The 113,329-nt window shown below is 54.2% G+C and overlaps 6 protein-coding genes across 12 annotated transcripts; 4 read left to right on the top strand and 2 right to left on the bottom strand.

The window, feature by feature from the left end:
* Nucleotides 1–1,042: 1,042 nt before the first annotated feature.
* Fkbp8 (FKBP prolyl isomerase 8) lies at nucleotides 1,043–7,817 on the top strand. Of its 3 annotated transcripts, none has more exons than XM_036166618.1 (9): nucleotides 1,043–1,134; nucleotides 2,572–2,885; nucleotides 4,074–4,243; nucleotides 4,321–4,409; nucleotides 4,637–4,854; nucleotides 5,618–5,790; nucleotides 6,655–6,732; nucleotides 6,995–7,126; nucleotides 7,355–7,817. In XM_036166618.1, the coding sequence occupies exons 2-9, from the start codon at nucleotides 2,597–2,599 to the stop codon at nucleotides 7,439–7,441; spliced, it is 1,236 nt and encodes a 411-aa protein (XP_036022511.1). In that variant the 5' UTR covers nucleotides 1,043–1,134; nucleotides 2,572–2,596; the 3' UTR covers nucleotides 7,442–7,817. The 3 variants fall into 3 exon arrangements, with proteins under 3 accessions (XP_036022511.1, XP_036022509.1, XP_036022510.1); XM_036166616.1 differs by having other exon boundaries at nucleotides 4,634–4,854; XM_036166617.1 differs by lacking the exon at nucleotides 1,043–1,134 and adding an exon at nucleotides 1,271–1,329 and having other exon boundaries at nucleotides 4,634–4,854.
* Nucleotides 7,818–12,480: 4,663 nt separating this feature from the next.
* Ell (elongation factor for RNA polymerase II) lies at nucleotides 12,481–63,161 on the top strand. Its single transcript, XM_036166330.1, has 12 exons — nucleotides 12,481–12,628; nucleotides 43,591–43,638; nucleotides 53,042–53,163; nucleotides 53,301–53,464; nucleotides 55,095–55,360; nucleotides 57,309–57,433; nucleotides 58,640–58,727; nucleotides 59,087–59,573; nucleotides 61,015–61,075; nucleotides 61,216–61,387; nucleotides 61,688–61,732; nucleotides 61,828–63,161. The coding sequence occupies exons 1-12, from the start codon at nucleotides 12,494–12,496 to the stop codon at nucleotides 61,942–61,944; spliced, it is 1,830 nt and encodes a 609-aa protein (XP_036022223.1). The 5' UTR covers nucleotides 12,481–12,493; the 3' UTR covers nucleotides 61,945–63,161.
* Nucleotides 63,162–64,893: 1,732 nt separating this feature from the next.
* Nucleotides 64,894–67,869, top strand: Isyna1 (inositol-3-phosphate synthase 1). The gene is made up of 11 exons (XM_036166410.1): nucleotides 64,894–65,081; nucleotides 65,157–65,285; nucleotides 65,360–65,521; nucleotides 65,715–65,847; nucleotides 65,936–66,129; nucleotides 66,286–66,435; nucleotides 66,513–66,728; nucleotides 66,833–66,997; nucleotides 67,078–67,191; nucleotides 67,276–67,493; nucleotides 67,579–67,869. The coding sequence occupies exons 2-11, from the start codon at nucleotides 65,166–65,168 to the stop codon at nucleotides 67,781–67,783; spliced, it is 1,677 nt and encodes a 558-aa protein (XP_036022303.1). The 5' UTR covers nucleotides 64,894–65,081; nucleotides 65,157–65,165; the 3' UTR covers nucleotides 67,784–67,869.
* A 251-nt stretch (nucleotides 67,870–68,120) lies between these two features.
* On the bottom strand, nucleotides 68,121–77,430 carry Ssbp4 (single stranded DNA binding protein 4). 5 transcript variants are annotated; one of them, XM_036166520.1, is made up of 17 exons: nucleotides 77,230–77,429; nucleotides 72,822–72,894; nucleotides 72,643–72,704; nucleotides 72,473–72,557; nucleotides 70,831–70,917; nucleotides 70,458–70,517; nucleotides 70,308–70,377; nucleotides 70,127–70,197; nucleotides 69,973–70,043; nucleotides 69,732–69,777; nucleotides 69,608–69,643; nucleotides 69,470–69,524; nucleotides 69,320–69,390; nucleotides 69,157–69,235; nucleotides 68,841–68,869; nucleotides 68,538–68,761; nucleotides 68,121–68,408 (listed from the first exon to the last, which is right to left on the bottom strand). In XM_036166520.1, the coding sequence occupies exons 1-16, from the start codon at nucleotides 77,283–77,285 to the stop codon at nucleotides 68,552–68,554; spliced, it is 1,161 nt and encodes a 386-aa protein (XP_036022413.1). In that variant the 5' UTR covers nucleotides 77,286–77,429; the 3' UTR covers nucleotides 68,121–68,408; nucleotides 68,538–68,551. The 5 variants fall into 5 exon arrangements, with proteins under 5 accessions (XP_036022413.1, XP_036022414.1, XP_036022411.1 ...); XM_036166521.1 differs by having other exon boundaries at nucleotides 68,654–68,761; XM_036166518.1 differs by having other exon boundaries at nucleotides 69,157–69,390; nucleotides 77,230–77,430.
* Nucleotides 77,431–81,596: 4,166 nt separating this feature from the next.
* Lrrc25 (leucine rich repeat containing 25) lies at nucleotides 81,597–94,717 on the top strand. Its single transcript, XM_036166735.1, has 4 exons — nucleotides 81,597–81,628; nucleotides 91,006–91,123; nucleotides 91,654–92,456; nucleotides 94,166–94,717. The coding sequence occupies exons 3-4, from the start codon at nucleotides 91,663–91,665 to the stop codon at nucleotides 94,299–94,301; spliced, it is 930 nt and encodes a 309-aa protein (XP_036022628.1). The 5' UTR covers nucleotides 81,597–81,628; nucleotides 91,006–91,123; nucleotides 91,654–91,662; the 3' UTR covers nucleotides 94,302–94,717.
* A 2,719-nt stretch (nucleotides 94,718–97,436) lies between these two features.
* Nucleotides 97,437–100,067, bottom strand: Gdf15 (growth differentiation factor 15). The gene is made up of 2 exons (XM_036166428.1): nucleotides 99,401–100,067; nucleotides 97,437–98,128 (listed from the first exon to the last, which is right to left on the bottom strand). The coding sequence occupies exons 1-2, from the start codon at nucleotides 99,669–99,671 to the stop codon at nucleotides 97,506–97,508; spliced, it is 894 nt and encodes a 297-aa protein (XP_036022321.1). The 5' UTR covers nucleotides 99,672–100,067; the 3' UTR covers nucleotides 97,437–97,505.
* Between the last annotated feature and the right edge of the window lie 13,262 nt (nucleotides 100,068–113,329).

Genomic DNA, 113,329 nt, shown 5'->3' with positions numbered 1-113,329 from the left:
ACCATGTTCTCTGCAAGAGCAAGAAGCGCTGTGGTTAACTGAGTCAACTTCCAGCACCATGCAGCCCAGGCTGGCTTCCAACTTTTCATGTAGCTGAGGTTACCCTTAAACTCCTGGTCTTCCTGCCTCTACTTCTTGATATGACAGATGTATGGCCACTATGTGTGACTTTCAGGTTTTTCTGGGGGGGAGCTGAGGATCGAACCCAGGGCCTTGTGCTTCAGGTTTTTGAGATAGCTCTAGCCCAGGCTGCCCTGGTGCTCACTATTGTGAGAAACAACCTCCACTCTAATAAAGAGACTAGCTAGTGAAAGAGAAGCAGTTTTTGTTTGTTTTGTTGTTTTTAGAGACAGGGTTGTCTGGCTGTCCTGGAGCTCGCTCTGGAGACCATGCTGGCCTCGGATTCACAGATCTGTCTCCCCCCCGCCCAGTGCTGGGATTAAAGATGTATGCACACACCTGGGATCCACTCCTGGAGAGGCTAAGGCAGGAGTATCACCTCAAACTTAAGGCCAGCCTGGGCTATGTATGTAGTGAGACCTTCCCATCCAGCAAGAAAATAAACTGGGTGGTGGTAGCACAGACCTTTGATCGCAGCACTCAGGAGGTCTGGGAGGGTGGATCTCTGTGACTTCGAGGAAAGAGGGAGAGGGAGAGAAGGGAGGGGGAGGGGAAGTAAAATAATTAGTAAAATTAAGGAAAAGTAAATACTCTTTTAAATTGCTGTTTCCCAGAGAGCTCCCAAACTGGCCGCTCATGAGCCGAGGTGTTTATTGCTCATGTCTAATTCAGATGTGAGCAGGATGAAGCCGACCCGAGTTTGGAGTCACACCAGGACATGCCGCCACCTTCCCTACAGAGGCCCCGGCCAGAGTGCTCCCACCACTGCCAATAACACCCTACAGTCCTAGAGCCCCTTTAAGAACAGCTGGCCGAGCCTAGCAGGAAGGAGGCGGCATCTAGGTCGCGAGACGGATGTGTTCACGAGCCAATAGGCGCGGCGGCCGCGGCGTGGACAGCCAATGGGCGTGCCGGGGGCGGGGCGGCGCGTCTGAAGCTGCTTCCCGAGGCGCGGCGGCCGCGGCTGGGGGCGGGGAGGGGCGCAGGACCCCAAGCGGGGTCCCCGAGCCGCAGGCACGTGTGGCGGGGCGCAGCGCGGAAGCCGAGGCTGGGGCCGGGGCTTCTCGGGGCTGCAGGGACCGGGGCCTCCGGGGCGGTGGTGTCGGCCGGGCGCGGGGCGGCGTTGGGGTGCGGGGCGCGCGGGGCATTGTGGGGGCTCGGGGAGGGAGGGTCTCCGGTCGGGGCCGGATCCCGGAAGGAGCCCCACAGGTGAGGGTCGCAGGCAGGGGCTCGGGGCTTCCTGGGGCTTGGGGAGAAGGCCTGAGTGGACGTGGGGTGCTGCAGCCGGGTTGGGGGCCTCCTTACAGAGGCCTAGGGCCAGGGAGATGCTGCGGGTTCCGTACCGAGGTCCCCACTACTCCTTTGCTCCTGTTGTTTTTTGAGACAGTCTGATGCATTCTACGCCAGTCTCCCAAGTGGCTGTGTAGCTCAGGCTGGCCTTGAACTCTAGGTCCTTTGCCCGTACCTCCCAAGAGCTGGGATGACAGGCTTGCACTGACTGCCACACCAGGTTTATGGGGGTGCTGAGCCAAAAGCGGGCCTGCTAGGAGAGCCCTCCACCAACGAATTGCAACCCTAGCGTACGTTTTAGATTTCTTGAGATGGGGTTTCATGTAGTCCGTGAATTTCATGGCCTTGAGTTCCCGATGGCCCTGCCTCTGCCTCCCAAGTACTGGGATGACAGGCCTTTGCTGTTGCCTAGCTTCTGTGGTGCTGGGGATAGAACCCGGGGTTTTGTGCTTGGTAGAACAAGTGCCCTGTCGGCTGACCTACCTCCCCAGTGCCTACATCAGGCTGGAAACAGGCTTGATGATAGAGGCAGGTTGGAGCCAGGGGCCTTTACGTTGGGAGACCTGTGTATCTTCAGGGTACAGAGCAAGAGACATCCAGTATTTGGCACTGATCCTTTCATGCTGGATTGGAGCCTTTAGCAGACAGGGTAGCCAGAGGCAAGAACCTCTAAAAGATTCACCTCTCTCAAGTGACCTAGAAGCTATAAAAATGACTGTTCCAAGGCCTCAGGGACTATTCCCACTGCCCCAATAACCTTAGTAACTTTTTTCTTCTTAGTCTAATAACCTTACTTTTCAGTCTTGGCTCCACTGTAGGCTTGCTGTGTGACCTTGGCCAAGTGGCTTTGCCTCTCTGGGCCTGTTCAATCTGTTTTTGTGTAAGCTAGGGTTTCCCTACTTTTGGGGTGTTTATAAAGATTACATGGTAATTAGTTTTAATAACAGCTAACCCAGCTGCAGCCTGTGGCTCAGAACTTGAGGTCTGTGTTTGTTCTTTCAACAAGCCAGGTTGGTACGACGCCCAATGTATAGATGATGAATGCAAGCCTGGTGTTGCTGAGACACACGAGGGACTCCAGCTGAGGGAATTGGAGCTGAGGGAACTAACGGGCTGCCTAGATGGGGTTGTCACCATAGTGCTTGGACATCTGTCCCCTAGGGCCAGTTCCTGATCCCCCAGCAGCATGGCGTCCTGGGCCGAGCCCTCTGAGCCCGCTGCCCAGCCGCCTGCGGGGGTCCCACCACTGGAGGACTTTGAGGTGCTTGATGGGGTAGAAGATGCAGAGGGGGAGGAGGAGGAGGAAGAGGAAGAGGAGGAAGATGACCTAAGTGGGCTGCCACCACTGGAGGATATGGGGCAGCTTACAGTGGAGGAGACTGAGCAGCCAGGAGCCCTGGCTCGGGAGTTCCTGGCAGCCACAGAACCTGAGCCAGCCCCAGCCCCAGCCCCTGAAGAGTGGCTGGACATTCTGGGTAAGTGTGAACAGAGCACAGGGTTGGGGCCACCTTGACCCAGGGGCTTCTGTCTCCTGAGCTCCATTTCTCTTCTCTGTGGGCTTGAAGTAACATGAGGACATCACTGGGTGATTTTATTTTGAGATAACCTTACTGTGAAGTCCAGGCTGGCCTTGATCTTTGGACCCTCCTGACTCACTGTCTTGGCCTCTTCAGTGCTGGTCTCACAAGCCTGTGCTATGTGGCTGGCTTCCCAGACTGCTTGAGACAGGCGTGCTTCTGAACTCTGTTCATTGGCTCACACTTTGGCATGCACACACAATTCCTAACAGGTTGCTTTTTACCTCCAGTGCTGGTAACAGTGGCTCAGAGGGGCTGAGTCACCTTCCTGGAGCCACACAGCCTTTGCAGGGAGGTGCCGGCAGCTCCAAGCCAGCTCCCACTGCATCTTTCCTAAGCATCCGTCCAGACATGTGGCAGGTTCTGAAAACTGCCACTGCTCCGCAGAGGTGTCCGGTTCTGTTCCACCTTCACTTGCTTCATAGAGTTTATTTTTCTCTCCTGAAATGCTGTCTCGGGAGAGTGCCCACAGTAATTATGTTTTGAGGAGGATCTTTTTTTTTTTTTAACTGTATGAGTGGTGCTAGGGAATGGAACCCAGATCCCCCTGCATGCCTGGCAACCTGGCAAAGACTCTAACACTGGGGTTTACCCCCAGCCCCTCACTGTAGGATTTAAGGAAGGGGTTCTTAAAATGCAGACCAGCAGAAGCTAGAGAGGTGATTCAGTGATGAAGAGCACTGGCCTCTCTTCCAGAGGACCCTAGGTCAATTCCCAGCACCCACATGGGTGTTACGTGACTAACTCCAATTTCTGGGAATCGGACACCCCTCACCTGGACTCTGCCAGCACTGTGCTCATGTAGTGCACATATGTAAATGAAGACAAAACGCTTGTACACATGAAATTCAAAACAAATCTTGAAAATAAATATCCTGAACAGCCATGTTGGCCAAACATCCCTAATGCTGTCCTGACAGCCTAGTGGTAGAGCACTGGTGTAAATTGTACAAGGTCTTGATTCTATCCCCTGTCACTAAAACAGCAGCAGCATGGGGGTGGCTCCTCCCGAAGGGCGGCTCAATAGAGCCGAGGCCCGTGTCTGGCCACCAGATCACAGGCTCACAGATCACCTGGCCCCTGCAGGGAATGGACTGCTGCGGAAGAAGACGCTGGTCCCCGGTCCTCCAGGCTCTAGCCGCCCACTCAAGGGCCAGGTGGTGACCGTGCACCTGCACATGTCCCTGGAAAACGGCACCCGAGTACAGGAAGAGCCTGAACTGGCCTTCACGCTGGGAGACTGCGATGTTATCCAGGTGGGAGCTGGGTGGGCAGGTGGGCAGCACCTCACAGGACCTGGGTTTGTGTTGACCCTCACTGACCTGTCCTCCAGGCCCTGGACCTCAGTGTCCCGCTCATGGATGTGGGCGAGACAGCCATGGTCACCGCTGACTCCAAGTACTGCTATGGTCCCCAAGGCAGGTGAGAGATGGGCTGCACATTCAACTGTCCCTACCGTCTTCCCCATTTCATAGAAGGGGAAACTGAGGTTTGGGCTGGCCAAGTCACAAGGCCCAAGTGTATTGTATCAGATTGCTATGGGGCACCCCAGGGACCTGAGTCCTGGCCTTCCTGCCAGGGAAGGTGTGGTGGTGGGTACAGCCTGGTGGTCAGGTCTGAGTGTCTCCCATTGGTCACCTCCCCAGCAGGAGCCCGTACATCCCCCCCCACGCAGCCCTGTGCCTGGAAGTCACCCTGAAGACGGCAGAGGATGGACCCGACCTGGAGATGCTGAGTGGGCAGGAGCGTGTGGCTCTGGCCAACCGCAAGCGGGAGTGTGGCAATGCCCACTACCAGCGCGCTGACTTTGTGCTGGCCGCCAACTCCTATGACCTGGCCATCAAGGCCATTACTTCCAGCGCCAAAGGTGACCAGCCAGCTGGGATATATGTGTGCATGTGGAAGTCAGGATAACAAGGGAGGCGGCTGTATTCTCCCACCATGTGGTAGAGACTCAAACTCTGTTCCTTAAGCTTTGCAGCAAGCACTTTTACCAGCTGAGCCATCTTGCCAGCCTATAGGATGGCCAGACTTCTGCACTGTCCTTGTGGCCATAGAACATTCTAGAATATTCCAGAATATAGACAGATTCCCTTCCTCCATAGCCTTCAGGTCAATGGCTCCTTTTAGGCTTGTGGTGACCAGACACAGTGGTGGTATGCATGGTCAGAAGCTAAGGCAGGAGGGTGACAATTTGTATACTGTATAGCAAGACCCTGCCTTTGGGGGGGGGGGCTGTGCGCGTGTGTGCGCGCGCGCGTGTGTGTGTGTGTGTGTGTGTGTGTGTGTGTGCGCGCGCATGCGTGTGTGCGCGTGCGTGTGTGCGCGTGCGCGTGTGCGTGCTCGTGTGTGTGCGCGTGCGCGCTTACAGTTCGGGTCAGAGGTGGACACCTGGGGTTTCCCTGCCCCTGCCCACCTTTTGTCTGTCATTGAACGTGGAGCTCGGTGAGAAACGGGTGGTCCTGCCTGCCTCTGCTGCACGCTGAGATTACAGACATGCATGTCACTTGGCTCATAAGCCCTGGGCTGGCCCCCTGCTGGCACACCGCCTCGGGGCAGCCCTGCTGAGCCGTGGCAGCCCTGCCTGCAGTGTGGGGCCTGCTGGCCTGCTCAGCGTGTCCCCCCCACAGTGGACCTGACCTGTGATGAAGAGGAGCAGCTCCTGCAGCTGAAGGTCAAGTGCCTGAACAACCTTGCGGCGTCGCAGCTGAAGCTGGACCACTACCGTGCAGCGCTGCGCTCCTGCAGCCAGGTGCTGGAGCACCAGCCTGACAACATCAAGGCGCTGTTCCGCAAAGGCAAGGTGTGCCGCAGCCCTGTGCCCGCCCCAGCCTCGGGTGCCCCGTTTGTGGTGACGACCGCCTCCCCCAGTGGGAAGACTTTGGCTTCCTCGTGGCCCTGGAGCCCTGAGCCTTGAGGCAGTGTCTCCTGTCCAGGTTCCACAGATGGCACTGTAGACAGGGTGTGGCCAGTGTGGTTCTCCACTCCAGGCTGCGCTGGTGACACTGGGGACTCAGCCTCTCCTCCCCACTCCTTTCCAGGCTAGCTCCTCAGCACAGGCTGTCCCCTCTGCCTGGGTTGTTTGGGTCCAGTGCAGTTGGTTCTGTTCTGTGATGGTGTTGAGGATACAATCCTAGGGCCTCCCACAGGGAAGGTGAGGCAGAGACACATTTGGTCTCTGAGAAACTTACCAGCTGTTGTGCTCTAGGAGCCTGAGGGTAGAAACCAGGCCCCGTGGATCTGTGGGCCAGAGAAAACCACCCTCACAGCCAAAGCCTAAGGAAGGATTGTAGCCAGGCACGGCAGCAAAGGCCAGTAGTCCCAACACTCAGGAGACTGAGGCAGGACTGTCACAAGACCCAGCCCTCTGGACTGCAGCAAAGATCCAGAGAGATGGCTAGTTACTGGACTGCTCCATCAGGGCAGCTGCCTTCAGATCCAGTGGGGTTCACAGGGATGGCGGCACCGAGTCTGACCTGAGGCCCCTGCACTCTGAGGGGGCCTATCCCCAAGTCCCCTGCCCCAGCCCAGCAGTGATGCCAGTGCCACCTTGTACCTCACCTTGATCAGCCTCCGTACCAAACGGTGGCTTGAGATCAGGAAGTCACTGCCAGGCAGAGGAGAGGAAGCTCCGGGTGGACACAGAGTAGGTGTCCCTCTCCTATAGGTGCTGGCTCAGCAAGGCGAATATAGTGAGGCCATCCCCATCCTGAGGGCTGCCCTGAAGCTGGAACCTTCCAACAAGGTAAGCAGAACTCTGGTGGGCTTGTCTGGTAAGTCCCCCTAATTGTCTGCCTCTAGTTGTTAATTGCCATTCTATCTTCTGGCTTGCCTGGGGGTGGGGCAGCAGCCCCCATTTTGTTAGAGCTGATGGGAGCAGGTAGAACTCCCCAGTCCCAGGGGTCCCCATACCTGACAAACTGGGAACCAGGAGAAGGGAATGGGAGTGATGACAGGCAGGTCTGCTGCCTCCTGATGTGTTCACCCACTCCTGCCACCATCCACAGACGATCCACGCGGAGCTCTCAAAGCTGGTAAAGAAGCGTGCTGCACAAAGAAGCACAGAGACCGCCCTATACCGAAAGATGCTGGGCAACCCCAGCCGGCTGCCTGCCAAGTGTCCTGGCAAGGGGGCCTGGGTAAGCCTGGGTGTGGCTGGGCTGGGGGCAGTGCTGGGGACTTTGGAGCTGCAGGACTCATGCAGGGTTGGAGGCTCTGAGGAAGAAAGTACATTGAAGGAGTGGGTGATTGGTTTGGGTGTGTGTGTAGGAGTTTCTTAGGCATGGTGGAGCACTGGCTAGGAGGCCTGTGTAGATCATGGCGATGCTTCAGCTACACAGCCAGCTTTACCTTCCCTTTATCCACAGTCCATCCCATGGAAGTGGCTGTTTGGGGCGACTGCTGTGGCCTTGGGGGGCGTGGCTCTCTCTGTGGTCATTGCTGCCAGGAACTGACTGCCCCCTGCACACCTGGACCCCGACCTGTGCTCCCCAACTCCCCCAGGTTCCCTGTCCACTGCCCTCCTTGGCCAAACCACCTCCTCTGGGTTGGGGGGGTCAAGGATTGAGGGTCATGCACCCCAATAAGCAGGAAGGACTAAGGCCCTGAAGGGGGGTGTGGGGTGCAGCCCAGAGGGAGGGGCCCTGTTCCTCCAGACCCAATTGTCTCTGTTCCACACCCTGCCCTGGGTGGGGGTGAGGGGGCAGGCCTTGGTTTCTCCCTCTTAGTAGGCCTGGGGGTGGCCCTTACTACTAGTCTTGCCCACCTGCCCTCCTGTCCAGGCCCCCCCCCCCACAGTGAATGAAATAAAGCCTCACCCCGCACCCCACTGCTTCCGGAGCCTCCTTCTGCTGAGGCTGGGCCAGAGAAGGCCTATGAGTCAGAGCTGAGCCAGGCCCAGCACAACAGCTGCCTTAAGGAGGGCTGTGGACCCCAGGCCGCGCACAGCTGCACTCCAGAGGACTTGTGCCCAGCCCTACTTTGTGCCTTAATTTTGTGGTGGTTTTCTGCCTGAAATTGGGTCCTTTTGAGGTCATGTGGATTCTGGGGTCACTTATTTGGTGGGTGTTGGTCTTGATTGTATGAGGCATTGGTTGTACAAGGAAGAGGTGGGGGACCTTGGCAGTCCTGGTCTTGGGGGAGGTTGCGTGGGTCGGCAGATGTTGAGGTTTGACCCAAGCAGGGGTTATGGTCACCTGAGCAGGGTCCCTGTGTCTGGGGATTAGGAAGACTGGGCCAAAGTAGTACTGTGCCTCCCAACAACAGTGACTGCCAGCTCTGCACACCTTACAACTGAGCCCAGAGCTGATGGAGGAAGGGCCGCAGGAGAGTTAGGCCCTGCAGGCTGTCCTGTAGCACTAGCCTGTGTTTCGTCCTGCCTCTGGGAATAAGGCCACCATTTAGACCGCCCCGTCCCCAAACCTGTGACCTCACACACCTGCCATGGCCAGAAGCGGGTAATGATCCATGTAAGTGCCTGGCTGTTGGGGGGATTTGTGTTTTGAGGTAGGGTCTCATGAGCTGAGGTTGATCTTCAACTCCTCATCCTCCTGCATGCACTTCAAGTGTTGGGATGGCAGGTGTATCAGGGATGTGACATATCTGGAACTTACAGTTTTTAAGTTTTCATTTAAAGAATGTTTAGAGGTGCTGGGGATGAAACTAAAGACCTGTTTCCCAACACTTCTCAAGAATTCATAGAGGAAGAGTGCTTTTCCCTGGGTCCCACAGTGCTGTCCTGCAGCTCTCCAGAACCCTAGCTCCCCCTGCCCTTCCTCCTAACCCTGGCCAGCCTTGGGGATGAGTGTCTGGGCAGCCTTGTGCCTGTCACCCAGAGCTGTTCTGACCTCAGCTAGAGTGTTGGGAGAGCTCTACTGTCTTGTGTTGGGTGTGGGTTCATGCAGGTCCATGGAAAGAAGACACAGAGGCACTTTAAGCCTTTCCAGCTGCAGGGGGATCAGTCTCTGGTGGACTGACTCACGGTTGATTGCAGAGTCCTCCCCCAACCAAGTTCTGCATAGGCTTTGCACCCTTAGGAAACTCTCAGACAAGATTTACATGTTTCACACAGAAGGTACCAGAGACAAGGTAGCAGTCACAAAAGGCGGATTAAAGCTACGTGCTAACACTCCCAAATCAAACCAGCTGCAGCTCTGCAGGAATTCTCCTACACTACTGCCTCCTGAAGTCTATCTAGGGAGGGTGCAGAGTGGTGCTAAAATCGTTTACTCACACCCACACCCCTCCTGGGGCACCTGCTCACCAGAACCCGTACTGGTCTTGCCTCCCCACCCCCTAGATACTTAGTCCCACATTCCTCCTATACACATCCTTCTGTATGCTCCCGCCCCCTTCCCGGAGACAGGGTTCCTTTGTGCAGTGGCCCCGGCTGTCCTAGAACTCTCTCTGTAGACCAGGCTGGCCTTGAACTCAGAGATCATCCTGCCTCTTGCCTCCCAAGTGCTGGGATTAAAGGCATGTGCCACCAATGCTTGGCCTCTGCATGCTTTTTTTAACCTTAGAGACCGGGTCTAGGCTGACCTTGGTACTGACTGCTGGGTTCTGGTGAGCCTCCTGCCTCAGTCTCCTGGGTAGCTGGGACCACAAAGTTGCTGTCATATTTGGCTTTCTTAGCAGTGCTGGGAACCCAAGGTCTCATTGCATTGTATTAAACTGTGTGTTGGGGTTGGTGTGCAGTGGTACATATCACTTCCTCCTTATGGGTCCTAGGGATTGAATTTAGGTCATCAGGCTTGGTGGCAAGTGGCTTTGTCCACTGAGCCATCTTGCCAGTTCAAAGTATTCTAGGGCTAGATAAACCATGCCCCCAGCCCCCACTGGGGCATCCTGGGGTGTGGCAGCTGCCTTTGGGGGCTGGGTAGAAATAAAGTAAGAGGACTCTGGATCCAGTGGCGAAACCCGACAGTCATCCCAAGTGAGAGCGTGAGACCAGAGGGTTCTGAGTTCAGAGCTACCCCCAGCTCTAAGGTAAGTGGCAGTCCAGCCTGGATCTTGAGACTATACCTAAAAACAAGGGGCTGGAACATCGGCTTAGTGGCATGGAGGTTCACAACCACCTGTAACTCTAGTTACAGTAGCTAGTATCTAGTCTGATACCCTCTGTGGTCTGGAGAGCATCAGGCACATACATGGTGCACAGACACACATGCACTCTCCTCAAACACTCATACTTAGAAAAATAACTAAGAAGTGGTTGGTGGTGACTCACATCTATCGTCTCAGTGAGGGAAGACCGAGGCCATCTCAAAAAAGCATTTCCTGAAAATTTCCAGGAAAATAGCCGACATCTCCTGGAGTCTGTGAAGCAGGTAGTTCAAACAGGCACCAGCTAGGACCCCTCCCCATAAGAATTGTATAAAAATCGTACACTGGGTGTGGTGGTGCATGCCTTTAATCCCAACAGTTCAGAGGCAGAGGCAGGCAAAGCTCTGAGTTTGAGGCCAGCTTGCTGTACATGATGAGTTCCAGGCCAGTCAGGGCTACATAGTAAGAACCCATCTTAAAGGTTATATACATACATACGTATGTACGTACGTATGTATGTATATATTTTCGGTTTTTTTGCAAGACAGGATTTCTCTGTGTAGCTCTAGCTGTCCTGGAACTCACTCTGTAGAACTCACAGAGATCCTCCTGCTTCTGCCTCCGGAAATCTGTTGGGATTAAAGGCATGCACCCGTACCCCTCCGCCCCGGCAAAAGATTTTTTGAGAGTCAATGTGTAGGAGTTTAACACACCCCAGCAATTCAATATATTAAAATGTCCACAGGTGAGCAGTGAGCAGCAGCAATGGGCACAGGTCTTCAGATGGACAAGCAACAGCTGTGATTACAGGCACCAGACTGGATGTGTGACCGCACTGTGGAATGCCCACAGGGACACGCCCATCAGAGATGCCAGTGACAGGGAGGGATCGGGAAAAACTGCAGATGCGGACCAGGCTTGTTTTTACCATGAAGGAATGTTCTGGGGCGGACGGTAGTGATTGCGCAACATTGAGGACGTGCTGAACGTCGCGTTAGAGTGTGACTGGAAAGCAAGCCCGTGGCGTGTGGGAGCTGTGTCCTGTTACTGAACTTTCAGCATCAGAAACGCTCCGGCCTCCGGCTCTGGGAAACCCCACCGGCTGCGCGCAGGGGCCAAGCGTTCATCTGCATAACCACGCCCCGAGCCCGCCTGTCACTAGACCCCACCTCCCTCTTGCTGCGCTCAGGCCCCGCCCACTTCCCGCTCCCGACGGGCTGCACAGACTCCACCTAATGAGAGCTGGAAAAAAATGCATAAATACCTGAGTAAGAGACCTGAGGGGTGGGTGGGGCTGACGTGGTCCACGTGTTCAAGGCTCATGAATAGTGCATGTGAGGCGGGGCCTGGGGCTAGGCCTGTAGAGGCGGATTGGGAAATGGCCTTCTCTAGGGACTTGGGAATACGTGTAGTGCAGGGGCGGAGACGGAGGGTACGTCAGTGCGTCAGAGGCGTGGCCAGCTGAGCGGCAAACTGTTGCGGGTTGGCTTTCGAGATGCCACCTGCTGCAGTTCCGGAAAGATTCAGCTTCTCTGAGGGGCTGAGGCTGTTCAAGGCGGACCTCAAGAGTTTGAGGCCTTGGCGACCTACGTGCCGCCGGGGTGAACTCCAAGTAGGACGGGCTCCCCTAGCGTGGGGGCGTGGCAGGCCGTGCACTTGACGGGCAAGCGGTCGTCCGGGAAACCTCCCTGCGCGGGGCGGGGCGCTCAGACCTAGCTCATGAATAATGCAACGGGCCGACCGAGCGGGCTCTCGAGGACCTTAGGGGCGTGGCCAAGCGCGTAGGGCTTGGGTGAGCATGTCCTCAGTGACGCAGCGTTCCGTGGCGGCTGGGGCGTGGCAATGAACTGGCGTGGGCGTGGCTAATGCGCAGTAGTTTAAAAAATTTGTGTGTGCGTGGGGTCTCTGCAGGCCGGAGGCGTGGCCATTGCGGAATGCGTCTGCAGGTTTCCCTCGGAGAGGGCGTGGCTGCCTGGTCGGTAACTGAACGAGCTCGCCACCGCGAGCTGGCGTGACGAGCACGTCGGGGAGCGTAGCCAGCTTCTCACACGTAACAGCTCTGCGGCTGGCTTTGCGGCTGAGAGGCTTCGTCGGATTTGGGCCTGAGGGCGGGCTTCGAGCGTCAGGGGGCGTGGCTGTTAGAGTTTGGGGGCGTGGCCACCCGCGGCGAGAGCTGCCGGTCTGCCCCGAGACTAGCCTCGCGAGACCTTTGGGGCGGGGCCAGTGCGTAGCGGTTCGTGCCGGCGCGATCGGCGGGCGCGGGAGAGGCGTGGCTAAAGCGGCGAGCCTCGCGGTCTCGTGGCCCGAGGGCGGGGCCGTCAGTCAGCCGGCTCGGACGGGGCGCGCGTGGAGGGGCGTGGCCTTCATGAATAATGCAGCGCGTCGGAGGGCGGCGGCGAGGGGCGGGGCCGGCGTGCGGGCGCAGTCGCCGAGGAGGGGGGCGGGGGAGTGATGGTTACAAGATGGCGGCGCTGAAGGAGGCTCGGAGCTACGGGCTGTCGTGCGGGCGCGTGAGCGAGGGCAGCAGGGTGTCGGTGTTCCACGTGAAGCTCACCGACAGTGCCTTGAAGGCTTTCGAGAGCTACCGGGCCCACCAGGTGAGGGCGCGGCGTCCCGGCGGGCGGGCTGCCCGTGGGGGCACCTGTGGGGGCAAGGCCGCGTCCGCACCTGGCGACACCTTGACCCCCGCAGACATCCTTCGGGCTTCCTACGGCGGCCCTTCCTGCTAGCTGCTGCAGTGCTGGGACGACGGGCGTGCTCGAACCCGTCCTTAGAGGGGTGTTTTAGACAGCGCCGTCGTCCTGACCCCGATCCTGCCGCCTCGGGGCCTCCTGCCTCTCTGGACACTGCTGGACGAGGCTGCTGTGGATTTCCCTAGACTGAGGTGGTGGCCATGGTGGCTTCCTCCGTCTGGACACTCAGGAGCGGGGAGTGGGCCCGCCACACTGGTCGGCGTCTCTCATATCCCACCTTCTTTCCAGGCCTTTTGGTGCTGCTTCCTGGTCCTGGGATGGGGCTGGGGACCCTAGCTGTGTCCCTGTCTCCAGGGCCTCACCCGGGGCACACCTGGATGCTCCACCCAAGCCTTGACACCAGCCTGGGACCGCTGGGACAGAGGTTGGGGGTCTCCCGGGGAGGTGGCTTGAGGCTTCATCTTCTGAAGTGACTGGGGTGTTGGATGTGTCTCTGGGACGTGTGTTTGCCTGTGCTGGCGCAGGGGGTGTTGACGCGGTCGAGTGAGCAGAGTAACTAGGAAGGAATGTGCTTTTCTTCCTGCCCGGGACATGCGCAGGACCATTGGCCACGCTAGGAATTCCTTCCCCATTCAGCTTTCCATCACTTCTCTGAGCCACTTCCTGCCTGTGCTGGGGTCTCAGTTTCCTCCTTTCTAGGACAGGATTAAATCTCTTTGGGAGAAGATTAGTTCTTCCCGAGTCGGGTTCCACATCATGAGGCAGAAAGCACCCCTGCAGATGAGGAGGAAGAGGTGGCAGGGTGTTAGCCACTGGGTGACCGGCCCAGCCACTCTTCCTGGTTGGAACTCCAACCTGGAGTCTTTCCCCTTGGGCCATTCCGACTAGTCCTGGAGGATCAGGACTTTTTCCAGAAACAGCTGGACCACAGCATGAGTCACCCCTGCCAGGTGGACTTGGTACCTGGTGGCAGCGGCTGGCCCTGGCCTGCTGCCCCTGGCCTGCTGGCCCGGCAGCCTTCTCTCCAGCACCACTGTCATACTGTTATTTTTAATTTGGGGTGTGTGTTACATCCCCTACCTAAGCTTGATTTTCCTCATGTGAGGGTGCTTGTAGAGCTACAGGCCGCTATGCACAAACCCAAGGGAGCTAGCTATGTCTGCCGCGTGACGACTGACCGAGGGAGCCTGGCTGGCAGCATTCAATTTTGGGGCAGTCCAACCCTGTGTTTATCTGGAAAGCTGACATGGCACTTAAGTGGCAAGGCAACTTTGAAGTTTAATCTCTTGTCAGCATCGGATCCTCATTCTATGTTAGGTTGGTCTCAAACTCATGACTCTTTAAGTGCCAAGATGGCAGACAGGCACACACCACTAGTCCAGCTTCAGAGACATATTGTTTCTTTGTGTACCCTGGCTGTCCTGGAATCCACTTTGTAGACCAGGCTGGCCTCAAACTCATAGATATCCACCTGCCTCTGCCTCCTGAGTACTGGGATTACAGGTGTGTGCACTGCCGCCGCTTCCACCGCCACCACCTGGCTCCAAGCTCCGGCTGTTTGTGTGTGTGTGTGTGTGTGTGTGTGTGTGTGTGTTTTGTTGCTGTTTGGGCGTTTTTGATTTTTTTTTTTTTTTTTTTCAAGACAGGGTTTCTCTGTGTAGCTTTGCACCTTTCCTGGAACTCACTCTGTAGATCAGGCTGGCCTCGAACTCACAAAGATCCACCTGGCTCTGCCTCCCAAGTGCTGGGATTAAAGGTGTGTGCCACCACCACCCAGCTCTTGTTGTGTATTTTTAATTCTTCACTATATAGTCCTGGTTTGTCTGGAATTTGTCAGGTAGACCAGGCTGGCTTTCAGTTCACAAGGTCTACCTGCCTTTGCTTCCAGAGTGCTGAAACTAAAGGTGTGTGCCTCCATGCCTGGCTCGGATTTAATCTCACCTCTGTGCGTGGAGGGGACTGAGACAAAGGTAGCTTGACACCAGGAAGGGGCAGGTTTGGATGGAGGGTGGGAGGGACTTGGAGAAACTTTGGTGACTAGAGGGGTACTGGTCAACAAGTGATGCCCACCATTTCTGTTCTTCCTGCTTTGAGCTATGCCCCACTAAAAGCAACGTGCACAGGTGGGTTACTCTTGCTTTTCCAGCAACTGGGTCTTGAGCCTGCTGGGCAGTTGCTCACCATTGAGCTGTGCTACCAGCTCTTTTATTTTTAAAGACATGCTCCTATTCTGTAGCCCAAGCTGGCTGTGAGCTCAGGACTCTCCTGCCTTAGCTTCCCCGTGTTGGCTTGACAGTTGTGCCCTAGCACAATCATATATTTTATTTTGAATTGCCAGGAGCTTTTTCTTAACTTCAGGTGTAGCCAGAGCAGGGCCTTGAAGGAACTAGCTGTGGAACGGCAGTGTGTGGCCTAGGGAAGGGGCTGGGTATGTTTCAGTAGAGGGGTGGGAAATGTATGGTAGCTGTACTGGAACAGAAAACCATGCCAGTTCAAGGCACAGCCACAGGGACGACCAGAGTCCATTCTTCCTGGGACTTGGGGCTTTTTCTCTTGTAATGTAAAAAAACCAAACAAACAAAAACACAGGCAAACTGCCTGGGGTCCCAGGGCTGGGTAGGATGAGGCAAGAGAGTTAGGAGCTCAAGGCCCGCATGGGCTAGACAAACTTTAAGACGTTCCCAAGCCAAACTGGTGCTGATGGGGCACTTCTGTGTGCGTTGGGGCTCAGTGGGTGTGTGGCTTTAGAAGAGGTAAGGAAATGTGCTTCCAGGACAGCTGTTTGCTACTGAGAGGCATGTCCCCTAACAGCCATGAGATGGGGACCCTACCTCTACCCATTATTCCATTGTAGTTCATCCTTGTTGGCTAGGTGGGCTCTCTGGCCACATGCACTCACTCTGTCCTTGGTGGAAAGGCACAGAGAGGTCAGGGAAAATTAAGGGTTTCTGCAGGGTCCACACAGCAGAGCCTTGAGAGGCTATGGGCTGGCAAGGACCTGACCTCCTCCAGCTCCAGCCCCTTCTTGGGTCTGCAGACTTCCACTCCCACTTGAGTCCCAGCTTCTACTGAGAGTGGCTCTTGCCTGGATTCTGCTCTGCCCTTTCATCTCTGGGCCCATTCGGCACTGTCCGTCCAAGAAATAAACACCTTCCCCTGTCAGCCTAGGGCTGGCCTGTGGTCCCAGAGGCACTGAGATGTGCCCTCATGTTACACCTGTTGTTCTAGAATCCTCAAGAGTTGGCAGAGGTGGGCAAGAGAGATCCACCAGGGTAGATGTCAATAAGGAGCGAAGTAGGGGTTGGATATTTAGCTCACTGGTAGAGTGCAAGGCCCTGAGTTCGATCCTCAGCTCCAAAAAAAAAAAAGAAGTGAAGTAGGTAGGGCCGGGCGGTGGTAGCGCACTCCTTTAATCCCAGCACTCGGGAGGCAGAGGCAGGCAGATCTCTGTGAGTTCGAGGCCAGCCTGGGCTACAGATCGCGAGATCCAGGACAGGCTCCAAAACTACACAGAGAAACCCTGTCTTGGAAACCAAAAAGAAGAAGAGAAGAAGGGGCTCTGACAGCATTGGAGGCCCTGGCTCACTGTGTTGCACCATGGAAAAGGCTGACTATGGGGCGAGAGGACCCCAGTTAAGCCTGCATCTTCCTGGCGTGGTTCACTTATCCCTGGGGATTTCAGCCTTTTGGAATTGCCAGGACAAAGTGGGCTAGTGGTTCCTTGAAGCACACTATGGACAGAGGGGTCTGTCCCAGGCTTCCTTTCCATGCACAGGGGCCTCAGGCCAGCCTGCCAGTGTCCCTAGAGCACACTCAGTGACTGAGGGACCATCCCACCTTACTGGCATGTCTGTGCTGTGCCCTGTTTTCAGAGAAAGCTGGAATGTGACAGGATCACCTCCTCTTGTGATCACGTCCTGCTTGCCCCATTGGGGAGCATTGTCCAGTTTTCAGGTGAGGTCACAGTGGTGGCTCTAGAGGCTGAGTCACCTCTCAGAACCTCTAAGCAAGGAGGTGGCTCAGGGGCCAGGCCTCAAGGCCTCAGAAGGGCTGTGGCTCTGCCAGGCATGCTGGCATGCTGGTGTGGACATCAGGAGTGTGGTGGCCTTGTGCCTTTGGCCTGCTGGGGCGTGGGTTCCCCATGTGTGTCTCCAGGTAGGTGCTGGATGGTGCTGAGGGTGAGTACTCCGAGAACTAGAGCAAGAGGGAAGCAGCCTGGAGATGGAGTCTTCAAGGGCTGATGGTTGTGTGTGCCGAGGACTCAGCTCCTCCCTGGCCACTGTGACCCTTGATTATGCTTCCGGCTGCCTGACTGTGGCCACAGTGACTGTGTATAAACATCAGGCACTCAGAACCCACCCCTCTGTTGACTCATCTGCAGGCCAGAGTTCATTACCCTGCAAGCAGTTTTGACAGCACACCGGGATTATGACATCCTGGCGGCCTTGGGGGAGGAACTACCCAGCATGGAGAACATGGCTGCTTTTCCCTACGCACTCTGCTAGTCCCTAGGCCCAAGACAGGACTCCTACTGGTTGGCCTGGGTGCTCTTGAGTCATATAAGTGGATTTGTGTCAGTCAGCTCTGCAGTCCCATGGGTCACTGGGAGTGTCCCGGAGTAACCTCATCCTAGAGTGTAGGCAGCCACAGCAGGTAGATAGTCTGTTTTCATCCTTTTTCCTCTTAGACAGGTGTCATGTAGCACACGCTGGCTCTCTCTGCTTCCCAGTGCTTGGGTGACAGGTGTCTGCCACCACACCCAGTTGCTGTGTCACGGTTCAATAAAAAGAAAAGCTGGTGTCCAAACACGCCATCCTGAGGAGGCTGTCCCACACTCAGTGTCACAGCCCTGTACTCTAATGATATCCTGCAGGCAGGAGGCTCCCTGGCCAAGGGGATGTGTAGCTCCCTGCTGAGTAACCAGGCCCAAGGGGTTGGGGTGGGCGCTGGCATCCACATGACCCCAGAGTCCCTTTTTGTCTGTTTGTAGCACATGGGAAACTTTGTCTCCTAGTTAGCATGGAGGGAGGGAGCCCCACAGAAGACAGCTGTGACTGCGCCATCCCCATCCTCTCCACCCTACCACCCCACTCCTAGAGACAGGGTTCTCTGTGTAACCCAGGCTGGCCTGGAACTTGCAGAGATCTGCCTGCCTCTGCCTCCTGAGGGCTGGGATTAAAGGCGTGCGCACCACCACCGCCACAGACTCTTGATGGTCAGACATGCGTGCGATTTTTGTCTCTTTTTCCCTGGTTGTAGACAGTTTATTGTCCCTTAAACCTTAAAGCCTGTGTGGTTACCACCACTGAGCTGCACTCCAGCCCAAGCTTTCTTGGCTGGTCTGTTTTTGTTTTGTTCATGCCTGGTGCCACATAAGGGTGTCAGATCGCCTGGAACTGGAGTTACAGATGATGATTGTGGGTCACCGTGATGGTATTGGGAACTAAATCTGAGTCCTCTGCAAGAGCAACTGGTGCTGTCAACTGCTGAGCGTCTGTCCAGCCCCTCCGTCTTTCCTTGTGACGGGATGGGACCCAGGCACTAGAGCATGTCAGGAAGACAGTGACCACTGAATACCCCAGTCTCCCAAGCTTTTCAGTTTGATCTCCGTACCTCCCACACTGGGACACTGTGTGCCTTGGTCAAACATGTATGCTGGGTGTGGTGTGTGATCCTGGGGATGCCTGCTGTGGGAACCCTGAGTGCTGGCGGCACTGGTGTGCTCTCCTAGTGCATACCAGTGCTCTGGGTGAAGGTGTCCTAGGGAAGGTCCATGAAGTTAGAGGCCTGTGGTCTCTTGAGGATGAGACTCAGTGCTAGGAACCACTGGTGTGGCCCTCAGGAGAGGTATGCTGAGCAGGGAGAGACAAGCTGGAGGCAGTGAGGCCCAGAGGAGGCCAGAAGCTCTGGGGCCTTGGCTGGCATAGTATCCCAGGAGCAGGCCAGAGGACAAATGTATGAGGCATGTCTGAGGAGGTGGGCATCTTACTTAGAGCCAGACTGGCCCAGAACGCTGCCTTCCCTGCCTCCACCCCTTGGTGCTGGGATGATAGGTGTATGCCGTGACAGCCTGCGCTTTTTCCTCCCTCCCTCCCTCCTTCCCTCCCTCCCTCTTTCCCTTCCTCGTTTTTCTTCTCTCTGTCCCCATGTTTGTTTTTCTCTTCGACATTTCCATTCTTTCTCCTTTTATAGAGATGTCATCCCAGGGCCTGGACTTCACCAGGCAGGTGATAACATGGAGTAGTAAGTACCCCTAGCCACGTGTGTACAATTAGAATTTCTTAGTGTGTGTGTGTGCATGTCAGAGGACAGCTTGTAGGAGTTGGTTTTCTCCTTCCACACACGGGTCCTGGGGATTGAACTCAGTGTCATCTGGTGAGCACCATGTATGCAGTTTGAAGGTGGTTTGAATGGGTGTGGCATTTTGGAAATAGCCTGTCCCTCCAGGTTTTCAAGTGACTCAGCATCAGATGTTAGAGTCAGCACATTGCATGAGTGTTGACTGGCCCAGTGGCAGTCAGATGCGGGAGGTGCTGAGGCCCGGGCTGGGGGCAGAGACTCCATCACGTGGGCAAGTGTGACAGGAAATGCAAAGAAGGTGGCTGGAAGGTCTCAGTGACTCTTGGGCCACACCTCCAGCTGTATGTGGCAGCAGGCTTTGTAGTGTGCCCCCTTGGAGCCATGCAGCCCACCTAGGACTCTGAGAGGTGTGGATGCAATTCCTGGAGGTCTAGTAGCCCTTCTGGTCATCTTTTGCATGGAGGACCAAGCTTAGTGTGGGGATGCCACTCGTATTAATTCATTCATTCTCTCTGTCTCTCTCTGTGTCTCTCTTGTGAGACAGGGTTTCTCTGTGTAGTTTTGGAGCCTGTCCTGGAACTCACTCCATAGACCAGGCTGTCCTAGAACTTCTTATTAGACCAGGACATCCTTGAACTCATAGAGAACCCCTTGCCATTGCCTCCTGAGTGCTGGACATGTGCCACCGCGCATGCCCAGACTATCCTCAAATGTGTGTGTGCTCCTCTTACCCCAGCGCTAGAGTAACAGGTGTGCCATTTTGATAACCATTCCTGCAATTTCTCCTTTAGATTTATCTTTATTTATTCATTTTGGTATTTTCAAGACCAAGTTTCTCTGTGTAGTCCTGGCTGTCCTGAAACTCACCATGTAGACCAGGCTGCCTGGAACTCACAGAGATCCGCCTGCCTCTGCCTCCTAAGTTCTGAGATTAAAGGTGTGCGCCACCACGGTCGGCTAGATTTGTCTTTATTTGTAAGTAAGGAATGGTGTGTGTGTGGCGGTCAGAGGTCAGTACTGGAGTCCCCTCCCACCTTCATGTAGTCTCAGGAGCAGACTCAGATCATCAGTCTTGGAGCAAGCACCTTTACCACTGGAGATTGGCTTGGGCTGGTGACTCAGAAGGCCCATCAAGAGGAAGGTCCTAGTGGCCTCCTGGCTCAGTGACGTGGTGTGACCACTGCCTGTTGTTGGAAAGCCTTCCAAACCAGTACCCTTGGGATACAAGATGAAGAAGCTTGGGGAGAGCCTTGGTGGTCCTTAACCCATGGAGGGGAAGAGGGTTTCAGTTCTCACTGCTCCCCAGCCTTACAGCAGCAAGGCTCTGGCAGTGTCCTCCCCTGCTTGAAGTCAGATTCAGCTCTGCCAGCCCCCTTGACTAGAGGTTAGCAGTGGCTTCAGGCATGGTGCTGGCCTTTTCTGGCACTGTGAAAGAGAAAGGTGGCCTGTGGGGAACTGAGATTTCTCCTGGCTGGAGCAGCACCAAGGCCATGAGAAGCTGCCCTCTGGGGATGTTGAACAGGTGGGGCAGCCTTGGCTACCAGGTCTTCTTGCCCCCTTGCTGTCACTCCTAGACTGGTCTCATGTTGCTGGCTGGAGGTGATGGGAAGGAAGGAGGAGTGAGGGTTCTTGGAATCGAGTTCATGGGCTGTTGGGAGAAGCCCTGCCCTGCAAACAACCCTTCAGTTCAAGAGCTGATGTGTGGGCTGAGGGAGCCTCACCTGCCCTTCCTAGTGGACTGCCAACTTTCAGGCCAGTTAACTCAAGGTCTCCTTGCCTTCCCCAAGTGGTTTGGGGCGCGCTCACGTGCTCCCTCTCTCTCCCGTGCTCCCTCTCTCTCCCAATTGGCTCATGTTTTGAAGTGGTGGTTTGGCTGTGTTTGTCGTCAGGCTTGCACTTCAGTGTCACTGTCTGCTGAGCCAACTTTGTGCCCTCTCTCTGGTTGTTTGGTTTTCCGAGACAGGGTTTCTCTCTGTAACAGCCCTGCTGTCCTGGATTTCACTCTGTAGACCAGGCTGGCCTCGAACTCACAGAATTCCGCCTGCCTCTGCCTCCTGAGTGCTGGATTAAAGACATGTGCCACCACATCCAGCCTGTCTCAGTTTTTTAAGGTAGGTTTCTCTGTTTAGCCCAGACTGCCCAAACACTTGAGGTCCTCCTGCCACAGTGCTGGGTCACAGCTGTGCCACCTCCACACCACCCCTGCTCCTTCCTTCTTGTTCTTAAACAGTGGTTTTTCAGGGAAATTACGCTTCCTGCTGTGGACCTCGTGGTCTCCCCACATCCGGGCGTGACTTCAGGGCCCAGCAAGGCTCTGAGATGATGAGGACACTGTCACATCCACAGTCAGTCCCAAGGCTAGAAGATAGACAGGACCCTCAGGAGAGGACCTCAGGTGTTCCCTGTCCTCAGCTTCTGAAGGCTTATCCCTGGGATTCTGATGGTCCAGGACTTAGGTCCTTGTGTGGCTTGCCCGGTTTTCCAGAGGGTCCTTACAGCCTCTGTTATCACAGCTGTGAGGGGGACAATCCTGTGTGGTGTCCTGTGTTGCTCTTGGCTCAGTAGATGGAGAGGACACTGTCCCTGTGATTGTCCTAAACCAAGCCAAGGGTTCAGTCCAGGCTGTCCTGTCTTTGTAGATAATGTTTTAGCGTGACATCATGTGAGACAGGCTGTTAAGCTGGGAGTGTTGGCCCTGCCCTCCCATGTAGCGCCCACCCCCTCACGGCTCCAGCTGTGATCTCAGGGTTGTGCTGAGACTGGAGAGAGTCCCATGGTTCTGGGGTTGTCCTGTCAGGGAATGTCCATCTACGTCACATCGTCTACATGGATGACATTGGGTTTCCCCAAGGTGCTTACTGGGAATGCCTCCAGCCCAGGATACTCCACAGATGCCACAGGACAGTGACAAGCCTGTGCTGCTTGCAGAGAGACCTAGGGGACACCTGGGTGTCCATGAGCTGGCTGAGACATTTGCTGTTTTAAAGCAGATGCATCCCTGCCCTGGTCCCTGGTGGGCTGGAGCCTTGCAGCTCGAGGGAAGGGAGCTTAGCATCTGGTCTGTTGCCTCACTCACTCTAGGCGCTGACTGCAGCCCCTTCTCTCTCCCCACTCCAGCCCAGTGGCTGGTGCCTCCATGGGGAGGTTTAGTGCTCTGCATGGTGGCTGTCCTGCGGCAGAGCCAGCAGGCTGGGACAGCTGGGTGAGTGTATGTCTGTGAGAGCTGAACTCTAGAAGGCTTTCCCACGTGTGTCCTCAGGTCTCCAGGCATTCAGGGTGGTGTGACTGGTGGAGGTCTCCCCGGGAGCTGTCTGAGGGCAGGGGCAGACTGCAGCTAGAAGAGCGTGTTCCTTTCCTGTGGCTCTATTTCTGGAGTTGGCGTGAGGCACCCACCGTTTGTTCCAGAGAAATGTGCTTGGCTCCGGGGACATTTGAGATGGGGAAGGGACAGTGGGGGCTTGCGCCAGTCTGCCACAGAGGGTCATGGGCGTTCATCCGTCCCCCAGTTGACAAGGCTTCCCTGTTGGTGGTTGCGCACAGGTAGGAAACCCCCTGTGCTGAGCAGGCCGAGGGGTTGAGGTCTGGCCCTCCCTGCTGTCCCTTCCTGCTTTCTTCCTTTTCACAGCACCTCCCCCAGGGAAGATGCTCTGTCTTCTCTCAGCTAGGACAGTCAGGCTCCACCCTACAGAATAGGGGTCTCCAGAGCCTGGTATGATTGACAGGCCCAGCCACTACTGTTGTAGCTTCATGGGGTGGGCACAGCTCCTGTCCTCAGTAGGGGGCTACCCAGGGTCTTGGCTTTGATGATTATCTGCCCTGAGACCCCAGATGTTCCCACCCTCACTTCTTCCCAACTCCTTTATTGTGTGAGTACATTGAAATCCTGGCTACCTTAGGAGGTGACAGGGATGCCAGTGAGGATGGCTGTGACTCCTGAGGCTCAGAAGCTCAGGAGAGCTGCAGGTATGCCCACCCCTGCTATATGCCTTACCCCAGGGTCAGGGCGTGTGGTACTTTAGAGTGAGGTGGCCTACAGCAGGGAGCCTGAGGGTATTTGCAGATAACCAGAGGATTCGGACAGCAAGATCTGGTTCCCAGCCACCTGCAGGCCACGTACCTTATCTAAGGTATGGCTACACCAGGGCAGCAGACTGGCATGTACCAGTAGAAGCTGCCTACCCCCATGCATCTGTGACCCGTATCTGGAAGGTAGACTAGGATGAGGGCCAAAGCCAGGCCCCAGACCCTCAGTCCGCATGCTGGAGTCACCACATGTGGACCTTGGATGTCCTAGAAGGATGGGTTGGTGGGAACATAGCTCAGTCACTGAGAGGCCTTTGTGAGGTGGCAACAGGAATCATATTTGCAGCTCTCCTGGGCCATATTCTTGATCTGCCTTGTGGGACTACCCCTCTGCTTGTGCTTGACAAGCAACCGGGGACAGCCAGGTGCCTTTGCTCTGAAGCCCAGGTCCCTGGCCTCCCTTGGGAGGCAGATGACACCATGGCTGACTCCGGGAAGGAGGTGATGAGGGGGTATGTAGCTGGCAAGGCTGCACTGTCCAGACCTGAGAAGGTGTGGCCATCACATGGTTCAGCAGAGGAGGTGCTTCTAGCCACTTCAGTCCCTCTGTCTCTGCTGTCCTGTGACAATTCTGGCCCTTAGCCACTTGTGGTCAAGCAGGAGGCTAAAATGATGCGTTTGTGCTAGCAGAGGTGACAAGGTAGTCATAGTGCCCATTGGGACTGCCCACAAACAGGCTTGCCCTGCTTGTCTCAGGATGAGCGTCTGAATACAGGGGAAGCCCTAGGATAGAAGGGTGGGGCGTGGGGCTCATAGGACAGGTCAGGACTGACTGTACCTGGTCCCTGTATTACCTAACTGCACACCAAAGCATTGGAGAAGAAGTGCTCGGTGCTGAAATTGGAAAGAAACATTAGAAGGCACAGACTCACCACAGTCATGGCCTGGGAGAGTCAGTGGCTCTGCCCTTTGCTTCCAGCTGGAAGGGGGCTCTTGCCTTTAGTCCTCGCAGAGGCAGAGGCACTCTGTAAGTTCAAGCCAGCCTGGTCTACGTAATGAGTTCCAGGCCAGGCAGGAGTACGTAGTGAGCTGCTGTCTCTGAGAATAAATATGTATATATACATGTTGGGGGCACACATGCCACAGCGTCTTTACAGGGCAAAGGACTGTGGAGTCACTTGGTTCTCCCCTTCTGCCTTCGTGTGGGGTCTGGAGGCTGAACTTGTGTTCTGGCTTGTGTAGCAAGCACTTACACATTGAACTGTCTTTTGGACCTCATTTGTTAATTTTTTGAGACAAGTTCTTACTTTGCAGTCCAGGCAGCAATTTGTGGGATCCCTCTGCCTCAATCTGCCCTGTGCTAGGATCCCATGTATGTGCCACGTACATACAGTGGACGGGCTTCCTTTGGCCTGGGTTAGGGTTTCCCTTTGGGGACAGGAGAACTTCCTGAGTGTTACCCCAGTGGATCTGGCCATCTAGACTGTCCCTCTCCTGGTGCACCCCAAGGCTTTCTCTCCTTCACTCCCTATTCCTCTTGTACCACACACCCAGTGGACTCTCTCCTGCCTCTAGTTTGTCTCCAGTGGCTCCTGTGCATTTCTCTCTCACTCACACTGGCTGCATTTGTTGCTTCCCACGGTGTCTGGCCCGTCATGCTCCTAGCTCAGGTGACCCCCTGCACCCTGCTTCTGTTGTGTCAGTTTGCTGGGTGGTGGCATGGCCACTATTCTGAAAAGCTGGCTCCGCCTGCCCATGCTGGACAAGTGGCCTTCCTGCCCTTGAGTCTGGCTCCTTGGTGTGCAAATTGTTAGGACTTGCAGAGCTGAAGAGCAGGTGGAGCTGGGCTTGCTGCCCTTACCCTGAGCTCTGCGTGCCTCCCAGATGTGCACTGATCTTCAGTCTGTGACTGCTGCTTTGGGTGACATGGGGTCAGAACCCAAGTAGCTTCCTTTATGGCCTTGCCCAGCATCTTGCTGGGTGATTTCCAGGTCATGAGACAGTTTTGGGAAAAGCCAGCCCACTCTTCCTTTCTTTGTTGGGGCCTGTCTCATCAGTGGCCCGATGGGGATTTTAGTTTGCCCAGCACTTTTCCTCCTGGTCCTTGCCCCTTTGGTCACACTGTGACCCTGGCTGGAGAGCAGCAGGGTGGATGACACATGGGATTCTTTGTTACTGGTTTTGTTTGTTTTTAGATTGATTATTATGATGATGATGATGATGATGATGATGTATACAGAAGAGGGCGCCAGATCTCATTCAGATGGTTGTCAGCCACCATGTGGTTGCTGGGATTTGAACTCAGGACCTCTGGAAGAGCAGTTGGTGCTCTTAACCTCTGAGCCATCTCTCCAGCCCATGTTTTCTTTTTTAATTCATTTTTATTTTGTGTGCATTGGTGTTTTGCCTTCATGTATGTCTGTGTGAAGGTATTTGATCCCCTGGAACTGAAGTTATATTCAGTTGTGAGCTGCCATGTGGGTGCTGGGAATTGAACCTAGGTCCTCTGGAAGAGTAGACAGTGCTCTCTCAACCGCTGAGCCATCTCTCCAGCCCTCTTGTTTTGACTACATAGCTTTGTCGTCCTTGACCTCACTATGTAGACCAGCAGGCTGGCCTTGAACTCAGAGATTCACCTGCTTCTGCCTTCCAAGTGCTGTACACATGGAAACCTGAAGTTGCAGGAGGCAAGCCTGTCACCAAGGGTCCCATGCAAGGTTGTGGATTCTCTTCCTGACTTGGGCTATCTAGAGGGCTGGCCTAGGTCCCTTTATCAAGTAGGTCTTGTTTTTGAGGATTTTAAAGGAACATTCAGTAAAATGAGACAGAGCTGAAGGGAGCTAAGTCTGTGTGTGTGTTGGTTGTATGTACATGTGTATGCACAAACGCTGGCATATATGTTGTGTTTTGTGTGTAGCTGGTGCTGTTGCATACATTGTTTCCATAAGAGAGTTAGATTTCTACCTCCCAATGACAAAGCCCAGAGAAGCTGAATATCTTACTAAGGTGACAGAGCTTAAAACTGGCCCATCCGTGTTGGACCAGAACATTCTATGCTCAGCTGCTTCCAGGACCCTTGTGTCCTTCCTGCTTGGCAAGGTTGCGTGAGGCAGAGCTCCTGTATGTGTGTGTGCTCCTTGTTCTCCTGCAGCCAGCCCCGGAACACAACCTCTTGGTTGTCCTGTGCACCTGAGTTTCCAGTCCTGGCCTTGGCCGCCTGGTGCCCAGGGTGGGGGGAGAAGCTCTGCCCCATTAGAGCTGATTGAAACCTGTCCTGGTCCTGGTGGTCCCTGCTTTCCCCACAGAGGTCCTCACAGCCCTCCCTCAGTGGTGTACAAGATGAAGTGCAGGTGTTCCTGCCCAGGGTCTGCATACCCCAAACCTTATCTATGAGAACCAGCATGTAATGGTTCTGCTTGGTCATCCTGGCTGGTTCCGAGAGTGGGAAAGGAGCACAGATGGGTTTATATGGAGAATTAAGGGCTTTATTTGTTTAAAGGCAGTCAGATAAAGGCCAAGCTTGCTTTGGACTCTGTAGCTGAACATGACCTTGAGCTCCTGATCTTCCTGTCTGAGCCCCTGAGTGCCGAGTGATGGGTGTGCAGTCTCTGTTTTTGTGGTGCTGGAAGCCAGGGCCACACATGCTGGGTGAGCACTGCTCCCCAGCTCAGTCTCAGCCCCCAGCACTCAGAGCAGCTCTCATCTCACACACAGAGGGACTGTTAGAAGCACCTTCCTCTCACGCACAGCACCCCAGCCTGTCAGTGTGAGCCCGTGTTCACGTGCACTGTAACAGGGTCCAGTCCTCAGCACCAGCGGTCACCAACAAAACACCTGCCATTTTGACTTTCTTAAGGGAATACCAGCCAGCATAGTAGGGAACCCTTGAATTAGGAAGAAGCAGGGCTGGCCTGTACCTTTAGTGACCCACTTCTTCCATCAGATTCTACTTCCTAAAGCACACCCCACCCCAACACACACACACACACACACACACACACAGGCACAGACACGCACACACACACACACACACACACCGCCCTTGGCTGGGAAGAGTATGCCCACACAGGAGCCTGTGGGAACCATTCACACTCACAAGAAGTGACCTGGGTACTCACAGTCCCATTCCCTACAGTTGCAAAGGTTTCAACATTGTTTAAAAGTCCAGAGTCTCTGCTGAGTCTCTGTGAAATCTAACCAGTTACAGACATGGCAGTCATGCCTGTTGTTCTGGAAGATCAAGAGTTTAAGGTCATCTGTAATAGTCCGGCCTAATGAGACCTTGTTTCAAAAAACAAAAAACCTCAAGTCACATGCTCCTGACATACAGTGGCACAGAGCAAAACTCTCCCCCCCCCCAAAAAAAAAGAGGTATAGGCATGGCTAAAACACAGTGAGGACGGGAAACTGGAATCTCTGGGTGCGTATCTGAGGCTCACAGCAGCGCTCTCTGGGCTCTGAAGGCGCGGGCAGCCCCATGGCCTGTTGTGGTGAGTGAAACCTTTATTTTGGGCCCGCCCTACTCTGTGCCTACAGCTTTCCTCGTGGGGCATGTGTATATGTTTGCTTTCTGTTTTGATAAAACACTGACCAAAAGCAACTTGTGGAGGAAAGGATTTATTCTAGCTTGTAGCTATAATCCAGCATCAAGGGAAGTCTTATGGAAGTGATTCCTCATAGGAGATTCCCTTCTCCAGATTGCTCAGATTGACAAAAAACCTAGCCAGCACAGTGTCCCGTGTTCCTGGCTATCCTGACATCCAGGTGTCTGCGTTGTTCCTGAGGCTTCACCTTCCCAGCTTTGTGCCTCTTGGGGCCTTCATGCACTTGCAGCCTGGGCACACATTACCTAACTCACACGTTACCTCTGGAACTTTGGTTCAAGCTTTCACGACCCACCACTGTTGCATGCTGTCTGCCTGTGAAACCAGTACCTCAGGGCCTGGCAACTGTGCCTGCTCAGCTGAACCTGGAGGACATGTCCCCAGGTGCCCTGTCACAGCAGAGCATCCTTGCAGGTGGTCTTCTGAGAATCTCAAAGGAATGCTTTCCAAAAGGGTTCTGTCTCCCCCAGGAGTGTTTGAGGGTGAGGGCTGGCCTCAGGGCACTTTCCTGTTGTGTTGGAGCCAAGTCACTGCCAGACTGTCAGTGAGCTCTGAGCAGTTAGAGTCCCTCTGTGCTCTGTGCAAAGCCACCCTGTCCACTTTAAACTGCTCTTTACCTCTCCAAACTGCACTGTTCACATTTTCCTGTCCATTCTCAGCCCTCTTCGTGCAGTCTGACCAAGGGCAGTGAGGAGGGACCTCCTGCAGCCCGGTGCTCTGCTCTCAGAGTTCCCTCTGCGTTAGGGGCTCCTTGTACAGCTCTGGCTGGTATGGAGCTCACCATGTAGACCAGGCTGGGTTTAAGGGGTGCACTGCTATGTCCGGCTTATTTTGTTAGTTTTAGGTGCACCCTCCCTGAAGGACTGGGTACAGGTAGGAGGCAGCCAGATTCATTGCCGAGCACAACATGAGCAGGCAGTGGGAGCTACTCCCTCGCTCCACATGCTCCCTTCTCTAGCCTTCACTCGACTTCTCACAGCAGGCCATTCCTGAGCCATCCACTGCAGCAGTTACTCTTCCGTCACTGAGACAGGACACCGGACAGGGACATACAACGCTCTGTCTGGCTCTTGAGTCATGGCTGAAGAGGTTTGGTGTGTGCTGGCAGGAGGTATGGCTGGTCACACTGTGACAACAGATAGAAAACACAGCTCGGGCTACAAGTGGGGCTAGGCTATAGAAAAGCCTGCCCCTAGATCCCCTTCCCCAGTTAGGTCCCACCTCTTAGCGACTCCACAGAGTGTCCAAACACTGAGCCTGAGGGACCCATCACATCCAAACAAGCACGTGTGCATTTGTTTCTCGGAGATCTGATGAATGCAGAGTCCCAAAGCCACCAATGCAGTGGTGCAGATTTTCCCCACCCTGAACACGCCTGTCCTGAACAGCCTTTCCTCCATCCCTTAATTCAATCCTCACCCGTTGGAGCAGCTAGTTGCTTTTGAAATAGACTCACATAGCTCAGACTGGTCCTGAACTCTGTTTTGTGGAGGATGCCATGAGTTCCCATCTCTACCTCTACCTCTTCCTGAGTGTTGGAGTGACAGTTGTGTGCCTCTACCTCTGGCTTGTCCTTTTTCCTTTTTTTGTTGTTTTTTGTTTGTTTGTTTGTTTGTTGTTTTTCGAGACGGTTTCTCTGTGTAGCTTTGTGCCTTTCCTGGAACTCACTTGGTCTTGGTGGTGGTGGTGGCGCACACCTTTAATCCCAGCACTCTTGTCTCAAAAACAAGACAAAACAAAACAACAACAAAAGACTCTGACCACGTGATCTAGAGACAGGGTCTTACTTTGTAGCCCAGGTCAGCCTGCCTCTTCCATATACTGGGGTACTGGGTCTGTGTCATTACGGTCAGCCCAGCCCATTGTATTATAATACAGTTTATTTATCTGCCCCATAACACACACTCCAAACCTACATACCCAAGGACATCTTTGTTTTCCCACTTTTATTTTCTTTTGGTTTTTTGAGACAGGGTTTCTCTGTGTAGTTTTGGTGCCTGTCCTGGATCTCGCTCTGTAGACCAGGCTGGCCTCGAACTCACAGAGATCCACCTGCCTCAGCCTCCTCCTGAGTGCTGGGATTAAAGGCTGCACCATTACTGCCCAGCTTTGTTTTCCCACTTTTTGACACATGCCTTTAATCCCAGTATTCACAAGGTTTGGAGCCCACATGGTCAGCATTACTCAGTGAATACTGTCTCGGAACAGAACAGAGGACACCTTTTATGAGTGTCCTCCATCCTGCAGAGGCAGGCACTCTCTTGCTGTGTGCTGGCCCACCAGCTTGAGGCAGGGTCAGGGATAACATAGCCAGGGCTGCCCTCTAACTTGCTGTATAGCCAAGGCCTTTCTTGAGTTTTTGACCCTCCTGCCTCTGCCTCCTGAGTGAAGGGACTTTAGGTGTGTGCCACCATGCCTTGTGTGACTGTAGCAAGGCTTCTGTGTGTGGACACCTGCAACCTCAGGGCAGTATAGGGGAGTGAGCTTTGGGGACCTCAACGTAGCATCTGCCATTTGTCTTAATGAGATGTTACCTGTGGCAGACATTACACATGGTGGTGCTGGGAGCTCCCTGTCACCACATCTTCACCAGCACCTGTCAGTGTTAGTAGCTTTGGCCATGATCTCACAGTTACGCCATGACTTCTCACCATCAAGGGCAGAAACTTGGTGTCACAGACCGCAGTGAGCCCACCTCCTACCTGCTAGCACCGAGACTGCCCTCGTGGCCACAGTGTTCAGCAAAACTGCTCCTGCCCTTGACCCCAAGCTAAGAAGATGGCTGATGCCATAGGAAGGAGGAAGTGCGCCTGGCTGTTACAGGCCTGGTCTCTGTGAGTTCCACTGTTCTGGGCCCCTGAAGGGTGCTTCTGCCCTGCTGAACTGTCTAGCCTCCATTCCCTTAAGGATGGAGCACATGGAACATTGATGAGGACTGCCCCCCTCCCCCCCAGCTCTGCTCTGCTGTCTGTCCTTACCCTTGGCAGCTCCTCCTCAGTTCTCCCTTGAGGGTCCTGTGTCACCCGGGCCTGTGGGGCTCATGGGGACCATCCTGGAACTGGTGTTTTCACAAGGCCCTGCCCTGCCTGACTGCTACTGTGTATGTCAAGATCTTCTCCACAGCCAGAATGGCTGAGAAGAGTCCAGTTAAAGGCAGCAGAGCCAGAGGCTCAGTGCAGTGGGCTGCTCCTTTCTGCGTCAGTGCTAGGGACTGCTGTGAAGTGAGCTGTGGTGTGGGCTCACGCCAGTACTGGATTCTGGAGTTTGTAGTCACCTCCTCTTCAGAGAGCCCTAAGAAAGCAAGTAGGTGTGTGTGCACAGATAGTCTCTATGTGTATGTGCGTACATGTGCACCCACGTGTAGAATGTGGATAGGAGGGAGGACCGTGAGTGTTCTGATGGCAGGGATGTGTCTGAGGTGGCACAGAGGGCTGAACCAGTCAGCAGGTCACAGGACTGTGTCCTCCCTGGCCCAATTGCACTGGTGACTAGGGGTCAGAGGACACCAGGGCTGCATGTGTGACCAGTGTCATTGTGTGCCTCTGCTTAGCCAGACCTGCAGGTCCATGTTAGTTCAGGCATCACAGACATTAGGATGGGCTTCTGTCACTTGTGCCTGCGATACCTGCTGTCTGTGGGATGCTGTGATGGTGCAAGGTTGCCAGCAAACTGGGAGTCAGCCAGGTAGACAGTTGTAAGGAACAATCTAAATGGGGGCATGGGCCTCACAGAGCACCAGTATGGGCACCTCAGGCTACAAGGCCAGGCTGGCCACTGTCTAGGCATTTGGGCTGAGATGACAGATGTCCTGGAGAAATTTCCTTTTGAGGACATCTGGAAAACAGTTGGAGGAGGCTGGAGCCTGGTTGGTGGGGCCAGAAGCTAAGATCTGAGGTCATGGAGGCTTGAGCCATATGGAGGCTTGGGCCATATGGAGGCTTGGGCCATATGGAGGCTTGGGCCATATGGAGGCTTGGGCACAGGCTGACAGGCGTGCATTCCCTCACTCACCTTGGTAATCTCCTAAACCGATAAAACTGTTGAGAAACTTCCCAAAAGTGACTGTTTTCTAGGAGGTCGGCACCGCTGCAGAGAGCTCTGAGCAGAGGAGCCCAGCTGCCTCCGCCTCATGCTTATCTTGTCACCTTGAAGATCAGCTGATTTTATTTCAAATGGTGGCAGAAAGAAAGCTGAGAGTCCAGGCTAAGGTCCTCCCAGCCATCCCCATGGCTAGCCACCACAGACAGCTTCGCAAGTGCTGGTGACAAGTGTCACAGCACCATCTCATACCCTGTCTTAGCAGAGAACCTGCCTTTCTTCATGTTTGAGTTGGGCCTGCTTGCCCTAGCTGGCTTTGGGTCAGATCGTAGCCTTTGTTAGGAGGGCCAGTGGGTGCAGCTGCCTGAGTGAGCATTTCTGCTCCCTCTTTGAGCTCCCACACCCGTTGTGAGCAGACTCTGGCAGCATGACCTGTCAGTGTGTCTCCTGCACTCAGGCTTCTCTGTGGGCCCTGCTGTTAGAGCCAGCTGAGTAGCTGAGGGGTGGGGGACCTGAGCGTGCTCCAGTGTGCTTGGCTCTCTGCGCTGGGTCAGTTATCTTCCTGAAGAGATGCCAGTAGACAGATGCTGGACATGATCCTCTGCACAGACTCACCAGAGATCAGAGTATGTCACCCTGAGATAGGACACATGGGGTACACGTAACCCAGGACAATCCCTTTGATACAGTCCCTCCCCACTGATGTCACTGCTCATGCAGGCTCTGCTGGCCACAGTATGGGGAGAGTGGGCAAAGTCTCTTGCAAGGGAGAGAGAGAGGCAGAAGCAGCTGGAGTTGAGCCTGTCAGACAGCACAGGCCCATGAGTCTGAGCAGGTGGCTCAAGAGCAACGGGCATGACTTTATTTTGACTCAGGAGCTCAGGTTCAGGGCAGTCTGTGCCTGAGGACCCTGAAGACCTGGCCACTGGGGTGGACACACCAGTGCCTGCCAGTGTGTCTATAGGGGTCTCTTTGAGCTTGCATTTGAGGGGAGCAGGAGTAGAAGGATGAAGCAAGGGGAGGCCTTGGGTTGGCCAGGGACCCTCTCTCTCTGGAAGTCAAGGGCTGTAGTTGAGTGTGCAGGACTGCCGGGAGCTGATGTGTTGTTTAGCAAAGTTCTGGAGTTGCATGCAGGTCATGAGTGGGGCTGAGTTGCAACATCGGGTGAGATCAAATGGCGTGGCTAGGCTGGGGTTGTTCAGGGATAAAAGAACTTGCTGTCCTGTGAGTCTGGGTCCTTACACCCTCATCTAACTCCTGTCTTCTCTGTGCTTGTCCTGTGGTTGAGATTGGGGGTGGGCCTTTCAATTTCAAGGGGTGCTAAGTGCCTTGATTGTGGCTGCTGATCTGGTTGTGGTTTCCTCAGAGAGCTCATCAGGGCAGCCCAGGGACTGCCCTGACACCTTTGCAGGAGTGGTGCAGGAGTGGCAGGGCCCCATGGGTGAGACAGGCCAATATATCTGTTCTATGTGCTTTGGAGGCAGAGCTGGGTAATGGCCTGGCTGTGACATCATTGGGGTCAGTGGGCAGGAAGCATGGCTGCCTGAGTACTGCTCTGGAGGTGGGCGCAACCACTGAAGGGAGTTGGGTAGATGATTATTTGAGAGATTGTTATAAAACTTGGCTTTTTGGCAGTGTGGTGGCACATGCAGGTGGATCTCTGTGAGTTCTAGAACAGCCAGGACCACATAGTAAGACCCTGTCAAAAAAAAAAAAAAAAAAAAAAAGAATAAACTAAACAACAACAACAAAATACTAATAAAGCACAGCTTTTCAAAAAATAGGTTTTGTTTTATTTGTTATTTTTAAAAAATTGCTGGGAATAGTGGCACATGCCTTTCATCTCAGGGAGGTGGAGGCAGGTGAATCTGGAGTTTGAGGCCAACCTAGGCTGCCTGAGACTCTTTAGAAATTAAAGAAGGACAGTCTGGACATCCAGAGCAGGGGCCACCCACACAGGATGACTGCCCAGAGCCAAAGGATAGGCCCCAGGCTCACCTGGGCAATGGACACAGCACTTAACGCTCTTGGTGCTGCCCTTAGTGCTCCAGAAACAAATGCCTCTTCCTGGCAGCAGTGGTTTAGTGTGTAATGTATGAAAGGATGACTGGAGATGGTGGGCACACTGTCATCCCGGCAGGTGGGGTTGAACCCACCATGATTAAGTAGCAAAACTCTTTTTTTCTCCCCCTGGAGCTGAGGACCGAACACAGGACCTTGCGCTTGCTAGGCAAGCGCTCTGCCACTGAGCTAGATCCCAACCCCAGATTTCTATTTATTTTATGTGTGTGAGTGGTCTACCTGTAGACATCCAGTGCCATTAAGTCCCCTGGAACTGATTACAGATGACTGTGTACTGTCATGTGGGTGCCGGGAGCCAAACCCGGGTCCTCTGCAAGAGTAGTCAGTGCTCTTAACCACCGAGCCATCTCTCCAGCCCCTAAACTCTTGACTTTAAAAACAAAAAAGAGAACTGAGCATGGTGGCGTACACCTTTACTCCCAGCACTCAGGAGGCAGAGGCAGGTGGATCTCTGAGCTCAGACCAGCCTGGGCTACAGAGTGATTCCGGGTGGCCAGGACTGCACAGGGAAACCCTGTCTCGAAAAACAACAACAAAAACACAAAGGGAAGAAGAAAAGCTAGACTCACCTGTCTCCTTGGCACTTCAGACACAGAGGCAGGAGGATTGCAGAACACTGGGGGCTGGCCTGGTTACAGAGCTAACAGACTGCAGCACCCCACTGTGGGGCTCTGGTCTCCATCCAACAGCCCTGGGTCATTCTCAGCTACATAGTAAGTTTGAGGTAAGCCAGGAATGTGTGAGGACTGCTCACAGGAAAAAGGAAATTTAGTTGGGTAGTGGTGGCGCACACCTTTAATCCCAGCGTCCAGGAAGCAGTGGCCAGCAGACTCTGAGTTCCAGGACAGCCACGGCTACACAGAGAAGCCCTGTCTCAAAACAAACAACAAGAGTCTTCCTTGAGATGCCATGTTGTGAGCTTGCTGGGTTTCTCTTTGAGTTAGACAAACATACTTACTGTAGGGTCACTAAGTGCATCACGCTCAGCATTCTGCCGTCTGCCTGCGCTGTGGGACCTGCTGAGTGACAGTGAGAGAGCCACAGCTGTGGGCCTGGTTCCCAAGCTCTAGTCACAGGGAGGCACCATTCCCAGCAGGTCCATAGCCTTGGCGACCACACTCATCCTGCCAGGAAGCCAAGGGAGAATTCCTTAGCATTTCCCAACAGGCTGGACTTTACAGGAAAGGGGTGGCTGCCAGGAGGTCTCTGGCTAGGGCTTAGCCCCGGCCAGCCTCCTCCTTCTGCCTGCAAGCCTCTGAGAAGACAGCCTGTGGCCTGGCGCCCCGAGGAGTTCTGGAAGAAGGGACACCCACCCTGCTTTCCCCATCTTCTGTCCTGGATGAGGAGTAGGATGTGGATGGGGGTGGGGGGGCACTGCCCAGCAGGGTTGACATACAAACTGTGAAGCTCCTGGCTCCAGGAGAGGGCACAGCATGCTCTGCCACCTTCACCCAGCTCACCTTGTCTGGCTCTAGATCGGACCCATCTGTCACATATCTGGTCCTTGCAGCCTTGAGACCAGTGTCTCAGACACAGCCCTGCTCTTCCAGACTCGGGGTGCTGTCACAACATAATTGTTGAGCTGGAACAATATGTCTTCATAGCCACCAAATTTAATTGGGGTATATATGCCTTTCAAATACATGACAAATTTTTTCATGGGGGGTTCAAGTCAGGGTTTCTCTGTGTAGCCCTGGCTGTCCTAGAACTTTCCTTTTAGACCACGTTGGCCTCACAGATCTGCCTGCCTCTGCCTCCTGAGTGCTGGGATTAAAGGTGTGGACCACCACTGCCCGGCAGCAACTTTTTTTAAATTTTAAATATTTGTTTATTATTATTTTATTATTATTATTGTTTTGTTTTGTTTTTCGAGGGTTTCTCTGTGTAACAGTCCTGGTTGTCCTGGAACTCACTCTGTAGACCAGGCTGGCCTTGACTTACTTGAGATCCTCCTGCTTCTTCCTCCCAAGTGCTGGGGTCAAAGGCATGTGCCACTACCGCCGGCTGTTTGTTATATTTCTGGGTGTGGATGTATGTTGTGTGTGTTAGGTGCCTGTGGAGGGTTCAGGTTCCCTGGAGCTACAAACACTAGTAGCTCCCTTGTGTGGATGCTGAGAACCGAACTCTATCCAACAAAGAACAGTAAATGCTCTCAATCAGGGAGCCGGCTCCCAGCCCCTTGTTTCTTCTTTCCCTTAGAATGATGTTGTATGGGTGCTTTTGCCTGCATGTGTGTCTATCTGTCTGCACCATGTGCACATCTGATTCAGGCAGAGGTCAGAAAAGGGTGTTGGAACCCCAGGAACTGGAGTTAAAAAGACAGCTGTGAGCTGCCATGTGGGTGCTGGGATTGATCCCAGGTCCTCTGAGCAGCCAGTGCTATTAATCGCTGAGCCGTTTCTCTAGCCCTGCCCCCTTCATTTGTTTTTGAGGCAATTTTATGTAGCCCAGGCTGGCTTCTAACTTACTGTGTAGGCAAAGATAACCTGATCTCTTGCCTTTGGTTCTCAAATGCTGGAATTATAGGTGTGCGCCACCATACATAGTTTATGGGGTCCTGGGTATGGAATCCAGAGTCTCATGCATGCTAGGTGAGCCCTCTACCAGTTGAGCCCCAGCCCCTTGCCTGTCCTCCCTCACCCTCCCTTTCTCTTTTTGAATCAGGGTCTCTCCTGTGGTCTACACTGATTTATGTGGCAGCCATCAGGAAGCCTGGGCACTAACACTCTGTCCTTTTGCTCAGTGAAAGAGTCCCAGTCTGTCTTTCCCTGAAATTCCTAAGGTGGGTCAAGATGCTAGCTTCCCTCTTGACTGCCTGGGTACTGAGTATGAGCACCTTCCTCACCCTGGCCCTGGAGTACTGCATATGGTGTCAGTGGAGCCTCGGCCACACTTGTGTAAACTGTCCCCTTGCTTTACAGCTTGCATAAACACTTCCTACTGCCTCACCCAAGCTGCTCTCTGTAGATGGAGAGAGGAGTCCAGGCCCTATGTCCCCATGTTTGTCTTTGTGTCGAGTTGCAGGGATGGGGAAGTAGAGGTGTCTTGGGACCAGCCTCACCTATTCCCACTACATTGCCCAAGCCCAGTGACCATGACACTCATCTCACTGCCCCACAGGATCTGAAGCCAACTGGCTCTCAGCCTCTTAACAGTGTGGACCCTGCTGGTGCTGTCAGCCAGATACAGTGGCCCTGCCAATACTCTGGCTCACAGCTGTGTCCTCTGCCAGAAGCATGACTTCAGCAAGCTTTAGGAGTGACACATGTCCCCAAAGAGTATGGCTATTGTAGCTGCCAACAGCACATAGTCAGGCTTGTTAACCTGATAGGACAGGTTTGTTGTCACCTCCAACCTACCCTAGGGATGATGATGTGACCCCCTTAGCTACATAGGATCTCCAGCACCCACCAGGACCCTTCACTAGTGACCTCCCACATGTACTAGGGGCCAGTCTAGAAGTTGCTGAGATCTCACAAAGTGTCACACCTGCTGTCACCTGGCCCATGGGACTTAATTTCTTGTTGTAGAAGTGGCACCATGAACTAGGACCCTGATGACAGCAGCCAGATGGAAAAGCAACTCTGGACTGCAGAAGTGCAGGTCCCTGCCAGGAGAGACAACTGTCTTACACTTCCATATCACTGTTCACTCACACACGGCAGGAACCTGGAGGCAGAAGCTGATGCAAAGGCCATGCTACTTACTGGCTTGCTCCTCATAGCTTGCTCAGCCTGCTTTCTTTCTTTCTTTTTTTTTTTTTTAGAGCTGAGGACCGAACCCAGGGTCTTGTGCTTGCTAGGCAAGCGCTCTACCACTGAGCTAAATCCCCAGCCCTTCAGCCTGCTTTCTTATGGAACCCAGAAACACCAGCCCAGCAGATGTCACCACCCACAATGGCCTGGGCCCTCCCATATCAATCACTAATTAAGAAGATACCCTATAGGTTTGCCTACAGCCCAGTCTCATGGGACATTTTCTCAATTGAGGCTCCTCCTTTTCAAATGATCCCATTTTATGTTGGCTTGTGTCAAGTCAACATAAAACTAGTCAGCACAATTGACCCTTTGTCAGTTTAACACACACAAACACATCACTATTAAACCATAACCTTTCCTTTCTTGTTTTCCCCCAAGATCACATGTCAATTTCAACATTACAACATAAACATTCCAAATTTTAAAAGTCCCACATCTTTAAAAATTCAGTCTCGCCAGGCAGTGGTGGCACACGCCTTTAATCCCAGCACTCAGGAGGCAGAGGCAGGCGGATCTCTGTGAGTTTGAGGCCAGCCTGAGCTACAAAGCTATACAGAGAAACCCTGTCTCAAAAAATCAAAAAAGAAAAAGAAAAAAAAAAAATCAGTCTCTTTAAAATAGCCAATCTCTTTTAAAATTCAAAGTCTCTTAACTGCGGGCTCCTATAAAATCAAAACTAAATACTTTCTTACTTCAGGAGGGAAGAACCAGTGAGTGCACAGTCACAATCAAAGTAAAACCAAACTCCTACTGTGTACATAACTCAGTATCCAGCCAGTCACTGGTGGCGCATGCCTTTAATCCCAGCACACAGAGGCAGAGGCAGGAGGATCTCTGTGAGTTCAAGGCCAGCCTGGTCTACAGAGCGAGTTTTAGGACAGTCAGGGCTACACAGAGAAACTCTGTCTCAACAAACAACAAAAATTAAAAAACAACAACAACTCAGTATCCAGTGTCTGGGATCCACTCAAGTTCTTCTGGGCTCCTCTGAGGGATGTGGGTCCCTTCTCTGACTCTGGCCTGTGGCTCTGTGCACACAGCCAGTCTCCCAGGCTTAGGCAGCCTCACTCCATCCCATGGTAATGTCATCTCCAAGATGCTGGGGTCCTCTACCACAGCTGGTCTGCACTTTCACCAGCAGCCTCATCTGCTCTCCATGCTTCTCCTCAGAACCAGTCACTTGGGTGACTCTTACATTGCCAAGTTTGGCTACAGACAGGGAATACAACTTTGGCCACTTCTTGAACACAACTTTTGTGTGCTCATCCTGGGAAAACACTTACCAGATTTCACCTCAGTGACACCAGTCTCTTCTTAGTCACAGCTGGTTCTTCAGCCCCAGCTGAGCAGTGTCCACTGACCCAGCAAAGCAACAGTTTTACTTATTAGTTCTGGTCTCTTGTTGATCACAGTTGATTCTTCAGCTCCAGCTGATCAGACACCACAGCTTGTTCACACAAAAGGCCGAGTCTTTGCTTCCCTCTGAAACTTGACAAGGCACACCTCCATTGTCTGTACTGCTCTCAACATTCTCACATTCCAGGCTCCTGCAGAACAGCTCACTGAGCTCTCAACACCTAGCCCAAAGTCCCAAAGTTCTTCCACAGTCTCCAAAAACATGGTCAGGTCTCTCAGCAATACTCCCTATCCTGATACCAGTCCCCATTGGTTAGGGTGACTACTGCTGTGATGAAGCATCGTGCCAAAAGCAACTTGGGAAGAAAGCTAGTTTGTCTTACACTTCCACATCGATGTTCATCATTGAAGGTGGGGACCAGTGTCAATCACTAGCCCAATTTCCACACTCCTGCCTCCATCCCATTACCATGCCCTCAGGTGGAACCTGTCCCACCCTCCACAGCCCTGTGTTTTCACCATCATCCAGTGCCCACAGGATAACAGCCGCACTGATGTCTCCTCAGCTAGAGAGCCAACGCTGGCCACTTCCTCTCCACCACTCCCCTGCCACTGCTAACATGTTCTTCCCACTTTTTTTTTTTCCCCCCCGGTCACAACAAACCTGAGTGTCACCTTCCACCCTGTGACATCACTGTCGCATGCATTTAGGGACATGTCCCAGTAGTCGGCCCATTTCATGGGGTGGGGGTCATGACACTGCTGTCTGGGCATTGTTCCAACACCTGCCTGCTCCTCTTGGGGTAAACTTGAAATCCCATAATGGATGCTCCCTCCCTCTTCTCCACTCACCTCCCAAGTTTGGTGGCCACAGCATCTCCTTGCCTCTTGTGGATACTTTCAGTCCCTCACCAGCCCATTGGCTAAGAGAAGCCACCACCCGAAGACCCATCCCATTCTTTGAATGGGGACCTGAATGTAGTGTGGGTATCTTCTGAGTATAGCGGAGGCCTGCAAGGATCCCCCTACTCTGGCCCCTTCTGTTTCGCTAGGACCTGTTGGGAACCAGGGCTGTTGTGCTGTCCTGTCTGTAGATGCCAGTGGGAGGCATGCTGGGTCCCGACAGGGCTGCCTTTCTGTTCATCTGCCTGCTTACTTACTGTGAGTGTTGTGTGCTTGGTGCCTTGTTGCTTGGGTGGTCACTGTGTGTAGGTGGACAGCCTCATGGGTCTCCCCTGGCCTGTGACCCACTGAGACCCAGCGCTTGCAATCCCTCTCTCAGAGCTCAGCATGCATACATGTTACCAGGAGACCTGTGCCCCTTCAGGGTGGTCCTGAGTGATGCATTAGTGGAGGGGAGGTGCCAACTGTAACAGCCACAGCACCCTGCTTTAGGGTGGCAAGACCATGTTACTTCTTGGTTTGGTTTGATTTGAGACAAGGGATCATGTAGCCCAGGCTAGTCTCAAACTTGCTGAGTAGTTAGGATGACCTTGAATTCTGACCTCCTGCCTTTGCTTCTCAAGTGTTGTGTTTACAGGTGTGCACCACCATGCGTGAGTCCAGATTGCTTCTTTCTAAAGCCTGGAATAGCTGTTGGCACCACATAACCTGCCTGAACTGAAGACCCAGGGCTGTGGTCCAGTACAGAGCCCCCAAGCCCTGCCATTCACAGGCTTGCCTTCTCCTGCCATCAACTAGCACCCATCGCTCACTGACCAGATTGGGGTAGGGTTGGTGCTGGGGCTGGTTGGTGCACTCAGCAGCCCCAGTCTCAGAGGGCTGTGTCCCTTCTGACTGAACCCAGCCCAGGGGGCGGGGCTTCTACAGGGTCCAGATTGTAGCCTTTCTAGATCTCGCTGGAAGAGTGAGACTTCATTCCAGAAGATTCTTGGGTGTGCCAGGTGGATCTGTACGTGGGTGTGCGAGTGTTTGGGGGTACATTAAATGAAATTTGTGTGCTGGACCCCTGATTACAACAGAGCCTTAAGACCAGAGGGTTGCTAGGGTGGATGTGGTAGGAGTGAGTGGTTTAGAGTACAGGACACCTTTGGAGAAACCTAATTCCTCGGGCTTCTCAAGGCCTTTGAGTCTGTGCTGGATGTGCGGCAGCTGCTGTCCTTCACATGGCCTGACTGCACTGTCCCAGGTCCCCCACAAGACCACCTGCTGGGCTAGTGGCAGGCACCAGCAGGACAGCTCACCATGGACACCTGTCTCCCAGATACTGACTGAATCAGTGAACCTCCAGCTGTCAGGCTGGAGAATGCGTCAAGACCGGTGAACAGCTGTGGTCCTTGGTTTGTTGTGGAATGCTGAGAGGCACTTTATTAATCTGCTTTTGCTCTGTGGGTTCACTGTGACCTTGTGATGGGTGTGGGTCTTGGCACTCTGCCCAGAGGCTGTTGGCTTTGGAGGGAAGGTCTTGTCCTGCATTGCAGACTGACCTGAGATTCACCATCCTCCTGCCTTAACCTCCCAACTGATGACGCACCACCATGCTCAGCTCCTTTAGTCTTCTGCAGTCCGCCCATGCCTGTCCACAGCCCTTGGGTAGCTGCAGTCAAATGTCAGGGGTTGGGTAGGGTGTCAGGTGGCTGCTGGGCGGGCCCTCTTCTCTGAGTGAATGGCTGCTTGTTGACCGGAAGGGCCCAGCCTGTATGGCTAGGAGCCCAGGTCTGTGATTGCAGCCAGGTCACGTGGGGACAGCCACTTGAAGTCAGCCTTCCCAGGTGTCAGGAAGGCTGAGCTGGGCATCCCTGTCCCTGTCCTCTGAGACAGCTGTAGGAGAATGAGCAGCCAGGAAGTCTACAGCGCAGGGGGAGTGCCTATGTGGCCATAAGGCCACTCTCAGAGCTGGCACCTTGGGCTGCCACCGCCAAGAATCCATGCATGTCGTGGAGGATGTGTTCTTTGCTGCCTTGTCCTTGTCTTGGCCCTCAGAAGTCTGGTGGCATGGTTGACCCCCATGTTCTGCTTCTGCACCAGCCTCTGGAGAGCTTGGCCCTGATGGCGGATGTAGGCCAGGCCGTACTTGCTGTTCCTCTTCCTGAGCACCTTCTAGGCCTCGGGCCCAGGGCCACAGTGACTGATGGTTCAGCCAGTAGGGCCACCTGACCTGTCTCCTTTGCTCCGAGTGGTTCTGTGTCTTTCAAAGGCTACCTTTAGCCTGTCTTTTCATTTATGGTAAGACACGGCTCCAGTGACAATCCAAGCATGTGATAAATCTTGAAAAAAGAAAGTGGAAGGGTAATGAGTGGGACGTCCCCTAATCCACATCCACACAGGCAGGCAGTGCACAGAGGTGGCTCCCATACTGTCTGGCTGGTGAGGGATTTTGTTTTTTTATTTTTTAGTCAGGGTCTCACATAGCCCAGGCTGGCCTCAAACTTTCTGTATGGCCAAAGATGGCTCCAGATACTGCCTCATCCTCCCGTAAGCTGGGATTCACTCATGCAGCTTGTGGCCATTGGACCCAAGGTCACATTGGCCAGCTCACATTCTGCTTCTGGATGGCTCCACCCGTTGCTAGCCCTTTAAATCTCAAAAACGTGAGCTTTGGGTGTAAATTCTCCCACTGTCCTCAGTGTGGCACACCAAAGTGTGCGGTGGTACCAGGGTTGACTCAGTGACAAGTGTGCACCTGGTGTGCCCAGCTTCACACATGACCAAACACCCCTACCAGCTGTACAGCATGTTCATACGTGGTTTTGTCCTGTGCAGGGGTGTGGGTTGTCTTCTCAGCATCTGTCATTTGTTGTCACTGAGGACATGCCACCACTAACTGGGTGGGAGATTGGGTTGTGGTGTGCCTATGACCCCTATGCAGGGGGCCTCACATGTGTCTAGCACAGCGGCCCTCATGTTTGCTGCCTCTTGTACATGGACCTGTGTGAAAAAAAAGGGGGGATGCGGGGTATCTGTGATACAGCTGAGCAGCTGGCCTGGGTGTGAGGAGCTCTGCAGACAAAGGGACCCTCGCTACCTCCACCCTGGGGTCCAACTGTGTGCCATTTGTAGGGCCACAGGCTGCTTCACCCTGTCTCACCTGCCCCTTGGCTGGCTGCTCCTGCCATGCCAGCTGGTGGTATTGGTTCTGGCATTGGCACTGCAGCTGTGCATCACCTCGATGTCTAGTGGAGAAGTGGAGGGGGTGGGAGCCTGCGGACAGCAGCATCTTTGAGAGAAGGTGGCCTAGACCCAGTGATTGAGGAGCAGATTGGAGGCTGAGCGATGTGGTCAGCCTGCTCTGGGCTGAAGCCCTTCAATACAGGTTTCCTGTAGAAGCTGCTACACAGACACGGGGTCCAAAGGACTGGACAGGTGTCCCCACCCCAACAGTAGGAGGCATGTGTGATGTGCACCTCAGTTGGGCTCATGGTTTGGAGGATCCCACAACTGGTAGTGTTCTGGGCCTGGGGACTGGGTGATCTGCTCCATCAAGGCCACAATGTGTTGAGCTCTGCCCTCCTCCTCTCCCAGAGAGTAGGCCTGTAACAGCATCCAGGGCTCCTGACCTGGAGTCCAGCCCTCCCCTCCCTGGTGCTGGCTGCCCATGTCTCAAGGCTCTGCTTCTGTGACTTTGGTTCTGGCAGTTGGAACCCCTAACAGATCCTTCAAAACCTTCTGTGTCTCTGAATGCGCTTTGTGCTCTGACCCTGTGTGTACTTTCTATCCATTGAACTCCCCTTTTGTTCTCTTGTAGGATTCTGTGTCACTGAGACCATCCATCCGATTTGAAGGAAGCCAAGGAGTGAGTGTTTCCTGTCCTGACACACACATGGGCTGTGGAAGAGGGTGGGCACAGACTGGCTCCGGCCTGTCCACATATGGGTGGCCCCCAACTGGACCCTGACACCCAGAGAAAGCCATGTGTGAGAGCAGGGTGGTCATCTCACAGTGATCCTTGGGGTGCCCTCTCATGGGTGAATGTCATTCCAGCCCCCATGGAGGGCATGTGTGCGGTATTCAGATAGGAACGCCTCCATCGCAATTCTTCCACCCCCAACCACCAGACAAGTGCTTCGCCAGTCAGCTACATCTTCAGGCTCTGTCTTAGTCACCCTCCTGTAGCTGCGGGGAGACACCGCAGCTAAGACACCTTAGAATACATTTAAGTGGGGGCTTGCTGCAGTTTCACAAGGTTAGTTCATCATAGCCGAGTTCAGCGTAGCGGCACACAGGCAGACAAGGTTCTGAGAAGTGAGAGTTGTACTTTCTGATCTGTATGCAGAGAGAGAGGCTCTAGGCCTGGCCTGGGCTTTTGACACCTCACAGCTCACTCTAGAGACACTTCCTCCAACAGGCCACACCCCCTGACCCTTCTAGTCCTATCAAATATAGCCACCCCCTGGTGACGAAGCATTCCAATAGATGAGCCTGTGGGGTTGCTCTATTCAAACCAGCACACGTCTTTCTCTGTCCCTCCAGTCAGCTCCCGAATAATGATGCAGAGACTTATTATTTATGAAGGCTTGGCCTTTAGCTTAGGCTTGTTGCTAACTAGCTGTTATAACTTAATCCATATTTTTATCAATCTACATTCTACCATGTGGCTTTTACCTCTCTCCCATTCTGTGTGTCTCTCTTGCACCTAGATTCATCTCCTACTTCCTCTTTCCCTGCCCCGAAGTCCCGCCTATACCTCTTGCCTAGCTGTTGGCCATTAAGCTCTTTATTAAAACAACCACAGCAATATATCTTCACATAGTGTACAAATATTCCACAACATTTCCCCCTTTTTTTCTAAATAAAAAGGAAAGATTTTTAACTCTTAACATAGTAAAATTATATACAATGAGAACAATTATCAGGTAAGAGTTACATTTATAATATCTGGTCCATTTGTATTTGGCAAATTCAGATAAAATACTATATTATCTTTCCTATCTTAGTGAGTCCCAAGTTCTATACCTAAACCATTCTCTATCATAACTTGTATTACCATCCTAAAAATATCTTTTTAGACCTTAAAACATCTTTATAGATAAACAACTTAAGCTTTTTTTGTTTCTCAACCTTATAAACTTTACATCTCTAATGTAAGTTTCTTTTCTGAATTTGGTAACAAGGAAAACTCTAAGGCTATAACTATCTAGTCTTCAACCCCATCAGAGACCTGAGGAGGATATAATATTACCTGAGTAAACAGGAAGTGCAGCGCAAACAACTTCCAAAACTAAGAGATGACAGAGACATCCAGCTGCCTGGAGAGTCACCCCAAGGTTCCTCTGCAACCTTGGGGCATCCATCCTTGGCCCACAGGCCTAGACTATCTGACAGACTTTTCAGTGAAGCAGAAATTTTGAAGGACTGCCCACGTTGTCTTGACAACGCTCCGCAGTCACCTTCTTTGTGTCCTGCTTGTCTAATTGGACAGCATGCTGTCTACAGTGAAGGCAAGGGCAGTTTCCTGCCCAGTGGCTAGCTTTTCATAGCAAAGGCAAACACCATATGGAAGTTCTTCGGTGCCCATCATTCTTTCTTGAAGTAGATTGGTATTGCCAGGAACAGACACATCTTACTGTTACAAAAAGCCTTATGTTATTAAAACATCTTAAATGCCATATTCTGAAGGTCTCTGAAATGTTTGAGGACCATCTGTCTATCTTAAATATATTTCTGTTTGACCTTGAAAACATAGCTAACATGGCCACAAATTTGTTAGTGACTAACTACTAACCTGTATTTCTTAATTATCTTAAATAGTTTGTAAAAATAACTCTCAGGACCAGAGATTTACATTACATTGTTAAATGAACTGCATGGGTGCAATACCTTAAACAAGAATAGAAACATATATACAGTATAACAAAAATAACTTTAAGTTTGTGTCAATATACAGAAATCCATACCATTGTAAAATATTTGAGATTAATAGTTGCTTTTTAAAGTAGATTCAGTAATCCAGCCCTTTATCCTATCATTCCTATATCTCCCTTTTTTCTTTTCAGAACGAGATCCTTGAATCTAACCTCTCTTGCTTAGTTTCCTCTCTTACCATATCCAGTAACAACCTTCAACCAACCCCCTAAACAATGACAAACATCCACAATCCATTGAACAACCAAAAGCCATCCACCCACCTCCACAAAATGTGGGTGTTGTGTTCTCTAGACTTCTTCCTTTTGTCTGAGGATGAAGGCATCTTCAGGGGACCCTGAGGAAATTGAGACGAGTCCTGGGAGAACTGGCTGTATCAGTCTCTGTATGATAGGAAAGTGCAGGGCTCATCTGAAGTCCTGGCTGGAGTAGTCTGTGAGGCTGCACCATCTCAGCTAGGAGTTTTGAAGTTGTTCTGGATGCAGGATTTTGAAGAAAATGTGATAAGAGGCATTCTGAGAGGCTGGATCACTTAGGCTATTTGTCTTTATTGGTGTTTGGTCCTTTTTCTGAAAACGCACAAACTTTTAAAGGTAAGATACATATCTACATACATAACACTAGTATGGAAAGTGCAGTGTGCACAAGTCAGTTAAAGATGGTTTTTGTTCTATGTTTGAGCAGGTAAAAGGCATGTTAACTTCATAAGTCTGTTTGGGCGGTATAACCAAACCTCTATCCATGCCATATGAAAGGATGGCATGTAATAATAAGTCATAGGGACTCTGTAGCCAACAAAATTTACCATGTCTCATCCAGTCTCCGAGCTGATGTCAGGGGATCGGCATATACTTCACCTGTCCTGTAGTCTTTTTTTTTTTTTTTTTTTTTTTTTGAGCTGAGGATCGAACCTAGGGCCTTGTGCTTGCTAGGCAAGCGCTCTACCACTGAGCTAAATCCCCAACCCAATGTCCTGTTGGTTTCTTTTTTCATGTCTACAGTCAAGATTTTCAGGAGGTCTCCTATAGTCAAAGCTGTTCTTCATTAATTTTGAGGAGAACCAAAACATTTGTTCTGTTTGTAGAAACAAAGGCATAACCTCTCTCCAAGTGCTACACATTTTCTGACTTGCATTCTGACGTGAAGACACTCTTAAAACAACAGGTTGGTGTAATAGCAGTTTCCATGATCCAGTGTCTGGTAGCAGCTGTTGCTTTTGTACATGTGAAAACTTTCTAAGTTGACAAAACACCATACAGGATCCAGACATTTCCCATCTTTACGTGCTTTATTCTTTTTATATTACTTTATTCTTTCTTTAAAGATGGTTTATTATTTCTAAATTATTTTCTCTATGATTATCCCATTTTTACTGTACTTAGAGGTTTTCTCAGTCTGGACCGTTTTACTGTGCCCTGCCGCCTTCTCTGACCACGTGAGCCAAGCCCTACACCTGCTGCGTGGGTAGTCCCTAGCCGAGCCTTATGCCCGCAGCACCAACCTGAAGCAGACTTTCCCTGCCCCAGCTCTGAGAATTGCTGAGCCAGCATTGCTTCTACTTCGCAAGTGGGCTGCTTAAGTGATCGCTGTGGTATTGGGTCACTAGGAAGCCATCTCCATTTTTTGTTGTTGTTTTTAAGATTTCTCAGGCCCTCTGTAGAAATACATGCCCAGAGGTTGGGCACCACATGTAATGAGTCTTTCTTTGTCCCACCAGCCAGCTCCCAAATAACAACACAGAGACTTATTATTCATTATGGAAAAAAAAAAAGCTTTGTCTTTAGCTTAGGCTTGTTGCTAATTAGCTCTTATAACTTAAATTAACCCATATTTTTATTAATCTACATTCTACCAAATGGCTTTTACCTCTGTCCCATTCTGTGTGTCTCTCTTGCACCTAGATTCATCTCCTACTTCCTCTTTCCCTGCCCCGAAGTCCCACCCTACCTCTTGCCTAGCTGTTGGCCATTAAGCTTTCTTACAGCAATCCCAGCAATATATCTTCACACAATGTACAAATATCCCACAACATCTTTTTATTTTTTCCCTAATTTTCCTGCATGTCCGTCTGTGCACTACGTGCTCAGTGCCTGCTGAGATAGAAGAAAGCTTTGCATGCCCTGGGACTGGTGGCCGAGAGCCACCATGTAGGTGTTGGAACCTGAGCCCAGGCCCTGTGCAAGTGCTCTCCATGCTAAAGCAGTCTCTCTCGCCCTGCTTTTACTTTTATTTTGAGACAGCATCTAGCTGCATTACCCAGAATTGGTCTTATACTGAGAATCCTCCTGCCTCATCCTACTGAGTAGCTGGTGTGGCCAGCTGTAGATGTATCCGGCTTGTTAAATAAGAAACACAGAACCGATTGCAGAGTTAAAAACCAAGAGGTCAGAGCAAAAGCGGAAAACCTTACCCTTCACTGCTTCTGCCGTTCTTCCTCTCCGCAAGAGACCTACTTCTGTGCGTCCTGTCTATTTAAAGACTTTCTGTTAGTCTATACTTTGCCACATGGCTTGTGGCTTACCAGTGTCTTTACATGTTGCTTTTCATGGCGGCGGCTGGCAGTGTCTCCCCAGCCTTCTACTTCCCAGAATTCTCTTCTCTCTTGTCCTGCCTATACTTCCTGCCTGGCCACTGGCCAATCAGAACTTTATTTACACAGAGCGATATCCACAGCACTTCCCCTTTTCTTTTTTCTTTTTTTTTTTTTTAAGGAAGGTTTTAACTTTTACATAGTACAATTACATATAACAAAACAATTATCAAGCAAGAATTACAGTTACAATATTAAAGAGGATATCCTATCTTATGTTTGTGAGTCTTAGGTTTTATATCTAACTTATCTTGTATCATAACTGAGGAAATTATAACTATCTAGTCTTCAACCACATCAAAGACCTCAGAAGGATATAATATTATCTGAGAACCTGGGATAGGGATGAAAGCAACTTTCGGGAGTCTTGTAGGGTAGACAGAGACAGCTGGCAGCCTGGACAGTCACCTAATGTTCCTTTGTAAAGTTGGGGCATTTGTCTTCAGCCCACAGGGCTAGAGTCTCGGTCACTTCTCTCAGTGTCCTGTAGAATGTCTGTCAGTTTCCTCTGTGAAGCAGGAGCCTGAAGGACCATTTTGTCAAGCAAAGTTCAGTGGTCATCTTTCTATGGGTCCTGCATGTCCAGTTGATCGAGCAGTCCAGGCAAGAACAGTTTCTTGCCCAAATGGCTATTTTTGCCAAGGTGAAGATAAACTCCATATGAAGTGTCTTCAATGCCCATCCTCCTCTCTGAAGTAAATCGGTGCTGCCAGGAGCAGACATGTCTCACTGGCCAGAAAGTATAAATTTTAAAAGTATTTTAAATGCCATATTCTGTAGGTCTTTGAAGTATTTGAAGATTACCTATCTATCTGAAATATGTCTATGTATATCTAGAAGACTTAACTAACATGGCTACGAGTATGATTATCATAGATGACTAATTATTAATCTATTTTTAATTATCGATTACAATTTAAAATGAGCTATACAAACATAATACCTTAAACATGAGTAGAAATATGCACACAGTACAACAAAATTAACTTTAAGTTTGTATCAATAGACTAAAATCTATACCAATGTAAAACATTTTAAACAAGTTGTTGCTCTTTAGAAGTAAGTTCATTAATCTACCCTTTCATCCTATTATATCTATATCATATTCCCTTTTTCTTCTTTAAAAAGAGATCGCATTTATAATCAACCTGCTTTAAAGAAAAATATTGGTTTTTCTCTGTCCCACACCAGAGGGCTCTTCTGATTTGGGACATAAGAATCTCTTAACCTTTTTTTTTAGCAATATGTCTGGGTTTAGAGAAGGAGTGAGCCAATTCCATCTCCAAAGCCAGCTTGATAATTTTGGGAATGTGGGCGTAGTTTCTCGTACTTCTTCCTGCTGGAGGGGGGCGCTGTATCTTATGGGGACACAAAGAAAATTTTAGGATTATAGAGTAGTCCATTAGGGTGAACCTCTGAGCCAGTTGCCTTGAAACCATTCTGGATGTCAGATCATCTGGGCCATGGTGTCATTGGAGACCTTTCAGGTGGTCTTGGCTGATCAAACCTGATGTATCTTAATCTGGAACAAATCCACAGCCTCTGGCTTTCTGTGGAAACAAAAGCAGAGACTCCTTTCCAAAGCAACATATCCTTATATCCAAATTTTGAAGTCAAGGTGTCTTTAAAATTTACATATTTGTTTAACTCAACAGCTTTTATGATCAAATTGTTTTTTGTAGTTAAAAATCCCAAAGACAATACAAACCAGATTCTCTGTGTAATATCCATCTTTGTAAGACTGAAATGCCGCTGTGGCTGCTGGCTCCGCCCACCTCAGCTTCCCAACATGGCGGTGGTACAGTTTACCGCCAGCTCTGGGTCTGGGTCTGGAGCCATGTGTACCATCAACTATCAGAAGGAGTTCTATCAAAGTAGTGCATAGCCCAGAAACTTTTTTTTTTTTAACTAGCAAAGGCTAAATCCACCATGCAGCAGAGTAAAGTGTTTCTTGTAGATTCCTCATTCCCACCACACTGCAGGTCAGACGCACACGCCAGGAACCCGCCATAGTAGCTCAAACTGGCAGGCTGCCGCTAACTTGAGAGAGACAATTAGGAAGCTGTTTTTAGCTCCGTCTTAGGATCTTTTTTTTTCAGGTTTTAGGTGGAAACTCTTGCCAACACGTTGGGTGCCAGTTGTAGTAGGAAACTTAAAAGGTCTTATTAATAAAACTCAAACCCGAGTGTAGTTGGAGTTTTCCTGCCTGGCCCAGTCAGAACAAATCCCTCTTACCCGCCAGTCCCACAGTCGCTCAGACCCAACCAAGAAAGCACATAGAGACTGATATTGCTTACAAACTGTATGGCTGTGGCAGGCTGCTTGTTATCTACTTCTTCTATCTTAAATTAACCCATTTCTGTTAGTCTATACTTTGCCACGTGGCTTGTGGCTTACCAGTGTCTTTACATGTTGCTTCTCATGGCAGCGGCTGGCAGTGTCTCTCCAGCCTTCTACTTCCCAGAATTCTCTTCTCTCTTGTCCTGCCTATACTTCCTGCCTGGCCACTGGCCAATCAGAACTTTATTTACACAGAGCGATATCCACAGCAGCCAGCCTGTGCCCTGGTCTTCTCCTTATATCTCTGTGTGGTTTTGGAGCCTTTTCCTGGAACTCACAGAGATCCGCCTGCCTCTGCCTCCCAAGTGCTGGGATTACAGGTGTGCACCACCACCGCGTGGCCCTTTATGTTGTTTTAAACTGAGAAAACATTGCTTAAGACATTTCTCAGCTGTTAGCCTGCCACCCAACTTAGTTCCTATGGAAGACCCTTCCCCTCATACAGATCATCTTGAGCCAGGATTACAGGGAGAGCTAAACGGATTTGGGGTGATGCCAGTGCCCCTGGTAGCTGTGCCTCTGACCAGCAGGATGGCCTTCAGGCACTCTAGAGTGGGCTTCACCCACCTCGATAGGCTCTGTGCCTGCACATGCTGAACGTAGGCCACCTGCACACCTCAGACAACCTAGAGCCAAGCTGAGACCTACCTAGAAGTTAGAAGTGCCAGCTGCACTCCCTGCCATCTGAGATGCCAGCAGGCTCTGAGCTACACATTGGGCACCACCCTGGGCAACTGAAGCATTCACTGAGGCAGATCCAGCAACCCTGGACCTTTGATCCCTGGCCTCATGCCCTACACTGGCTCTGAGTAGCTTCCCTGCCCATCACTTCCACCCTGGACTACATGACATGGCTCCAGCACCCTGTATTCCCTGTCCCCGGAGATGCAGAACCCCCTCCTTGGCCCTCTGTGCAGGCTCAGTCTGAACCTCCAGCACTGAGTAGCACATGGGACCCACATGAGACCCTTCCATGGTCTGTGTACTACAGGATCTTGAGCCCAGGCTGCCATCCCTTGTATGGGCATGTACAAGGAGCCCAGCTGTCATTGGCTGTAACATCAGCCACATGTAACTCAGGGCTTGTGCCAAGGGAATGTCTCAGCTACAGCCTAAGCTAGGAATACGTGTTGAGGACAGGTGGCATGGAGGCTCCACATACTGGGCCCATTCAGAAGTCCCTTGCAGTTCCCTGAGCCTACAGCCAGGTAGCCACTTCTTGTCGCCATTCAGTAGAGAGCAAAAGCCACAGTTGGGACCTTGGCAAATGGCATGAGTCTTGGTGTTGCTTTCATGGCTCCTTACAGGCTGGAGAGCCGGCAGGGGGTGGGGGTGGAGGTATGTGCACATGTGTGAGGAGTGTAAGGGTGTGTATGCATATGTGTAGTATTGTGCATACACATATGAGGCCATGTGCTTGTGATGTTGAGTGTGCACACCTTACACCCTGGGTGAGTTGTGAGAGGCAGGAGTCTCAGATGCTAGGTGCAGGCCACTCTTTCCCTCTTTAGACCTGATGAAAACATTCCAGGGCTGGAGCTAGGGTTCAGTAGGTACAGTACTTGTCTACAGCATTCCGGAGGCCCTGAGTTCATCCCCAGTTGCCAAGCAAACCAGGTGTAGTACACACCTGTCATCCTGGCCCTGAGGAAGTGGAGGCAGGACAGTCAGGAGTTCAAGGTCAGCCTGGGCCACATTGTGAATTTTAGATTGAGCTAGGCTGGAGACCCTGTCTCCAAAAACAAACACATTTGAGCTAGGCAGTGGTGGTGACACACACCTTTAATCCCAGCACTCCAGAGGTCAGAGGCAGGTGGATATTGGTGAGTTCAAGGCCAGCCTGGTCTACATAGTGAGTTCTAGGATAATGAGAGCTGTTACATAGAGAAACTGTGTCTCCATAAAAAACACACACAAAAACAAAACAAAAACCCACATTTGCATTAAAGCAGACACAGGCAATAGGACCTTTTAGGTTTGGTTGCAGAGCCACGCAGGGCATAGGATAGAATGCACACTGTGTCTGTCTGCAGACACATGCTGGCAGGAGTGCAAGCCGTCCTGTTGGCTGCCGTGGTAGCTGGGTGCATTTTGACCTTCATGGGTGCCCCAAGTCAGGGCAACCCCATTGACATGGGGAATCTGAGTGACACCCCATACTAATGGCCTCCCCAGAGGTCAGTGGTTAGGGTGAGCTCCTCTGTGGCCTGAGTCTGACAAGAGTGTGGGGATGAGTTGCCATCCTGTCCCTTATGTCAGGAGGTGCCACAGAGGAAGATACTCATGTCCTGCTGTGCAGGTTGCACATTGGCAACCATTGCATGATGTCTGTGGGGAGTGAGTGCTGGCTTGCGCCGCAGCCTCCCCATACCAAGGACCACAGTGACAACCCCTCTCCCCACAGCACATCTCCATACCCCAGCCTGACTGCCCTGACGAGGTACGGGCCTTCTCCTTCTACCTCTCCAACATTGGCCGAGATAGCCCTCAGGGCAGCTTTGATTGCATCCAGCAGTATGTCTCCAGGTAAGGCTGCCTGCCTCAGGCCCCTAGGGACCCCAGAACTGCCACCACTAGACTGCCGCCTCTCCCTGTAGTACCCCAGGCTGGCATGGCATGGCTCAGTTGGCACCCTGATGGTGATACTTCCTCTTGTTCTACAGCCACGGGGATGTACACCTGGACTGTCTGGGCAGCATCCGGGATAAGGTCACTGTGTGCGCCACCGATGACTCCTATCAGAAAGCCCGGCAGAGCATGGCGCAGGCGGAGGAGGAGACTCGGAGCCGAAGTGCCATTGTCATCAAGGCTGGAGGCCGCTACATGGGTGAGTGGCAGGTAGCATGCCGGGGCAGGAGCCTGGTCACGCTCTGCTCTAGGCAGGGTGGGGTCTGTCCACATGTCCATGTCGGAGGGTGTCGGAAGGTAGGGGCTGTGGCTACAGAGCCCTGGGTCAGCCACCCTCTCCCAGTCTGGGGCCTTGGGGACCTTCATCAGAGAAGTGCAGGGCTATGGATACGTCAAGGCCCTACTTTGTTCTCCAGCTGTCCCCAGCCTCCTCCAAAGGGCACTGTGGCCACAGCTACAGACTGGGAGGTGGGTGGACTTGGCCTCATGAGAACAATCCAGCAATGAATGGGTCAGCATCAGGCATTACCAGGGAGGAGGGAAGGGCCTCGTCTTGCTGTATGATGTTTTTATTTGTGTGGTAATGTATGTATTCCTAAAACACAGTGCAGCCTGCTCGGCCTGTGTGACGTCACTAACAGGTGTTAGTTGGTGTGCTCCTCCCAGGGAGACTTTGTCAGGAGCTCAGCCTCCATAGGTGCTTGTAGTCTTGGTGCAGGGCTGAGGCCTTGTGGCCTTTGCTGCTGAGTTTGAGGCTAGCCTGGTCCACGGGAGACTGTCTTGGCGGGTGGGGAGGGGAGGTGGAGAGATGGCTCAGTGGAGGAAGGACCCAGGTTTAGTTCCAGGTGGCTGCTCACAAATGTAATTCCAGTTCCAGGTGATCTAGCGCCCTCTACTGGCCCCTGCACACATGGGCTCAGACATGCACACAGGCAAAACACTCTACATATAAAAACAAGCACATCTCTAAAAAATAAGAGTTGGAATTTCACATTGCTTCTCCCCAACTCCACACACTTGCAGTGGGGCAGCTTTGGTAGGACTTGAGTCAAGCGAGCACAGCTGGGCATCGTCCTGTGTTCCTGTGGTATTGGGGCTTTGTGCTGTCCCTGGTGGCAGAGGCACTCTCAAGGTAAAGATGGGGTCTGCATACATGTGAATGAATCTGTGGTCCTATGGACACAATTTGGTTATCAACCTCATTTTGTCATACCTTGTTATAGAACCATGGTGACTTTTAACTAATGGGCATACCTGTCATCTCAGCACCCAGGAGGCTGAGGCAGGAGGATTGTGAGTCGATAGCCTGGGCTACATAGTGAGACCCTGTCTCCATACCAGACTGAACCAGATTGTGAAGGGAGTTCTCCTGGCTGAAGGCCTCTGAGTGCTGGGTTTGCTCAGGATGGCCTCCTGATGCCCGCAGGAAGCCCAGTAGGGTGAGGATGCAGTTCAGCCACAGGCATCCAGGTCTCTGCCTTTAAAGCTGCAGAAGCAAGCAGAGTTGGGCTTGGGGCTCCTGCAGGGCACCTGTGCTACAAGGCCCCTGTGCCTGCAGGCTAGGGCTCCGATTTCACATATCCCATGGTGGTTGGCTTTCCTAACTCCACAGGCTGGGACATGTCATCCCCCGGTGCCTTCTGTCTTTGGGCTGTGGCAAGATGCCTACACACTCAGTTGCACAGTCTCTTCCCCTACCTCTCTTCTGTTGCCTACTGCTTGCTTTGCTGTGGACCCTGATGCTGTTTCTGAGTGTTAAACTTGCTGCACCCTCTGTGGCATGATGTATGGCTGCCCACTGCACCCTGACACCCAAGCTCTAATTGCAGGCAAAAAGGTTCAGTTCCGGAAGCCAGCGCCAGGGGCAGCCGATGCGGTGCCCTCCCGGAAGCGGGCCACCCCCATCAACCTGGCAAGTGCCATCAGAAAGAGTGGTGGGAGCGGAGCCAACAGTGTGGTACAAAGGCCCTTCCAAGACCGGGTACTGCACCTCCTGGCCCTGAGGCCCTACAGGAAGGCTGAGCTGCTACTGCGGCTACAGAAGGATGGGCTGACACAGGCGGACAAGGACACCCTGGACAGCCTGCTGCAGCAGGTGAGTACAGACCAGCCTGACCACACATGCACTGAGCGTTGGGAAAACAGTTCTCCAGGCTTCCTGACTCTAAGGTGGTCTCAGGCCTAGCCTCCTGGAGTTGTGGACATGTCCTCGGTGCTTTCCTAGCAGGCAGTACCCACGGACCTGTATGGTGTTGGAGCACAATTTTGGCAGGTAGCCACCACCTGGAAACCTGCTCAGAGCTGTGTCTGTGGCTGCTATTAGCCCTGCACTGTTCACACCTGGGCTGTGCCTTCCTGCTGTTCCCACCCACGGTATTTTCTGGGGCTCTGCAAGGTGACCCCTGGTGCTGACTTCCAGCCACCAGCCAAGGGTGATGATATTGCTCAGTGGGGAAAGGAGCTTGCTGTCTGGTGATGCAAATCTGGTAACTTGAGTTCAGTCACAGCATTTCCCACCCTAATAACTGAAAAACACATTCAAAGGCCTGGTGAGATGGCTCAGTGGTTAGGAGCACTGGCTGCTCTTGCAGAGGACACAGGTTCCATTCCCAGCACTCATGTGTTGGTTCACAACTGTAACTCCAGTTTCAGGGGATCTGACACCCTCTTCTGGTCCCCATAGGCACCAGGCATGCACATGGTGCAGACACACACATGTGGGCAAAATGCCCACACATGTAAAATTTAAAAAGATAATCAATTTGCCAGCATCAGCCAGGCCTTGGGGAACAGCATAAAGATGGATTGGGGTTGACCTAGCCCCTGTGCTCTGGGTAACAACATACTATCAAGAGTCTCACAAAAAGGGGCTGGAGAGATGATTCAGTGGTTAAGAGCACTGGCTGCTCTTCCAGAGGATCTGGGTTCAGTTCCCAGCATCCATGTGGCAGCTCACAGCTGTCTATAATTCTAGTTCCAGGGAATCCAACACTCTATACAGGCGCACTTGTAGGCAAACACCAATGCAAATAAATAAATTTTTTTTTTTTTTTTTTTTTTTTTTTTTTAAAGAGTCTCACAGAAAGCTCTGGAATCAGTAGAGACTGTGGAGTGCACACAGGTGCAACATGCGGTTCCCAGGCCTCTCTCATGTAACCAGCCCTATTAGCTGCACTTGGAATGGATGATGTATCTTGTGGGGTAGCAGAATCCCACAGGTTTGAGAATGGTCCTCTATAGCCTTCCAAGGTCAGCAGAGGCCCTGAGCACTGCATTGAGGAGCCTTTAGCACAGGCATGGCAGTCCAGGTGGGTAGACAGACCAAGAAAGCCAGAAGTCTGCCCTAGGGCGGGATGCTAGCAGTAGTAGATGGTCAGACACATGCCATCATGGAAGAGCCTGTGTATGGGGATATGTGTCCGTGCTGTGGAGAAGCTGTGAGTAGAGGCCATGGCAGTACACCATTGAAAGCTCAATGCTATCATGAAGTGACAATCACTCAGCCAATAAAAGGCCCTGCCAGCTTGGCATGCTAGCACACTCGTGATCCCAGGATCCTAAGACAAGCAATTGTAAGCTCAGAGCCAGCCTGGGCTACAAGGCAAGGCTATATCTCCAAACCCCACTCCTTTCAAGTGGCAGCAGAACTCAGAGTACTCACAGGCTAATGGTCTTGGTACAGCCGAATGTCTGGTGTGTTCATATGCCTCCCTCTGTAGCCCAGCCTTGGCCCCTTCAGGCCCCTCTGATGAGATGCCCTGAGCCTCAGCTGACAGACAGCCTGGGATGAGCGAGAGAGAACTGGCTGGTGGTCACCAATCTGAAAGGGGTGGAGGCTTGTGAGGGGCTATGGGTATACGGATGGCATGCTGTCCCTCATCCAAAAGACAATCTAAACCTTCTGTGTGACCGGTGGTCAAGCCCAGGGAAGCTGAGATGGGATAGGGTGAGTACACAGGTGCCATCCTCACCCATGTCGCTATAGAGTCATTCCAAGCATTCACCACCCCAGACTGCCTCAGTGACACCTGGGTATCCTGCAGGTGGCCAGTGTAAACCCCAAAGACGGCACGTGCACGCTGAGGGACTGCATGTACAAAGATGTACAGAAGGACTGGCCTGGCTACTCGGAGGGTGACCAGCAGCTGCTGAAGCGAGTGCTCACGCGGTAAGGTCCTGTGTAAACTTGGGCGGCAGCAGCCCCCCCTCCAGCCCCCCCCACACCAGCCCTCCCCAACACCAGCCCCCCCACCGCCAGCCCTCCCCAACACCAGCCCCCCCAACACCAGCCCTCCCCAACGCCAGCCCTCCCCAACGCCAGCCCTCCCCAACGCCAGCCCTCCCCCCCTCCAGCCCCCCCCACCGCCAGCCCCCCCCCCCCTCCAGCCCCCCCCCACCGCCAGCCCCCCCCCCGCCAGCCCCCCCCACCGCCAGCCTCCCCAACACCAGCCCTCCCCACCACCAGCCTCAGGCCTTGGACAGGCCACAGCCTGACAGATGGCTCTGGATCATAGCTGTCCCCAACAGTGCAGGCTCCTCTGGGCCGGGGTGTCCCATCCATGTCCCAGTGGCTTCTAATGAGCCTCTTGGGCCTACAGAGGCAGACTCCAAGAGAGTGGCACAGTAATTAAATGCTTCCCCTGGGCACTGGTGCTGGGAGTGGAGCAGCTAATTGGTTCTTGAGTGATTTCTCACTGAGAGATTGCTATTGATTCCTCAAGTTTAGGGACACCAGCTTACTCTGGCTGGCCTCGAACTCACAAAGACCCGCTTGGCTCTGCCTCCCGAGTGCTGGGATTAAAGGCGTGTGCCACCAGCGCCCGGCTTCTTTGCTTGTTTTAGCCAGGGTCTTAGAGAGACAAGCGTGTCTTAACTCCTGACCTGCCCTGTCTCCACCCTCCCCTAGTGCTGCGCTGACAAGTGTGTGCCCATTGTCAGGGGTGACCTGCACCCCGAGTGCTGAAGCATCCACACTGGGCCTCTTGCTGGCCCACAGGCAAGGGCATACTTCACCTGTGTGAGTGGTTCTAGTCATCACTTCTAATGCCATTTCCCCTGTGATGAGCGATGAGCCATTGGGCGCTCAGGACCAGTTCAGGGTGGGAGTGAGGGTAGTGCCTTGTGCATAGCAGTACCACATACAAGGTCACAGCTAACACACAGGATGGCCTTTGTGCTAGGGGGTCCCAGGTGCTGACGGCCACACCTCCACGTGCCAGAGTAGGAGTCCTCCCTGAGGACCCAGATTGGCTGTGCCGGGCATCCGTGCTGCATACAGCCCAGGTCTGGCTCTGGGAATCTGGCCCTCTGGGTAGCCACAGTCCCCAGGGCACGGTGGCAGTACCACTGTGATGCCTCTGCCACCCTTCTACAGGAAGCTGTGCCAGCCGCAGAGTGCCATCTCCGACGCCACTGCCTCCAGCCCACCCCAGGAGCATGGGCGCTCAGCCTCACCCTCTCAGGTACCCGCACGCCTGGGGGTAGATGAGTGTGGGGTCTCCATCGGTGCCCCACAGTCCTGTGTGTCAGTGCCCACTGCCTAAGCCATGCTCCCTTAGGGGATTGCTTTCTTCAGGGGCGGGGAGTGTCTGTCTGGGTGGCCACGTGCCCCCATCTTGTCCCTTTACCTTCCTGTGCCCACAGCCATGTATCTGCAGAATGCCTGTGAGTGGCATTGCTCTCCTCCTGTCACTGCCCAATCAGGGCAGGCACCTGTGTGGAGGGACCGCCTTCCCTTGTGTGTGGCCAGCTGTGTACGGGCGCCCCCATGCGGCCACAGCAGGCCCTGATGGTGGTTACTAGTTCTCTGCTCACTTTTCAGAAACGGCCACAGTCCACAGACTTCATTGACCCCCTGGCCAGCAAGAAGCCCCGGATCTCGCACTTCACACAGCGAGCACAGCCCACCCTGAATGGCAAACTGGGCACCCCCAATGGCCACGAGACCATGCTGCCCACCCTGAGGCCCACCCCCACGGACACCTTCAGTTCTAGCCATCTGCCCCCACGGCTGGAGCCCCCACGGACCCACGACCCCCTGGCTGATGTCAGTAATGACCTAGGCCACAGTGCCCAGGACTACAAGCACCAGGAGACCACGCCAGCCCCAGCCTCTCACCTCAGCCTGCCCTTGCTGACGGACTTCACCCAGCCTGAGCGGCCTGCCGGCTCCTCACACAGTCATAGCCGACCCAAGAGGAAGTCCAAGAAGCACAGGGACAGAGAGCGGCCCCCTGAGGACAGGCCCCCCGAGGACAGGCCCCCCGCTCCACAGCCTGCTGCCCCTGCACTGCTCCCAGACACCCCAGGTCAGTACCACCCGGTTGTTTGTGCGAGCCGCTGGGGTGTGGGTGTCACCACTGGAGTCAGGGCCTGGGGCCACTGTTTCTGCCACTAGCCTGCTCAGTGCGTGGAGCTAGGGCCTGAAACACCCATGCCAGGTTACCATGGAAGCAACATCTTCGGGGAGCGCTGATGCCCTGGGCCAGTGAAGAGAGCAGCTGTATCGGGGGCAATGGCTGCTGGGACAGGAGGACCCATGGGAAGTGAGGCAGCGGCATCTGGAGCCTTGTGTCTGCAGTCCTTGAGAGGATACCTCTGTAAACCACTGCCACACCTACCAGGTGCTATCAGAGGCCATAGGCAGCTGCTGGCTTTGTCTAGTAGGGTCCATTCAGAGGGTCTTGATGATGCACAGGGCATACTACCCTAAAAGAAACTACAGCCCCATTCTGACACGAAACAAACTCTGAAGCCAGACACAGTGCACACCTCTGCAACAGAGCCCAGCACTGATGGCTGCCAGGTGTGAGGACTAGTTGATGGTCACTGGCCCCGTGCGCTTAGGCAGGATGTTGTGGCTGCACAGGACACTTGCTTTTCTCTCCTTCATTGAGGCCTAGCCCATGGGATGACTCTGCTCGTGTTCAGTGGGGCCTCAACATATGCCTTCGGTGTACCCCTACTCTGCCTTCTCTGTACCTGTGGAGCCATTGTTAGCCTGGTCAGCTCCCTAGTGCAGTGTCCAGGGTCTCCCACTCAGTCAGCACCTGCCACTGAGCCCTGCAGCCTGTACAGCAGCCCCATGGGTTGGGGGCCTTGAAGCCACCGTAGGTTAGGCTGGGAGCACTTGAGTGAAATGGGGTGTGTGGGGACCTTGAGCTGCTGCCCCGGAGAAGCAGCAAGTGTACCCTGTCATCCCAGCCGTGGAGGGTAGCCCAGGCTACCTGTAAATGAAACCTGCAAATGAAAACCAAATAAATGAATTAAATGGCTAGAAGTGGTACTCTGCCTGGCAAGCAACTCATGCCCAGGTACTGCCTGCACCTTGCTCTTCCCTTCCTAGGTCCCACCAGCTCCTGGTGGTGGGTGCGGTTGGGAATGCCGTGTGGAAGACCCGCTCCCGACCGGCCCAGCCCGCAGTGTGTGCTGTGCAAAGGACAAGGGACTGATGGGGTCTCAGTGAAGGCCAGTGCCAGCACGGTTTACAGTCAGAGTTGTGCCCTGTTGTCTGCATGGCCGGGGTTTGTCTCCAGCCAGTGCAGATGCCCCACACTGCCAGCCCCCCTGTGTAGAGACCGCTTGGAGAGGGGCATGTCTGGGCTATGTGGCTGTAGCCTGGACAGTGGGTTCCCACTCTGGCCAGCTGGTCTTAGCACATGGTCCACTGCTAGTGTCCAGACTTGTGGCCATCAAGCGTGGCTTGCACCCCCACCCTGGCCCTGGACTAAGGGTGCATTGCTCATGCAGGTCTGAATGGAGCCTGTGCCAGTGTCCCCACGTCCACGTCAGAGACCCCGGACTATTTGCTGTGAGTATCTTACCTAGGCTGCGCCCCCACCCAGACCCTGCCTGAGCCAGGTGCTGCTGCTGCTGCTGCTGCTGCTGCTGCTGCTGCTGTTGCCGCCGCCCACTGTGCCCTTGAGCCCTAGCAGCCTTCTTGTCCCTCAGGAAATACCCCGCCATCTCCTCGTCAGAGCAGCGCCAGAGCTACAAGAATGACTTCAATGCCGAATACAACGAGTACCGGAGCCTGCACGCGCGCATCGAGCAGATCACGCGCAGGTTCACACAGCTCGATGAGCAGCTCAGGCAGCTGAGCCAGGGCTCCGAGGAGTATGAGGTAGTGCTAGCCGTCCAGAGCCGGCAGTGAGCCAAGGTCAGGGTGTGTGGCCTCGGCTGGGTCCTGGCCTCGGCTGGGTTCTGGCCTCGGGAGGACTTGTAGGTAGTGCACACACGTTTCTGGGGCACCCGCTTCCCTATGTGTCTTCCCCCGCCATGTCCCCTGCACCCTTGCAAGAACTGCAGGAAGGCCATCCACTTCCTGTGGCTGTCCCCTGCCTGGTCACTTCCAGAGAGAGCTGACATTTGGAGCTTTCCCGGGTGGGACATAATGAAATTAGTTCTTGGTGTTTCCCCCCAGACAACCCGTGGGCAGATTCTTCAGGAATACCGGAAAATCAAAAAGGTGTGTGAGGCAAAGTGGGTGCTGAGTGGGAAGCCCGCCTGGCCCAGGGTGCTGCTGGCTGGGTGGGTGTCTCACCGCACCTGGTTCCCTCGCAGACCAACACCAACTACAGCCGAGAGAAGCAGCGCTGTGAGTACCTGCACCGCAAGCTGGCCCACATCAAGCGGCTCATCGCAGACTACGACCAGCGGCGGCTGCAGGCCTGGCCCTAGCGCGCCGGTGGCAGGCCTGATGGCTCCGCCTGCTTTTCTAGTTTTCTATGAACTCGGCCCTTTGGCTGCCACAGAGACTGTCTATTTTTGTACCTTTTCTACTCCGTGCCTCCTCCACGGCCCGTGCCTCCAGGGTTAGAGGCTCCAGGGAGAGTGGGCAGTGCCAGGCCCTGCCACCTGCAGATCCCCGCTGGCAAGGTCACTGCAGCTCCCGGCTGTGCCTGAAGTCCTCCACGGTGGCCTCGGCAGCATATGGTCCTCAGCCCCCACACCTGCTCTTCGTGTCCCACGGAGGCTGCGTTGGGCTTGTGCTGCTGGCCTTGCTCCATCCCTCCATGCATTGTGGGTCCTGGGGTCCTATCTGCTAGGGTCTCGTGGCAGGGGGCTGAGGGTGGTGCCTTGCTCACCTTCTCCAGGGCGCAGGCCTGTGGCCTCCAATTGCTGCTCTCACTGTGCCTCATCTTCTCACACCCCAAATCCTAGGGGCCATTGGTTTGTGTGTGTGCGTGCATGCGTGTGTGTGCGCGCGCGCGCGCGGGTTCTGAGCTGTGCACATTCAGAAGGAAGCTATGGGTGGGCATGTACTGGGAGTTGCAGGGCCCCTGCACCCACAGCTGCAGAGCAGGGAGAGCAGAAACTCAAACACAGATGTCTATTTTTCTAAACCTTGGGGGTGTCTTTGGATGGCTTCCAAAGAGCCTGGCTACCAGGAGGCACCTGCCTGGTCCAGTCCTACCCTACTCAGCTCTTTGCTTTTCTCTGGGACCCCTGGGGCCCTCAGACCCTATCAGAAACCAGCCCTTCAGGTTTAAAGAACTGTTAGTTTCTAAATGGGGCAGGGCTCTGGGGGGACCCAGCCCAGGGCACCCCTCTCCTGCCCTGGGAACTCCACCCAGGGACTATCAGTTGAATTGGTCTGTTTTGTTGTTCTGTTGTCTTGAGATTTATGAAGGGGAGGGCAGGGCCAGGCTCTAGGGCTGTGGGTGCTGGCAGGTTAGAGATGTCTAACTTATTGGTGGTCTCCACCTTTGGACTGTACAGTGGATAGTCTACTTTGAGCCATGGAGTTGGTGTTTACAGTCTTCACTTTTGCCAAAACGTTACAATTGACAGAGAGGCGGTGCCTCCTGGGGACCCTTTCTCCGAACCTGTCTTTTGTACACTAAGCAGGTGAACCGCCGACTTTTAAAGTCTATAATAAATTTGATGGAGCCGAACCCTCTTGTGCTTTGTTTGTGTCACTGCGCAGTGGCCCTGAGTGAGAACTTGGCCGGGCCCTGTGGTGAGGTGAGGGATGAGGCCAGTCAGGCAGGCTGGGTTGGTCAGGCACTGTAGCAGACTGGGGCACTCCTGTTCCCCGGGCACAAACAGGGTGACCTGAACTGTGGGAGCCCTTTTCAGGTCCCGCGTGCTGTACCCAGCAGGTCCACATAGAGGATGATTGGGCCACGGGCCTGCGTGCAGGGGTCCGAGATGGTCTGCACTTGGCTGTGGGGGTAGGTCTTCTGTTCCACCCCTTGGCAGAGACAGGGGCTGGTCCTGTTGGAATAGGTTCCAGGCCCTCTCAAGGCTATCCTTCATTTTCTATCTGTTTATCTCCACAATATAAGTCTTTCTAATATTTCCTGCTGCTCACACTCAAGAAAACTCTGGGTTGGTGGGTAAACGCCCCGCACTTAACTCCAGCTACTAAGAAGGATGGGGCGGGAAGATTTTTTTGGGCCTACTTTAAAAACAGCAGATCAAAAAAACAACAAAAAAAAAAACCAGATCACAGCAAGGGGTGATGGTGTCTTAAGCCAGCACTCAACCAAGGCGTTGGAGCTGAGAGCAGTGGGCGTGGCCACCGTCGGCCTCGGGCTCCGATCAGACAGCAGAGGCTGGGTTTGCACCAGGGCAGTCTGTGAGCATGTTTGTTTTCAAAGGAAAAGGCCAAAGACAGCCCGCAAGGGAAGGGCCGGGGTCAGTCGGCCTCCAGGCCTTGGCCAGACTTCTGAGAGTTCTGAGGCGGCTGAGGAGGCGGAAGGAGAGCCAGGCGGCGCCCTGCGGGCCGCCGTGTACCCACCTCCCGGGAACAGTCTGGCCGTGCTCTTCCAGCGCCATCCCGGAGCCCTTGTTCCACACACCTCCCAGACAAAGCGGTCCCTGGCCACAGCTCCCCCCCACCCAGGATGTCCAGGCCAGGGGGACTCTCAGCCCTGGTCCTCCCGTCAGCCTTGTCCCAACTGCAGTCTCTGCCTCAGCCTCCCAAATGCTGGGATGGCAGGTTGGCCAGTAAGCACTACCACTACTAAGTCAGACTGATGAATAAATCACTGGTCATTTCTGTTGAAGTACACCCCATGAGTCCCTGCTTGCATCTGACTGAGCCTGGAGCCTTTCTTTAGGGCATGCAGTGGGATATGCCTGTAGTTCTCACTTCACAATCTCCTGTTCATACATCAAAACCCTTTCCAACAGCCCCCTCAGGGAATCCTGCCTGGGTCTCTTCATCGGGATGTGCTCAGTCCCCTTTCCGTCCCTTCATATTGGGATTGATTCCGGTTATCTGAACCGACAAAGTCTTGACGCCTACAAGGCGCAGTCCCTCTCCCTTTCGGGCAGACATTGCGGACGATCCACCTTTTCGGCCCGGCTCCAGCAGTGGAAAGTTTCCGCTAGGAGGAGGCAGCTTGTTTTGGAAAGTTCAGGAGGTGCCTCCCCCGCCTGCCCGCGGGTTCCCACGTTCCTTATCGCTGTGCCTGTCGAGGGGGAGGCCGCGCTGGCCTGGCCATCCTGTCCCCTCCCCTCGGCCGGGCCAGCAGGATGGTGCTCAGGCTGGGGGTGGGGAGCAGGCCTCGCTCAGCCCGGGACCCCCGCAGGCCCCTCGCCCAGCTGCCCCGCCTCCCTGACGCTGGCTGTCGCTCATTGGCTGCCGGGTGGTCCCGGTTCAACGTGGTTGCGCAGCGAGCCAATGCGCACGGCGCTCGCGCCCAAGGCTGCTTCCGGCCACCTGGGTCCAGAGCACCTCGAACCCTGGGCTGCTCGTCACGCCCGCGGGGGGCGTGGCCGGGGCGTGGCCTCGGCGCTTTTCTCTGCTGCCCGCGCGCCCGGGCCCCGCGCTGTCCGCCTCCGTAGTGCGATCCGACTCGGAGCCGGTGAGTGCGGTCCTGTCCCGGGGCGTAGGGCGGGCTCCCGGGCGGGGGGCCCGCTCTCATCGGCTCTGCCCGCAGCTCGCCGCGATGGAGCCCGCCGCCGAGATCCTGGTGGACAGCCCGGACGTGGTCTACGGCGCCGAGGCCATCGAGGCTCGCTATGAGTACCGGACGACGCGCGTCAGCCGCGAGGGCGGCGTGCTGCGGGTGCGCGCGGGGCGTGGGCGGCGGCGGACACCTGGAGCCCGAGGTCCCGCCACTCACTCCCCACCCGTCCTTAGGTGCAGCCCACGGCTACTCGCTTCACCTTCCGCACCGCCCGGCAGGTGCCCCGGCTCGGGGTCATGCTTGTCGGCTGGGGCGGGAACAACGGCTCCACGCTCACCGCGGCCGTGCTGGCCAACCGGCTGCGCCTGACCTGGCCCACGCGCACTGGTCGCAAGGTGGGGGCCCAGGCCGCCTGGGGGCGGGGGCGGCTGGCTGGGCGGAGCCCGAGGGGCGGGGCCGGTGAGAAGGTGTGGGTGACGTCACCCCAGGTCTTGGCCCGACGAGGTGGGGGCGTGGCCTCTGGGGCTGGCGGGTCCCCGCGCGCCGGGCCCCTCCCTGCTCAACACGCTGCCCCTCTTGCCCCCCCAGGAAGCAAACTATTACGGCTCGTTGACCCAGGCGGGCACCATGAACCTGGGTCTAGATGGCAACGGCCGCGAGGTGTTTGTGCCCTTCAGCGCGCTGCTACCCATGGTGGCCCCCAACGACCTGGTGTTTGACGGTGGGCGGAACCTCGGGGTGGCATGGGGGTAGGTGTGGGAAGGCCCAGGGTGGAGGACGGGTTCAGTGTGAGGGTCCCCACAACCTAGGCTGGGATATCTCGTCACTGAACCTGGCCGAGGCGATGCGGCGCGCACAGGTCCTGGACTGCGGTCTACAGGAGCAGCTGTGGCCCCACATGGAGAGCCTGCGTCCGCGGCCCTCGGTCTACATTCCTGAGTTCATCGCTGCCAACCAGACAGCACGTGCAGACAACCTCATCCCTGGCACACGCGCGCAACAGGTGGAGGCCTCACCGGCTTCCCCAGCCCACTGTCACCCCCTGTGGCTCTCCCTTTGGCTACATACTCGCCACCGCCCGTCCTGTCCCGGGGAATGAGCGGCCCAGGCCTCTGGGGGGCTTGGACTATTCCACCTACTCTCCCCCACCCTTTCCCAGTTGGAGCAGATTCGAAAGGACATTCGAGACTTCCGATCCAGCGCAGGACTGGACAAGGTCATTGTGCTGTGGACCGCCAACACGGAGCGTTTCTGCGAGGTGGTCGCAGGCCGCAATGACACAGCCGAAAACTTGCTGCGTACTATCCAGGTGGGCGCACGCCCAGAGTTCCTGGGGGTGGAGGCCAGTCCAGAGGGAGCCTTGGCTGACTGCCTCTCTGCCCTCAGCTTGGTCTGGAGGTGTCACCGTCCACACTTTTTGCTGTGGCCAGCATCCTAGAGGGCTGCGCCTTCCTCAACGGGTCCCCACAGAATACACTGGTGCCCGGTGCCCTGGAGCTGGCTTCCCAGCGCCATGTGTTCGTGGGTGGGGATGATTTCAAGTCCGGTCAGACGAAGGTCAAGTCTGTTCTGGTGGACTTCCTCATCGGCTCTGGCCTCAAGGTACCTGGGGGGCTCCATGAGGTGCCAGAAGGGAGCCAGAAACTCGGGTTGATGGGGGTACTGCGGAGCCGGACACACTTGCATCCATGACTCTGACCACACAGACCATGTCCATCGTGAGCTACAACCACTTGGGCAACAACGACGGTCAGAACCTGTCTGCGCCTCTGCAGTTCCGCTCCAAGGAAGTGTCCAAGAGCAGCGTGGTGGACGACATGGTTCAGAGCAACCGCGTGCTCTACGCACCTGGAGAGGAGCCAGACCACTGCGTACGTGGGGTGTGGGGTGTGGGCGGGCAGGGGCCTCGGCGCGGTGGGGGGGGGCCGTATGACCCGATGAACCCCCACAGGTGGTGATCAAATACGTGCCCTACGTGGGCGACAGCAAGCGTGCCCTGGACGAGTACACCTCAGAGCTGATGCTGGGTGGCACCAACACCCTGGTGCTCCATAACACCTGTGAGGTATGGAGGGCCGGTCAGGCGTGGTGGGCAGGCACGGGTGTTGATTCGCCAGACCCTTGTCACACCTCTCCATTCCCCACCCAGGACTCGCTCCTGGCGGCGCCCATCATGCTGGACCTAGTGCTGCTCACAGAGCTCTGTCAGCGCGTGAACTTCTGCACCGACGCGGACCCCGAGCCCCAGGGCTTCCATCCCGTGCTGTCGCTGCTGGGCTTCCTCTTCAAGGCGCCGCTGGTGCCCCCGGGCAGCCCGGTGGTGAATGCACTCTTCCGTCAGCGCAGCTGCATCGAGAACATTCTCAGGTGCGCCTGCTGAGGGCAGTCCGCAGCAGCGGCGGCGGCAGGGCGGTCCTGGGGTGGCCCTGCTGAGTCCGTGCTCTCCCCACAGGGCCTGTGTGGGGCTCCCGCCCCAGAACCACATGCTCTTAGAGCACAAGATGGAGCGCCCAGGCCCGGTCAGCAAGCCAGGAGAGATTGCAGCCTCCAGCCCACTGCCACATAAGAAAGAGTCCACACCTGCTGCCACCAACGGCTGTACCGGTGATGCCAATGGGCATGCCCAGGCACCGACACCAGAGGTGTCCACTGCCTAAAACCAAGTGATCCTTTCATCCCCAACCCTTCTCTTACTCTTGTTCCCAAGACCTTACAAATGAAATAAAGGGTCCCCATCAGGCAAGCCTCCTTGTGGCTTTTTACAGAGTTTCAGTGTGTAGCCCCGGCTAGCCTAGAATTTGGTATGTAGACCAAGCTGTTGGCCTGGAACTCAATCCATCCACTTGCCTCTGCCCAAATGCTGGGATTCAAGGCCTGCAGCACCAGCCTGGTCCCTCTGCCCTCCATGCTGATGTGGTAGTCTCTCAGCTTCACCCCACCCATCTGAGCAGGGATTGAGGCCATAGCTACTGGTGAAGTGAGGGAAACCAGCCGTACCAAAAAGACAAAACCAAATGTGTTTATTGGCAGTCCCCCTCAGCCCCCAAGCCCTGTGACAGCACATAGGTCCGAAGGCCCGCACTTCTCTGAGGTCCTTGCGCGCGTCTGTGTGTGTGTCTGTGTCTGTGTGTGTGTCTGTGTGTTTAGAAAATGAGAAAGTCCTTCGTGGGGGCCCTGCTGGCCATCCAGTCCGGGTAGCAGGGGCGTGACCCGAGACCTCGCCAGCAGGACACTGGGCTCAGGCCAGGGCTATCACACGCTCATGGTCATGCCGGGGGAGTACTGCAGAGAGAGGGCGGCGCGCGGAGCGCGGCTCAGCTCCGGCCGAGGCTGTGGCCCGCCCTCCCGGGGACAGGGGGAACCCGGGGAGGGTGGAGAGGAGGGGAAGGTGCCGCGGCCGCCCCCCCCCACCTGGCCCGCCGCGGTCACGGTCTTGCTCTGGCCCCGCGGCCGCCCCGCCGGGGTCTGCCCGCCAGGCCCCTCCGGCCCGCCGCGGCCGCGGGTGGGGAGTCGACGCAGGCGCTTACGCTTTCGCTCGGGAACGGATGCAGGAAGGTCCCGGCGGCCGCCATCTCGCTGTCGTCGCGCGGGGTCCCCGGGGCGTTGCTCAGGCCGCCCACGGCGCCGGGGGAGTTCTGGGGGCGGCGCCGGTCAGCGCGGGGGTCCCCCGCCCCAGACCACCTGCCTCCACCCACCCAACGTGCACGACCTCACCTTCGGCAGCCCGTCCATATCGCCCGAGCCTGCGGAGAGACAAGAGGCTCAGGCGCCGGTGCGGAGCTCAGGGACGGGGTACCCCAGGATCTCTCGTTCCCGTAGCCGGGGGTCGATGGAGGGTGCAGGCGTTGCGCCCAGGGGCCACCCGAGAGCTTGGGGACGGGGGTCTCTCAGTCGCCCCTCCCGTGGCGTGGAGATCAGGGCACTAGTGGGGCTAGGTGCCGGCGACCAGGGACCTCGCAGCCTCTCGTCCCGGCGCCTGGGGGTCACGGTGCCCGCCGATGGAGCCGCTAGGTGGCGCCCGGCCACTCACCCAGGGATCCGTTCACGTGGTGCGGCTCCATCGCGCTCATAGAGGCCATTGGGCCCTCGGGGCCGGGGCCGAGCGGGAACTGCGGGCACAGGGCAGCGTGGGGCTCGGGCCGGCCGCCCCCCGCGGGGTCCCCGTCGGGTGAGGCGCACCGGCCCCCACTCACGTTAGCCCTGCCGGCGCCCGGCCCGATGGGGTTCATGATGGTATACATATTCTCGCTGGAGTTGGTGGAGTCTGGGGGCGAAAGCAGGGGCTGCGTGGGTGGGTGCGTGCAATGGGGATCCCGGCCCACTCCAACCCACATGTTCCTTACCTCCAGGGCTGGGCATGATGGGTGTTCCGGGGGCTCCGCCCCCTCCTGCGGGTCCCTGCACGGAGACATGGAGACTGTGAGACATAGCTGGTCTGGCCTGCACCCTACAGGTCCCACCGCGCACCCGCAGGGACTCACCGTGTAGCTGCCAGGAGATGAGGAAGCGTAGGGAATCTGGGAACAGGCAGGGACAACTGTGAGCGTCAGTGGCAGGCAGCTGGCCCGAGCCCTCCTTCCCCAGCTCACCCTGCCTGCCACTCACCGAGTTACCGCTGGGACTGGCCCACGGGCCACGCACCCCCGGACCCCTGGAAGAGATGGGGGCGCTGCAGCAGCCCAGGCGCCCAGGGCCCAGCAACCCGTCATTCCCTAGGGCTAAGTGACACTTCTGGCCTCAGTTTCCCCTCCAGAAGGTGGAATAAACAATGCCCAAGTTGTCCCTGAATACATGGCCTGCCTCTAGGCTGGGTGACCACAAGCCTGAGGGTACCCTAGGGCCTTACATGTTCATGGATGGCAGGACCTGGCTGGTGGCAAGGGAATTGGGTGGGGGCCGCATGCCAGCTCCATAGCCCTGTCGAGGCAAAGGGTTAGTCACTGAGAACCTAGGATGTGGCGTGGCCCTTCTGTCCCATAAGGGGTTCGACCACCCCTTACCTGGGGCCCAACACTGGCCATGCTCCTCGGAGGTGTCACCCTCTGCATCGGGCCTCCCAGGCTGGGGTGCCCTGGGCAGAGACATAAGAGAGAAGGCTCAGGCTTGGGCATTCCCAGGCATGGACACCACATCAAGAAGGGACGGTCCTGTGGAACAGCAGCTGGAGTGTCTGTTACTCACCCTGTGTGCGTGGGGAGGGGTCCATGGCACCGGGGATGAGGGGCTGGGAGCCAGGGAGGCCCACGGGAGGCTGTGGAGGGGGGCATGGTACTGAGTTGGAGGCGACACCCCCACCCAGGTCCTGTTCCCCCCAGCCCCACCCTCTCTCACCTGGCCTGGTATCCTTAGGGAGGGCCGGGCACCCCCTGGGAACCGTGCTGACATAAAGGGCTGAAAGAGATGGGTTGGGAGTCAGCAATCTCTGATCTGTACTTCCCCTAACGAAACCCTGTTCTTACTGTGCCTGGGGGCAGGATAGGAGCTGGGGCCTCCAACCTTGCTAGTCCCCTGCCTCAGAGCCAGGTTGCAGACCACAGCCAGTTGGCACAGGTACTCAGGGGCACAGACTCATGTCTGTCGCTAGCAATGACAAGGTGCACACATGTCCATACCCACTGTGGTGACAATCCTTCCACGGAATTCTAGCCTGCAGCTTGTCCCTACCTCAATTGTGGGAACAAAAGAGGCCCCGGGGCAGCCATACCTGAAAGAAGCCTGGCGCCATAGGACCGGCCCCCATTGCGTCATTAGGGGCCATGGCGCCCATCACAGGGTTGGGGGCTGCCGCACTCTGCAAGGATATGAGACACCAGAGGATGGGGTGAGCACCATAATAGGTGACTTTCTGAACAGGTTCTCCCCCTATCTTTGGAGACAGCCTGGGGACAGCTGTCATGTGGCCAAACTGGGATGTCAATCAGGACAGAGAAAGGGGAGGTTGACTTGGAACAGCCACACCCCAGTCTTCTGTGGCTCCCCCTCATCTCAACTGGCCCGTGTTCTCCTGGTGGCAGGGTGGCCTTCTGATGATGCACACCCAGGCCTTCCTTGTCCTGCACTGTAGATGCACACCCGGCCCTCCAGGAGGCAGGAGCGGAACTCTGGGTAGGGGCCACAGTCCCCAACCCTCCTTAGATGGACAAGGACCAGGTCTGACAGGCCCAGAGCTGGGGGTGGGGGCTGACGGGCCACTTCCGCTGCCCGATTCCATTCTGGTGACCAAAGTGCAGGAAGTGGGGGAAGAGAGGCCCGAAGTCTGGGAAGGCTGACCTCAGGATGGCCCTTTCTGCTGACCCTCTCCTCTCACTGCCTTCTCAGGCGGAGAGCTTCCTAGGTGTCCCTAGGACTGCACTGGCTAGCACAGGAATGCTTGGGGCTATGGAGGCTTCTGTGAGATCTCTGGAATGGGGACAGCCCTCCACAGCTGAGCCAGGTCTCTGGTCTAGCCCCCGAAAATAAACGACAGCAGCTCACAGCAAAAGCGCACTCACAAGGAACCCCAAATCACTGTAATCCCGGGTGCTTTAGGGGTTGTCATGGCCAAAGCTCCCCAGGGTTCCTCGGTGCAGACCAGCCGGTACTGCGGGGACGGCAGCCCGATCGGGAACCCCACCCCCCGCCCCAGTCAATCATCCCACAGCGACGACAACGCCCGCCCGCGTTACCATGACGACGGGCAGGGGCGCGCTGGCGTTTCCAAGAGACGCCAAGGTCGGGCCGCAGCCGCGGGGCGCCTAAGACCAGTCTGCTCTGGCCCCGCCCTCCGACGCCCACGCTGCCATGGCAACCGGCGCCTAGGGACTGCGGAACGGAGACCAGGGCTGCCTACTGTGCCAAAGGGAAACTGAGGCCAGGGAGTTGGTCTTTAACCCCAACACTCCAGAGGCAGAGGCAGAAGGTTCTCTGTGAGTTCGAAGCCAGCATGAGCTACACAGGATAACAGAATTATTTAGTCTCAAACAAAAAACGAAACAAACAATTCCAGGAGCTGAAGAGGCTCCAGGTTCAGTTCCCAGCACCCACATGGCGCCACAGTAACTCCAGTTCCAGGCATCTGACGCCCTCTTCTGACCCCCACAGACACCAAGCATGCACAGGGTGTACAGACAGACTTGCAGGCAAAACATTCCTACACATAAAATAAAAGTATTTTTAAAAATAATAGAGAGGAGCATGGTGGCACAGGCCTTTTAATCCCAGCACTCAGGAGGCAAAGGCAGGCGGGTCTCTGAGTTCAAGGCCAGCCTGGGCTACAGAGTGAGATCCAGGAGAGCCAGGGCTACACAGAGAAACCCTGTCTCGAAACAAAAGAAGTGGGCCCAGATTCCAGAGCCCTGGAGACTCACATAGTCCTGGAAGACTTTGGCCTCACTGGAGTGCTCACAGGCCTCTCTTCGGTCTGGGGCTGCGCAATAAAGGTCCCAGAAGACACTGCGGGCAGCAGAGGGAATGAGGTGACCCCCACGTACCCCCAAAGCTCCCGCTTCCCTCTGTCGGCTCTCACACAGGTACATACCACCACCAGGAGTGCAGGAAACCAGGGGGCTCGCCCAATGTGATGTTCTTCTCCCAGCGGATCTACAGTGAAGAGGGTGAGTGAGGGGCAGGTACCCAAGAGGTGTCTGCCAACACTACCAGGGGACAAGCCGAACAATTCAGGACAACGTGGGGTGTCCTGGTAGAGTGGACACTCACCTCGGACAGGAAGGTCTGTGCCGACTTCTGCGCCCCCACATGCAGCAGGTATTCATATACATACAGTGCGAGCCTACAGGCAGGGTGGGAAATGGGTTCAGGTTGTTCAGCATAGGGCACCTGTGGGCCTAGCCAACACAAGGCCATGATCAGGTTCCCCAGCCAATCCTCCCCTGCCCGATACTAGATCCTCAGCACTGCCAATCACAGAAAACAGCTTTACTGACCTGTGGCAGCCAACTCCTATAGACTTATCAACACCCCACCTAAAGGCTCCTCCCAAGGGCCCCATCTTCACCCTTAGTACCAGTGATAACCATAACTTTCCTTCCCTGGAGAGTACTCAGACAGTAATGGCGGCTCTGGGGAGTAGGGAGACGAGACGTGAGGCAGAGGCTGACAGAAGACAGGGTCTGCAGTGCCAGTGACCCATGGGGCCACTGCCTCCCTCTCACCTGCTGGGACTCTCTTGCTCCGTGGCCACATGGAGTGTTAGGTCATCCCACCCAACCTTCCGTCCACGGCAGCTCCATCCCCCACGTTACCCACTTGCTGGGCACTGGCCCCTCCAGCTCACATATACATTCTCTGGGTGTCCCCGCAGGGGCATGACGATAAAGAGACATGCTGGAGCTGGAGATACGGCCCGCAGGGCTCCAGGGGCCTCCCCAGCTGTCCTCACCCTCCCTGGCTGAGGGCCTCATCCTAAAATAACCGGGCTTTGACTCGGGCCCTGCTCTCCCTCACACCCCAGCGTGGCTCCCACTACCTCATGTCTGTCCCAGGATGCACTTCGGACCAAATGCCGGGACCTTGCACCCCCAGCCCGACCCTGTGGCTCTGCCCTTCACCTTGATATTCTTTCTTCAATTGCCCATCTATCTGCCCATCTGTCCACCTGTCCACCCATCCATCCACTCCTCCATCCATTCGTCCCCCCTTCTGTCCATTGGTCTGTCCTTGTGCAGTAGCACACCGGCCACCCTCTTAGGATCCATGCTGTTCTCTCAGACACACACAGCAGACCTAGAAGGGCTGAGCTAGCAGATGAGAGGTCTGTGTCAGGATCGGGGTGGGCTGGCCCAAGATGAGGGCTGTGATTGCAACCTGAACCACGTGTGTGGGATGGCACCATGGCCAGGGTGCCATGCCAGCCCAAGCCCCCTCCTGATAGCCAAGAAGGAGCTGTGGCCACCAGAGCCTACCATTCTGTGGCCAGAGACTGAGCTGGGGCCTGATAGGGATTAGACAACGCGGTGATACTCAGATGCTCACTCCTTGACTACTGTGACATCTTTCTCCACCCTCTTCCCACAGCCTGCCCATCAGTGGCCTGACCCTGCTGGGGCGCTCAGAGCCTCCAGCCTTCTCCTTCCCTCTTGCTGGTATTTTCATCCCTGCCCGCCCCAGCCACCTGCTTCCTGGAAGCTCCCCCACATCCCAAGGGGGCCTCAGGAATTGGGTTCACAGGTCCTATCACCAGCACCCCAATCATAAGGCTAGTACAACAGGGAGACCCCATGGACCCAGCCACTAGGGTGGAGGCAGGTTGCTGGAGGGACACAAGGCCAGTCTCAGTGTTCTCAACTGTCCCCTCCCCCTCATGTCTGCCCTGCAGCTGCGTCCTGCTCCAGGCCCCGCATGCACTGTCTGAGCTGGGCCCTGGGCTACCACCTGCCTCCCACCCCAAGGCCTTTGCCTAGGCTGTGCCTTCCAACTCCAGCATCAACAGTCTGAGGTGTCCCTGCCATACTCAACTCTGCCCATGCCCCACTCACCCTATTGTCTCTTACAGGTCGGGGGAGGAGACGGCCATAGGTCCTGAGACCCGCACTGTCCTGGGTCAGCTTCCCTGAGTCCCTTGCAGCAGAAAGCAAAGCCAGGACAAAGCTCAGCCCTTCCTGCTAGAAGGGCTGAGTGGCCTGGAGGACAGGCCTGGGCTGTGCGGCGTGGACAGCTTCATGTTAGCTGGTTCCCAAGGCCCAAAACACCACTGCCACGGCCACCATAATTACAGGGGTTCCTGTAAAGGTCACCCCTCAGACAGGCTGCTGAGAGCCGACAATCCCACTCCAGTCATCATCTAACCCGTCCCCAGGTCCTGCCAAGGTCTTCAGTGACCCTGTCACCCACAGGCCTTTCTGTCACCTGCGTCAAGAGGAAGGTGGCTGTCCTGTGTCACCCTGAAGGCTGTTCAGAGAAGCCACCTCAGCTGTTGGGTGGCACCAGATGGACATGTGCCCCTGGCCAATGCTTACACACTTTAGCTTACACAGGGTCCACTCAGACCCCAGCCTTATCCTTGCCACCCAAATGCAGGGTCCCCACAGCCAGGTAGATGCTACCCACCGTGGAGCTGGCTGCCCACGCTCAGACATACAGGCCTACAAGGCTCTAGTTGCTGAGGGGACAGAGGACAGGGCACAAGCAGGCCTGGAAGGTGGAGACCACAAACAGGTGAGTCCAGGGTACAGACGGGGATAGAAGAGAAAAATCAGGGCTGGGCCAGTCAGTAATCGAGACACTAGAGTTGGAAGTCCTGAACTCAGAAAGGTCAGCCAACCCCAGTGCAGTAGGTAAACTGAGGCAGGGCCGCCTGCCTACCCTCTCTGTGAGGATCCCACAGGAAAGATGGATGACCGCACACAGCCTGGTTCCAGGAGCCTCATCTACCAGGACCAGCTCCCACACAGGCCTCCCGCCCATCCCAGCTCCCAGGCTTTGGCTTCAGCCATGCCAAGCCTGGTTGGCCTCTTTGCTGTTCTCTGTGAGTCCTGCAGCCCAAATGCACTGTTTTTTTCAGACGGCCTTGCTCAGTAGGTGAGCTTGGATAGGAGAGCCTCCTGCCTCAGCCTTCTGTATGCACTTTCAAAGACACAAGCCTCCCTGTGATCCACACTCAGCATCAGGACTTCTGCTAATCCGCAGCCCAGCCGCAGCTCCTACCACAGGGCCTTTGCACACAATGAGCCTGCCACCATATCCCTCCCTCCCCTCTCCCCCTTTGCTCCCCTTCCAGCCTACCTTGAGGTTCCTGATGGTCCCACTGGTACTTTGTGAGGTGACTGGGCCCTTGCTCTCTGAATGTGCGTGTCCTCTCACACAGACACCCCCCCCCCATCACCTTCCCAACTTAGCGCAGGACTATATGAACTAGTCCCCAGGCTGGGGACTCACCAGGTGTCGGGTGACCCAGCCAGACAGCCCCTGCTTCCCACATGGGCAGCAGCCCGATGCCAGGATGGGTCATTGAGTTTACTGAGCCACAAAAGAAGCCTAGTGATAACAACAGAGGCCTGAGGGGCAGCCTTACATGGCATCCCCAGTGACCCATTAGTCTCCAATGTGAGTGCTGCGCCCCCCTCACGCACACTTCAAATGTTCGACTCTTCACCCACTCCCCTGCACGGGCACCCAGGGAAGGAATGCTAGCCCAGGTGGGTGCTCACTGGAAGCTCATCCACCTGGCCATTCATCCTGCATGTCCAACACTGGGCATTGAGAGCCAGAACCACTCTGGCCCACCCAGGGCTACTGTGTGGTAGCCCAGGACCTGCAGTCAGACACAGCCAGAGGCCGCACCTTCCCTCCTGCCCTGTGCCACACCTTTGCCCACAAGTGACAGTGAGTTCAGCTCAGGTCACACATGCCCATGCAAACCTCACATCTCCAACACCTCACGAGGCGGCCCCTCAACCTGCTGGAATCTGCAGCCACAACGAACCCTAGGAGTCTCCTTTCAAATCTCCAGCATTGGGCTTGCATGCATGGGACTCCTGCAGCTCTCCACGAGTCCCATGGTCTCACGGGGCGCCCCTAATGCTCACACCTGTCAGGTCTGTGTGGCCCCAGAACCATCGAGGTCTCGCACCCTTCAGATGCTGTGCCTGCCCTGGGCGTCCTGTGACCGCTCTCATCCACGTCCTGCTCTCTACACCATGGACTCCTCAGAGCTCATAGTCCTCTGACCCCGCACCCCATCCACTGCCGTGTGATCCCAGCATCCCCTTCGGGGTCCTGTCTGACCCCTTGATCTCCTGTCCCCTCAAATGTCCTGAGACCCCAGGCTCTCTTGGCTCTCCCACGCTGCAATCTCATGCCCTCTGAATTTCACGTGACCCTGAGCCCCTGGAACTCTAGTGCCCCCAATATATTCTGTCCTTTGTGTCTCCCGTGACCCCAAGAGAGCCTCAGGTCTCGCACGCCCACAATCACCCACCCTGGAGGTCTCGCATGACCCCACGAGCCCCTTGACCTCGTGTGTACCCCTGAAATCCTGCTCCATTCTGATCTCCGGCAACTCCACGAGCCCTCTGGATCTCATGTGTCCCCCTGAAATCCCGCACCCTTCTGGTCTCGCGTGACACCACGGCCCCGGTCCTGCGTGGCCCCCGCGCCGGGCACTCACTTCTCGCGCGCCTGGCCGTCCGAGGGCGCGCAGCCCTTGCCCGCTTTGCCGTACATGCTCCGCACCTGTCAGGCGCGCGTGGCCATCGCTGCCCGCGCCCCGGGCCCCGCAGCCGTCCGGCGGGAGCTGCGGCCGCGGGTGGGTTCGAGCAGCGCTGCCCTCCGCGGGCTGTTCCGGGAAGCGCGCCGCCGCCGCCGCGCGCTCCCGCCACTCTTAAAGCGGCAACGGCGGGCGCGCGGGTGGGCCCCGCTCTGGGAGCGCGCACGCGCAGAGCCCGCGGGGGCGGCATTGCCCACCACCGGGTTGCGCGCGACTTTGCAGCGGCTACGGTACACCTCTCGCAGACACCCACGAGGGAGACACGCTCTAGAGCTGCCGTGCCTGAAAATCGGGAATGACTGCGAGTTCCAGGCCCACCAAGGCTGTGGAGCGAGACTCCCAGTTGCATAGACTCGCGAGGCTGTGGGTATCTCGGCTTCGACTCGGGACATGCGATGGGCTCCTGACCTCAAAATGCATACGTCCACGACATTCTGCACCCCAGACACACACAGCGAGCCCACATGCAGCGCGGCCAGCTGTGAGGAGTTCGATCTCTTTCTTTTCATTTGAGAGGGTTTCACATAGTTCAGGCTGGCCTCGAACTAATTAAGCAGCAGAAGACGCGACTTTGAACTTTTGATCCGGCCTCAGCCTCCCTGCTGCGGAGATGACAGGCGTGCACTGCTTGGCCTGGGTTGGCGTGTGGATGGAACACTGGGCTTTGTGCATGCCAGCGCTGGACCAACTGAGCCCTAGTCCAACCACACTTTGTTTGTTTTTCTGAAACCGTTGTCTTCACTCAGAGGCAGAGGCAAGCAAACCTCTGAGTTCGATGCCAGCCTGTTCTACATAGCGAGTTATGAGACAAAAGGATGCATAGTGAGACCTTGTCTCAAAAGTCGGATCCAAACAAAACAATGTCTCATGTAGCCCAGGCTGTCCTCCAACTCCCTATATCACTAAGGCTATCCTTGAACTGGTGATTCTCCTGCCTCCACCTCTGGAGTACTGGGGTGGCACGCGTACTCGCTGGACCGAGGGCGTGCTCCCCCTCCGCCCGCGCGCACAGCACACGCACATGCATAACACGCGGGCACCGCGAGCGCACGTTTGGTCGTAGCACATGGGGGTCAGGAGGCGTGCAGGCGAATGCTCGCTGTCCCTGCAAGTGTCCCCGGTTGGGCAGCGACGGTTGGGGGGGAGGGAGGGACAAGTAGGAGATTGCCCCAAGTATGTCTTCAGCATGGCGCAGTCATGGGCGCAGGTTTCCTGTTGGACGTGTGTGTGTGTGTGTGTGTGTGTGTGTGTGAGGGGGGGGGGAGGGAGACAGAGAGAGAGAGGGAGACAGAGAGAGAGAGAGAGAGACAGCCTGCAGGTCACGGTGGCCCTGTGTCGTGCACGGTGTCCCGGATGCAGGCAGATCCCCTTGCCCGGGCCTCCCCGCCCCCACCCTGGCCGGCGGGCGGGAAGCCGAGAGTAGAGGTTCCAGGAGCGCAGGAAAAGCTGCCCAGGCGCGCCCCGCCTCCTCCCCCAGGGCTCAGCTGGGCGGACGCCGGCCTTTCCCATTTCCTGCCAGGCCCGTCGCCCCCTCCCCCAGCTTCCTCTCCCCGCCGCGGGGCTGGAGACTGTTGGGTGTCTGAAAGGCCGTCGGGGAGCCTGGGCCCCCGAGGACAGCAGCTCTTTGCATCCTCTGCTCTTGGCGAGGCACCCGGATGAACAGGTTCCTTCCACCTTCATCTGTGTCCCCAAGGTCCAGCGCTGCCCAGGACGCCCGGTTTCCCCTTCCTCAGCCCCAGATCTTTGATTAAGTGTCTTCACCCACCCCCGGAGCCATTTATTGAGCGCCTGCTGTCTACCGGGCTCTGGGGACCCAGTGGGGACACTTTGCTACGACTCCTGGAGCAGAGAGTCCACTGCGGAAAACTGGCGACACAAGCTGGGCAGAGGGAGGGGGCACCGGCGGCGGCGAGGCCTGCGGGGCTCCCGGAGGAGGGTGGAGGCGGACGCAGGAAGGAGGGAGCTGCGAGGCGGGGGCGCCCGCAGGCCTGCAGGCTGCTGGGGGAGGCTCTGAGGGCGGGAGCTACTGCACCGTCGTCATGGCAACTGAGGCGCTCCCAAACACAGCTAGGAGAGTCGGGGGAGCTGAGCACGCAGGACACACACACCCAGTTTGGGCATAGGCAGGGGCCGGCCCAAGTGAGAGAGGGGAGGGAAGAGAGGGTTGGCACCCTAGGTCGGGGAAGGAGCGCTCAATGGGTCGCAGCCAGTACAGCGGCCCTGGGGTGCTGGAGGCAGCGGGGCAGGGATAGGCGTGAGGACCTAGCAGCCTGCCGTACGGGTGGGTGAGATTTATTTCAAGAGCCACCGTGAGAGGCTGGGGCTGGCTGGGCTCAGAAAACTATTCCCTTGGGCCGGCGAGATGGCTCAGCCGGTAAAGGCGCTTACCACCAAGCTTGATGACCCGAGTTCAACCCCCAGGACTAATCTTGTGCTGACTAATCTTGTGACTTCCACACGCACAATGGCACCTGTGCTCACACACACAGACAATAAGTAAGTATACGTCAAATAAAGCGATTCCTTCAAGTACAGTGATGCGGCGACGGGCGGAGGCGTTTGAAGCCTGAGCCCTTTTCTCTCGGGTCTGGTAGGGACCAGATCGCCTGCTTCGCCAAGCGGGCCAGGCTCTGCAAACTAGACCCTGCTCCCCAAAGCACGCGGAGGTTCTGGCCTGCGATGCTGGAGGCTAAATCTTGTTTCTCTTCTTGAACCTCCTGCCCGCGGCAGCAGGGTCCAGCAGAAGAGCCGGCTCCGCCGCGGCCCCGTGTGGAGGGCAGGGGCACTGCAGGGCTGCTCCTCCCTCCTCCCTCCTCCCTCCTCCCTCCTCCCTCCTCCCTCCTCCCTCCTCCCTCCTCCCTCCTCCCTCTGCCCTGTCCCCCCTCCCTTCCCTGCCCCCTCTAGATTTCCCCAAACGCCTTGGTTGTCGCTATAATTGACAGCTGGTGCACCCCCCGCCCGGGACACAGCGCAGGGGAGCGGAACCGTGTGGACCCCGCACCCGCCGGCCAGCCCCGCCCAGCTGTGCGTAGGAGGCGGCACAGCTGGAGCGCGGCTGTACTCGGAGACTGTTTCCTCTCCGCAGCTGTAATTATGGGTAATTTTCTGAGTGCAACACAAAAATTAAAACCCAAACACCACCGGGAAGGGAGCAGCCGCAGCTGCTGCACGCGATGAGCTTGGGCCTGGGGTAGAGGGAGGACGGAGACCTAGGGCCCCCTGTCCATTAGCATCTCGGGGTGCAGGGCTCCGAAAATCGAAGTACTGTGGACAGGAACTTGTGTGGGCCACGGTGTGGCACTGTTCAGGTGCCCAGCGGCCCCTCTGCCCTCTCTGACGGGAAGCCGAAGAGGTCGCCCTCGCTAGACAGCAGCCCAGCGGGCAGGCTTCTCCTGTGGCTCCTACTGCCGGCCCTCGCCCTGCCCTTGGGGACTTCTGAGCCACACCAGTCCTGGGATCACTGCGGTGTGTGCTGCTGCCCCGCAAGACCGACCCCCGGCTTCCGTTCCACCTGACCTCGGATTCTCAATTCAGCCCCGGCACAGGGCTTCGTGGTTTGGCTGAGCTCTCCTAGCAGTGTTGGTACAGTTTGTTCTGGAAGAAAAGGCCGGGTCGCAGTGACAAAGCAACCTGCCTGAGGATGCATGGCAGGGACCAGACCCCGGATGCTCTTTTAGGGGTGTGTTGGTAATGCATGGCCCCCTCACATCCTCTCATTTCGTGTGAGACGCACTCAATAAGTATTTGCTGGGCAGACGAACCAGCACCGCTTCTCTCCTGAACCCCGAGGGGCCTGGTTTTCCTCAAGACTGTCGGGTTTCCTGCTCCCTCAAAACAGCTGTGGTTCCAGATGCGGCCAAGCGATGGCAGTAGAGAAAGACGCGGGCCGCCAAAGGGACCCTTGGCCTCGTGCATGCCCCCATGTGGGCTTCCAAACAGACGTTTACATATTTATGCCAAACTAAGAGATTGCGTAAGTCTCTGGAATGCGCCATCTCCTGCCTCAGGTTATGAGAGCTGGGATCGCAAGCCAGCCAACGCCACCAACCAGGCTTAATTAGGAGTCTTCTGAGGATATACTATAGATATATATGAGGCCTCAGTGGTTAAGAGCACTGGCTGTTCTTATAGAGGACCTGGGTTCAATTCTCAACGCCCACCCGTGATGGCTCATAACTGTTGTTAATTCCAAAGATGGGAGGAGAAAGACCACTGACCCAGACCATCATGGCCCAATTATTTAAAACAAGATTTTTATTCCTGTACACAGGCTGCCTCCCCCTAAGGCTGGGTTGCAGAGGTCAGCACTGGATGTGTGGAAGACAAAGCGCTTATAGTTTGGGGTGGGGAACATGAGTGCCATCCTGGAACAGGCAGTACGGGATCCATTTGTAGTTAAGGTTACAGGTGGGGCACAGGGCAATCCTTGAGAAACAGGTTTAATTATAAGCAGGAATGAGCCTAGTTTGCCTTTACCATAAAATGGATTTTAAGCCCAAGACGGGGGCAGGCTGCCCTTCATTCCTCCCGTCCCTGTCAGATCTTTGACGGGGATTTAGCATTCTTTCTCTGCAGGATTTGGGGGACATAAAATGTGTAATGCAGCAAAAGATGCAATGCTCATCTATAAATGATACCTATTGCTTAGCATAGACAGAACAAACATTTTAAGGCCATATAATCTTGGTATGCCAATGAGCTCTACATGTAGCCATTTAGTCCCCTTTGCCAGGGAGTTTCCTTGTAGCTAATATTCCAGCCCTTTGTTGAGGACAAAGAGTAACAACATACTCTCTTCTGTAACTACCTGCTGAAATCAGGATGCTGTTGTCAGGACCCAGGAAGGCTGGAATGTTAGTCAAAAAGGCCAGGAGGGAATGGGGGCAACGGAGCATTCATCAGAAGCCTCTGGTAACCAGCCCAGTTGAAGAGACAGGGAGCAATCATGTCAGCTTTCAGCAATCCCAGGGCTCTCCAGCTGTGCCGGACTACCTGGGGCTATCATGGCAGAGATCACCTTTGCAGCAGCTCATAGTCCTCAGCTGATTCTGGATGGTGTCTTTCAGCCGAGGGGAACTCTGCAGGGGCAGGAAGTAAAACTAGAGAATCTAGAGGAAAATCTTACATTCGGAGCGCCCCCCTCGAGAATAGGCGGTAGGCAGAGAAGCTTGGGGTCTTGACTGACAAGAGTGCTTACCTGGTTGCTGTGAGGGTGGATCCCAGCCTGAGGACTCTCTCAACTCCCTGAAGCTTACATCACCATTGTTTGTACTTTGTATTGAAATCCAGAATAGCTAACAGGTGTCTGTAAACAGCTGGAGTAGACTTGAGTAGACCCTTGAGTCTTATCAAAACCTATGGCTTTGGGTTAAAAAAGCATGAACATTTTTCCTCTGCCCAGGGGCTGGATACAGATTGGACAGAGATGTTATGGCATGAAGAGAAGTGTTTTTAGGTCTATATTTATAAGACAACCAGAGGAAATTTAAAATCTTGAGCTTGTGACTGGTAATAGTGGATAGTGTCACCACGTTATCACAACTCCATTGAGCACCAGGAGCTGCGCTCTAGACCAGGTTGACCTCAGTTCAGAGATCCACCTGCCTCTGCCTCCTGAGAGCCTGTGCCACCACCACCTAGCTAAGTTTGAATTTTTGAAATCTTGGCATAACAATAGCATAGAGTAATTTGTGTTTATATGCCTTAAATTATTTTTAGAGCCTCATAATTTATTTAGATTTTTATATCCTCAGATGTTTATAACTTAAATTATTTTTAGACCTCTATAATTTATATAAACTTTAAAATCTTTTACCCAATTATTTACCATTAGACATATATAAATGGTTGATTACTGAGAATAGTCATTGCAAAGCAAGTTCCTTTAAACAGTCAAAGTTATGCCTGAAACCTGTTTATCCTTTCACATGAAGCCCATCAGTAAAGCAAGCCTGTGTGTGAGTTTGCCTTTTCTTATCAGGTAGTAAGGCCTGGTTTCTATATGTGAAATGCATTGACCAGAGAGCTGCTGCTAAACTGATGAAGTCAGAGTTAGTCACCAACAACACAGAGATCTGAAAAGGATAAATTACAGCAGGAGCTATAATCCAAGTGGCCTGAACGTCAATTAAAGTGTCAGACTTACCCAATACCTAGATGGTTACACTAGGCTCTGGTGGTCTCAATGGCTTCCTGGGAGACAGCAGTGCTGTCATACAGGACAGCATTAACTCTTCAGCTGCTGCACAGGACAGCATAGACCTTTGGTTGACAGACTCAGGCCTGAGAGATGTTCCTGTAGAGAAGGAACTTGGGGACTGACCTTACTGTGAAAAAGCAGAATAGAGCAATCAGCCCAACAGGGTCCACAGTTTGTGCAGGGACTTGGCGGCAGGCAAGGCATGGGACAGACCCAGTGGTTAGCATCACCACAGTCCAGGTGGAGTCACTGGGCCCGTCTGTCTCCTTTGGAGACCATGGCGTTGCTGCCAGGAGCTGGGACCTCTGTCTGCCATAGTAGCTTTTTTTCACTTTAAATGCCACATTCAGCAGATCTTTGAAAAGTTTTGAGGGTTATCTATTAAGTGTACCTGGTTTCAAACAAACTTTGCTTTTGGTAACTTGTTGTAGGTTCAACCTTGAGAATATATAATAGGAGGATAAAGCTTGTCTCCCCACTCCCAAAAATGAATTACATTTTAAAAAATTTTGATCATTTATAAGGTGACTTTTAACCTGCATGTTGTCTTAATCATCTTTAACAGTTTATAATAAGCTAGTAGCTTATACAAGATTAGGATTTTATTCCTGTTAAGTTTAACCTGAAAAATGCTACAAGTCTTGTTTTTTTTTTTGGGGGGGGGGTGTTGGTTTTTGAAGACAGGGTTTCTCTGTGTAGCCCTGGCTGTCCTAGAACTTGCTCTGTAGACCAGGCTGGATTCAAACTCACAGAGATCCACCTGCCTCTGCCTCCCGAGTGCTGGGACTACTGGCATGCACCACCACCACCCCGCAAATTGAAGTTCTTTTAGTATGAGTATAAAACTTTAAACCTTTTTTTTTTTTTTTTTTTTGGTGGAGCTGAGGATCAAACCCGGGGCCTTGCACTTGCTAGGCAAGCGCTCTACCACTGAGCTAAATCCCCAACCCAAAACTTTAAATCTTAAATACAGTCCATAGGGAGACTGGCAACTTTATTTTCCTAGTCCTTACATAGTACACCATTGCAGAATATCATTGTTAGAGTTCATCAAAAGCTTAACAGAGTTAGCAGAGACAACAGCCAAGAGTTAGGTAGGATTTCCAGGCAGAGAGGATGCTGGGAAGAGAAAACAGAGACTCCAGGAGACAGAGCAAGCAGGATGGGCAGTGTGGAGATGAGGTAAAGAGACAGAAAAATGTTGATATAAATGGGCTAAGTTATACGAGCTAGTTAGAAATAAGCCTAAGCAAAGGCCAAGCTTTCATCATTAATATGTCTCTGTTATTTTTTCTGAGCTGGCATCCCAAAGAAAAGCCCTACTGCATATGTCACCCAACATGGGTACCAGATGTAGCATTTATCTAATTATTCTGTGTCAATAAAAACTCAGGAGTCACATATAAGGATAATGATGACAGAAGTGGTGGGGAAGCAACCAATGACACCCCACCCCGTCTCTCTTTACTTCCTGTGTCTACCTGTCCTCAGTGTAAGTGTTACAGCTCTGGAGGGAAAGTGTCCTGGCTGTCCACACCTACACCTCTGTTCTGGTGGGGGATGGTTTCCCTCTCGGGAATGTAGCAGCTCTGCTCCTGCTCCAGTGAAAGTTGTTACTTCTCTGCCCTGTTCCATTCTGCCAAAAGAAGGTCGTTACCCAAATCTCATTTAAGAGACTTATTAGGAGGGAGGAATCCAGGAGAGTTGGTGCCTCTGCCAGGGTGGGTAAAGGCAGCTGCCAACTGAACAGGCACAGGGTTTATATAGGGTTTCTTAGGGGCAGTGTTTTTCCAGGGTGAAGATTTTCAGGGTTAGACAAACTCAGAGACTGGCTAGATTTCTGTGCTCATGAATTGATTGGCTTTCCTGCTTGAGGGTTGGTCGGTTTTCCTGCTCGGGGATTACTTGGTTTCATGCTCAATTTGTCAGGGGCAGGGAGTTTCTTTGGCTGACCCTTTTACCCTACACTCAGTCCTCCAAAACCTCTATGGTTAATTTCGGTCAGCTAGTAGCTAGCTCTGCCCTCTGATTCAAAGCAAATTTTATAGACAGTCTTGGGAGCATAAGAATGCAATCAAAATATCATACAACGGAAGAATGCACACAGACAAGCAAAGCACAGACACAGCAGAGTAACATTCAGACTTTCGACGTTTGACCAAAGAAATTTTCTTAACCAATAGGAGGCTTATTTTCAGTTGCCTCCCAACACAAGCCCGTGCCAGGAACTGCTGGAGGCCTCTGAAGTGCTGGGTTTACCCTGTAGCTCCAGTCCAGGTCTTTTCAACCTCCCTTGGCTCCTGGAATGCCTGGTGTGCCATGGACGATCTCTCCAAATGCTCTGCTTGGCCCCCAGTGCCATGGACGTCCTTTTGGTTCCTTGGCTCTGTTGTGTGGCCCAGGTGTCGAAACGCTGCCAGTGGGCATTCAGCACTAGGGAGGCAGAGGCAGGTGGATCTCTGTGAACTCAAGGCCAGCTTGGCCTACAGAGCAAGTTCAGGACAGCCAGGGCTACACAGAGAAACCCTGTCTTGAAAAACCAAAATAAATAAATAGAAGCTTCTGTGACTTACCAGAGGAGGCCTCCCAAAGAAAGAAGCTGTTTTCCTTTTTTTGATGCCGCTGTTCACCTAGGCAGTATGACAAACTGAAGGCATGCCTCTGGAATTTGGAGTATCTCCATGGTATGCAACCCCTGAGGAGCAGCTCCTTAGTCCCAGAGGGCCAGAGGTAAGGGTTTGGCTTCTGACCTTCTGAATTTGGGCTGTTGTCTTGATCTCACTGGGGCCTCTAAATGTTAATCCCAAAGATGTGTCAAAAAAGACCACTAACCTAGATCATCATGGCCAAATTAATTAAAACGTGCTCTGTAGACCAGGCTGGCCTCAAACTCAGAGATCTGCCTGCCTCGACCTCCTGAGCGCTGAGATTAAAGGCTTGTGCTAACACTGCCTGGCTTAAAACAAGATTTTTATTCTTGTACACAGAGTGCCTCCCCCTAAGGCAGGGTTGCAGAGGTCAGCACTTGGTGTGTGGAAGACAAAGCGCTTATAGCACAGAGGAAGTGCTGGGGGATGTCTTTCTGTGTGCTGTGAATATATGTTGTTACAATTGGTTAATAAGCTGCTTTAGCCTGTGGCAAGACAGTTTACAGGTCGGCGGGAAATCTAAGCAGAGAGGAAAGAGACAGGCGGGAAGAGGAGACACCAGCTGACTGGTAACTTCACAGCCACATGGCAACAAATAGAGGAATAGAAATGGGTTAATTTAAGATCAAAGAGCTAGCTAGCAAGAAGCCTGTCATAGGCCACACAGTTTGCAATTCATATAAGCCTCTGTGTGTTTACTTAGGACTGAGCAGCTGCCAGCCAGGCCTGACACAGGAAAACTTGGAACTACAGGTAGGGGGTTCTAAATGGGGGAATCGGTGGGGTTACAGGAGCACAAGATGAACAGAACAAGTTAGTGCTCCTGAAGCGAAGATGGTGTTTGTAACAAGGTAGCCATAGGCCTTTGAAACAGAGGTAGGGTGAAAGATGGTTATAAATTACATTTAGAAACAAAGACACAATTTCGATCCTGGAACAGGCAGTACAGAACCATTTGTAGTTAAGGTTACAGGTGGGACACAGGGCAATCCTTGAGAAATAGAAATTTAATCTGTGACGGGTCAGCCATTAAAAGCAGTTGCTGATCTCAAGAGGAACCAAGTTCTGTTCCCAGCCTCCAATAGCTCAAGAGCAGGATACTCAGGGCTTCCTGGAACTCACACACTCATGCACTCACCCTCTCACACATAAAAATTAAAAAGAAAAAAAAAACTTTTTGAAAGGCTGAGGGCCACGGAAGCCTGCAAATAATAGTGAAAGGCCTTACTTTCCCAGGGGCAGGAACAGATCTCTGGATCCACCTAACAATCCTCTGTGAATCCAGGCAGCAGCATCATGGTGTCTGCTCAGATGTGGTCAGACCTTCTCTGTATTACAGAAACCAAGAATCCAGTCAAGCAGCCCGGGCCTCGGTTTCTGTAGCAGGCTTTCTTGTCCTGCCACCCCCAAACCATGACAAGGAGACTTATTATTAATTATGAACACTCAGCCTTAGCTTAGGCTTGTTTCTAGCTAGTTTTTTTTTTTATTTTACTTAAATTAACCCATTTCTATTAATCTATGTGCAGCCCTGAGGCTCGTTTACCTCATCTACACACTGTCCATCCTGCTTTCCTGCTTCCTCTGTGTCTGTCTGTCTGTCTCCCTTTTCTCTCTGCCTGCCAGCCCTGCCTATCCCTTCTCTGCTTAGCTCTGGGCTTTTCAGCTTTTTATTAGACCAATCAGGTGGCTTAGGCAGGCAAGGTGAAACAGCAACACATCTTTATATAGTTAAATAGATGCAGCATGAACAAATGCAACACATCTTTACAACACATCTTTACAAATAGTCTATTCCACAACATGTTTCTCCATCTGTGAAATGGGCATAATGGTATTACTCTCTCTAGGATTCTAGGTAGGGGCTGCACCTTGAGTCACACTCCCAGCCCCTCATTGGGGGATCCCAGTCTTCTTGTGTAGCCCAGGCTGGCCTGTCAAGCATGGGCAGCAGTGACCAGCAGGAAGGTCCTGCCGTCCTAGGTCATCAGTGGTGAGTGTGGCCACGCTCTTGTGGTTCAGGACTTTCTCTAAAATCCTCTGGACCAGGGATCCCCATGGACCCCCATGCAGAAATGCAGATCGGGGCTGCGCTATGTTAGCCACCTGGCTTTGGTCATACCTGTTTCCTCTGTAAGTGACTTCTATAATTCTGTGGGGTCTTTGCAGACACTGGGGCTGGCAGAGAAAACCCTGTTCAACAGGACACAGGAACCGGTTTCTGGAGTCTGACTGTAGCTATATTGAAGCACTGCACAATTTTGGGAAAAAGTGTCCTGAAGATGATTGACTCCATCCTGTGTGCACAACAAAGTTTAAGACTTGTTACATTGAAACTCTTTACAAAGTACATACGGCCTCCTCCGTAAGGATGGGTCTGTTGGCTCAGAAACGAAATGCTCAAGAGAAGGTGTAGGGATCGTGACTGGAATCAACTCTGTGGAGTTGGAGTGGCCAGTGCCACAGACGGTGCAGGTCCCGGGACCACCTCCACTCGAAGCTTTCTGGGTGGAAGACAACCCTGCTGTTGAACGTTCCTGGTTTCTGTAGAGTTTACCTGTGAGCACAAGGCCCTCATGCCCTCTACAAAACACCAGGCCCTGGTCCCCAAACCCTGGGGAGGCAGAGGCAGGAGGATGACACTTCTGAGGTAATCTAAGCTACACTGGCTGAACAGATAAAAGCCATTGTTCAGAATCCTTTACCTCTAAATTCTTTCAGAACCAGAAACTGGGTTTGCAGGACACAGAGTGGAAGCTTGCCCCACAGGCGGGACTCAGCCAGTGTTTGCTTGTCAAGGTCAACCTGACCACTGGCTCTCAGTGTCCCTGGGCACCTGTCACCTACTGTGGTCTTTGTTTGGCCCCTCCCCTTCCTGTGGACAAGAGTGGATTGCACCCATTGCAGAGTGTCCTCGTGGCCCCTGTGGCCATCACAAGGAGGGTGGGCAGATCTGTGGTGTCAGCCTGGAGGGGAGAGGCAGCAGGGGACTGACCCTGGAGGCTGAGGGGACTGGGGGTCCCAGAACAGGAGCTCAAAGGGTTTTGGGATAGCAAGGCTCGATTGTGGGGAGTCACATATTGGGGAGCTTAGTGCTGAGAACTCTGTGTCTATCTGTGTTGCTGTCTCTACGAGTCTTGGGGTGTGTGTGTGTGTGTGTGTGTGTGTGTGTGTGTGTGTGTGTGTGTGTGTGTGTGCCTGGCATTTGGAGAGGTTAGGGGATCTCTCCATAGCTCTGAAGGTTTCAAGGGTGTCTCTTAGAGCCTTTGGACATTTTGGGGTATCTCTGAGCATATATGGTTACTGGGCTACCCCTAAAGGTCTGGGGATTGCTGAGAGTGTGGAGGACAGCTGTGATCTATGTTTGTGGTGACACTGGAGATTTTGTGGCCTCGCCCTGCCTGTGCCACACCCAGTCTCCCAACTGTGAGGATCAGCTGTGCCCCGCTTCCTTGTCTAGCTCCACTCTTTATTGTGCTACACACATACACACACACACACACACACACACACGCACACACACACGCACACACACACACACATACACACACACACACACACACACGCGCACACACACACGCACACACACACATGCACACATACACACACACACACACACACGCGCACACACACGCACACGCACGCACACACACACACACACACGCACACACACGCGCACATTAAATCAGTAAAATAATAATAAAGTGAGTAGCATTTCACACATTCACTCTGCTGTGTGTTTGTCCTCAGTGCTTCTAGGAGACTCCACTCCCAAGAAGAGCCCGATGTCCTGAGCAGATTTGAGGCTCCTAGCGCCTGGGGTGGGGGGTGCTCATGTCACTGTGTCTGACATCTGTCACTCAGAGTCACAAGTTCATCCTCATGGGCGTCACGTGACAGGGATATGCCTCCAGATTCCTCTGCTGAGCATTCTCTCCACTGGGCTCTGGGCTTGGGCCACCCTGTCACCTGCCCTGCAGTGCTGGGGCTCCTGTGACACCCTGCAGGGCCTTGCCTCTGAGTAGGGAGAGTCCACCTCACACAGCCTTGACCGCTTCCTCTTCCTGTCAGTGACCTGACCTGCTGGGTAGGGTTCCTTCAGACAGACCCACCACACAGGCCTCACACCAGGACTTCCTCCCTCCCCTGTGCACAGGACAGCCTGGCTCCCATGGGTCCCTCAGGTCCCTGGGGTGTACACCTGTGCCTCCACTGCCAGTTCCTACTAGGCAGCTGCTCCTCAGGCCACAGGACCTTAGCTCCTGATGACTAGTTCAGGAACTGCTCTAACAGCCTGTCAAGTTTATTTATCAGTGATGTCCCCTTCCTCGGCAGGCCCTAAAGCTCCTCATCAACAGCCACACCGACTTTCACTGAGCCTCTGGGGGACGGTGGAAAATCAAGGACAGATTTTAAGAATCCTTGGCAAACTCCTAGCAATGTGTTGAAGCCCCAACGTTAATGCCCCCTTCTCTAGGATGCCTTGCAGGATCCTGTCCCTTTTTCTGGGCCTGTACTGTCTCCATGGAGAGTGTGTGTGTGTGTGTGTGTGTGTGTGTGTGTGTGTGTGTGTGAGAGAGAGAGAGAGAGAGAGAGAGACTGTCCAGCTCTGTCCTTTCCCAGGACCAGACGCCCCTAAGTACCTGTCCAGGGCTGAGGCATTTGTAGTGATTGTTGAGTGAATACTTGCAGAGCCCAGCAGAGGTCAGGAAGCGGGTGGGGGAGCTGCGGGCCAAGGAGCACAGGGTGGAGGTCACTGGCCTCCAGCAAGGGAGAAGTGGGACAGGACGGCCCCTCCTCCCCTGCGAGAGAGCGTTCCTCTTCTCCCAGGCGCTGGGCACAGAGGTGGAGAGCGCCAGGTTGGTGGCTCGGCCAGGACCGCCACGGTGAACCCCAACCCAGACCCTGAGGCTTGGACACCACAAAGGCCGGAAGGTGACCCCAGGAGGTAAGACACAAGCAGCAGCGGGCGCGGGACGCTACCGCCTCCCGCGCTCCGGGGTCTGCAGGAAAGGTTGCCAGGACCTGGGCTGGGCGGTTTCCAGGGCAACCACTCATCTACATATGGCCGCGTCTTGGCCAATGAGAGTGCTGTAGATGATCTGAAGTTGAGGTGTGTGGGAGGGTGGTCTAGTCTTCTAGCAGGCGCCCATTTCACAGACCAGAAGATGGAGGTTTGGGGACCAGGGATGCTCAGGGAGAGGTGGCCAGCCAGGGGCAGTGTGCTTCCATGTCAGAAGAGCCTGAGCTGGTTGAGGATCTTTTATTTGGGTTTGAGACAGGGTCTCACTCTGTAGACCAGGCTGCCCACGAACTTACAAGAGACCCACCGGCCTCTGCCAGCTGAGACTAAAGGCGTGCGCCACCACCTCTAGCCTGGTTTGAATTATTAAAGTACTTTTTTTAAACCCACAATATTCAACCTGGGTAGGAGACCACAGGGTGAGGTCACCATCTGACGCCTGTGTCCCCACACAGGTTGCTGGAATGGGGGCCACCAGGGCCAGGCTGCTGTGGACATGTCTTCTGCTGCTCTTGGCCTTGCCCCGTGAGTCGGGGAGTCAAGATCTCACCTGCATGGTGTCCTCAAGCCATGTGAACTGGACCCAGACATTCAGTGACACTTGCCTCAATTTCAGTGGCCTTGGCCTGTCCCTGCCAAGGACCCAGTCCCTGAAGGCCAGCCGAGTTCAAGTCCTGGACCTATCTAGGAACAAGTTGCAGGCTCTCCCTGGGCTGTTCTTCGCCAACCTGGAGAAGCTCCAAACCCTGATCGTCACCCACAACCAGCTGGTCAGCGTGGACCAGTCGCTGGCCCTGCGCTGTGACCTGGAGCTCAGGGCCGACTGCAGCTGTGGGCTGGCCTCCTGGTATGACATTCGTCAGAACAACTGCTCCGGAGAGCAGGGGCTGCTGTGTCTACACTCAGGCACTGGAGCCCCCAGGAACCTCTCCACCTTCCTCCAGGTCAGCTGTCGCACCAGCTTGGCCCCGTGGACCGTCGGCGCCCTTGTGGCAGGGGTTATCTTCCTGGCTCTGGCTGTCAGTGGATCTCTGCTGGCCTGGAGACTTTGGGGACACCGGGGGGCCAGTGGCCTTGGCCTCAGCAAAGCCCAGTGTTCACACGCCTCCCCCAGACCGGTGACAGGCTTCCTGCCAAGGCACAGCAGCCAGCGACGGAGCCCCAAGGCCCCGGTCACACCACCAGACAGGTCCACGCTGGACTATGAGAATGTCTTCATAGGCCAGCCGGCCGAGGACTGCTCATGGCCTGCACCCAGGTGAGTGACCACAGATACCTGTCTACAGCGGGTAATTACTCAGCAGAACATGGTGCTGTACACCTGTCACCACATGTGGTTGCAGCTCTCGGGAGTCAGAGGCAGGTGGATTACCACGAGTTTGAAGTCAGCCTGAGAATTTCAAGTGGGCCTCATGCAGGCTGTGTGGCATCGGCAGAGCAGCACCACATCTCTGTTTATGTGAGGATCACGGCCTGTCTCAGCTCCAGGGGTCGGGTAAGGCCCCCCGGGGGCCAGCTCCCCTGTGTGGCCTGCAAACCCAGTTCACAGCTCTGGAGGCGGGAGGGGAGAAGTGGGCTGTAACAGAGTGACAGAGTGCTGTCTGTGGTCCTGCTATAGCGGTATCTCCGCATCTCCCTGTGACACCTGCGATGCTCAGCTGGTCAAGACCAGTCCAAGGTGCAAGTGTTGGTGGTGTGCCTGTGTTTCCAGCACCGTGGGGTGGAGGCTGCAGGATCCCGAGTGTGAGGCCAGCAGCCTGACCACATGACACTCAACAAACCAAACACACAAAAAGAAAGAAAAAAAATGGGGGAAGTTTGTGGCCTGGAAGAGGGAAGGAAGAGAGAGGCTGGGCTGGAAGCTGGGACTGGGGTAGCTCAGCTGCTGGGAAGGAGGGGTATGCAAATAAGATGCAAATTTCGAGAAAGCGGAAGTAGCCGCGGAGAGGGATGGGGAACCTATGCTAATCTTCTCTATTACAGTTACCACCCCAGCTCCGCCCCGGGGCCTGCTGCGCTTATAAGGACCCGGGTTCGGTTCCTCCCACACACGTGACGTTCCCAGCGCCCTCACAGCCTCCTCTGAGCTCACAGGCAAATGATAATAAGGAAATACTGTTAACAAGTGAAGAGGAGGGGGGTGCTGAGCCAGGCTGGAGCACTTGCCCAGACACACCCGGCCCTGGGTGCCATGACCCGCACCACCCAGACCAGCTCTGGGAGGCAGAGGCAGGGAACCCGGCCTGGGCTACATGAGACCTTGTCTCAAAACAAACAAACAAACAAACAAAATTAGCAAAACACAACCACAAAGCATGTGAAGGTGTGTTCTGGGATTGGAGAGGTGAAAGGGCACGTACACCACGCACGCGCACCACACACACGATTGCACAGGCGTGCACGCACACACGTACACGCACCATGCATGCAGACACTACGCATACACATATAAAAATCAAATGTAGGGGTTGGGGATTTAGCTCAGTGGTAGAGCGCTTGCCTAGCAAGAGCAAGGCCCTGGGTTCAGTCCTCAGCTCTGAAAAAAAAATCAAATTTAGCGTGTTCTTTCCACTCTTGTGTTTTAACGGTGCAGAAACAGAGGTTTTCCGAGGCTTGGTAGTGATTTGCCCACCCACTGGGGGCTGAGTGTTCAAATCTCTGCCCACTAGGGACGATCTCATCCAAACCACCGATGACGCTTGGACACCTCGTCCAACTCCCTGGCCATAGCAGGTTTCCTGTAACGTTAAATACATTGGTAACCACGCAGGCCCTTCTCACCCTTTTGACTTAAGAGATCTAGGACTGAGTGTGTGTGTGTGTGTGTGTGTGTGTGTGTGTGTGTGTGTGTGTGTGTGAGAGAGAGAGAGAGAGAGAGAGAGAGAGAGAGAGAGAGAGAGAGAGAGAGAAGTGAGCGGCATCCCTCTCTGACTCAGTCAAGGACCTGACGCCCATCTGCCCCTGCAGGAGCCCTTCCGGGGATACCGACTTCTACATGAATTACAAAGGTGACGACTGGGACCCTCAGCCCATCTACTGCAACCTGGAGTCCCTGGGAAGGGCCCCAGGGTACAACCAGGAGTACGTGGCCCCAGGGCGCTGAGACCCCAGCCCCCTCCGTGGGACAGAACACTGAGCCTTGAGACTCCGCCGCTGAAGCCCCCACGCTCCCCAGGACCCTCGACGTCAGAGGGGGCGCTAGGACCCCCAAAGTGGAAGGAGGGTCTGGAGCTGAACCCAGAGTCAGTGGGCGGGTGGTGCTCAATAAATGCTGTGGGCCACATGGGGCTGAGTGCCTGACTGACCTGGGATTCCACGTCTCCATCTGGGATTCCTAAGTGGCTCTGCATCCATCCAGCCCCACTGCCCCCTCCCCTGCCCCCTTCCCTCCCCAGCTCCGGCTTCCTGGGTCAGGGGCTTGTAGGCTGTGTGGCTTCCCCTGCCTCTCTGTGTGTCTTTTTTCTTTCCTTCTGTCCTTCCCATATGGGTTCACTGCTCACCAAATAGACGGACAAACAAATAAACAAAAGGAGCCTAAAGACATTCCAAAGCTATGGCGGTTGCTCTTGGCTGTCAACCTGACTGCATCTGGAATTCATTAAAACCTAAGATGGGGACATACCTGTTTAACTCAAAGTGGGAAGATCCACTTCTTTTCTTTCTTTCTTTTATGTTTTTGTTTATTTGTTTTGTTCTTCAAAACAGGGTTTCTCTGTGTAGTCCTGGCTGTCCTGGAACTCAGTGTGTAGACCAGGCTGGCCTCAAACTCACAGAGATCCACTGAGTGCTGGGATTAAAGGCATGCACCATCACCATTACCAAATGTTTGGTCCGGGGTCTCGAAATAATGGGGGACAGACCACCAAAGTCTATTAAACCAGAAGCAAACTTTATAAAAAATTAAAAAGTAAGAAAATAAAACACCGTAGGGGCACAAACGCTTATCAGCTAGCTGAGACCACAGCCAATGTTGGAATTCTGGAGCTGTGGCAATGGAGGTGGGTATCGGCCCCTTCTTTTAGTATCAGGCTAACAGTCACGTAGAAACACATGCTAGGAGTCACATAGGAACAATTATTAAAAGTTAACTTTGGTCCAGGCAGTTGTTGGCTCTAAGGGTCAAGGGGGTTAAAAGTTAACCCCTGGCTGTTGACAGAGGAGCTGCTGTAAAGCAGGGACATTGTTAGCAGTTAACCTTTACAGCTGACTAGTTTTTATCTCTTAAGCTTATAATTTTATATTTCTGTATTCCTGGATCCTCCACAATTCAGCACCGCCTCCCACCTAGAAGATCCACGTCCAGTCCGGAGACCATAGACACATGCTTTGATCTGGATCTTGAGGTGGGAAGACACACCTTTAATCTGGGCCACACCTTCTGCTGGAATAGGACATAGAAGAAGGAAACTTGCTGTTTGTCTGCTTGTCCTCGACTTGCTGACACATCCATTCCTTCACTGGCATCGGAACCTACTTCTTCAAGACTCCAGCATATACTTAAGAGCAGCTGAGACATCCAGGCTTGGAGACTGAACTACTGGATTCTTTCTGCTCACAGCCAGCCATTGTTGGACTACCTGAACTGCAGCCTATAAGTCATTCCAATAACCCCCTTTTCCTATATATCGAGAGAGATTCATTCTATAAGTTCTGTTACTCTAGAGAACTGTGACCAACAGGGGCCAGGATGCAGCGCCACCCACGAGAAGCCCCCCCCCCAAGGATTCCTCAGACACTGTCATCGGCTTATGACACCTCATGCTTGTCTAGGTCCTGCTGGAACTCAGCCTGGTCAGTCCTGGGGTCTTAGGCCTGGTTTGGAGGAGCGTCCCCAGAAGGAGGCAACCGAGGGAGTTTGAACAGCTTCCACATAACGGGGAGCCTGCAGTGGGTCCTTCGGGAAGACATCCTGGGAGCAACTGATGCAGGCTGGGCCTGGAGAGGACGAGGGCGGTGCCTGCTGCTTGGGGGGTTCCTGCTGGGATAGAGACCCACGCCAGGGCCACCAGGACGGCCTGCTGCTGGCTCGCTCCTCCTTGCTGCTCACCCAACAGGACCACCTGCCCCGGGTGGCAGGCCTCCCACACCACTGCCACCCAAGAAGACCCCCACAGGCCAGTCTGATGGGGTGCGTCCCCTGCTCACTTCCTCTTCCCAAGTGACCCAGAGCAGGCTTTCTGATTTTCAAACACTTTACCATTGGCCCTGCCTGCCCCACCTCAGGACCTTCTGCCCCAGCCGGGTTTCACCTCACATATCCCCCCCCCCTCAGGTGGCTTCTTTATCAGACCATCTAAATCTGGATGAAGTGGGAGGGGGCATTCTGCACGTCTCAGAAAAGTGGACACAGGTGTGAGGGCCTGAACTCAGCAATTCTGACACACACACAGGAATGTCTTTCCTGGGAGATACAGAGTGGGTGAAACTTCCTCACAACTTATTGTTGACTCCTTGCTCTTTTCATATGAAAGACCAGAGGCAACATCATTGTGAAAGCAATAAATTGCTGGAAACAGGAAGGGCAATGACCTCTTCCCTGCCGGGGTCAGCATGGTTTTGTAAAGTGTCGAATTTCATGACCTCGGGCTCCCTAAGTTTGTAAAGGTGACACACACACCCATACCAGGAGGGCCACTAGAAGGCTGACTGGTGACTGAGGGGGGGTCAGGGACTGTCCCAGTGACAAATGACAGATAGTCACAGGGCACCTGTGTTCAGACGTGTCACAATTCCTTAAAAAGTATTTATTACATTGCGTGTGTGAGAGAGACAGAGAGAAGAGAGACAGAGACAGACAGAGACAGAGAGAGACAGAGAGAGACAGAGGGAGAGACAGAGACAGAGAGAGACAGAGGGAGAGACAGAGACAGAGAGAGACAGAGGGAGAGACAGAGAGAGACAGAGAGAGAGGGAGAGACAGAGACAGAAAGGGAAAGAGAGGCAGAGACAGAGGGAGAGAGACACAGACAGAGAGACTCTCAGGAGTCATTCCCACCACCAAGTGAGGCCCCGGGAATTGAACCCAGGTCCATCGGCCGGCAGCGCCTCTCCTCCGCGGCCCGCGAGCCCTGGGAGGTCACACCACTCTCGGGCTGGCATCCACTATCGCCACGCGCCTTCGGCGGCAGCCTTGGGGAAACTGAGGCTCCGTCTTAGACCCTCATAGAAACCAGTCTCGCGTTTATTAACAGAGTTTTGAATAAATACACAGCCCACCCACTCTCCCACCCGACCCCAATAAATTAGCAACATCAATAAATACAACTATAAATATCAGGGAGGAGTGCAGGTGAGCGCCGGCCGGCGCTCATGCGCAGTGGCAGCCCCGGGCCGCCAGGTCGTCGTAGGTCTGCAGGGACACGCCGCTGTCCGTCCGATGCATGAGGACCACCGGGGTGTAGCTGGAGGGGACGCAGCAGGGGGCGGGCACCAGGTCGGGCTGCAGGCCGTGCAGGCGCGCCTTGATCTGCGCGTGCGTGCTGGCCGAGCGGTAGAGGTGGGGGCACTCGCCCACGCACACGCTCAGCTGCAGCTGGCGCGGGGACAGCACCCAGTCGCTCCAGCCCAGGTCCTCGAGGGTGGCCTGCACGGTCCGCAGGTGGCAGCAGCGCCCGGGGCCCAGCGGGCAGGGGTCTCTGGGGCGCGCGTGCGCGCTGCGGCGCCCCCTGCCGGCGGCCGGCCTCAGGTGCAGTTCCAGGCGCGCGCCGCGAGAGGGCGCCCCGGCCCGGCCCGGCGGCAGGCGCAGGCGCAGTGCGCGGCGGCGCGGTCCCCGGAGGCTGAGTGCGCGCCGCAGCGGCGCGGTGACGTCCCAGGGCCGCGACGGCCGCGGCAGCAGGAGCCGCGCTCGGTGCACGCGGCGGGCTTCGGGGAGACGCCGCGCCAGCGCCGCCGGGACGCGGAGCAGCAGGCGGCCGCGCGGGCCCCGCCGCACTGCGGGAGGAACGGAGAGCGTCACGCGCGTGCCCGCCTGCCCCGACGCCCCCGTGCCCGCCTGCCCCGACGCCCCCGTGCCCGCCTGCCCCCACGCCCCCGTGCCCGCCTGCCCCGACGCCCCCGTGCCCGCCTGCCCCCACGCCCCCGTGCCCGCCTGCCCCGACGCCCCCGTGCCCGCCTGCCCCGACGCCCCCGTGCCCGCCTGCCCCCACGCCCCCGTGCCCGCCTGCCCCCACGCCCCCGTGCCCGCCTGCCCCCACGCCCCCGTGCCCCGACGCCCCCGTGCCCGCCTGCCCCCACGCCCCCGTGCCCCCCCCGTGCCCGCCTGCCCCCACGCCCCCCGTGCCCGCCTGCCCCCACGCCCCCCGTACCCCCCCCCGTGCCCCGACGCCCCCCGTACCCCCCCCCGCCTCCGAGACCCGCGCCCCCTGGGGTTAAAGGCCACCACGCCTGGTGTGAAGCAGGATTCGTGGCTGACACCTGTCATCTCGAACTTGGGAAGCGGAGGCAGGAGGATTGCCCCGAGTCTGAAACCCACCTAAGGCTACAAAAGCACTCAAAAACCCGGAAGGAACATTTAAAATTTGGGACAGGTTCTCCGTTCGTAGCCCCAGCTGGCCTTGAACTCATGGCAATCCTCCTGCCTCGGCCTCTCGAGCAGCTGGGGTGACAGGCGGCCACCAAGGCCGCAGCCACGGAGACCGCTCGGAGACCTCCGGGTTCACCTGGAGTCACAGCGCCCAGGGCGCTCGGGGCGGCCCACGGCGGCCCGCCCCCGCCGGTCCTAGGCCGCCCACACCGACCTCCTCCCGCCGCCCGGCCCTCTGCGGAGTCCTGACCAGCGATTGCGTCAGATCCCCGTCCAGTTCCTGCCGGCTCGCCCCGGCCCCCGATCCCCACATCCCGGCCCCCGTTCCCCGCGCCCCGGCCCCCGATCCCCACATCCCGGCCCCCGTTCCCCGCGCCCCGGCCCCCGATCCCCGCGCCCCGGCCCCCGATCCCCACGCCCCGGCCCCCGTTCCCCGCGCCCCGGCCCCCGATCCCCGCGCCCCGGCCCCCGATCCCCACGCCCCGGCCCCCGATCCCCACACCCCGGCCCCCGTTCCCCTGCATGCAGGACCACCGTCACCCCAGAAAGGACACTCTTCCTACCCACCGAGCTGGGGAAACTGAGGCTCGCAGGCTGGACTGAGCCTCGTGGACTTGAACGTGTTGGTTAGACGGGGGTGGGGCGCGTGTCGCTCTGGTGGGTCCCCAGATGTCACTCACCTTCTGGAGTGAGTACCCAGACCGTCGGGCCGGGGGTGGGTTCCGGGTTCGAGTCCTCCCAGCTCCGGTTAGCTTGCAGCCGGCCCAGCAGGTCCTGGACGCGGCCTCGTAGCTCCCGCGCGTCGAGCTGCGCCTCCTCCGGGTGGGCGCGTCGCCGCCGCTCGGGCAGTGCCAGCGCGTCCCCCGGCGACGGCCAGGACAGCAGCAGCAGCAGCAGCAGGAACAGCAGGAACCTGAGCTGCGGGCCGCCCGGAGGCCGCGGCATGGCCATGGAGGGGCGGCGTGGGGCGCGCGGTGCGGTGCGAGCCGGCCTCCCGCCGCCGCCGCCTTATAGCCCGGACTGCCCGCCACGCCCCCGCGCGCCGTGCCAACTCGGGTGACCAGGCGGATCCGGGCGGGAACCCCAGGGCGGGGGAGACCGCGGGGTCCGGTGACCGTGAAGCCCGGCGGCCCCGAGCACGTGACTGGAGTCGTGTGGATCCCCCGGCCCCCTCGAAGGCAGAGATTCATCCAAAGACGCCGGGGAAAGCCAGAGAGAGCAGGTCGGGCTCGTCCCGTGCGCCTCCGCGTCCCGGAGCTGCACCGAGCCGACTGTGGCGGAGGCGCCGGCCGGTCCCGCCCCGCTAGTCCCTTCACACTCCTGCTAACCCGCGAGGCCCGGCGCGGACCCAGGCTGACTGCGCGCTCACACGCGCGTCCCGCCTGTGTCACCCCAGATGGTCGCCCCCGGGGACAGAGCAGGAAGTGTGGGCCACTGTCCTGCGCGTGGGTGCAGGCGGCCTGGGCGCGGGAGGGTCGGGCCTGCCCAGTGGGGCCGGGGTCTCCGGGACGGGCCCGGGGAGCGTTCCTCCTGCCCCAGCGCCCTCTCAGTGTGACCTCAAACCCACAGTCCTCCGGCCTCAGTCTCCTGAGTGCTGGGATGACTGGACCCAGCTCTCTTCCTTGCTGTATACTTTTCCATCCTCCCTACACAGAGTGGTGCCCCCGCCCCGCACGAACGGGCGTCTGTGTGTTCAAGACCAGGATCCGTGCGCCGTTTTCGTGGGATCCCTCCCAGGGCCGCGGAGCAGCCGCGCGCCACGGGTCCCCATCCTCCACGGGCTTCACCCCCAGCGGAGGTGAAACTCTGGAGCAAGGCATCGAGCCAGCGTGGCTTCCCTTCCCCCAGTCCTCAGTTGATGACCTCACCACCAGCCCCCGGCCTTGCGGAGCAGCGGGGTGGCCGGTCTGTGGGCGCCGCCAGCCATGACCTCATGGCAGCACCAGCCTTGCTGGGGACACCCAGGGGCAGAGGTGAGCTGCCGCACGGGGCCTCTCCCGAGGGAGCAGATCAATTGGAAACTAGAGTGACCTGCTGTCTTCACGCCATGATGACCTCGGGGCGGTCCTGGGTCATCCGGGACACCCCCAGGGCCGCGCTCCGATCCCCTGCTTGGAGCGGAGTAGATGAGGCTTCAGTGGAGCTGCAAGCAGGGACTGACCGAGTAAGACACGCCATTCTCAAGTTCTCAGACAAGCTGGGGCAAACCACGTTGAACTCCTATGCAGCTCTCCAGCCTCACTTCCAGTGCCCCGTCTTTCCATGTGAGCCCTGAGAGTCCTGGTGACCGCTCAGGTGGGGCGTCTGCGGCGCTGCGGGCGGCCTTTGCCCTCTCTTGGAGTTTTGAGGCAGACTAACCGCGGCCAGGCCCAAAGTGTGGCCGCCCAGCCTCTCCCAGCCCCGACGCCTTGCTCGGTCCGTGAAGGCAGTGTCACAGTCACCGCCGGAACCCAAGGAACCGTCCTCCCGCGGTGTCCGCCAGCCTGGGGCCCCTGAGCCGGCCAGGCTCGCCCGTGCTGGCCGCGCACGAGCACCTCGGGGGCCCCAGGGCTTTCTGTAACGGCGTCTGTTCATTCACTCGTTCGTATTCACTCATTCGCTCCCCAGTCTCTCCTGTGCTGGGGATGGCAGCCGGGCCTCTGCACCCGAGACACTTAGACGCCGCTTTTACTTACGGAAACTTTTATTTCTAAAGCACACGCGACATAAACACTATTTTATGGGTCCCCGAGCATTCTGTCCCGAAGACAGCACAGGCGCTCTCACAGGGCAGCCCCGGAGGGCACACGTTTGTCCCCAGCCGTCCGCCCGCCCTGGGTTCCCGCCGGGCTGCGTGCATTAGGGGGTGCTGTGTCATGTGGTGACCCGGGAACCTCGAGAGCACCCGGGCGTGCGAGAGTGAGCACGGTCTCTGGGAAGTGAGGCAGGAGGTCAGGGCTCGGCCGGGGTCACGAGTGGCCTCGAGGCTAGTGTTTGGGCAAGTCACAACTTCCTGGCTCAAAAGATCCTAAGCAGGAGGCTGGGCCAGCTCAGGTGGCGGGGTGATTAGCTCAGTTGGCAGGGTGATTGTAGCTCAGTTGGCGGGGTGCTTAGATGTTAGGTCTGGACTACAGGACTTCTGGCCGGCAGAGAATGCCAGCACTCCCCAGGAACTTGTGAAATGGGTTTTCTGTCTGCAAAAGGAGTCTCTCTCCCCCAGCCACTCATCCTTCCATCCGAGACTGTCCGTCCCGCGCTCTTGCAGATAACCCTGGCTGTGTCCGGCTGAACTCTCCGTCTCTGCTCTGGATATTTTCTCCCTTTACCACGATGAAATCCTCCCCGATAACAGCAGCCAGCGGGCCGCTGTCCAGCACCGGGGCACACACACAGTTATGCAGCACTTAGAGCCCCGGCTCCGAACCCACGGCTGGAAGAGCAGCGCCCTGGGCAGACAGCTTATATAGCCAGGAAGAAGGTGGGTCAACGTGTCTGAACCAATCTCAGCCAACCTCTGTGAATGAAGCCCATGTTCCCACCAGCAGGCAGGTGCCCAGGGCTCAGTGGCCCTGGCAGTCTAGACAAATCAGAGAGCTCCAGCCTCAGGGAGGAGCAGGGGCTGGAGCGACAGGTCTGTGGTTCGGTTCCCAGCTTCACATGCTGCTCACAACTGTCTGTGACTCCAACGCCCTCTCCTGTCTCTGCGGCCACTGCATGCTCATGGTGCACAGACATGCAGCAAAACCCTCATACACATACAATAAATCTCAAAGATTTTCTTTTAAAAGTTGAAAAGTGAAAGACACCTGATGCATAAAAGTCCTTCTTCCCTTGGAGCGTGTTAGTGCCTAGGAGCCTGAGGCAGGAGGGACGCAGAGAGTTCAAGGCCTAAGGTTAAAGCAAAGAAAATAATCTGGAAAGGCTGGTGTGCTGTGGACATCGCTCTGTATAAATAAAACACTGATTGGCCAGTAGCCAGGCAGGAAGTATGGGTGGGACAAGAGAAAAGAGAATTCTGGGAGGTAGTAGGCTGGGGCAGAGAGACAGTGCCAGCTGCTGCCATGACAAGCGAGATGTAAGGTCCTGGTAAGCCACGAGCCACGTGGCAACTTACAGACTAACAGAAATGGGCTAATTTAAGATGTAAGAACTAGACAGCTCCTCCTTCCCTCAGACCTGGAGCCTGCCCTCCCTCTCTTCCTCCACCCCTCCCCGCCCTCCCCTCCCTCTCTCCCTTCCTTCCTTCATCTGTTTCTTTAATGTATCTCCTCGTATCTTCAGATCATTCAAATCATTTTGGGGACCTAATCATGTACATTGACAATTGTAAATTATAATTTTTGGTTTTGTTCTATTATTTTTGTAAGAATTTCTGCAAAAAAAAACTATTTAATTGAGGTTGATGTTCTTTCTGATGGCTGGAGACAGCAGCGGGCTTTTTCCCCAGGTTGATTTGTTCCATTTGGATTTTTTATCATTCTTTATTGTCTCCCCCCCCCCATCCCTGTCTTGAGATTTCTGGCATGTTTCAGGAGGTTTCAAAGGAAATAAACGTTTCATAGAATTAAAAAAAAAAAAAAAAAAGAACTAAATAGCAAGCAGCCTGCCACAGCCATACAGTTTGTAAACAATGTAAGTTTCTGTGTGCTTACTTGGTTGGGTCTGAGCAACTGTGGGCCTGGTGGGTGAGAGAGATTTGTCCTGACTGGGCCAGGCAGGAAAACTCTAGCTACAAATGGCGCCCAATGTGGGGCAAGAGTGTCCACCTAAAACCTGAGAAAAAAGATTCTGAAACGGAGCTAAAAACAGCTTCCTAGTTGTCTCTCTCAAGTTAGCGGCAGCCTGCCTGTTTGAGCTACTATGGCGGGTTCCTGGCGTGTGCATCTGGCCTGCAGTGTGGCGGGAATGAGGAATCTACAAGCAGTACTTTACTCTGCTGCGTGGTAGATTTAGCCTTTGCTAGTTTAAAAAAAAAAAAAAAAAAGGGTTTCTGGGCTATGCGCTGCTTTGATAGAACTGCTTCTGATAGTTGATGGTACACATGGCTCCAGACCTAGAGCTGGCAGTAAACTGTACCACCGCCACTTTGGGAAACTGAGGTGGGCGGAGCCAGCAGCCACAGTGGCGTTTCAGTCTTAAAAATGCTTCAGTTTAAAGCAATTGATTCACAATAAGACAAATTCAGATGGAACAAGACTTTAAATGCTTTACAATGTATGTAAAAATGTACGTAGGCTTAAAAGAGAGAGAAAAAGGAATATATACAGTTATATAAACAAATAGTTTTTAAAAATAAAGTCTTTAAAGAGACAGTAAAGGTAGTATGAAAAATAAGCCACGTAAAGATGGCTATTACACAGAGAATCTGGATTGTGTTGTCTTTGGAATTTTTAACTGAAGAGAGACATTTGATTGTAAAGGCAGCGGAGTTAAGCCAATCTGTATATTTTAAAAACACCTTGATTTCAAAATTTGGATCTAAGGATATGTTGCTTTGGAAAGGAGGCTCTGCTTTTGTTTCCACAGAAAGCCAGAGGCTATGGATTTGTTCCAGATTAAGATACATCAGTTTTGACCAGCCAAGACCCCCTGAAAGGTCTCCAGTGACACTATGGCCCAGATGATCCAACTGGCAACTGGCTCAGACTTGGACTACTCCTCATGGACTACTCCATAATCCTAAAATTTTCTTTGTGTCCCCATAAGACACAGTGCCCCCCTCCAGCAAGAAGTAGTAAGAGAAGCTACACCCAAATTCCCAAATATGCCAAGCTGGCTTTGGAGATGGAATTGGCTCACTCCTTCTCTAAACCCAGGCATATAGCTAAAATAAAAGGTTAAGAGATTCTTATGTCCCAAATCAGAAGAGCCCTCTGGTGTGGGACAGACAAAAAACAATATTTTTATTTAAATCAGGTTGATTATAAATGTGATCTCTTTCTAAAGAAGAAAGGGGGATATGATATAGATATGATAGGATGAAAGGGTAGATTAATAAACCTACTTTTAAAGAGCAACAACTTGTTTGAAATGTTTTACATTGGTATAGATTTTAGTCTATTGATACAAACTTAAAGTTAATTTTGTTATACTGTGTGTATATTTCTACTCTTGTTTAACGTATTATGTTTGTACAGCTCATTTAAAATTGTAATGGATAATTAAAAAATAGAGTAATAATTAGTCATCTATGATAGTCAAACTTGTATGTAGCATGTTAGTTAAGTTTTCTAAGTATACATAGATATAGTTCAGATAGATAGGTAATCTACACTTCAAAGACCTACAGAAGATGGCATTTAAAATATTTTTAAAATTTAGACTTTCTGGACAGTGAGACATGTCTGTTCCTGGCAGCACCTATTTACTTCAGAGAGGAGGATGGGCATTAAAGACACTTCATATGGAGTTTATCTTCACTTTGGCAAAAATAGCCATTTGGGAAGAAACTGTTCTTGCCTGGACTGCTTGATTGACTGACCATGCAGGACCAATAGAAAGGTGACCACTGAACTTTGCTTGGCAAAATGGTCCTTCAGGTTCCTGTTTCACAGAGGAAACTGCCAGACATTCTACAGGACACTGAGAGAAGTGACCGAGAGACTCTAGCCCTGTGGGCTGAAGACAAATGTCCCAACTTTACAAAGAAACATTAGGTGACTGTCCAGGCTGCCAGCTGGTTCTGTCTACCCTGCAAGACTCCCGAAAGTTGCTTACATCCTTCTCCCAATTCTAGAGTAATATATCCTTCTGAGGTCTTTGATGTAGTTGAAGACTAGACAGTTATAATTTTCTCAATTATGATAAAAGATAAGTTAGATATAAAACCTTAGACTCACAAATATAAGATAGGATATCTTCTTTAATATTTTAACTGTAATTCTTGCTTGATAATTGTTTTGTTATATGTAATTTTACTATGTAAAAATTAAAACCTTCCTTTAAAAAAAAAAAGAAAAGGGGAAGTGCTGTGGGATGGTCTGTATGTCAAATGTGTTGTTCTGATTGGTTAAAATAAATAAAGTGCTGATTGGCCAGTAGCCAGGTAGGAAGAATAGGGTAGGCGGGACAAGGAGGAGAGAATTCTGGGAAGTGAAGACTGGGGCAGGGAGACACTGCCAGCCGCTGCCATGACAAGAAAGATGTAAGGTACTGGTAAGCCACGAGCCACGTGGCAACTTATAGATTAATAGAAATGGGTTAATTTAAGATAGAAGAAGCAGATAACAAAGTCTGCCATAGCCATACAGTTTGTAAGCAGTGTAAGTTTCTGTGTGTTTACTTGGTTGGGTCTGAGCATCTATGGGCCTGGCGGGTAAGAGAGATTTGTCCTGACTGTGGGCCAGGCAGGAAAACTCTAATTACACCAGTGAAGTGCCTGCAGGTCTGGGTTTATATTCTTTTTTTTTTTTTAATTTATTTTTTATTTTATGAGCATTGATTGGTGTTTTGTCTGCATGTACATCTGTGTGAAGGTGTCAGATTCCTTGGAACTGGAGTTACAGACAGTTGTGAACTGTCACGTGGGTGCTGAGTGAGAGTTGAACTTGGGTCCTCGGAAAGAACAGCCAGTGTTCTTAGCCGCTGAGCCATCTCTTCAGCCGCTGTGGGTTTATATTCTTGTTTCTTCCTCCCTCCCTCCCTCCCTTCCTTTTCCTTTCCTTTTTTTTTTCTTTTTTCTTTTTTTTTCGTTTTTTTGAGACAGGGTTTCTCTGTGTAGCCCCGGCTGTCTTGGAACTCAGTCTGTAGCCCAGGCGGGCCTCGAACTCACAGAGATCCGCCTGACTCTGCCTCCCAAATGCTGGGATTAAAGGTGTGCGCCACCACCGCCCGGCTTCGCTTTTCTTTTTATAGCATCTGGCATTTGGGGAAATTTTCTGTGAAAACATTAACTCATCCAGAGAAAGGACAGAGTTCCAAAGATGGCCAGGCACGGCCTCTTTGGTCCTGGAAATGTGTCAGCAAAAGTGGACATTACAGCTTGCAAACACCAGAGCAAGCCAGAAGGCTCACCAGGGGCTGCACGTCACACCTGGGATCAACCCTGAGCCCCACATGCTGGAAGGAGAGGACCCGCCCTGAAAGCCGTTTTCTGACCTCTGTACCCCCAGCAGCTTTACCCCAAGCCAAATAAAAGAAAGGCAAAGGTTTTTTAAGTTGAAAGTCAGCTTAGTCGTCAGAGTGTTCAGTTGTAGCTCAGTTGGCAGAGTGTTCATTGGAGGAGGGCATGGCCAAATAAGGAAACAGACCTGTGTGGTTAGGTTTAGGAATGTGATCTAACGGTTTTAGCAAGGCGGAGGGAATGAATGTTATTCATTAAGCAGGAAGAGAGAGAAGGGATAGACGGAACCCACTTTTATAGGTTCTCCCTGCACATGTGCAAATGGGCTTACATAGCTACACCACACATGCTCATCGATTACATGATCACACTGTGAGCAAATTATGTGATCACGCAGCACATGGGTTGTATCGGACGTAAGGCCCTGGGATGACTAAGCATCTTGCCAGCACATGCGTGGTCATGTAGCTGGGGGAGTGGCTAGGAATTCTAACATTCCAGACTCTTTGTTTTTTTATTTAAAAAAAAATGGCAGGTGAATGGGAATGGGGGCACTGTGTCTCCTAAAACTGCTTCCAGCTGACTTGGTGGGTGTCGGTTAACTTTTGGGGGTAGGGAAGGGGGCTTTTGGGGTTGCTGGATGTCCTGAGGTAGTGGATTGTCCTCTGCTGCTTTGGAAATCATCCATCACCTTCTGTTGCTTCAGGCTCTGTGACTATTTGGGTCTGACAAGGTGCTGGTGAGGCAGAAGAGGGTGTTTAGAAAAATTTTTACCTGGGGGTGTCCCTAAGAGGTCCCCTGGGGAGGGGCTCCCGGGACCAGGAAAGTTTGAATTATACTTATCTGTGGATCTGACCTGTCCAGTTAGATTCAAGCTGGCTCTGGGGAATTTTAAACATGTTAAGAAGCGACCACAGGGAATTCAAGATCTTGAGCTGGTAGCCATAATATTATAATGTTCAGTACTCCGCTATCAGAATTTTATTGGTTAGTGTTAGAGAGAGAGAGAGAGAGAGAGAGAGAGAGAGAGAGAGAGAGACCTGGAACATGCTTTTAATTTTCACCTTATAAGCCTTATCTGAGACAAACCTCAAGGCACCTGTTTTCTTTATTAGTTTAGCAGAGTCCAGACCCTTTTGAGTCTAGGGGTATAAATACCTCTGGACTGTTATTGTTCCTTACCATCTGGGTATGTTTGATGGTCCTTGGCCTCAGGCTCTATGGTGGTCCTGTAACAATTAGCTGAGTGGTTAATTAGAAGTTTGAAAATGTTATTAGAGACACAGAGGGAGGCTGATGAAGCAGAATGTGGTCAGTAGAGACAGGAGGGTGTCCTGAAGCTGACGAGTCAGGAGTGAGTCAAATGGAGGGAGCAAATGAAATAAACCTACCTTAGCTAGAAAATCTCTTCCCATCAGGGGCACAAGGCAGGCTGGCACAACTAAAAACTGTGTGGGTGAGTGGGATACCCTGAAAGTACAATTAGTGGTGGGGTCTGGTGAGGTAGGTAAGGCTGTCCCCCTACCCCAATGATAGGGAGATGAGAAGGGAGGTGGGACCCCAGAACTCCCTCAGGACTGAGTAAGTGGCTCGGTGTCTAAAAGGAAGGAAATAGATTACCCCAATAGTGTAATGGCTACTCTGGGTTCCCAGTGAGAGAGTCACAGAACTAATGTTATTCATCAGTGCTGTTTACTGTGCCAGAAAAGCCATGAGATACCCTTTAAGTGTCACGACCGCCTCGACCAGCAAGGAAGACGCAACACCGAGCTCTTCTCTCAGCAGTTTACTCAGGAACCTTGAACAATCTTCTGACCCCTGGGAAAGCCCGCCCACGACCTAAATAGTCCCTGGGTGGCCAACCCCAGCCTGCCACATGGGTACTGCAGATAGGTCCAGGTTCACGGAAGCAAGCCAGATCCTAGGACCAAGCCAAATATGGAGTTTTTACTCCCCAGAGCACTCACCATCAGGAAGGTGGGGGCGGAAGCCAGAGCCATTTTATGGGTGTGGCTGTGCGCAGCTCTCTACATTTAAGAGCTCATTAAGGGAAGGGAACAGGAAAGATGTGCATAGGCCTTTGGGAATGTCCATGCAGGAAGAGAGGGGAGGGATAAGTGGAACCTGCTTCTGTAGGTTCCCCCTGCACATGTACATATGCAGCTACACCATGCATGCGCACAGATTACATGATCATGCCGTGCACGGACTGCATAGCACCTGATGCCCTGGGATGACTAAGCATCTTCCCAGCGCATGCATGGTCATGTAGCTGGGGAGTGGCTAGGAATTCTAACAATGGAGAGAAGGGCAAGGCCTACTAGAGCCATGTTTGCCATGCGTGGGCTGGCTAGAGTCCTTCAGTCACCCCATCACGGCAGGAGGGTCACGGGGCATGCTAAGAGCTGGAGCGAGGCAGCAGCGGTTAAGGGCACTTGCTGCTCATATAGAAGACACTAGCTTGGTCACAGTGCCCATGTCAAGTACCTCACAACCCTAGCTGCAGGAGATCTGACATCTCTGGTCTCTGAGGACACCTGATCTCATGTCTCATGTGTTGTGGAATGTCCCTTGACATGGTGTGAAGATGTGTCACTGTGATTGGCTTGATAAAAAGCTAACTGGCCAATAGCTAGGCAGAACTTTTGGGGCAGAGAGAATGCTGGGAAGCAGAAGGGCAGACACTGGAGAGTCTCCAGCCAGACGGAGAGGAAGCAGCATGGAGGGTACAGAGTAAAGGTGACCGGGTCACTTAAAAGAGCATAGATGGAAAGATATGGGTTAAGTTATAAGAACTGTTTAGGAAAAAGTCTAAGCTGTCAGCTGAGATTTCATAATTAATAAGAAGTCTCTGTGTGGTTATTTGGGAGCTGGCAGGCGGGGTGGGGAAAGACTGGATATACTTGTTCCACAAATCTGCACAGACAAACAAATCCACATAGTTAACAAATGAAACAAGCACACTCGAGGAGTTGGGGATTTAGCTCAGTGGTAGAGCGCTTGCCTAGCAAGTGCAAGGCCCTGGGTTCGATCCTCAGCTCAAAAAAACAAAAACAAAAACAAAAACAAAAACAAGCACACTCGGTCGACAAGGCCGTCTATAGAGAGCACCTTCAGCACTGAAGGGAAGTGACAAGTGCTTCTTTTCCCATCACAGGCGCCAATCTCTCACTTTTTTTTTTAAGATGTATTTATTTATTGTATATATAGTATTCTGCCTGCATGTGTACTTGCATAACAGAAGAGGGCACCAGATCTTATTACAGATGGTTGTGAGCCACCATGTGGGTGCTGGGAATTGAACTCAGGACCTCTGGAGGAGCAGTAGGTGCTCTTAACCTCTGAGCCATCTCTCCAGCCCCGTCTCTCACTTCTAAACTGGCATGGACCTCACTCAGTCTCCCAGAGGCCTGCCTGCCTCTGCTCCAGGTGCTGTCATGCACCTCGATGTTTGGTTTTTCAGTTGTTTTGGGGTTTGTTATTGTTTCTCAAGTCAAGATTCTCACTATACAGTTCAAGCTGAGTTCAAGTTTACTATCCTCCTGCCTCAGCATCTTGGGAGTTGGGATGACAGACATGCCCCTACCCTGCCACCATACTTAGAAGTATGCCAGTTACACTGTTTTTTAACCTTTATATATTTACTGTGTGGAGAGGGGCATACCCCAGGGCGTGTGTTTAGAGTCAGAGGTCACCCCACAGGCCTCAGTTCCTTCCCTGCACCACATGGTCAGAGTTGGGCTGGCTTGTGGTGGTCAGGGCCCTGCCCAGCAGCCTGAAGTCCTGGATTCCACCCTCAGTGGTAGAGAAGAGGCCATGGACATCCAGTCAGAGGTAGGAGGCACAAACGTCCTGTGCTCACAGATGAGCACTAGGGGACCTGGAATGTTAAACACACAGTGTTGTCCCTTCGAAGGAAGGGATATATTACTGCTGAGAAGGGTGGGAGTGGATATAGTTAATATCCTGGTGACCTTTGCAGTATCTGTGTGGCTGAGACCACAACAGGCCCTTCCCCCAGACCCTTATCAGGAGTGTGTTTCTTTGTCAATCTACAGAACCCAACTTTATGGAAGGTGTCACATGTACTTTATGACGAGTTTCGATGGAGTCACGTCTGATCTTTATTTAGTTTACTTTGTTCCTCAAGGAGATTTATGTGCACTTTGTTGTACATATGGGACTGAGTTAATTATCACCTGGAAAGTTTTCACCAAATTTTCCTGTTCTTAAACATGCCTAAAATAAACTACTTGGATTTCCAAAGTTTGAGCCAACACTGGCTCCTGAGTAGTGTTGAACAACTTCCTTCTTGCCTCCTGAAGACTGCCACCCTGCTGGCCGTGGGGGTCACAGAGACACCCTCTGCCCAGTCAGCAAGGTGAGAGACACACCTCCAGAACGTTCCATCTGGAAGAACACCCGCACTTCCCCAGGGCACACAGAACATTCTCCAGGGGTAGCCATGAGTTAGGCCATAAAACAACTCCCAATAAATTTAAAAATAGCAAAGCCATAGGAAACATATTCAGTTTCAACTGAAACTAGTAGCCAACATGGTGGCCCACGCCCAGCACCCAGCACTTCGGAGTGGAGGCAGATCTGGATTTCAAGGTCATCCTCAACTACATAAGAAGTTCGAGGCCAGCCTGGGCTACAGAGTGAGTTCCAGGAAAGGCGCAAAGCTACACAGAGAGACTCTGTCTCGAAAAAACCAAAAACCAAAACCAAAACCAAATACAAAGGAGGTGAGGTAATAGTCACGTTGCACAGTACCTATGTCACACACGACACTTGAACATAGGTTTATTGGAAATACTTAGTCATGAATGAAAACAAAATCAGTCCAGGTGTGGTGGTGCATGCCTTCAGCCTCAGTCCTCAGGCAGAGGAAGGAGGATCTGTGAGTTCCAGGCCAGCCTGGGCTACATAGGGAGTTCCAGGACAGCCTGGGATACACAGAGAGACCTTGTCTCAAAAATGGCAGCAACAAACTTGTAAACCACCAAACGTGGATGTCATGATGTCACAGTGTACACGGTGTCACGGTGTCACGGGTGTCCTGGGTGTCACAGATGTTCAGGGGTGTCACAGATGTTCACGGGTGTCACAGATGTTCACAGATGTTCATGGGTGTCACGGGTGTCACAGATGTTCACGGGTGTCACGGTGTCACGGGTGTCCTGGGTGTCACAGAAGTTCACAGGTGTCACAGATGTTTATGGGTGTCACAGATGCTCATGGGTGTCAGGGGTGTCACAGATGTTCACGGGTGTGACAGATGTTCACAGGTGTCACAGATGCTCATGGGTGTCAGGGGTGTCACAGATGTTCACGGGTGTCTTCACGGGTGTCACGGTGTCCTGGTGTCTGGGCAGATCCCCCAGGAGACTGCAGGCAGCCGTGGCAGATCTGAAGTCCGTGGCCTGCTGTCTAGAGGACACACCAGGAGAAGCAGGAGCTACAAAGGGCTGGAGATGCAGCACCAACCCACAGGCGGCATCGGAACCCGAAACGCTTTCCTAGTCAAGGCAACAATCATTGCCAGGCGTGGAAGCGAACACCTGGGATGCCTGGCTCAGGAGGCTGAGGCAGGAGGATCAGGAGCTCAAGGTTATCTTCGTGTACACCTTCGAGATAGGGGCCAGCCTGGGCTACATCAGACCCCATCTCAAAACAAAACAAAAAACAAAAAACACCCCAATAAACAGGTAGATCTGTACTGAAGAAGCAGAATTTGCAACACAGACCACAGTTATAACTAGAGTCCGACCGACATGGGTCCAGTGCCGATGACTCTCCAGGAAGAACAGAGCGTGGGAACCCTACGCAGTAAGGAGAAGATCAGGATGCGGCAGACACACCCCTGGAAACACCGTTACCTAAAGGGACTCAAGGGAAAAGAAAATCCCAAAGAGCTGGGAGCACAAACCAAACTTCTAAAATCCTGGTGCCACACCTCCAAGCCCAGCACCCAGAGGCAGAGGCAGAGGCAGGTGGATCTCTGTGAGTTCAAGGCCAGCCTGGTCTACATGAGCATTCCAGGCCAGCCAGGGCTACACAGTGAGCCTCAAAACAAACAAAAAACTAAAATCTCAAGATATATATATCTACAACAAAGAAAGAACTGGAGCTGATAATCAAGATTCTGAACTCTTGCAGGGCGGTGGTGGCACATGCCTTTAATCCCAGCACTCGGGAGGCAGAGCCAGGCGGATCTCCGTGAGTTCGAGGTCAGCCCGGGCTACAGAGTGAGTTCCAGGACAGGTCCAAAGCTACACAGAGAAACCCTGTCTCGACAACAAATAAACAAACAAACAAAAAAGATTCTGAACTCTGGGCTGGAAATATAACCTAGTTGGTCAAGTGCTGGCCTAGCACCTATGAGGTTCTGAGTTCGGGCTCCAGTCGTGACTGAGTGTGGAGCACTCTTAGCTACACATTAAGTTCAATGGCAGCTTGTGCTACACGGCAACCTGTCTCAGCAAACAAAAATGTTGAATTTAAAACATATATATTTAGAGGAGTTGGAGAGGTGGCTCAGGAATTAAGTGAGCACACAGCTCTT

Source organism: Onychomys torridus, chromosome 17 (assembly GCF_903995425.1).
Source record: "Onychomys torridus chromosome 17, mOncTor1.1, whole genome shotgun sequence".
Classification (NCBI taxonomy): Eukaryota; Metazoa; Chordata; class Mammalia; order Rodentia; family Cricetidae; genus Onychomys; species Onychomys torridus.
Note: the sequence above shows the minus strand (reverse complement) of the source record. Positions and strands in the feature narration are given on the sequence as shown.

Bases quoted from the DNA above. Each gene is read 5' to 3' on its own strand.
- Fkbp8 (XM_036166616.1), top strand. From the start codon at position 2,597: ATGGCGTCCTGGGCCGAGCCCTCTGAGCCCGCTGCCCAGCCGCCTGCG. The intron at 2,886-4,073 runs GTAAGTGTGAAC...TGGCCCCTGCAG, and splicing joins AGAGTGGCTGGACATTCTGG to GGAATGGACTGCTGCGGAAG. The intron at 5,791-6,654 runs GTGTGCCGCAGC...CCTCTCCTATAG, and splicing joins CGCTGTTCCGCAAAGGCAAG to GTGCTGGCTCAGCAAGGCGA.
- Ell (XM_036166330.1), top strand. From the start codon at position 12,494: ATGGCGGCGCTGAAGGAGGCTCGGAGCTACGGGCTGTCGTGCGGGCGC. The intron at 57,434-58,639 runs GTAAGGTCCTGT...ACCCTTCTACAG, and splicing joins CTGAAGCGAGTGCTCACGCG to GAAGCTGTGCCAGCCGCAGA. The intron at 59,574-61,014 runs GTCAGTACCACC...TTGCTCATGCAG, and splicing joins ACTGCTCCCAGACACCCCAG to GTCTGAATGGAGCCTGTGCC.
- Isyna1 (XM_036166410.1), top strand. From the start codon at position 65,166: ATGGAGCCCGCCGCCGAGATCCTGGTGGACAGCCCGGACGTGGTCTAC. The intron at 65,286-65,359 runs GTGCGCGCGGGG...ACCCGTCCTTAG, and splicing joins GCGAGGGCGGCGTGCTGCGG to GTGCAGCCCACGGCTACTCG. The intron at 65,848-65,935 runs GTGGGCGGAACC...CCCACAACCTAG, and splicing joins CAACGACCTGGTGTTTGACG to GCTGGGATATCTCGTCACTG.
- Ssbp4 (XM_036166518.1), bottom strand. From the start codon at position 77,285: ATGTACGGCAAAGCGGGCAAGGGCTGCGCGCCCTCGGACGGCCAGGCG. The intron at 70,198-70,307 runs GTGAGTAACAGA...GTCTCTGCCCAG, and splicing joins CCCCTCCCCACGCACACAGG to GGCACCCCAGCCTGGGAGGC. The intron at 69,778-69,972 runs GTAAGGCCCTAG...CATCTCTTCCAG, and splicing joins GTCCTGCCATCCATGAACAT to GGGTCCGGGGGTGCGTGGCC.
- Lrrc25 (XM_036166735.1), top strand. From the start codon at position 91,663: ATGGGGGCCACCAGGGCCAGGCTGCTGTGGACATGTCTTCTGCTGCTC. The intron at 92,457-94,165 runs GTGAGTGACCAC...CTGCCCCTGCAG, and splicing joins TGCTCATGGCCTGCACCCAG to GAGCCCTTCCGGGGATACCG.
- Gdf15 (XM_036166428.1), bottom strand. From the start codon at position 99,671: ATGGCCATGCCGCGGCCTCCGGGCGGCCCGCAGCTCAGGTTCCTGCTG. The intron at 98,129-99,400 runs GTGAGTGACATC...TTCCTCCCGCAG, and splicing joins CTGGGTACTCACTCCAGAAG to TGCGGCGGGGCCCGCGCGGC.